This window comes from Amblyomma maculatum, chromosome 9 (assembly GCF_055883805.1).
Source record: "Amblyomma maculatum isolate TAMU_Amacu chromosome 9, ASM5588380v1, whole genome shotgun sequence".
NCBI lineage: Eukaryota > Metazoa > Arthropoda > Arachnida > Ixodida > Ixodidae > Amblyomma > Amblyomma maculatum.
In genome coordinates this window covers 39595048-39734262 of record NC_139352.1, presented here as the reverse complement: position 1 = coordinate 39734262, position 139215 = coordinate 39595048, and the positions used below count along the sequence as shown (strand labels likewise).

Sequence of the window (139215 nt, the reverse complement as noted above, 5' to 3'; positions counted from 1 at the left end):
ACATTCTTTTCCTCCACTTTCGTTTCATAACTGTACTCATTCGCACTTACGAGTCCCGAAGGGCGTGCAACCGTTTCATGTGGCTAAGCAGCCAATCAGCTCGACCGATGTTCAAACTTGCGAAGGTGACCTGTGGGTCGCTTTTCTGAATTAGTCTTGTTCGGAACGAGACTTCCCAAGTGGCACAATCCATCGGCCCAACAATGGCACTCTGTTCACAATGCAGTGGTCCTCTGCTGCGCAGAAATTACCAACACAGTACCAATATTGGGTCAATTTTCCGGGCGGTCAATCTTGACTGCTACCGGCAACGAGGAGCTGGATGTAAAACTAACTTCCATTTACTTAAGCTGAGCCACTGGTTGGTTATCGGTTTGCAACCAGCAGTCTCAAGGCTGGAAAATTGAAGTGCTCGAACGGCCTGCGACTGTCGCTTTTCAACCAAAATAGTCGAACAACCTCTCTGTGAGTTGCAATTGTGAACAGGCCTTAACGAAGCCATTCTTCGTTCAACATTACAGGTGTTATACTATTTCTCGCTGCACATAATATACAGCTGGTAAAGTTGGAACGCAACTCATTACAAGGATTCTAAGCGACACACGACATTTAAATTTACGATGACACATTCATGTCTTTGCATTCAAAACACGTAAACAGGCTTAAGTGCCCTTGGTAACAATTTCAATGGGCAATGTGGCAAGTTTTTATCTCCAAAGCAATAAAAACTATGGCTATTATGATACATTACTATAATAGAAACTGTTGTATTAAATTATGGCCAGGACAGTACACATAGAGGGTGGCAAAGGGATGACCATGCGAACGTGTATGCTGTGTTATGCCAGTGGTTCCTTGTCCACCGACAGAAGCAAAAATCAAGGCTTCTGTGCGATATCAGTGCACACCAAAACAATGCAGTAGTGTTTAAACGTGCTTAAACTGAATAGACGTGTGAAAGCGCGTGTTTAGCCTTGTTAGCTTACGATTTTAAGGCAAGAGCTTTGCTTGGCACAGCGAGGATGCTTGTGTCTCCAGATATACTGTGAACCAAGTGTAACACAGTTTCGTGGGTCAGTAGTGGTCGCTGCGGCTTGCAGTGTACAATTAAAAGTCACACTCAGCTAATCGAAAGCACACGTCTGGCCAGTACAGTGTGTTAGTGAAGTTTTATGCACCACCAAAAAGTCAAAGTACTAATGAATACAAGACAGACAGGATGCTTGCTGACTAGTAACTGAAATTTTATTCAAATCATTGAGGTATATACGACCACCTGCATCATTACGTTTAGTATAGACAAGACCCAAGTTAAGAACATCCAATTAAGACAATGAAAATTACATTTCATTCATCAACTGGCACACATTTCACTAAACGTTGACAGTGGAATACTAAGTAATGTATAAGTGGCTTCTTTTAATGAGAACCTTTCTAAAAAGCATGATCATACACTTCTTTTTCATGCCACCTTGTAAAGCAGTCCTTGTGAAAAAGGCCGAAGTTAATATCATGTGGGCCACACTAACCTTACCCAGGGTAGACATGAGTGAATAAGTGAGTACCTGGTAGTTGCACCTTGACCATAGGAAAAAACACAGTAGTGCCTTTTTTTTTTTTTTTTGCCAAGATGCAGGACGGTGTGTTTAGTTATCGAGAAAAAAAAGCATCGCAAATACAGATAACTTCCTTGATAGCCATTCTGACTCTTGCATGCTTCTGCCTACCTTAGATCATCTCAATTGTTTTTTTTATTGATTCTATGATCTTCAGCATAGTTCTACCAAAGTTATTCAATCCAGGCATGTGAACCTAAACAGCACTATGTCATAAAAATGGTGCATTGATTTGAAAATCCAGTAAGGCATAAATCGGCCAGTACCAATACAGGTACAAGTTTAGCAGCAGACACTTCATAAGTTTTTTTATAGTTTCTGCATATACTTGATTGATAAGTTTATTCACTCATAACCATACTAATGAGGTTTCTTCCTAAACATGACTGTAGTTTTCATTTCTAGTTAATAAATCATGCCCTCAGATCGAACTTCCTGAAACCCTGCATATTCCATGTTATGAACAATTTGCCAAGCAAGATGGCATTTGAAATAAGCTCTACCAAAGAACACTGCACTTGAAACAAATCGAAGGTACTATTAGTAGCCTATGGCTCATGGAGGAAGTGGTTCGAAAAACTGGGTCAGCACTTAAGCTCTGCCGTTAAAGGTACGCTGCGACAGCGTTAATGACTCCCACTCCGTTTGCATACATGCACTTCGCTACTCATATAATCAGACATTTTTTTCTTTTGCACCTCTATATTGCACACATACTCAGTAGCATACAGTCAAGATATTACATTATGTGAAAGACCACTCTTAATATGGATATAAACCTCTGCTTTAACCAAGCCATATGAACAAGCCTGTGTGGCCTTGGGGTAACGTGTCAAACTCTAGATCCAAGGGTCCTAGAGGATTGGATTCCCATCTCACTCTCCCACCTACGAGGCGAAGCATGAATTTGCAGCATCTGCCAAATAGGTCACGTCACGTGGTCTCGTGGCGTCAGCCAAACCGATGACTACTCAGTGCACGGCCATTTCACTTGCCAACTACACCACCTAAAAAAGACATGCCAGTGATTTCAACACCGAAAACACCAACCTCGGTTTACCTGAAGAACGAAGCCTTTAACGCTGTCGCGTCCAACCATGCATGTGGCCTCCTCTTAGGCGGGGCCTGGTTTTAACTATCTGGGATTACTTTGCTGCTAGACACAGAGGAATAAGGCACGTGGGTGTTCACAAGTGGCCAAAGGCATTCTTCAGTTTGCTGCGAAGTGCACCATCCTTTTAAATGCTCGACTTGAAAACTGCCCTGGCTTTTTGGTGTGGCCAAGAAAGATACATGCAGGGAGAAAGAATTGTTCAGAAGAGTCTGCAATGTACGCCATCAGCCTGGTTAAATTTAGATGCCTCAATGACATGTTTTCACCACACTGCCCCTCTCCACTTTGGTTAGTAACAATGCAAATGCCGTAACTCATCTTGATAAACGCGGCGACTGGCACATGGCACTTAGGTCTAGTGGGTGATCGGTCTAAAGCTGCTTTCAGTTACCAATACGTACCTGCATATACGGCCATTTCAGCATCCACAAGCTTAAGCTTTGCAAGAAAGCAGTCTTGCAGTTTTTGCTAAGAGCAGAGAATTGACAGCCCCTAGCTAAAAATAACAGCGATGCTGCATGCTGGGTGGCATGAACAGCCAATTTTTACGCACAGAAAGCATTCCACGTTGTCAACGCTTTACTCTGAAATATAGTGCATTTTTGCCGAAGATAATGACCGTACCGTGGATGAAGTGCACAAAAGGACCTCTTTAAATGCTTAATGATCATGAAATGAATTAATAATTAGTGTATTTGATGCAGGCAATAACTGGCACAACTGAAGAATGCACTCCAGCGCATACTGAGGTTCCGTCTCTTCTGGAGCAATAATGTCCCGCCCCACGAGACTTTGTTTTTAGCAAGTGTTGGCTCAACGGTGATGTACCGTCACGTGTTTCCGTTGTCGCTTCATTACAACTTAATGTAGTGATCTATCCAACGAAAATGTCAATACTTGGCACCTTCATATTTGTGATAATGTCCGTGTAGCCAATAAAGCCTTGCCTTATTTCATCAATGTAAATTCAAATTGGAGTAGTGAATAGAAATGAACAACACAATGAACCAGACAATGGAAATACTTTGCAGGTGTGGAAAAAAACAACAAGTTACCTTGTTTCAAACACAAACCTCCCCTGCCACTACACAAAATAAAGCCAGACCTTGTCAAAAGAAAGATTATGGAGAGCAGTGCCAAACTGGTCACCTCATCGTTGGGTACACATTCAGTGCTCATGCCATATTCACTCGCATAATTTGTGCAACATTAATTTATCAACCAAGTTTATAAAAGCAGAAAAAGACAGCCAATTTAGCATGTTTACGCCAAATGCAAGTTAGGTGCACTAGCACTTCGGTTTTCACTTCACTTTCGGCTGGGATACACACATTGGCATACAGCCAAAATTTGCTACATTATGTGGAAGGTCACTGAACATAGACATGAAGTGCGGCTATAACCGAGCACTAGTTTTATCTGCACATTTTAGACTCTTCGCTGTGCTCGACCACCAGCATGCATGCAGGTGTGCACTAGACAGGTCTGGGAAACATGGCTGTAAAAAATGTTAGCTGCGACAAGACGCTGTCATGCAGGCTAGTTAGTTAGGCCGCTGGTTAGTTTGCCATACTCTGGTACCAGTAAAGGAAATTTTAACTGAATGCCATTTACCTTGCTTGCTTATGTTGCCGGCCACTTTTCAGGTGAACAGTTGCCACAGCAAACTTCCAGTAACCTTGAGTGGGGCGTCAATATTTGAAACCATCAAACCGAGTGCGGTTTGTTAGCGAGGCTGCTAGAAAAGACGCTGTTTACCTGCTTTTACCTCCATTTTCCTCTGGCTGCTCACTTTGACAATGTACCACTGAATGTTATTGCTTTGGCCTGTGCGTTAACAGTCATGTCATCCCACAAGGAAAGACAGAGGAGGTGGGCTGGGGGTATGCACGGGCATCGACTCATATTTGGAGTCAGCCATTTTTCGCTGGCCAACAAGGGGCATAGCATAGGAGACGAGCGTCTATGCGAAAAGGCAATTATGTTGGAAAAATTTAATTTCATCAAATTGAAAGCAAAATGATAAGACTTATCGGTGCACTGTATCATCCACAGAATGGCGATAAATCTGCCCATATCAATTGTAAATTGTGAGAGGAACGGGTAACAAATTGAACTTTTCTTCATTAACGTTGCCTTCCTTTTACTTTTGGCATCCCCTGTATGATACATATTGTGTGCCATGCAGGGTTTTCTAGGACACGCTTGTGAGCCCCACAATTTGCACATCTCCTTTCAGAAGGCTTAATTTAAGGGAAAAGTGTGCAAATAATAAAAGTAAATACGGTGCTTGCTCTATTTCACTCTAGCTTACAACTATATTGGAAGGGCAAGTGCTCTAAATTATGGCATCACTCTGCTGCCTACTCGTCTACTTGATGAAGAGTAAGATGCAAAATAAAACAGAAGCGCGTCTTTTAGCGCAAACTGAATTTGTGCACAAGTATAGCAGTTTGCAATCAAGGCCGGTCAGCGTCCTAAATTATGCGGCCAGGCTGTTTTTTGGCCTTGTAAAAGAAGCCTTCCTATAGTCAACATGCCTGCTTTTACAGGCATGGCCAACCAGTTACAATGCGCCATGCAATAGGTAGGACTTTTACGTGATCCTTTGCTCTGCTGGTGACACCTTGACTTGGCTCTATGCTAAATTTTTACAACGCAAAATTTTTACAATTTTACAAAATTATCCAGTACTTACTTCGTGCACTGATGTCTTTTGTTGCTGCTTCTTTCCTGATGTTATACAGGTGTAGAATGAACTGCTCACTAAAGTTATAAACAGTACCAGTTCAACAAACTTTCAAACAACTCTTGAGAAATATCTTATTCAGAGCTAGTCTACTGCTCCATATGTGTCCTTTTGTAGCAGTGTCACTTATATTGCACTTTCTGTGTCATCAGCTCCAGTATAAAAGCATTTAAATGTATTTGCATTCTTTTATCGCAAAATTGCCGCTGTTATGATGTCTCGTGTTTAAAGTTTTCGTGCGTGCGCTAGATTTTTGTTGAAATGTTTGTATCCCCTCCCTCTCATGACTCTCGGTGAGGGTTAACAGTGTAATGAAATAAATAAATAAGTGCGCAGTTGAACAAAATGCTTTGATAGAGCTCACACTGGAAGAGTTGCGAAAACCAATACCATGGGTGCGAGGATTCAGTATGAAACACATACACATAGTGTAATGATAAAACAGAAAAATTTGTCCATGTTTGTTGCGATTGTTCAAATTGGATGACCATACATCTTGTTCCTATACTGCGTGATATGTAGAAAACCCCACTTGCAGAAATTGCATGCCAGGTCCTCACCTAGCAGCATCTGAAGTGACTGATATACACAACGAACGATTGAGAAGAAACAGATGAGGATGCCTTCATAAGTTTCGTAGGCACTTTAAACTCAACCTTCAGATTATTTGCCTGGATAACGCTGTCATGGCCAAAATTGCAAGTGATATTCAGCTACTGCTGAAATGGAATATGAACTAAAAAACAGACCTGTTTGATTCATACTTGCAGTTCCAAATACGTTCACATTTCCATTTTATACCTAATCCAGTTTTTGTTTACCCTTGATTGAGGCCTCCTTGACAGGCGGCAGAGTGATGCCACTGCTGCACCTGAGGACATCTGTGTTAATTGTCCAGCTTCAACAAAGTCTCGTGGTGAGCAAACAATAGAGCAACACAGACGGAAGACCTTCTTATGCCATCAAAGGCAGCAACGCACAACTGGAGGACAGTGCCTCAAGCACACTGCAATGAGTGCAAAAAACAAGAAAGTAACTAGGCCGTACCTAATTAGGACAACACAGGCCACAAGTCTAAGTACAATATGCACAGAAAGGTGTGGGAATGATTTGGTCTAACGTTCCAAAGCAACTCAGTATATGGAGAGATGCTGTAGTGAAGGACTCTGGATGATTTAGACCACCCGGTGTTCAAATGCGGACACCATGGCTGAGATCGAACCCTGGTCTCGCAGCTCAGTGGTCGAGTGCCCAATTGACGAGTGGCGTGGGAATGATATCGACTGAAACTTCTCGGTGGTGCAACAAGTACTCAAGAAACCTGTGAAAGCTGTGAATTATTAAACCCTCTAACTAAGGTCAGGTTTGTCCTAGTCAATGCACCTACCTTAGCCTGACCTTGAATTTCAGCCCCAAAAGTGGCCAATTTTTTTATAATGTTAAAAAGGTGGCCGCCCAGTGACTTTCGGACGGCCTCTAACTGTAACAGGTTCCTGATTGAAAACTTTCTCCAAACTGTACAGAATATTCGCCTTTTTTTTTTTACAATGCACAAAATTGTTTTTGTGCAGCAAAATGTGTGATGCTCTCGGCTCGCCCCGTTTTATCGGCATCAAAAAGATAAAGAAGCAAGGCCATCCATGTAGACACATATTCGCGCAATAAAGATGAAGGACCAACAAAAACACATATGACAAGTACAGTTCGCAACTTCGAAATGGTTTGCATCTGGGAAAGATGCCGCAATTTATACACAAACGGGTACACCCACCGCGCAAGCAATGCAAAAACAATAATTAAACAGGCAGGAAACGAAATCAAAACTGCCCGCTCCTCGACTTTAAGCGTTTGTCCATACCTCGCAAGTACGTATTTTCAAATATCAACCAAATGGCCAGATTGCTGCAGAAGACCCCATCTGCAACTGAAGAACGGCAGTTGGACCACACAATGACCCCGGGGCCTGCCAGAATCACGCCGCCACAAAGCCCGCCTTCTGGGTGGTGGTGCCCAAATCAAGGACGCCATGGTGCTCGCAGGTAGTGAGTGTATAGATGTAGGCATCAGCGGTCGTCATCATCATCATCGTCAGTGATGGCTGGCTGTCGCACCGTTGGCACCAGGCTCTGATCAGGCAGAAAGCCATGCCTGCACCAAACACACACCCACAGAACTTACAATGTCAGAGACCTTCCAGAGCCACCAGGATTTTTAACCAGCAGAGAAGGATAAGTGCACAGTCTCCATTGCAACACACTCAACATCACTGCCTATGTAATTTGCGCAGTCCTCTCGCAGCATGGCACCGCTGTCTTCTCTTGCACAAAACTGGTTAAAATATTCATTACAGATGACTGAAATCACACTGACGATAACAATCAAAAATCAATGTCGACACATTTCTTTAACTTCCCATCGTTTCTTCTCCTGCGGTACTGAAATAAACCAACCAGATGGTCAGCTGTTTCCAACACCACAGATGCCATAACCCAACCTTACAATACTAAATTCACTCACAGTAAAAAGCGGGTGCAATAGTAAGGCTAATCTATGGTCCCATTTTGCCTCCTACAAAAGACTGCATTCCTATTCATTTATAGAGGTTGGCGAAGCAAGGTATATAGAAAAAACCTCTTGTCGTGACAATGTACATTCTATGGAATGATGACACTGTGACATAACTACTGTCTAAGACATCTCAGAGCATCATACAAGCAATACAGTAGCAATTGGAAGGACTTCATGAATGCTAAAGAAGTGCTACAACACGGCTCAAAATCAGATCCCCTGGGCTGTAAACTTTGACAAAGACTGTACATACTCACCAAGATCACACTAGAGAGCGATAAATTAATTCATTGTCAGTCTTTAGATGTAGAACACCCCTTTATAGTAAAGTCACTGGGACCAGCAAAAATTTTTACTATATCAGGGTCTTTACTATATCAGTTGTTGGTAATGACATGGTGCTGAAGATATTGTGTGATAGTTAAATGGCCACTTACTAAACATTTCTTGTCGCTTAATGAGAAAAAACACTCCGATATAGTTTTCATCTCTCTCTTATTATCTCTTCGTGCAATTTTTTTTAGTTATAAAAATGTTTTACATCTAATGGAAGTACCTCTTAAGCATGAGGACAATGTGGCTACAAATACAACTGAGTTTGATTTCATGTGAAAACCAAAGCCTTGCATGAACACAGCATCACTTTTTGCTGTTTCTGTCTTTTAAAAGGCAATAAATGATAAATGCGCTTCGCAGTCAAGTGCTGCAAGACCGCACACGCTGCACCTCCACTTCTTGCCTCCGCTGCCTCATGCTTTGTGCTGCACAGTACTGTGAATACTCGCCAGTTTCTTCCCCTTCCCTATTTCTTGCTGCACTTTTACTCTCCCTTACTGTCTGAATGGACTTCGCCGCCTCCTTTCCATGTTTGTAGACAGCTTTACTTTTTTTTTTCCCCTACACGCTGCGTGCTTTCCCTCACGGCTCCAAGGCCTCCGTAAAGTAGGCTTTTCCTGAATGCTGCTAAGCCTGGTGGTAAAGCCACTCGTTATTTTTCTGTTTTCAAGTACAAAAAAAAATCTTTTCTTCGCGATTCTAGGCAGTGCACGGGCGGCGATGTCATATCGTGGGAGTCGTCGCCGCGGCCAAGTGCACTTTACTATAACCGATTTTTACCAAAAATGTCTTTACTATAAAGGGGGGAAAATGTACAGTTGTCTATGGAGGATGAACTGGGACTTCAGTTTTACTTTACTATATAGGAGTTTTTACTATATCCAAGTTTACTATAGCGGGGTTCTACTTTAGTGTAATGTCAAGGGCAACAGTTAAAGAAAATGGATATTGATGAGGCGGTTATTTTCTTTAAGATAGCTTAACCACCAGGCTTTTGAGCGATGAGAAGGAGCCAACTTGTTCAAAGCCTTGTAATGTGCGCGACATATGAAAAAAAAAAAAAGTAAAAGTAGAACCTGGTTATAGTAGCCGCATACAACTTCAGTTCTGTAGTGATGCCCCACGCACGTTCATGACAAGAAAACAACAACCCAATGTTGAATGACTTCCAGTCGCTTAAGATAGAAAGCACGAGAATTCAGACACCTCTACAGATCATTACAGTGTACGACCTGACCCTGCCACTGTGCGAAACGACCTCCTAAAAACACAAAAGTAGAGTGATATCTGGCTTTAAAATCTTCACAAAACTCTACTGCTGTGTTTCCACCAATGTCGTAACTATCCTGCTCCCACCTACCATGCTATTGATTTATTGATTTATTTATAGGTACTGCGATCTGGTACAGATCATAGCAGGGTGGGAAAAACAAAAAGAAATACAAGCATATAAACGCACTCAAATTCATAAAATTTGCAGGCACTTTTCAAACATTAGTAAAGAACTTTGAGCTACAGTCTCGCTATTAAGTTTATTCCATTGATCATCCTCTATGTGTAACTTACACTCCCCCAAGCTGCCCTGGTAAAATCATTAACCCAATATCAAACTCTTCTAATGAGAAAATAGGTTTGGGCATGTTGGTGATTCATTCTAAGTTGGAAATCATCATCATCATCATCATCATCAGCCTGACTATACCCACTGCAGGGCGAAGGCCTCTCCCATATTTCTCCAATTACTCCGGTTCAGTGCTAGCTGCATCCACTTGACCCCTGCGAACTTCTTAACCTCATCCGCCCACCTAACTTTCTGCCGCCCCCTGCTACGCTTTCCTTCCCTTGGAATCCAGCTTCTTACCCAAGCGACCATCGATTACCCTCATGGTACGGACAAGCACTACTTCCGTGTCCACTCGCTCGTCCTGTCTTCCTTTGCGCGCTGTTATTTCCAACTAAGAATCTTCTAATCAGTTACACGAAGACAAGTCTCCTTGTCGGAACGTTGGCTCGGCTTGCGGACTAAGGCTCCCTATCAACCCTTGTTCAGTTCTCTTTTGTATTCAAAGTTGAAGTAACTGTGATGGTGGTATTTCTGGACAACCAGCAGCACGGACGTGCAATTTAAGGCACTGCTTTGCTAACTTACATGCGTCAGCAGACCGGGAAGACCTACCTCCTGGCCACCAGCTAGCTTGGCGGCATGGTTTGCTCACTACCATAACCTGCTCGGGACAGTTAGTCGGTTAAGCAGGTTTGCCAACTGCGTGTATGACGCCGACACAAAACAGTGTGTGGGCATGAAAAAAGAAGTATGATGTCGCGGCTATGATGAGCACTCAGCAGCACCGCTGCTGTAAATAAATGCGCAGACACTGCATTCCCCCCCCCCCCCCCCCCTCTGGCTCGACGAAATGTGACAACCAAACAACATGTCAGCCTAGGTCTTAGAGTATTAATAATAATAGGAGTGTGCTAACTTGACAAAAGAGAACAAAGGGGAATACAAATAACACGACACGATGTACAAAGCGCTGACTTAGAAGAAAGCAACCGCTTGCGTTTTTGTTTGCGAGTTATTTCGTTTAACTAATTCGTTCTAGAAGCAGTGCTACTCTGCTTAATTTTAGACCACACAGGATTGCCACACTAAATCACCAAAAAAAGGACAACAGTTCATTTGTAAAAAATAGTATCCACCGAAAAAAAAAAGGAAAAAATGAAAACCTACCGTTCTGAAAGACACACTGAAAAAGTTCATAGAATTATCCAAAAGAGAACTCAAGTCCAACTCATACCCATATTCAACTTTTAATGTCACATGCATTGTTGGTCCCTTCACAGCAAAACATTGTAAGTAAATGAGCTCATTTATAAATTCCTTTGGGTCCCAGACAAACACTACAGTAATCGTGTGCATCTTACACAACATGCAACCAATAATTTCATGTCCTTTCAGCCCCAGAGGTTGGGACAAGCCACCCAGCAGACTGCTTCCTTTCTGCTCAACAAAACTAGCACGCTATCATTTCTTCAGAAACGTGGTCAAGGCAAGGCAAGAGGACTAGGCCAGCAAGTCTAGACAAAAAGTTCGAGAAAACACTTAAAACTGCTTAGGTGCAAATAAAGCAAAAGCTTTTATTTTATACTTTGTTTTCACTTTAATTTTTATTATTTTATATTTTACTGTATTTTTATTGCCACTTTTATTTTTATTTTATTTATTTTTGTGGGTTTCCTTTTTTATTTTTTTGTATGGCATTTGACTATTCATTACCCAATGTTTAGATACCTCAGCCAATTGAGCCAATATTGGCTTGTTACGCAGCTCCTTTTGGATATGTCTCGTTCGACACATAGCCAGGTAGCCATGACTGGATTGGGTATTTTGCTTTTTCTGACTTATGTTGATTATGCCAGATTTGCTTTAGATTTGTTTTTTGGTCACGCATTCCGTGGACAGTCACTTTCTGCGCATGCCACTGGTGAGCCAAGAAAGGCTTTTGGTTTTAAAACCACTCCATGGCAAAAATTAATACACTCACTATGATATTTGTGAGTAACAATGACAGGAGGTGCAAATTTCAGGCAGAACCTGTAACACAGCATCAGCAGCAGCATCAGCAATGTTGGAACCCAAGAGAGAAAGAGAGAGAGAGAGAGAGAGCTGAAACATGACAATGACATACTCAACCAGGAAGGACTCGACGTCGAGGGCGAAGAAGTCGTCACCAAACTCATCGGTGAGGCGGACAAAGTTGCCAATGAGGCTACCATTCTTGTAGACCAGCAGTGCTGGCACTCCCTTGCGCTCCTGCAACAATAGGTCAGACACTTTTCACCCCAAACTGCCCACGTCCTACAAAAGAGACACCGCCCGACACCATGACCAGTCGTTTTCGGAAGTACTATTGCGCGTGCAGAGATCACTGAGACTATTCCCAAATTCATTTTCCTCGACCATAAACACGTTCTTTCACTAAGAATAGGGTGCAGTAGTTCTGTTACAATACAAAACTATCACGCAATTACTTTTAAAGACTGCTGAGTTGAGCCCTTGAAGATTCTCATCCGTCATCAAACTCTGAAAGAGTTGTGCAGCTGCTACACAGCAAACTCAACTGCCATTGAGCAAGTCCACTGCAGAAAAGAAATTAAAATTCACAGTAAAGTTTTGCCTTTTTCAGCACACATAACATGGAAACCCGCAGCAAAACTTCAGGTTTTCGAAGCAGCAAGTTTTTGCGCTGCTCGTAACAAAAAATACAGCGACACAGGCAGATTTCGTCAATACAGCACTCTTATTGCAGAAAACCTTCAAGAAGCAAATGTTTAAGTATTAGTACTGTGATCGGCTTGGCGCAGGAATCAGCTATAGATGTTAAGGCATTTGTTAAGCCACACAGCTCTGCATGTTGCCATGAAAACCACGCTCAGCTTCTGCCTGCATGAAATGCAGGAATAACATCTTTGAACGCCCCGCCACGGTGGTGCAGTGGTTAAGATGCCTGACTACTGTGCCAGAGTACCCAGGTTCAATCCCGACCGCCAGCGGCTGCGTTCCGATGGAGACGAAATGGAGAGGCATCCGTGCGTTGTGCGATGTCAGCACACAATAAAAATCCCCAGTTGGCCGAAATTACTCCGGAGCCCTCCACTACGGCTTCTCTTTCTCTCTTCCCACTTTCAGACCCACCTTCCTTCCTTCCCTTACGGTGCAGTTCAGCTGTCCACAGGACAAGTGTGACAGATACTGCGTCTTTCCTTTCCTGTGAACCAATTATTATTATTATCAACATCTTTGAACTGAGGCCTCTAGGTAGTATTTCCCACCTTTCTCCAATGATTCTGATGGGGCATGAAGCAGTAGATTGTTGGTAAAATGAAATGAGACAACTGACACAATAAACAAGCAACAGCAGCAGCTCGAGTCAGCCATAAGATCTGCCCTATTCGTTATGTATTCCACAGCATTAGGAGAGCAGAGATGGCAGAGGAATTCCATCCGAATGCCATCTCAATGAGACATAGCGAGACTGCTGTTCACTTCTTGGTTCTGCCGTACTGAGCCCTATGTTAGTTCATGTAAACGATAAAACACGGGACAGATTTCAGCAACATTACTTTATTGCTAGCATGTCAGCAATGCTTGAGACTGGTCTGAGCCTTCAGCATTGATGGTTCGCACATGAAAATTTTTGTGATAATTTCATTCATTCACAAGGGTGGTAACCACATCAAAGAGTGTTTGAAGCACGCTTTCTCAAGAACGTTGGGCCATTTCAGTTTCAGGAAACTCCAGGAAATTTGTCAAATGATTCAACGCGTGCTTACGCACTGCTAGTCTTGATGCAGTCCCCCTATCCGATATGGCTTAAAAGAGCATCCTAAAAGATAAAAATTGTGCAAGCTGAAAGCAGCTCGGACTGAAGTGCTCACGTCTATGCTGAATCAGCTGCAAACAGTTTCCGTACATGCCTCACACCATGGGATTTTACACCTGTTCACATTTTTTGTAAACGCGTTCACTGTGCTGACGCCCAACGGTTGATTCGTCATAGCACAACAGTGCGACAACTCGCATGCTACCGCACTTCCATTTTCCAGTCGACGAGACAAAGCGACCACAGCGACTCTCGCAATGTCCGTCAACAAATCTGTCGCAATGGCTGTCAAGCTTGCTGGTCTCATCCGCCCACCTGACTCTCTGCCCCACTTTGCTAGCTCGTCTTTTCTTGGAATCCAGTCAACTACATTTAGCGATGGCCGGTTATCTTGCTCTAGCATTAAGCATCCTGCCCACACCCATTCATACTTAATTTCAAGAAGCATACTACAATTAGCTCGTATTCCTTCCCTGGCCTATCCTTCTCACTTCCTGCCACTGAACGGTACACACAATGTTGTCCTTCTTATTATGCTATTTGTCCCTCAAGTTACCTGGCAAGCTAATGTTATCAGCAAAACGCAGATTGCCGAGACATTCTCTATTAAATTTTGTCCCCAACTATTTGAGATCCCAATCCTGAGTACCTTCTGTGCGTGGAAGAGTCTTTCTCCTTGCCTAACACCCTACCCCGGTGGAAGTTTTGCATGGAGGGTTACTGTGCGTGTACAGTCAGGGGCAAAAGTTTGCGGGACGCGAGTTCGTGAAAAAATATTTATTTCAGTGCGGCCAGGCAACTATGAAGAATGAAATCTGCTGAATCACGAGGGGACACGCACTTCCCATTCAGAAAAAAAAATATCAACAGAGGACAAACTAACGAGGTAACGAAGAAATAAGTGTTTTTCCACAAATCCGCGTCCACAAACTTTTCTCGCTGACTGTACAGCTGCTACTCCAGTAAAGCTTATTAATCTGAACGTCACCAGACAGGAAAGAAATCTAATTATTCACAGCTCACATTACTGACAGAAAGTGAAAAAATGGCAAGAATTACCTACGTCACTCCAATTTTGCTTTCTGAAACATCGAACGATGGATCGCTTGTTTTGACATGAGAACGATGCAACAGTCACCGCTCCCACATTTCTACCAATGCTACTGTACAGTCAGGAACGTCGAAGCCAAACAGCTCTAGAACATACTTCTGCATACACTTCTTATACACCCCAGTTCTGCAATGCCTGCATTTCTGCCAGGGCTTCAACCGAATAAACTGCTTTCTAGTCATTTTTAAAGGCTATCATTCCCACAAATATCACTCTCTGGCTGAGCCTGCACAGAGCATCGCTTATCGGGTGCATGCTGCAACTCCTCACTCATCACCATCAGGAGCTATTCAAGGTCATCACAACGCTCTCTTATTTTTCATTTTTTGTTTGTTTGTTTGGTTTAAGGCACTAAAAGTGCTCCCGTGTGGAAGCCTTGGCCACTTTTCTTTAGAGCTTACTTCAGTCTCTCCACATTACACTCCTACAAGTTCCTTTCCTTGCACTTACTGATTAGCTCTGACAGTTGTGCCAGTAGCTTTGTTCGCCCATGTAATGGTTGTGAGTAGAAGTGTCTGGTAATGGTTTTCGAGATTATGCCCACCTCTTTTCCGAAAGCCCGAAATCTCGAACACTGTTGTGGTAACAAGTTTAAACTCTATGTACGCTCGCGAACCAGAGGGCCCTCTCAAAATAACACAAAGCACTTACGAAATGTCGACTCATGCCTGCCGCGGAGGCCTCGACAATGCAGAACTTGACCTGAGGGTACTCCCCTGCCAAGCACTGGAGGCAGCCATTCATGGCCTCACAGCCAGGGATACCCTGGAGACAAATTAAAACACAAACATACACACACATGCCATGAGCAAGGTACTCATATAAAATTAAATCCTTTTCTGGCAAAGTTTATCACTGTCCATCAGCAAATGATGCTTGGTTCAAGCCAACTGGCAGTTTTCTCACTAGTGCAATGAGCATCCCTATGGGGCTGAAATGTAGAGGCTAAAGAAAAGGGTTTGACTTAAGTTGAAGACAATGCAGAGGGCCATGGAACGGAAAATGGTAGGCGTAACGTTAAAAGATCGGAAGCATGCAGAGTGGGTCAGAGAAATAACTCGAGTCAATGACATTCTAGTGGAAAACAAGAAAAGGAAATGGGCATGGGCAGGACGTGCAGTGCGAAGAGAGGATAACCGATGGTCGCTTAGGGTAAAAAACTGGATTCCAAAGGAAGGAAAGCACAGCAGAGGGCGGCAGAAAGTTAAGTGGATGGATGAGGTTAAGAAGTTTGCAGGGGTCAAGTGGATGCAGCTAGCACAGGACCGGGTTAATTGGAAGAATATGGGAGAGGCCTTCGCCATGCAATAGGCATAGTCCAGATGCTGCTGCTGGTGGTGATGATGATGATGAGTCACCATCCCAGCTTGGCTTACAATGCTACAACACGAGTGGAAACAATCCCTTCTACTCACAGCCCCCTCTCCAAGGTGAAATTCCTGAAACCTGTTCTTTCCATGTTAGGTAAGGTCCAGTATTACCTTCCCAGCCGATTCCGAGCCCTGTGGAACGGTGCAATGCTCAAACCAGATAGCAACGTCACCTCCATACAATCAATGCATCTGTGCAGCAAGTTACGCTGGAACAACACTCACCCCTGAACCGCCTCCAGCTGACTCTTGTCTAAACAACCATGGCAAACTCAGTGACAATTCATATGGAACCATATAACTCCGTCATAAAATCAGCCACAACTTGACCTGTTTTCCTGTCGGCCTGTGCTACCTGCAACCCAGCCTTACTCCAGGTTCAGCGCACCATTACAGAAATGCCCACTGCTTGGCTGGAACACTACCATCTCAGACACCAACAGCTTAAAATGTTGCTCAAGGTTTTCTTCAGCCCTCTGCGTGACTCAATTGCCTTGCCTTGCCTTTCGTTAAGCTCGAGTTGGTCCCATCCCAGTCCATGAGGATGGCCACAATACGTTGTTTAGGACTGATAGTGTGGCCAGAAAAATCATGGCAGCAGCAGTCTTCTCCAAGGGGGACATCTTTGCTGCTTTGCCAGCCTACGGCGGTGGCAACAACCAAGAGCACTCAGGAGCTACTTCCTATCATTTTTCAGTAGGACCCAAAGCAAAGATAAGTGAAACCTTGATGTAACAGAGCAATTCAGTTTTCAGAACTTCATGTCAATGAATGCCAAGTTTTTTTTCGCTTCTAGACAAGTGCGGATGACATTCAATACGCACAAGTTCAATAGTGTGTCCAGTCGTTTCAAGTATGACGGTATAACCGAGACATATAGTCTCTGCAAAAAGTTTACAGCTTAAGAGGCTCGCTTCTAAACTACGCTGTGTGGACTTTAATGCATTCCCAGAGTTCTAAGTCTCCCGAAGGTAAGACGATTTTCTGTCTTACTCTCTGCAATCGGAAGGATTTCATGAATGCTAAAGAAGTGTTACAACACGGCTTAGAATCAGATCCCCGGGGCTGTAAACAAAGACTGTACATACTCACCAAGATCCCACTAGAGAGCAATAAATTAATTCATTCTCAGTCTTTAGATACTACACTTTCCTCACCACTGTTAAAGATCGTAATGCAACAGCAACTGCTTTGAAGTCATTTTACAGTCCTTTGTGTCTTTTTCTCAACTCGTTTCTTAGCACCTGCTTTCGATTTTTCATGTGTACCTTTATTTTGTATTTCATTCATTTCACATACTCGCTGACTGACTCTAGTAGTTTTTTTCCTACATAATCCCTATGGTGGCCTGTTGCAAATAAAAACAAAAGTTGACATCTATCCTGTCTAATTTTTATGTCATCTTTGCTTCTTTTCTGTGCCCTATTTACAAGAAAGTCACTTGCAATCCTGAAGTTTTCTTACTTATAACCTATGCACATGCTTTAACTAGTTGTGAGATTCCGCTATAGTCTAGCATTTTGGTACCTTCCTTCCTTACCCTGTACCTAAATTACATTTGTACGATTAAGGAAATGGAAATATCATGGGTGCAACAGCTCCGAGAGAAAGCATAGAGCCCTTCGCTCCCCTTCTTGAACAAGCCCCCCCCCCCAATTAAATAGAGATGGGAGTCGGCGTAAGTAAGCTTTAGAAAACTAAGCACTTGTAACAGTGATACCAATGCACATATAAGCACACAAGTGAGCAAAGGAAGTCGCATTGCAATTTCTCCAATGTTGGCCACAGCCAAAAGGTACTTCAAACGTGTTCCAGGAATTGCATCCTGAATGCATGAAAGAACAAAAGTATGACACAGTTTTCATGTGCACCTCTCTGGAGGCATTGTGCTCCGCCTCCTTCCAGTCAACACTCACAACTCACACAGATACCAGCACAGTTCAAGTAGGGTGTTCACCTGGGCATAGATGTGTACAATGACGGTGACGCCAGACTTTTCCTTGTCCACTGCATCCAGGAATGCCTGTCCGTCCTCGAGTCGGACCAGCTGGCCAAAGTGGGGCCTGCGTCATGTGCACTGGTGTTACCCCCGCATACACTGGTGTTACCCTAGTGTACACTGGTGGCATTAAGGTGCCGCTATGACCTCACAGTGGCTGCTCCCAGTAGTGCACCGTCAAAGTGGCAGCTGTACCCTATTTTTGTTTTAGTAAAAATCAATTGTATGACTCTTTCGGCAGCAAAAGAAGCATCAATTGTGAACAATACTCAAATTAAGAAATCAATCTTTATTTATTTCAGACTCCATGGCTCCCTTGCAGAGGTGAATGGCGAAGAATGCAGAGTAGCCTACCCTTACGAAATAGTGGTGGTCCCCTTTAAAAGAGCATGCTAGGCAGCAGAAGTGCATAGATAGTGGGCAATGCTGGCTGCAAAAAAAAAAAAAAAAAAAAAAACAATGAATGAATAAATAACAGCTGCACATGCATCAGTTCACCTCACATGACTCGCACTTGACAGCATTGTAATCATTTTCCCTGCCATTATGTATGGTATTTTAACCCTACAGATGTTCAAAACACACTTTATTACCCTTCAAGTCCACTCCACATTTTACCTAAAGCAAGCCTCCAAGGTCAATTTCCACCAAAAAATCATAACCTCACCACTTTGTTCACGGGATAAAAGCAATGCTTCAGCCACAGTCTTTTTTTCCACGGATGCACTGCGAACACTGTATTCTGCTTTCATTCGTATCGCTTATGATATTCAACATGAATAAACCCAAGCAATGCTAATTATTAGTATTTACAGCCTCCTCCTTTACAGGAAGAGGGTGTAAATAACAAATCCAGTCTTTAAATTGCCAGTATAGTACTGTGTTTATCACAAACTTGATCCAACGTCTTCTTCCCTACAAATCCACTCAGATTAACTCGTTAGAAAACAAAATAGAAATAATGGCCATCCTTCCTCATGTTTAAATGTTTCATTTGCAAAGACCTCCACTTCCGCGGCCCGGCCACATCTATTCCAACTGCAGCCATATCCTCTGCCTCAATTTAGTAAAGAAAAAGAAAGGCTTATTAATAAATCACATTTTCTCCTTTGTGACCAAAAGGCTCAAGACATATTTTGATGGGTTGTACAAGCTAATTTTCAACAACAATGTACTATGTGACACAAGACAGGGAGAGGAGTTCGTTTTTAAAAGCTGACCGGACTTAGCAATAGCCGTCTTAAAGTGAATGACCTCTAGCCCTCTGAGGGTGCTGGTAATAACATTTCTTTTTTTTTTAATCATTGTGAAAACTCTGCCCTCTGTGGCTGTAATGTCAGAAAATACAACCTGGCATATCACTATGTACAACCAGCCACACAAGGTAACCAGTTAGGAGGCTGCTGTAGCCAGGATGAAGCCAGTCGAACTGTTTCAATGTCACGCTGCTAAAACAATTTGCTGTTTGGTACACTCACTGCTTGAATCTAGAAAGGGATGCATCACCTGGCATTAATCTGGGCCATCATCTCCTCCATCCGGCGGCGCATGTACTCGCGGAGGAAGTCGTCGTCCTCTTCCTGTGCTGTCGCCACTTCCTGCTCCGCTGCTCCGGCCTGGGGCTGCTCAAGCTGCGCGCAAGACACAAGAGTGAAACGACTTGCAAGCATGCAGATATTCGCACACAAATATCATCGCACTGAAGAAAAACTGCCTTACTTCCTATCTGTATTTGCTTCTAATCCTGTTTAATGTTCATAATTCCTGCCCTGAAATTCTGGTGACTGTCATATCAGCAATGTACTCTCACTAGGCACTCTCTCAAACTTAAAATGCAGTAAAACGTCCTCAGTGTTCTTGTCCAAGTTGTTTCAGCACAAAGGCTGAAGGGTTATCTGAGTTCAGCTGGATGAAGCAATTCTCCATCATGTACAAATTTTGCCAAACCGAATGCCATAATGAAAAAGATTATTCAAACATTATATATAGTAAACAAAGAAGCATTGGCTTTTTGCATCCAAATAAATAAAGAGAGGATAACCGATGGTCGCTGAGGGTAACAAACTGGATTCCAAGGGAAGGAAAGCGTAGCAGGGGGCGGCAGAAAGTTAGGTGGGCGGATGAGATTAAGAAGTTCGCAGGGGTCAAGTGGATGCAGCTAGCACAGAACCGGGTTAAGTGGTGAAATATGGGAGAGGCCTTCGCCCTGCAGTGGGTATAATCAGGCTGATGATGATGATGATGATGAAATATTCCCATAGTCAAAAATCAATTCTCAAAATGAATAAAAACTGCCATCAGCCAGCCTGCCATCCCAAGGTCAGTGGAAAAGCAAAAGCGCTTTCCATTACATCTCAAAAGTGCATTATTTGCTTTTGGTTTGGCTTATGGAGATTAATGTCCCAAAGCAACTCCGGCTCTGGGGGATGCCTGTAGTGGAAAACTCTGGTGATTTCGATCACCAGGGGTTTTTAGTCAAGCGTGGCTCAAAGGTGGGCAACAGTGCAAACACCCCCCCACCTCTGACTTGCAGGTGAGTGACAGCTTCTGGATGAGCTGCAGCCGTTCCCGCTCCTGTTCTTCCCGCTTCTCGTTCTGCAGCTGCTGGTAGCGCTGCCAGTCCTTCAGCACCCCCTTGGGGCCCGTCTGGTGGTGGGTAAAAAACAAAAATAAAACTCAATCCATCAAGGGGAAAAAAAAACGAAAGTTATAAAGCATGACTGCACTTCGCACTAGTTCCTACTTGAAAGGGCAGCAAAGAATGGGAATAAAAAATGCTTTCTGTCAAGCCAGGAATTCTTGTACAAGTTACTAAAGCATGCATGGAAAATACAGCCATGTACCATAAATGTTTAGCAATCATGGCCCAATTATCATTAGGAACACATAGAATTTTTGCATGATGATTCAAGACATGTCACACAAAGGAATCATGACATGGTCAACCAACATACTAGAATTTTGTATTCTATGCCAAACCTTACAGTTTCACTTCTGAACTCTCAGCTCCCCAGATAAATTCTTTATTACAAAATAAGTGACCGACATTGAAACTTTTACTCCCACCAAAAATGACCACCATGTTCCCATGATGTCATAAACCGACGCCAGCTGATACGTCATCTACAATGCCAGATTCAGTAAGCTGCCAACACACTGCACGAAGAGTGCCTGCCCTTTTTCACCCACTAATATGGCCTTGTTTACAATCTGCCCCAACTTTTAATGACTACACTAATTAAAATTGCCAACAACAGCACACAGATACTACACACTGATTTCGTTCTTGCTTCACACCCACTTACGACAGCAGCACGGGTGACACAGCGAAGACCATGACAAGAAGAGAAAATATTTTGAGAAGCCTTCTCTCGAACAAGATGGTTACATATGACAACCCGCTGACTACTTGAGGAACTCGTAACACATTTCGCAAGACGCTATCAGTATGTGTAAACATAGCTAGATTTGAACGCAAAGGGAAGTTTGCTGCATTCTACAGCTCAATAAGCTGTTGTGTGTAGTGTTTTGGAGAAATTCCACTTCGTATGCTGCTCAGAAAGATTTCTGTGCTTTAGGTGGGATATCGACAGGTCTTTTATTTTTTTATGAGAGAAGGTTTGCGAAGTATTTTCTGTGTTTTTCTTCATTTGCTGCATTCGATAAGTCACAAATCTGTGAACATGGCAAGCATGAGCAGAGCCACAAGGTCAGCTACTGACAGTAAACAAAGTGCACAACACCAGCAGCCGCTGGTATTTTTAAAACTGGCTCGCCAGAAGCATCAAAGCACTGACAACTATACAAATAGTCCTCTCCTGTCCCGAGCCCATTATTTTTCCTACCAAGCAATAGCTGCTTCCATGGCGAAGTTTGTGAACGCATGCTACACATATCTAGAAGACACGAGTTTGTCTTCAAGGTTAGGCCAGATTTAGATGCTTTTTTTTTTCTTGCAAAAGCCTCAGCAATAACCTATGTTGGGATACAAGTTAGCCATGATGCTGAGGACTGCAGCGCAGTAGCAACACGGACAGAATGAGAGAGCACCCGTGTTTGCGTCTGTCTCTCTTGTTCTGTCCGTGTTGCTACTGCGCTGTAGTCCTCAGAATAAGGAACCAACAAGTCAGTCACTACGTAGCCGTGATGCCTTTTGGAAAAGTGTAATTGTATCGTGGAGGCTAACAAAAAGGGTTCTACTCAAGTTGAGGACAACACAGAGGGCTATGGAACAAAAACTGGTAGGTGTAATGTTAAGAGATAGGAAGCACACAATGGGTCAGAGAAATAACTCAAGTTAATGACATTCTAGTGGAAATCAAAGAGAAGAAATGGGCACAGGCGGGGCATGTAATGCAAAAAGAGGACGACTGATGGTCGCTTAGGGTAACAAATTGGATTCCAAGGGGAGGAAAGAGTAGCAGGGGGCAGCAGAAAGTTAGGTGGGCGGATGAGGTTAAGAAGTTCGCAGGGGTCAAGTGGATGCAGCTAGCACAGGACCAGGTTAAGTGGAGGAGTATGGAAGAGGCCTTCGCCCTGTGTGAGTATAGTCCGGCTGATGATGATGATGGTACCCCTAAAGCCTCAGCTTAAGCATAGTCCAAATTTTTATCTACTCTGACATCTATATAAGTGACTTGACCTTGGACAAATGACCAGAAAAAATAAAGTCGTGTATAGACTGCACACATCAACAGTCTGCATCTAACAAACTCTCAGCGTTCATACGCAACAGCAGCAAAACACTATCAGGAAAAACGTGCCACAGCCTTTTTTAAAAAGTAAATGAAATGAAATAGTTTGGAAAATACTGTAAGCTAGAAATGTTCACAACTTTTCTTCCCAGCTAAAATACTGTCTGGAATTTCAGCATCAAAAATTACAAAAGAAAGGATGCACTCATTCACAATACACCTTGCGGAATGGGTAAAAAAGAAATAAATAAAAAGTGAATAAAGCTATGAGCAAAAGAAAAATTAAGGGGGTACAACAGGAGCTAGGAAAAACAGTACCTTCGCAGCCTATCTGAAACAACGCTACATACCCTCACAATTCGTCAAATTGTCTAATAAAAGTCTTAGCATACACACATCACTTATTCCCTCAGCCATACCATTTCCCGTATTTTGAAACTGCTGTCATCTCCTCTGTATGCTCGGAAGCCATTTACCATCCCACATTATCTCCGGTACACAGCATGAACAAGCGAGGGAAACAGCACTGATGACAAAGACTTGACAAGACTTGTAACTGACATTACTTCTGTCAACTAAAATCATGCACCAACAGCCCACAAAAATGCCCTCTTAGCACAATTAAAGCAGAGAAAAAGGTGAATAGGATTAAGTTTCATGCCTGGATGTCAAGGCCAATGACATGGTTGCATGTTGTCGCTCGGTGTGAATCTTGTGTACAGTCAATAATCACGAACCATCTTTTCTGGTCTCACCAAAGCAGTAAATGTCCCTGCTTAAAGTTCCTTCACGGAATTGCCTCGAGACAATACCTATGGGTCTTTGTTCTTTCAGTGTTGTATTTGTTGCTTAGACTGCACATTCCCAATGTTACTAATGTACACTCAGCATCGTCAATATAAAGATGATCCCTTTCAAGTAATCAGACCGAAGCCAATCATTCTTTCCTATTAACACAATCCTTCATTTTTCAAAGTGATGTAGTGATGCAGGACAAAGGAACAAATTAGCCAGCTATTCTTTTGCGAACAATGAACTGCACCAATCCCTCCATACCAGCTGTAGCTGGACCGTTCATATTTTTCGCTTTCCTGGTTTTGTATCCAAGTGCGTAAGTCTGAAGGCATAACATAAGCAGTATAACGAATAAGTGTGCTGTACATCAGAGAACAAACATGGCATGTATACTGAACTACTGTGAACAAGAAAGGAACAAGAAAGAAGAAAGGCGCCTTGCATTTAGCTGCCATTGGAAAGCAGCTGCCATTTTTCGTACATGTATTATCAGGAGCAAAAGTTTTACCCAAAATGCAGCTGGTGACAGAGCACACAAAAACTGCAGTACAATCTCCCAAACAGACTGGGGATCGAGACATATATTATGGTGAGGCTACCCAAAAGTAATGGAAAATAATATGCCTCTGCCCGTGCCACTAGGTATAACGGGCTTGGGGATAGGATGGAGACAGCTGATACAGGACTCTCTTTATATACAGATGGGGTTCTCAAATTGTTTTAACTCAACAAACTCCAAAGGTTATCAGTATGTGCCGGGGAACAGTGTATAGTAAAACGAACTCCCAGATTAAAACTGCAGCTTCTTGCAAAAAAAACTGCCATCAATCTGTTCAGCCCGTCAATATAGGATCAATCAGAGGTCTCTTTGGGCTGCATTTTCGGCCCAAAACCTCAAGAAAAAGCAAATGTATCAGCAGGTTGTTGCATGGTGATGACACATGGTATGCCAGGTAAAGGAAAGCACTCTCATTTGCAAACGTGTTTCCCCGATCACAGGCACCTAATTAAAAACCCCATATTATAAAAGTTTGTTTCTCATCTTGTACCGTGCTAGCTCTAGGTAGGATGTGCTGAATAAAAACGGTAGTTCTTTCTCTAAAGAGTAAACAGAACTGCATTAATGTCAGTTAAAACTTAATCAATCAGCCTAAAAATCATAGTTTCTTTGCTTCCAGCCTCGATATTTCTGAGCATCTGTCACCCAGCAACCCTTCTGCTGATTATTCACACCACAACTGCCTTCGCACAGCATCCCTTGCTTGGGCCCTTTTCCTCTAAAGGAACACTGGTAGCCTGCTATCCATCCCCTGAGCATGCCTGCCAAATACACTTCCCTGTACTCGTATCCCCCTAGATATTTCACCTTCATGGTCCATCTGCCATCACTGTGAGCCGTTGATAGATGTGTGCCCTAATCGTTTAAACTTCTTAATGCCTGTAGCAAAAATTTAGTTCTCAAGCTGTTGAACATTATTTTAGTTCCCACATTAACTTACAGCCCGTAATTTTGGTTTGGATTTTGTCTTCAGACACTTCAGAGGTTACTAAGATGTTCTCTCGATCCAACCCAATGAATACCTCTTGCGAACATATAAACTGTGTCATAGTTAGCATGACACTTTTACTGCACGGTATTGTATCACCCTTTCTATGGAGGACTGCAGTCGTTATTCACTCAGCAAATATTTTATAGCATTTTTACTAATCCATTTTCTGTAACAAGGTCACGTAATGTCCGCAGGACTGCAGGTCTTGTTTTGCAATTTTTTAAGGTTAAGAAGAAACATGAGCTAGTCATATTCTGTGCAATTCTCAATGACCTGAATGATAGTGTGAACATATACAGTATTGTGCATCTATATCATGAGGACTAAAAACTTCCCCCACCTCACCCTCCGGATATGATTTGGAGTGAAAGTGCACATGGAGCTTGTGTATTGCAATAGCAAGTTTCACAATGGTAGCAAGCTGGTATGGCTGCGCATGATGATGATGATGATGATCACGCGTTGCCAAAATAGGTAAGTACCACTGTCAAACTTGCTACCAGTCGATAGCTATCATGGTATGCAAGCCCCATGCACAGTTCCACAGCAAATGAACCAGTGGTTGAGGCAGAAATTTTTTTTAAGTGTTCACAATAAAGATGTACATGTAAAATATGGTTGATGCCTTTGCATCCTGCACTTCATACTTTGACATTGAATAAGTTTGCAGCCTTAATTAACAGATTCAACAATTAATTGTAAATAAATAAGATGTAGCTCCAGTGCAAGAATTTTTATACACTTATGTGGATACCTGCAGCGACAAGGAGCATTGTAGCAGGGAAGACATTTCTTAAAGCATTATCACACTGTGAGCTAAGTATAAAAATATATGTGTACAGAAAAGCACAGATGTAAAAAAAGCCAATGATGTAGCAACACAAATATCAGCAGGACAAGGGAGGTGCAACGGCACCTCAGTAATTCACAATACACTAAAGTGAAAGGCATTTTATCGCACAAAACAGACTATCGACCTAGACAAGGGGGATATTATAACGGAGTGAGAAAGATTCAAACCCGGAACTGGTTTTACACTGAATAATGCTCGCGGGGGGCTTATTCAAGATTGCGGAAGTGTACCGAGAAAAAAAAAAAAAAAAAATGAGCTGCGGAAGGCATCAGTGCGACAGCTCGCTTCAAGAACTTTAAAATGATGATCAGAGGCAAAACATGCACATCCTCTGAAACTTGCAACCAGCTGGAAAAACAATTCCAGTTTTGCAGCTCGTTAGTGGACGTAACTTCAAGTAAACATGGAGTACAGTTCTAAGCACTGACACAATTTTCAGACCACCTTTAAGGCGCTGAATTCCTGCAAGCCTTACAGTGCAAAAGAAGTTACGGGAGGAGATGGGAAGAGCACATGTTCAAATATGATGCTCGTCGTCTAATCGAGCTGCACTGCGCTATTATGTAAGAACTCGATCTGGAACTGCAGGCTCAGTAGACAACACACCCTTGTCTTTTTTTTTTTTTTTTCTTTAACACATCATATATGAGTGTACTGCGGCTGACAACCACCTTCAACGGACACAACAGGCGGCAAAAAAACGGCTTACGTTGACGGAGCAACTTTCCCGCTGCTTGGTGGTATCAGGCGGCGCTTTCTCCGGGACAATCTGAGCTGTATTTTCGCCAGATTCATCTTCGTCTTCGCTACTGCTGCAGTAGTAGTGAAGTTTCTCGCCTAAGATGCGGTCTTCGAGTGTGGCCATTGCTAAACTACTGAACACCTCGCCTAATCACCTTACGCAGCTCCGTCCGCTCCGACGACGAAAACGCGATTAGCAGGCAGCAGCATGGATGGAGCCCACAAGATAAATAGATCGACAGTACCGTTGCCGCTATGTAACGACTGAGAGAAGCACAAGTTTTGTGGCGCCACCTAACAACAATTACGTAACACCCTAACTACAAAAAAAAAAAAAAACAATTTATGACGTCATAATGACGACAATTTGGCGCGTAGTTTGAATGTTTTTTTTTTTTTTTTTCTAAGCAAGATTGAAGGCTAACGGTGACGAAGACGGAACGGCTGGTACTCAGCCAAGTCGACAAAGGCTGTCACGCCGTAACTTGAGCCAATTTAACTAGACAGGAATTTTAACTGCCAACTCGTGACGGTGTTGAACGTCCTGCTCACGTCGCCCTGTTGTCCAACTCGCTAATTGGTCCAATGTCGACAGACATGTTGGCCGACCTTGGTCCAAACTAGATCATCAAGACTGGGCTGAGGTTGGGATTGGTTATTCGCCTTGCATCGGCCGACCTTCGGCAGCCGACATATGGCCAAACCCAGTGGCCAGCCTTGCAGGCACTGAACACCCAACGAAATTAAAATGTTGCCCGACTAGTCAACATTTGAAACTATTCTGGCAACGTTTGCTTTGCTTGGGTAGACTGCCTGCAATGTAAGCCTCCGGCTATATGCTGTATAAGCAGTTGCACAAAGCTAGATATGTAAGCTCCGCGTCGTAGCTTACTACAAAAATGCAGGCAATGGGAAAGCATGGAAATTGTTTCAGGGAAAGCTTTGAGTAATTATAGAAATAGTGGGTTCAAAATAAAATATTTTCAGGCGCAAACTCTTTACCGCGGTGGGCACACTATGCTGCAGAACTCCTCTTATTATCCGAATAATTGACTAAATCCACTAATTAACTTTTTAAAACAACGCACTTGGGTGGTTATCCTCAATGAGGAGTTTGAAACCATAAAAAAGCGATGCCATATCAGTTTTTACTGCAAATAAGAACTTATTTTCTAAGGTCCTGCAGCGCAAGAAAATCCGACACTTTTCCCGTGTACTTTCCGTGTAAGTACACCCGGGGGAGGGGGGGGGGGGGGGTGTACTTGATTGTTCTAATGTTTTACACTAAATTGGTTACGTCCGTGGCCGCTAAGCGTTTGTTCTTAATTATTTTTGGGGTTTGAACTCTCTATATTTAGGAATTTACTTAACAGCAAACAAATGGAATGCTTAGAAAGACCTCATGCCAAAAAGAAAAAAATTCGTTTTGTAGATATAAGTCTACCCGCACAAAATTCATTGAGCACGTGAGATACGCCAAACTAAGAAAGATAGAACCAATAACACCTCTACACGAACTTTCTCCTGTTGACTAACGAACTCCATAAACTGCTAATCCATTACAGACATATGCACTGTCTTTTTTAGTCACTGCATGCCATTGCCTACCCTCAAAACCTTCTTGTGGAGCAACCCAGAAGTCCCTCCCCTTATCCAACAAAAGTGTTAATACCTAAATTTCCACCGCATAAATATAGTGCAGAAACAAACTAAAGCATTAATATATTCATTGCACATTACAAATAAAAGTTTTCTGAGGTACTCTTGGCAATGGTAACTCTCGCTTACTTGAGCTGCTGGAACCAAATAATCTTCCAGTGGAAGCCACCACTGTCTGGATCATATGTTGTATTTTATGTATGCCTTTATCCCAGGCTGCATTGACGTACGACGGACGTCTTTTTCCGGAGGTTCGGACGTCCGACGGAAATCCGTTTATGTTCGACATACGTACGGCGAACATCCGTCGGTCTATCGTTTGTGACCCCGGATCATGTCCCACGGACGTCCGCCGGAGGCCCGAAAGCGGATATTCTGACGTTTCCCGGAACTTGCTCGAGGTCCCCCTTGATGTAAAAATTTGCCAATAACATTAGTGTAAAGCTCAGCAAGCACGTGGCGGAAATTAGTTGTAAAAGATAAACAGACAATAGAATATGCAACAGGTGCTTAAGCTTCCTGTTGTCTACTTTACTTTCATTAACACAACAGAGCACTGAACAGGAGTGCGCTCGAAAACTTATATAAGCGCAACAGAGACAACACAACAGGCAAGAAAGACAGGACAGGGTACAAGTAAAATTTCCATCCAAGAGGCACATATTCTATCTGAGCTTTACACAAACGCACCGTATCTGAAAATATGCAAAGTGCGTAAGCACACGAGCATTCATGGTTGTAAAAACAGCATTTTCGATTCTTTTTAGGCTTTATTGTAAAAACTGCATAAACAGTCTATACTAAAAAAATATACTTCATGCAAAAATAGACAGAATGGCATAGTAAAAAGCGGGCCAACTGGAGTACTAAGAATCTACTTGAATTATTTTTTAAAATATCCTTGGCCGTGACAGCTGTTCGGTTGGGGAGGTGGAGGAAGAAAATGTATTTACTGAAGCCTAATATTTGGGAACTGGTGAGAGTCCTCTTCGGACTACCTGTCCAGGCCAGGATGCTGGGAGTCGCTATACTATCCTGAGCACTCGCTCAATGAGCCGTTGCTGATCTTGCAGGTCTAAGCTGGAGAAAGCAGGCTGGACTCCTCCTGCAAAAGAAGGGAGAGTAAAATTCAAGTTATCTGTGCTGAACTTTGATTAGATCTCAGGGCAACTGTCAGTTTCCCTCAATTGCTTTTTCCAGATGGCGCTGTACGTGTGCATCTCCATTCAGAAAGGTCATATAAATAACTGCAGCAAACCCCATGCAGAATACCAAAGATACATGCACAGTTTGACCAGGACCTAGCATTCAGTAGTTTAATGTTGTTTTATGTCGTCTTTTTCAACATATGCCACTCTGACCAAACATAGCATGTTATGTTTGCTAGCTGCTATGAGACCTCAGCAATGGCCAAGACATGGAATGCATATGCAGAGGAACTAAGCATAAATGATGCTATATATTAACATAAAGCACAGACACAGCATTGCAGTATTAAAAGGGCATGCATTGGTGGCAAAAACCTTCATTTGAAATGACTTAACAGGCAAATTTTTAAAGTCATTGGTATGGCGATAAAAGGAAGTGGTCAATAATAACATTTTAAATTTGTCACCTTTTTATTCCCTAAACTGCACAACGTTTTGCTATTCACATATTTTTCATTTCAGTACAATACATGTATACTTTTCTTGCATACATCTGAGTCATGAGTTGCGACCTTACATTCGCGACTATTTGTTGTTTTATTCACCTTTGAAATCTACCGCTCCACGTCTGACGTCACCGCCTTTTCAACGGATCCTGCTTTTCTCGACACGCGGCCAGAACCTCCGTTGAACAGGAGCTATCACATTAATAATTAATTAATGTCACGATTAGGAAATTTATAATTACTCAAGGTAAAATTGCACACAATCAAATTAGCTCGTTTTGTGCCCGCAATTCTTTTTTTTTTTTTTTTTTTTAACCTTTAGCCGCCTTGGAGGAGCATGAAGAGTTCAAAAACCTGCACACACACGCGTACGTTTGCAGACGCACCAGCGCGGCTGAATGGGAGGTGCTAAGAGGACTGCAGCCCAGGACCTCATCTTCGAGAACAAGAGATGAGGACCCATTTTTTTTTAAACGCCGGCAAATTTAGCCTGAAAGCTCAAGCGCGTGACTTGAGCTAGCAGCACATATTTAACAGCTAGACACGATGCACCGCAAACGGCCGTGAGCCGGCAAGTAGCAGACGACGCGGCCAGTTCCGAAACAGAAACAATCTGTTTCTCGCATTTACCTACTGAAACGCGTTACTTTTTTTTTTAATGAAAAGCTAGCGCATATTTTGTACATATTATTGGATATTTTAAAGGATTCAAAATATTTAGCGAAATGTTTGGCACAATTTTGAATCTGTTTTGTCGAAGCTCTTGGTAAGGCAGGTGGCAACACTGCGTTTAAATCACATGGTTACACGGGGTTTACACGTGCGTTCAACGCGTACATACGTACTGTACACTTGGTTTAAGTTAGTCAGAGAACCTCATGCGGTGAGCCTGTTAATTGTGCACTGATCGTCGCCAACAGTGCTCAAGCATGGTAAGACTCACCGATTTTTCTAATACGTCCCTTTGCAACGGCGTGGTGCTTTCGCTTTCGCCTGTTGTCGTTTTGTCGTGGTTTTGTTGTCGTCGTCGCATTAACATAGCGAGCGCTATGGTCGTCGACCTTGGCTCGTTAACGCCACGCAGCGCGATCGTGCTTGGAAGACAAGTTTGTTTGCTTTCTTCCACTTAGTGTGCGGATAAACCGCCTTCGGCACGATCCTGCTATTTGCTGCAGCCGTTTCGCTTTCATCCGAGGCATTCACGAACGAGTTGTTAGCGCAGGCTAGCCACTTTAAACTTTGTTTAAACTTTGTTTTGTTTTTCCTAATGCAGGCATCACTTACGAACACAGTCGACACAGCTCATCATGACATGGTGGTGAGTCCTTTGGTTTGCTGCTATGTTGTTCTCTGTTTTCGAACCAGAAGAAGGAAGAAAACATTTAATACAAAAACAGCATCAGTCTTATAACAAACGCCTCTATAATTGCAATAACTGCTTGGTGGCTCAGTTAATTGCACACATAACATCATGTAAGACAGATATCGGTTAGCAGGATACGTCTATCCTGTAGCATGTCAGCCCATCTCAATTGAATTCAGTCCTGAGTGTTCATCACAAGTAGCTGTAACTGATTTCTTTTAGGTGCATTTTGGAGCCTGTGTTTTATTCTGGGTTTCTTGCACCATGTCCGGCTATGAATGGAAATGTGATCCCACAGTTCCTTGCATACTTATGTGACAAATCATGAGAGAACTTCACAAATGCTCGTAGAAAATAGCAGTTGCTGTTTGGCCATTCTAATAGCTTTCTTGGGGGCTGCACTGATGATAAAGGCAGGAAAAGTTTGCCTTGAACTGACAAGCAGCGTTTTAAAGAATAGAAGCCCGGTAGAACAGTTGCTTTGTGGTCACAGATTCTTAAAGAGCTGAAATTGGCAGCACTCCTGATAGTCTGTACTTTGCCATGTGGGCCTGGATGATGTCACATCTGATAACACACACATTTTCTGCCCCCAGCATGATGCTCAAACTGACTACTATGGCACACGCCTGGCAACCTGCTCGTCGGATAAGTCTGTGAGGGTGTTTGACATCAAGAACGGCACGCAGAAGCTTCTCGCCGTGCTTACAGGGTGAGTGTGGTGTGGTGGGGCTCCCACACACTGCTCGTGTCAGCTTGGGTTGTAGTCGGAAGACAGTTAATTCTACTCACAGTTGTTGTTCCAGACTTCCTTAGCTGCCGGTTTGTTTTATTTAGTTGCCTGATTACCTGCAGGGCCGGAAGCAAGATGGGTAACAAAATAGCAAAAAATATGAATGAAGCTCACTAAGATAAGAGTTGCATGTTACATTTTGGCAATGGAGTTACAGAGGGCAAAAAGTAATTACCGCTTTTCAGTGGAGGCGGAAAGCGAGGCACCCATATGTGCTGTGCGATGTCAACCTACATTAAAAAAAAAAAATCCCAGGTGGTCGGAATTTCCAGTGCCCTCCACTATGGCCTCTCATATCCTGATTCACTTTGGGATAGTAAATCCCCATAAAATAAACCAGACTAAAAAGTAATTAGCCAGCTAATGAAGCACAGCAACATAATGATGAACAGCTAAAGTAAACGTCTGTGACTGAAAAGAATTGACACTCTCTCTATAGAAGTATACAGCTTTTAAAAATAGTAGTTGCTACCTATGAGCAGTGGGCCGTGACGTGTGCATGACTCTGCTGAACAGTAAACAGAACAGAATCAGTTTTTGATATTTAACTAAACAATATGCCAGACGCATAAAAAATTCTTGACATTTTTAATTTGGTCTGATGGTTAGCTTTTATTTATGTAACCAGAAATGCCTTGACAGTTGACTACTTTCTGTTACGGAGGAACTGTGTGTGGTGGTTACTACAGACTTAGGTTGTATCTGGCTATAGCAGCTGAGTGCGAAATAAAAATCCAAAGGCTGGGTTTAACCTGCTTCTTGCAAGGTTTTTGTAGTGGGATGTGCAGCGCCATTGAGGTCAAGTTACCAGCATACAAGATGCTCACTTGAGTCATACTGGGGTACAGCTATGCAGTTTTAAATCCACTCACCTCATAAGTTCCTTACAGCACTATGGAAGCTACAGACCTTGGACCTGTTCTGCTAGTCATGAGAGTATGTTAATTGTTTTCTCCTCCACACCTCATAGTCTGCTTATTGTTCGTTTGTAGCATAGGCAGCTGTGGTTAGAAAAGGGCATAACTAGACACTTCCTACATGCCGTACTCTGAGAGAATGTTCGCAGTTTCAGAATAGCATTTTGCATGATGGTGCATTGTTTGGCACATCCTCGTTTTTGTTCAGCATATGCAACTAAGATGCTTGCAATAACCAGAGCTCTTTAATGTTATCAGTTTAAAAACTTCCCGTAGGGCCTAAATATTAAAATGTGGCAGTTTGAGTTGGTCAGAATCTGCCTTTTTCACAAGGCCATTCTGCACACGTGCGCCCCTTTTCTGGTTGAAAAGACCAGCTGGGCGTGCCTAGTTCTTGGCATCAGCACAGCCAGAGCCAATCGCGAAGGTCATGCGCAGTTTATATTCGTGACAAGTGTTTGCGACAGATGGTGGTAGCAGTCAAGTAAACATGTCGCCACTTCTCAGGTGGCGGCATCTCCCAAGGACGCTTTCAACCAGTAGCAGATGACTTTTCAACCACTTTCCAGAGGGCACCACATCTTGTGAACAAGGCATATTCTAGTGTTTATAGATTGTGGCAGAGCATGCAATCATTAAACTATGCCCAAGTTGCAAACATTGAGATTGGAGATTGTTGTTAAGTGTGTAACTACTTTGCAACAAAATGAGTTGAAATTGTGAAGTACAGCCCAATAAGCAATCAAGGAGTAAAAGAAGAAAGAAAATGTTTTTTCAAAGGCTGATGGTGACAATGAGTGATAGCTTTTATTAGCCGCTTATAAATGGCACTACAAACTTCTGAATAGCACATGCTAAAAAGCTAGTCACATCTTGAAGTGGTTTCCAAATGGATAGATCAAAGAGCTCGGGTAATAACTTAAGCCTGGCAATGCCATCTTGTTTTTGGCACAGAAAATTCGCCAAATGAAAAGTGCAGCATGGATGCCTGGATTGTATGCCCAGCGGGGTCAGCTTCGTATATGCGTGAATTGTGTGGTGATGTCATCGGTCATGACCAGACATGACATCATCTGATGTCATTTCTGGTTATCAGACATGACCAGATGTAACGGTATGATGACGTCACATCCGATCATGACGTCATGTCTGGTCATGGTCGATGATTCACCAGGTGATGATGTCACAATCTCGCGGAATCTATCAAAGAAGTGTAACACTTCTTGTGTATGCACGCACGAACAGACAGTAATGTGCAAAGGCATTCATCTTAAAAAATGTTTTTCATTAACAGGTATTCTCTTTTTATGCCTATAGGTGAATATAAGAATGAAGCGACAGGTGTCCCTCAAAGAAGGCCTTTCAGCCAATGACTCCTACTGATTTTCATCATCCCATGGTTAATCTGATTAATCTGGGGTCAGTCCTCTTTCGTCTGTCACACACTGCGATGTCACACTAGCAGGTTCGAGGGAATCATTCATGGCGTCATGAGAATTGGTTGACGCTATTGGCCAGAAAGCATCTTTCAAAGATATTTGTCGCTTTGTTTTTGAGTCGCATCTGAATATATGAGTGGCAGAATTCTCACTCAGAATTGAGAAATGTAGTGAATTTATTGCTCGTAGATATTTATGAAGCCAAGATGAGGAAAAATGAAGTCTCGGTGTCCCGTTTATGCAAGCTAACATACTGAAAAACCTAGCAACAATGACGAGAGTTCACTCTGAAGCGAGGGGGCTCACATCAAAGTGCACTTCTGCATTGAAAACATATTAGTTTTATTTATACAGGAGTGATGCACATGAAACTTTGGAAGTGGCATATGTAGCTCAAGCATATCAAGCATGCATTAAGGTTTGATTTGAAATACGGTTTTTGCTTTAGAACATTAAAGCACACTATCCCATGTGCCTGTGTGCCATTTTATTCTAGCACTGCACTGTCAAACGTCCTCAGGATGGCACTTATTGTAACTTTTGTAATGCTGCAAGGTAGCTACTCATATGGTTATAGATATGCTCCATTTACTTCCAGTCTGTATTTTCACATGGTGCTTTCTCTCAGTAGGCTATTATTGCTAACACTCTTATGTAATGCCTTCAGGGGCCCTTAAGGGTAGATAAATGATGACGATAACGATGATGTTTTCACTATACCAATGCTTGCTGGATTTGTACGCCTCTTTGGTGATTGGAGAACTGAATTAGGAAAAACCTGGAAAAGCTTGTCTACAATAGCTTTCTGTTCTTAGTATACTTCAGTGATGTGCATGTAATCATTGTGGTCTGGATTTATGACAGCGGCGGTGAAAAAGTAATTTCACTCCTGTACATCGTGCCAGAAAAGGGGCTGGGATGGACTGATGGATTTGCCAACATGGTTGATTCGCCATGAGTGGCAGCTTGCTGGCACAGAACGGGAGGAGAGTTTGCTGCAGAATTGATGACAAATGCTTCAGACTGGAAGTGAATGTAGTTAGTTGTTAGAATCCCCATGCATACTTACTTTGCAGGCACGAAGGCCCCGTATGGCAGGTGGCTTGGGCACACCCCGTCTTCGGCACCCTTCTGGCCTCGTGCTCGTACGACCGCACGGTGCGTGTCTGGGCCGACCGGGGCTCCGACAACTGGCGCTGCGTGCATGAGTACCAGGACCATGACTCCTCTGGTGGGCCTTTGTGTGCAGTTGCCCGTACACTTATTGCATTATATAATTGAAGTGGTAGGCAGCATTCTAGTACTGACGAACGTCTTCTGCACTTGTTATTGCTAAAGCAGTCGCGAAAACACTTTTAAATGAGCCACTCAACTCCCTCCTTTCTCTCTGCCATGTTTCATGGATATTCACCAGATGGCGCCACCAGTATCGTGTATGTGAAAGGAGCTTCTTTTGTGTCGCCGATGCTGCAGTCGATGCGGATCTTGAATTAACTTTAATTAGATCTGGCAAGTACATCATCCAAACTGGTTTTGAAAGCTATAGACGGTTGTATGCTATCTATGTGCCAAATTTCAATGTGAATAAGCAAGCGGTTCAATCTATACAAGCATTTTGCAGTCCACATAAAGCGTTGCAGCACCCATTAGTGAGTCTCTTTAATTTTAGATGTCGAGGTTTGCAGTTAAGTGTGAAAAAACTGTATGGAAAAACTTTTAATGCAGTTTTCTCGGCTATAAATTTATAGTGACATTTAAGTCTAGTGGAATGTGACGGCATGAAAAGCAGTGTTGCTGCTGTATATTTCTTTTATTGCAGCCCTTATGTTTGGTGTCTTTTTTTTAATGATTTAAGTTATACCTTAGCACTTATAGTATGTCATGGATTGAACTTGCGACCACCAGTGCTCTTTAATATTACCAGTTGCGAAACTTCCCATAGGGCCCATGTATAAAAAAAAAAAACAGCGATTTTGATTGGTCAAAATTCGGGTGTCTACGAATAGTGACTGTGCCCACAGCCATCAAAGGTAGCTATGGCTAAATTTCAAACTTTCATATTTTTCATAATTTCACAACCACTATGAAAATAAATGTGTTCAAGAGTTGCAGGAGCGAAAATTCTTAGAAATAAAAGCCGTAGAGGTAATTAAGGTGAAAGACGTGATTTCCAGAAGGCAATGATGTCAATAGCAGAAAGCTTCTATTGACCGCTTCCAGATGGCGCGACTAATTCATAGGCACCCGAGAAGTGAGTGCTAAAACCAATCACTTTTTGATGTGTGGTTTCCCAACTGGTATGATCCAAAAGCTCTGGTTAGCATTAGTGCTCTTTTAATTTTCAGTAAGCTTTTGACGTTATTAACGGCCATTAACACTAATGACAGCCTTTTCACTATTGTAAATTGCAGAACATGATTAATGAATAGGTTTTTGATGTGACTTATTTGCCTGTGCTCATAATCATGAGCAGCTACACCTTTGAGCCTCTTTATCGTCGGATAATTTGAACTGAAATTATCAAGGAAAACCTGGGAAAATCTGGGATTTTGAAAATAGTGGTTTACTAGACACCCTGTCTATGATGTCACACATCCTCGGCGAGCAGTCTGCTTGGCCATGTCACCCACCTGCTGGCAACCTGCCAGAGCTCCTGCCACTCAGCCATGTCTCGCATCTCGTGATGTCATGCAACCTGCTAACTATTTGCCGCTCGGTTGCGTCTCGTGGTCTCGTATATTGTCACGTAGCGGTGACGAGGTCGACAACACAATTGAAGGGTCGATGATTGCACTAAAGAAACTGTTTATTTGGGCTGACTTGCGCCCGCAAAATAACTAAGCAACTCGGCGGCGGCGATAGAAACAAACGTGCTCGTCGATCGTCGAACAAAGAATGTCCGTCACACTCGGCAACGCTCAATTTAAAGGCTGCACAGAACAATCTAGATAACGTCGCAAGCAGCTACCAGCACGGGCTGGAACATTGTGGAAAGACACCCGAGTGGCCGGAACCTTCGAGACAGATCTCGGTGCATCTGTGCTACAACAAAACTGATAAAGGTGTGACTCGCGGCGTCGAGCATTAACAAACAAAGATTACGGAACTGATACGCGGTCCAGAATCAGAGTGATAAGCCTGTATGCCGGCGGCTGTTAAAAAACAACAAATACTGTTTTGAAGGTTTCGCGGCATTACTCCCCCCTTAAAAAAAAACATTGCCTCGATGTTCCAAAACAAAGCAACTTAAACATAAGCACTGCAAATTTTAAACACCACACATTCTTTAACGCGCGTAATATGGCTTCAGTCGTACAACATGTACAATTTCTGGGCGTGCGCGTCGCCGTTGTGATGCTGACATTCCGTCGGGAATGACTTCATAGTCCAGTGGGCCGACGCGGCGAATGATTTTGTACGGCCCAAAGTATCGACGCAACAACTTTTCACTTAATCCGCGACGGCGAACAGGTGTCCAAACCCACACTTGGTCTCCTGGATTGTACTCTGCGTGGTGTCGTCGTAAGTTGTATCGTCGGCTGTCGGTGCGCTGTTGGTCTTTAATACGCAGCCGTGCGAGTCGTCGGGCTTCCTCTGCACGCTGCAGGTAGGCGGCGACGTCGAGGTTCTCCTCGTTGGTTACATGCGGTAGCATTGCGTCGAGCGTCGTCGTGGGCTCCCTACCGTATACAAGCTTGAACGGAGTCGCTCTGGTCGTCTCCTGGACTGCCGTGTTATACGCGAAGATCACGTACGGCAAGATGGCGTCCCAGGTCTTGTGTTCAGCGTCGACGTACATAGCGATCATGTCAGCGATCGTTTTGTTCAGGCGCTCCGTAAGGCCATTGGTCTGGGGATGGTACGCAGTTGTTCGTCGATGGCTTGTGTGACTGTATTCCAGGATGGCTTGCGTCAACTCTGCCGTAAACGCCGTTCCCCTGTCCGTGATGAGCACTTCTGGGGCGCCGTGTCGCAAGAGAATTTGTTCGACAAAAAATTTGGCGACTTCTGCCGCGGTACCATTTGGTAGTGCTCTTGCTTCGGCGTAACGGGTAAGGTAGTCAGTGGCCACGATGATCCACTTGTTACCCATAGACGAAGATGGAAAGGGGCCGAGGAGATCCATCCCAATTTGTTGAAAGGGCAGGATTGGGGGCGGAATCGGGTTTAGTAGTCCTGCTGGTTTGATCGGCGGCGTCTTGCATCGTTGGCACTCACGACACGTCTTCACGTAGTGGGCAACTTCGGCAGGCAGTCGCGGCCAGTAATACTTCTCCTGGATTCGACGCAACGTGCGCGCAAATCCGAGGTGGCCTGCTGTGGGCTCATCGTGCAACGCCTGCAGAATTTCTTGCCGAAGGGTTTTAGGCACTACGAGAAGCTGCGCGGTCTTGTTGGGTGCGAAGTTCTTCTTTACGAGGAGGCCATTGTTTAACGTGAAGGATGATAAATGTCGCCTGAACACACCAGGAGGGGAAGTGGTCTTTCCTTCCAAGTAATCGGCTAGCGCTTTCAGCTCAGGGTCTGATCGCTGTTGTTCTGCGAAACTGCTGGCGCTTACCGGTCCCAAAAAGGCGTCATCGTCATCATCCTTCGGGGTAGAATCGATGGGAGCGCGGGATAAGCAGTCTGCGTCGGAATGCTTCCGGCCCGACTTATAGACTACAGTCATGTCAAATTCTTGAAGTCGTAGGCTCCATCTGGCAAGGCGGCCGGAAGGATCTTTCAAATTAGCCAGCCAGCAGAGCGCGTGATGGTCGCTTACCACCTTGAATGGTCGGCCGTATAGGTATGGACGAAACTTAGAAGTAGCCCAGATGATCGCAAGGCACTCCTTCTCGGTCGTCGAGTAATTGACTTCGGCTTTTGTGAGAGACCTGCTAGCGTAGGCGATTACTTTTTTCTGTCTGGCAGTCTTCTGGACGAGAATGGCTCCTAGGCCTACACTGCTCGCGTCGGTGTGAATTTCGGTCTCGGCGTTTTCATCAAAGTGGCCAAGTACAGGAGGGCATTGCAGGCAGCGCTTAAGTTCGTCGAAGGCTTCTCCTTGCGGCGCTTCCCATTTAAAAGGTACGTCAGCCTTTGTAAGCTGCGTCAACGGTTCGGCGATCCGCAAAAAGTTTCTGACAAATCGTCGATAATAAGCGCACAGGCCAAGGAATCGGCGCACAGCTTTCTTGTCGGCAGGCGGTGGGAATTGTGCGATTGCAGCTGTTTTCTCCGTGTCTGGGCGAATACCGTCCTTGCTAACGATGTGACCTAGGAATCGGAGTTCTTCGTAGGCGAAGTGACACTTCTCTGCTTTTAGCGTTAGCCCCGATGACTTGATGGCTTCCAGCACTGACTGTAGTCGTTTTAGGTGGTCTTCAAAGTTTGACGAGAAGACAACAACGTCGTCCAAATATACCAAACAAATTTGCCACTTCAAGCCTGCCAGGACTGTGTCCATTACTCGTTGAAACGTGGCTGGTGCGGAGCAGAGGCCAAATGGCATCACCTTAAATTCATAAAGGCCGTCCGGTGTAATGAATGCGGTCTTCTCGCGATCTCTTTCGTCGACCTCAATTTGCCAATATCCGCTCTTCAGGTCCATTGATGAGAAGTACCTTGCATTGCAGAGCCGGTCGAGAGTGTCGTCGATGCGGGGAAGCGGGTAGACATCCTTCTTCGTTATGCTATTCAAGCGGCGGTAATCAACGCAGAAGCGAAGTGTGCTGTCTTTCTTCTTGACCAAAACGACTGGTGCTGCCCAGGGGCTGTTCGATGGCTGGATTACGTCGTCACGGAGCATTTCCTCAACTTGATCGCGAATGGCCTGGCGTTCTCGCGGCGATACACGATAAGGGCTTTGGCGCAGAGGTCGGGCGTGTTCGTCCGTTATTATGCGATGCTTGGCCAGTGGTGTTTGTCGTACCTTCGATGATGATGAGAAGCACTCCCCGTAGCTTCGAAGCAGACTGAGAATCTGGTCTTTCCTGTTGTGGGTCAATGCCGGGTTGATGTCAAATGTGGGCTGACGGAATAGGTCCGGTGCGTCTTCCAGCGTTTGGTCGTGGAGGGTGAGAACATCTTTGAGGTCCGCTAATTCGTCGAGAAAGGCGATCGTCGTGCTCTTGTTGAGATGCCGGTATTCTTCGGTGAAGTTTGTTACCAGAACCTGAGCTTGACCTCTCCGGAATTTCGTGATGCCTCTTGCGATGCCGACACCTCGTTCTAAGAGCAATTGGATATTTCCTTCGACGATGCCTTCAGCGGTTTCGATGTTGGCGCTACCTGCGCAGACTGCGATACTTGATCGGGGCGGGATGTCCAATTCTTCGTCGAGGACGTTTAGAGGGATGTGTTGCATCGACGTCGTCGTAGCAGGAATGGCTTTGTCTGCAGAGAGCTTGATGAGCTTGGATCGCAGGTCGATGATAGCCCTATGTTCATTTAGGAAGTCCATGCCTAAAATCACGTCGCGGGAGCACTGCTGCAAGACCACAAAGCTGGTGGGGTAAGTACGCCCATTTACGGTTATTCTTGCAGTGCATCGTCCCGATGGAGTAATCAGGTTGCCACCTGCTGTGCGAATCAGCGGGCCATCCCAAGCGGTGGTAACTTTTCTTAGCTGAGAGGCTAACGGTCCACTAATGACTGAATAGTCAGCTCCGGTGTCTACTAGGGCAGTGACTCTGCGACCGTCGACATCAACTTCAAGGTTACTTGTTCGCGTCCTCGCATTGCACGTGGGCCTTAGTGTCCGATCTCGGCTCCGTCGTTTCTTCAGGTCATGGCCGGGGCATACCGTTGTTACTTCGCTGGGCGGCGGTGTCTGCTTGCACTTTGGTCGTGTTGTCGTCGATGACGTCGTGTGGAGAGGCAATGAAATAGCGGTGTCGTCGTTAGTGGTCGTCGGCGGCGGAGGATCTTCGTCTTTTCGCCGTTGAGCAACCTCACCTCCAAAGGTTGCTGCCTTTAGTTTCCCCTACGGGGGCTTGGGGACCTTCCGCGCACACTACCATCATAGTTACGTCCTGGCGACGCAAAGCGGGCCCTGTACGGCGATGGAGACCTGAATCGACGGCTTGGTGGCGCAATCTCACCGCTACGCAGATAGTTGTCGATTTCTTGCGGTCGTTCACCTGGGCGTGGTCGTGGAGCGTCGACTGCAAATTCGCGGAGACCGATTCGTCGGTACGGGCAGTGCCGCAGAATGTGGCCGGCCTCACCGCAGTGGAAGCATAATGGCCGGTTGTTCGCTGTCCTCCATGCGTCGCACTTCCTGGGGCTTGTTGGTCGTTGGTAGGCTTGGCGGGCGGGAGCCAAGGGGCGGTTTTCAGGAACAGGCCGGTAGCGGCGAGGGCTCAGAAAGTCATCACGTCGGGGCGGAGGGCGACGTAATGCACCAGCGTAGTTCATCGCTGTTGCTTCTTGTGCTGGAACAGTCACAGCCGTCGCTTCAGGAACGCCCAGCGCCTGCTGGACTTCTTCACGGACGACGTCCGCGAGCGTCGCCACCTGGGGTTGTTGCGATGATGGCTGCATTCGGCGGAGCTCTTCTCGCACGATCTCCCGGATGAGGTCACGAAGGTTCTCTCCACTTGCAGATGCGCTGGGGTAGTGGCTTGAGTAGTCTGGCTGAAGTGGCCGCTCGTAGTGGCGCATCCGGGTGTACAACGTCTTCTCGATGGCAGACGCTTCCATTTCAAATTCCGCCACTGTTTTTGGCGGATTTCTTACAAGATTTCCAAAAAGCGATTCTTTGACGCCTCGCATTAAAAGTTTGACTCTCTCACCTTCAGTCATGTTAGGGTCGGCGCGGCGAAAGAGGCGCTTCATCTCCTCAACGTACGCCAGGACAGACTCGTTAGGAAGTTGCAGTCTTGACTGAAGGAGGGCCTGAGCTCTTTCCTTTCGAACGATGCTTGAAAAGGCAGTCAGAAACGCTTCCTTGAAAGTCTCCCAATCCTTCATAGTTGCCTCATGATTTTCGAACCAAACTCGGGCATGTCCTTGAAGAACAAAGTAGACTTGCCTAAGTTTCGCGGCGTCATTCCAGCTGTTGAAATCTGCCACACGGTCGAAAAGGTCCATCCAATCTCCCGCATCTTCATCCGGTAGTCCATGGAAGCAGGGAGGCTCCCTTGGTTGGAAGAAAATAACCGGTGCTGTAGGCTGGGCCATTGTCAGCGTCGATGCCTTCCGCGATCGAATGGGGTCAGGCAGCAGACCGTGTTCGGGTTGTAGGCCTTGAAGTCGGCGGCTGGCTCGGTGACCTGTAGGCTGGTCTTCCAGGGCGACAGGAACACGGCTTGGGTCTTCCTTTGAAGGATCAAAGGCAGCACCTCCACCAGATGTCACGTAGCGGTGACGAGGTCGACGACACAATTGAAGGGTCAATGATTGCACTAAAGAAACTGTTTATTTGGGCTGACTTGCGCCCGCAAAATAACTAAGCAACTCGGCGGCGGCGATAGAAACAAACGTGCTCGTCGATCGTCGAACAAAGAATGCCCGTCACACTCGGCAACGCTCAATTTAAAGGCTGCACAGAACAATCTAGATAACGTCGCAAGCAGCTACCAGCACGGGCTGGAACATTGTGGAAAGACACCCGAGTGGCCGGAACCTTCGAGACAGATCTCGGTGCATCTGTGCTACAACAAAACTGATAAAGGTGTGACTCGCGGCGTCGAGCATTAACAAACAAAGATTACGGAACTGATACGCGGTCCAGAATCAGAGTGATAAGCCTGTATGCCGGCGGCTGTTAAAAAACAACAAATACTGTTTTGAAGGTTTCGCAGCAATATAGCGCACAACCTGCCGACCAGTCGCTGCTTGGTCATGTCACCTGCCAAATTCCACCTGCCACACCACTGGCCAAATCTGACAGGAGAGGCTGTCACTTTTGCTTGCTCAGATGCGTTAAACAAACAGAACATGTAATCAATTTTTTTTTTACAAGAATCAAAAGCTTGATAGAGGCTGCACTAAGCCATTGGGTGCACATTGTCACCATGTTCCTATGTTGCTGCAGTGAACTCCATCTGCTGGGCGCCACACGAGTTTGGCCTGGTTCTGGCCTGTGCCAGTTCGGACGGCGCCGTCTCGGTGCTGTCCAGCAATGGCGACGGTGTCTGGACCGCCAAGAAGATCCCCAATGCCCACACTGTGAGTGGCAGGTCCCCAGTGGATTGCTTTCACTTTTTTCTTTCTTTTCTCTCTCATGACAGCTCCAACTTTCTTGACGGCACATAAAGCTATGCATGTATGCATGTCTGTTGCCAGTTACGTTAATTGGTCAAGAAAAGAAAAGCGTCCGTGTGTCTGTGAACCTGCTCTGCTACCTGCCCAGAGCTCCTGAACGGACCTGGGCCCATATATAACATCACAATTTGGCGAGCCCTTTCTAGGTGGTGGTGGTGTTTTGATGCCAAAAGGCATATATCGAAAGTGGTACAGTCCAGAAATACTGGAAAAATCCGTTTTTTTTTCCTGCTTCCAGCAACCATAGTGACCTTCCAATGACGTACCCTTCGTAAAATTGAACTTGGAGAAAAACGTTTTCTGTCCTGCAAGGATGAAGACGGCATCAATGCGCGGAATGAACCCACAGTCAGACTTCAGGACGTTATTGAACTCCCGGAAGTTACTGTACAATCGTATGCGTTGTCTGACATCTTAACAAACACAATTGGCGCATGGTAGAGAGATTTCGACTTCTCGATAATTCTAAGACGCAACATCCTCCGTTATTTCACAAGCTGCTTTTTTCCGGCAGTGAGTACGATGCCACTGTTTTATGGCATGTGGTTTCATTTCCGTCCTTGGCTTAAACCGAATGTGCTTGCGGAAATGAGCTTTGCACGTCGAGGTTCTTCGCGCACTTCTGCACTTTCTCGCACAGCTTGCTTCTCGTAGGGGGTGTTCTTTCCGGCCACCAACATTCTTCTTGAGATGAACCATCACTGATTTTACGGCTTTGGGAACATGGAAGATCTGCGGCCAGTCTTTCGCCTCCGCCTGTTCTCCAGATAGTCTAGAAACATCAGAATATGTACTTTTCTTGGTATGCCTCGGTCGCCCACCTTTCCGGCGGCGATCCTCACCAGGCGTGTGAGTCGCTGCAGCTGTATCTAAAGTAAGATAGCCATCTCGACGTTCCGGAGCATTTCCAGTGCTGCTCAACAGTCCATTTGCGAGCTTCTCACGCTGAACATTTCGTAGCAGCCTTATATAACCTAGGCCAGCCACAGTCTTGACTCTTAAACTCTGGTTATGCATTTTCTCATCTTCACGCATGCTCACATTTCTGCTCACAACGACTTTATTCTCAACCTTCTCATGGATGCATAGTCCTTCCCTGTGATCCTTTATCAAGGTGCTTACGTTTTCAGTATTACTGTGACAGTCAGTAAGGCACCTTTCCATGCAGACATATGTCCTTATGGAGCTCTTAACCTCGTTAAGAACAGAGGTGAACATATTAGGACGGTGTCCAACTGTATCTATGTCAAAACAGAGCACATGTAGCGCTGAAGGCTTCGTAAGGTCTTTCACAGCTTTGTACTCATGCTCTAGATGTGATCTTACACTACTAGCAGGTGCTGCGGCCTGTAATGCCCCATGTGCTTCATTAAACAGTAGGGTCACTTTGTCAGGGCTGCTCTGATCCAACCCAGTAGCTCTATCTATGTAACGTCCAACACCATGAAACGAGGCGTTTTTCTCCTCCGCTGTCACGCGTTTTCGAAGCTCTAATAGTGTTTTTTCGGTCGCCTTCAACCACTGTTCTCTTTCACGGAGTTCTGTAACCTCATGCAAATGCTTGGGTTCGGCATTAGGCGTAAGCCGCCCATCCATTCGCGTTTCTGCCCAGTCCGCTTCTAATTCCTCTTTGTCAATGCTAAGCTGTTCTTCGTACCAGCCGAGGAATTCTTTAAGCGTCATACCTAGCTGCTCGCTCATCAGCACCAACGCCTCGAGCTCCATCTTTGCTCAAACGTCGCGATGCGTGTGAACCCGTCCTCGACTCTCTGCCCTCTCTCTGAATGATTAGTTCCTTGAATCTACTAATTTCTAGGATCCTGGCAGGCTCGCCAAATTGTGATGTTATATATGGGCCCAGGTCCGTTCAGGAGCTCTGGGCAGGTAGCAGAGCAGGTTCACAGACACACGGACGCTTTTCTTTTCTTGACCAATTAACGTAACTGGCAACAGACATGCATACAGCCTAGCTTATCCCAATAGGATATGTCCCAACACAAAACCGTCCTACTTCTGGTTTGGGACTTCCAGTCGCCCGAGGACTCGGTAGCGCGGCAGGCCACGCTCCGGCGTCTGTATCCGGCGTCTGCTTCACAGTCCGGGGTACTGCGGTGTACCGCGGGGTACCGCGTCACGCCCGGGTACTGCAAAGTGCGGCACCAGTGCGGCAGCACAAGTGCGGCGGCCAGGCACGCTGGAGCGGTTGAGCTGTCTCCGCAAGCTGTTCGCCGGATGGCGAAGTGCTGGGCAGTACCAGACCTCGGACCAAGTGCCCGACAGGTGCTGGCGAGCCGGCCTTGAACGCCAGGCCCAGGACGATGAACTCCGCCGCCAGCGACGCCCAGGAGCGTCCGACCCGTTCGCTTGCCGGAACAAACTCACGCGCACTGGCACGCCCCGCACGCGGCCACACTTCACTTCCTTTCGAGCCACCCGCACACTCGCCACAATCACCATCATCACAGCTAGTCTTCGGTCCAAGACAGTTCGTCAATACAAGACAAAGTTGAAGGAAAGCAAACTGGTCTCTTAGTCTGTCATAGTGTTTTACCCTCATTTTCTTGCGTGATTTTGCCTTTCTTCAGCTTTGCCTTGACACGCAGAGATGCAGATACATGTTGTCCTCGCCTTTTCGACTTGTGTCAGCCTTTGTCGTGTTACATCACACTGCTGAAGAAGTGTTGTACCAACTAGTCCGGCAGCTGGTTCTAACCACGAGGGTTGCTTGTGCATATCAAATAGATGCATGTATCAACTGATAGCATTTGCGCTCTCCATTACATCCTAGCTTACAGTGAGTGGATGCATGAACCATGGTTTTGAACATGTGAGTAGCTGGATGTTACTTTTCATGCAGTGTTAGGTAGACGATGTTGTTCGCGCGGTATGTTGGTCATCACAGCATTTGATTGATGGCCACTTTTGGCTATACATTTGACGTGTTCTCCTCCATCCTCTATGATATTGGACCAAGGCATACTGCATTTACCTGTGTAACGGGAATATTTGTGAAATGATTGCGGCTGTTCTTGCTTAAAAGAAAAAAAAAAAGCCTGCATGTCGGCATTCCTTCCATACTTTTTAGGCACTGTGCAGCCCACTGTCACCTTAGACACTTCGTTCTTTACGACTAATCTGTTGTTTAGTATTGTTTTGTGTACTGTGTAATTTTAAATTTGAGTGAAGAGTGGGAGCTTTTCCTGCATTTTTTCTTTTTATTGCCCACATCCCTTTTCAAAGTTCACCGTAGTGCACACTGTAACAGTTTCCAAACAGTGAACTTCCTGCAACTCTGCTATGAAATGCGACTGTATTCTGCATCACAGCTTTTCCAGTGTCGCAGTATGACCATTTCTCAATGCTACATGATTGGGAGAGTGGCTGCTGGCAGTGAGCCTATAACTTTGCTTCTGTAAAAGTAAAAAGAAAATACCCAGGAAGTTTATACCTGTAGGATTGTTCAAAAAATTATCTCCTTACTAACCTGGAATGTAATTGCCTTGATGCTTTTATAACATCCATTCTGTCTTGGCATTTCCAAATAGACTACATATCTCTACGGTGTGTTGGGTTTGTTGTTTAGTGACGTCGGGTTGCTTGCTTCTACAGTAAAAAGTTATTTTTAGTTGAGAGTGCATACACTGCTTGCAAATCTTGGGTTCCCTGCCATGGTGGCTTACTAGTTAGGGTTATTGAATAGTGGAAAGGGGACCGGGGTTAGATTTCGGCCACGACAGCTGCTTTTTTGGTGAAGGTGAAAAGCGAGGTGCCCGTGTACTGTGCGATGCCAGTGCACATTAAATAAAGTACCCTAAGGTGGCTGAAATTTCTTGAGCCCTTCTCTGCAGCATTTCTTATAGCCCGAGTCGCTTTGGAACCTTAAACTCCGTAAAACCAAACCAAACCAACCTCTACTTTGAAGGGACACTAAACACACCAGCTTGCAATATTTGCATTTATTTCAGGTAAAAACACATCGCATAGCCCTTTCTGATTATGTTAATAGCAGTAGCAGCAAGGGAGACAGAAACGCAGGATGTCGAGAAGACTGAATAGGACTCTAGGGTCCAACCACCTGCCGGAGGTGCCCAATAGTTAGGCCTAGCTTTAGAGGATTTTGTGCTAAGAATAACCATGAGGCCAGATGTTAGCCTGCAAAAATCGCCGATGCTGGTGATGCCCTTATTTAATTTCTTGGGGACCACTTACACCTCTGTTCCCAATTAAAGGTAGCCTGCTTAGGAATAGGAAAACAATAGTCACTGTATATATATCTCTACAAGCCATCTTCAGCTAGTCAGTGTCGCTTTAACGCTGGCATCAAAAGTGCGCAGACGTGGCCAGTCAATTTTATTCATAGATGGCACGAAAGTCATTTTTTCCTGAGTTTGTAGGCTGGAGAGCGTTCTTCAGAATCATAGGCTTGGGGCCAAAAATTTTTAAATTGGCATCATACTTTGCTGCAAAATGTATGTTCACATCTAGCATAGCATGCAGCAGCAGACTTGATTTTACTGCAATGGGGCCACTCATATAAGGCTTAGCTCTGAGCCTTTTACTTCGTTTTTTCTTCCCTGAAACTGTTGTGAACTTGCACAGGTTCTCGTAGCATATTGTTACTGTAGTGTCCAAACAGCATACTTAGTTTGTTAATTTTTGATAGCTCTGTTGCATAGGCTAGTGCTGAGTGCTGTTGTTATCTCTGCAGCTCTGTTACCTGCTCTTCAGTGTGCACCTTTGATGCTGCTTTCTCTGTACAATGTGACTGTAAGTGCAAACTGTGGAGCTTGAGCCTGCGTGTACAGTGTGAGGCTCTTGAGGCCCTCATGGAGCACGAGGCTGCTGCAGAGACCTGCATTGCTTTGGTGTTCAGCAGGGTGTGGTTAATTTGCTGAGGGTCGAGGTAGTTGGCGGGAGTTTGGAGAGCTGCTGAAGGAGATTGGGGGTGGATTATAAGAGTATAAGAAATATAATTCCACAAGATGTCTATAATAGTTGCATCATAAGAGGTATATATGATCCATCTCTATTTGATGGGGGGCGAGTATCTGATGCGCAAGTCCATCCACATTTGTGCACCGAAGCAATTATGAGAGCCTCTGTAGTGAAGAAGGCGGCAGGGGCCATACAAACAGTTCTTGCGATTGGTTCGCTACTATGTGGGCCTACCAGCCGTGCATGCATACAAGTGCTTGTCGTGCGTTTGTTGTGCAGATTGGCTGCAATGCGGTGAGCTGGGCCCCAGCGCAGAGTGCTGGCCAATCGGGTGAGCCTGGCATGTGGACGGGAGTGCGCCAGTTTGCCACGGGTGGCTGCGACAACCTGGTCAAGATCTGGCGTCTGCAGTGAGTCTCAGCATCTGCACGATGTTTAGGGGACAGCCCCACCTCCCTACATTGCTAGCTTTCCGCCCAGGCAGCTAGTCACTCCTCTGTGTTTCACTCGGTTTCGGGAAGTTCTTGTTGTATGGGCAGGGAAGCAGTCCACCACGAGGTTTACAGCCACATGTGACCGCAGTGGTACTCCTAACACTTAAAGGGTGTGCTCCTTTTGTGGTCAGGTTAATTGCGGCATCAGTCCGGGTACTACTGCTATCTTGTGTTACTTCAAGGCTTCAAGACAGCCAGAAAAACTAAGATTTTCTTGTCGCCTCAGCCTTGTTTGAAAAATGCTGGGTGCCTCAGAATCACGTGGATGAAGGGTGCACAGCCCAGCCATGCCAAGCTGGAGTTCAGGATGCGTATAGTATTTCAGAGTAACTCTTGGGCACACACCTAAAATGTGCAATACACCAACACCGTTAGCAAAAGATATAAGCATGCCATATTCTCGAGAACTTACTAGGTGGGAGCACACGAAGTGCCACTATATATGCAGGGATTGCACAGCATTATCATTTTTGTGTACGGTAAAATCTGACTCGGGAAGGATGTCATGCAAGAAGATACAACTTCTTCAGTGCTATTCACCACTTGCTTACAAAAGGTTTACAGTCTTGGTTAAGAGTCCTGAAGCCAAACGATTTTCATCTCAGCCACAACATAAAGCCGTCATGGTGCCATTAAAGACTATGAGGCAGTTTCTTTTCTGTGCTGGGAAATCATTTCTCATCATTTTAAATGCCCTTTTGGCTTTAATGATGGCATGATGGCTCAGTTTTGCAGCTGACATGAAAATCCTTTGGCTTCAGGACTTTTGACCAAGACTGTACCTAGAGGGCTGCAGAGAGAAAAAATGGAATCAAGAGTTAATGGTGAGTGACTTAGTAATCACCTGTGTGCTGACGACATTGCCTTGAAGTAACTCGGTGCAAGAATCGGGAGTGCTTGTTTATAGACTAGGATGCGGGTTCGATCCTAGATGCCGGGGCCACTTTTCAATTGTGGTGGAACTCAAGGCTTCATCCAGAGAGGTACATGCATGTGTACCCACAGGGAGGGTGGCGAGTGGCAGGAAGCCCATCAGCTGGAGGCCCACTCGGACTGGGTGCGGGACGTAGCCTGGAGCCCCGCGGCAGGGCAGCCCAGTCGCATTGCCAGCTGCTCCCAGGACTGCCGGGTCATCATCTGGACCTGCCAGGAAGGGGAGGACCACTGGCAACCTCGGCCACTGGCCACTTTCGACGACGTCGTCTGGCTCATCAGCTGGTCCCTCACGGGCGCAGTGCTGGCTGTCTCGGGGGGTGACAACAACGTGCGTGCTTTTCTGCTTCCTCCTCCATATTGTTGGACTGGCAATGCGTGAGGGAACGTGTTCCTGTTGTGTGGTAGAGTGACTACTATGGCGCCTAAACTTCCAAACTAACTAAACTAAACTAAACTAAAGCTTCCAAAGGCATGGCTGGGTAGGAGAAAACCTGTTTACCACTCGTGCTGAATCCTGTTCCATACACAGAAGGGGATGTTGCTGGTTTTAAATGCTGTGACAAATAAAATGCTTTCTGATAGAGGGTAATTTCGTGGGAAAATATAATGCTTGAGGATGTGCAGGCAAGATTGCACAACAGCTACGACGGTGTCCACAGTTGAAGCAAGGTACAGGAGTGGGATTGGGATTTGGACTGTTCACAGAAGGTATTCAGAAACCTGGATTGGCAACAAGTGATGGAGGATATATTAGTAATTTATAATTTGGCGATGGTAACTGCTGCTAAGTAACTTAAATCGTGGAACAAATTGCAAATCATCAAATACCTAGGCAAGATAACAAGAAAAATTAGTTATGCGAAAGCAATCTGCATGGCTACACTTAGGTTCGGCTTCAAAGTAAAGACATGGCTTTTGTGCATAGTAGTTTACTCTATGGTTTGAACTTTATTTGTGGCATAGGGGAATCACTTCATGTATGAGCACCCCTTGCCTCTCATCGTTGGCCATTCTCATTCGGGTGTAGAAGACTTCTAGTGGTATGACATTGAACTCTGGAGCACACTGCTGTCAGGTTCGAACAAACCTTCTGTCCTAGCAACTCACTGTTGCCGTTCGCCTCTACCAACTTCTGAGCTAAATTTCTTCTTCTTTCTGTCTTTTTCTTCTTTTTCGTCTTCCACGGTGCCACGCCAACGGCTTGAAAACCTACTGCATTGTAGCTTTCGCTACAAAAACAGAACGATGGGTGTAAAAATTATACAGAAATTTGGTAAAGTAATGTTCAACAGCCTCGGAAGGGAACAGCATCTTGCCTGGGGTAGCTAGGTACTAGAAGTGGTTAGGAAATGTGTCTACCTAGGGCAGGTAATGACCGCAGCTACTTGCCATGGGAGTGAATTAACTGCAATAGACTCCTGTTGCGCCTGACTCAGTAAAGATGAATTCTCAGATAAAATGAAGAATGTGAGACTATTGGCTGGTTTCTCTTGGGACTTAAGTAAAAAAAAAAAACATTCGCTTGAGATGAACAGTTCCATGTGTGCTTTGGTTAAGACAAACCTTTGCAGCAACTGCAAACCACAGCGACCCCTGCTTAATGGCACACCCAAGTCATCTCGCTGCAGAGAAAAAAATGACGTCACTTCAAGTAATGTCACATGACGTCACTTCAAAATTATAAGAGGTATTCAAATGATGTCATGGGCGCCATTTTGTGCTGCAGAGCACAGCAGTGCAAGCCATAACAGATGTGTGTGCAATAATTCACTGTGCTTCATGCACCGCAAAATGGCCGCCACTGTAATGGAACTGTGGTGAAGCTGCCTTGTGGAAGCATCCGTTCTCGGGGGTGCAGGTTCCCTGCCGATGTAGAAAAGGCATCGCGCGAGCGTCACGTGCCTCCTTTTGCTTCCCATGGACTGAATGCATGCTCAAGGCGCGAGCATCACGTGCCTCCAACTGAAAGGTGTGCATGTCCAAGGCGCACCAATTTGCTGCTGCACACACTGAATGTGTCGTGCTGTAAGGCACGTGGTGTGGCATTAGCAACGGTTATACTTCGCGAGGCACAGGATGAGAGAGAGATGTGTGCGCAAATAGCATGCGCTTCTCTTTTCTTTTTTTTTTTCTTGAACCCATGCTAGGGGTTAAATATAGCCTGCCAGATTGTATTCTAATAAGTAACTTGCCCAAGTGCAAGTTTCTGAGCGTAATTTTAAGCACTTGATTTGGGCGGTGAAATAAACTTTTGTACTATTTATTGACCCCAGTGCTACTTACGAACGATGCATGCATCCTCAGATAGAAGCATCAGTAAAAATACTTTTAGTAGTACTTTTGAATTTTGTGCATAGCTATCAGTGCTTTAGGAAGCCGGGTTAAGTGGTTAGTTATGTTAGAAAAAAGGGAATGTTTAAAGACGTTACACAGGACTGGTAGGATGTCATTTCCTTTGTGTTGCCTCTTCTAGGTGAAACGTGTGGCGCTTCATAGTGAACAGTAGCCTATATTGTTGCTGTGCAGGCAACCCTGCATAGCCTGGCTCGTTAATGAATATGCAAGTTTCTCATTAATGCAGATTATCAGAACTTTGGATCATCAGAAGCACACATTAATAGAATCAAAGACAAAATGTGTGCTTTGTTAGAATATCTGAGCGTACAAAAAGTATTTTTAAACTTCTTTCCTGTGCAAACATTGCTCCAGACAAGCACAGCATGCAGTATTGACAGAAGGCACTGATGTGTTTGCTCAGCTGGCAGTCTTAGACTGATTGTGTTATTGAAAAAATAAAGATATTCAATACTGCTCTGGTTTCTCAACAGAATGAAAATCATAGTACCTGGGACCTTGATGGAGGAAGTGTAAAGGCATCCGAATTTTTAGAAGGTGTAATCATCGAATCGACGCTTAGAAACCACTACACACCACAAAAATTGCAAAAACAGGCACTGGTCGTATGCTCTTTGAGTGAAAACTGCGTGCCAGTGATAATTTTTCACAATTTCGCCATGGTCTATTGCGTGCCTACTGTGGAGCCTAGTGGCGGCAAGGGGCCCACGATGAGCATGCATTTTATTCATTCAGGACTATGTGGACAGAAGCAAGGGAATGCATTGTTGAGTCATTGAAGTGTCTTTTAAAAAAGGAGGACAGTATCATGTCATACCACATGTGAGTTACCTGTGGGAGGGGGATGAATTTTAAGCTCACACACAGCCACGAATTTGATGTATCCAGCCTCATCTGCCACTGTCTTACACACCAACTATGGTGGAGTAAGCTTTAATTAAGCCAATTTGAGAAAAACTTGCAGTATGAACTAAGCTGCTTTAAAATGCGTTGATACCCACCAATCAAAACCTTAAAATTTGTTTTGGATCGGCCGAAAGGATGAATTATCCGGTTTGAATTAGCATGAGTTTGTGTAGCGCAGCTTCTTGAATGGAAAATGCTGTTTCTCTCCAGGTGACCCTGTGGAAGGAGTCACGTGATGGGTCTTGGGCCTGCATTAGTGACACGGGCCGTAATGACGACGGCGAGTACTCGGAGAAGGACACCGGCTGAAGTGGATGCCAGCAGCTGTTGTTACGGTGACTGGGCACGCTAGGCCGTTGGATGAGGACGTGGCTAGAAAGTATTGAGGCAAAACTATCGGTAAATTGGCTGTCTATAGCATCGATAGTTTTTTAAACTATTAATAGTGTAAAACACTAGCAATAGTCTTATCGATAGTACTGTTGAAAGTATTGGTATCGATCGTAAAACTAGATAATTGCTGAAACATTTGCGGTATGGTTTTATGAGACTTAACATCCAAAAGCGACTCAAGTTATGAGGGATACTATATGGGAGTGCAGTGAGTGCGTGCAATTGGTTTTATAGCATCGATAAAACTATCGATAGTGCATAGTGCTATCAGTTGTGCGCTATCGATGTTGCTGCCACTAGTTTTTTTTTACAATTGATAGTTCGCTAGTGACTCGACTATTGATAGTAGTGATAGTACTGTCGATAGTTTTGTATCACTACTGGAAATCCTTCTGGGCCACCTTCCTCAAGCCTGTTCGGACAAGTGGCGAAAGGAGCATGTTCTCAGCACTGCCATAATCCAGGGTTTTGTACGTCCGTGAAACACTTTTAGACCTTTCTATTAATGCTGCTAAAACAAAATCACAGATTAAGCCACAGATGCTCTTTCTGTAGATGTATCATGTGAAAAGAAGGAAGATGGACCTCTTCTTTCTTGTCTGCTTTCTACAGAAATTAACGTCTTTCCTATCCTATCCTATCTGTAGATGTATTAGTGCTGGTGGAATGAGCTTGTGCTGCTTTTTTCATGGAGCACAATGTACAATGCTTTACAATGTATAAGCACAATGTTGATGCTTTGGTACAAACGCTGTATGCACTTGCAGGCTTTGTAATTACAGAAAACATTTTTACCCTTTGTGAGGCAGTGGGACAGCATTGTCCCACTTCGTTCAAGTGCCGATAAACAAACAACAGTGCATTTGTGTGCCATATTTTCACATGCTCAGTACTGCCAGACAAGCCATTTAGCGTGTTTTCATCTTTCGCTAATAAGCCTGCCTTGTGTGCTGTATTTTCAACTTATTAACATGTAAGTCTGCTGTTTGACGTTGCCTATCTTAGCGGCGGAAAAAAAATTTGAAAAATTGTTCAGGTTTTGAGCATATTATATCACTTAACTACCTCTCAGCACTTCTTGCGTTAGTTTGCAGTTTGAATGCAAGTTTTATCATAGTCATAGTATGTGGAAAAGATTTAATACAGATACATACTCTGTTTAAGATCATTTTACAAAGCGATTGGTACAAATGTGTATCTCCTTTTATACAAAACCAGTCATTGAATTTGCTTGAAATTCAATTTCTGTAGTCATTCTGAGTGCAATTTTACTATTTTTATGGTTGTGGCACACGCACACAACTTGCACTGTATAAAGGGTCAAGGGGCATGTTGACAGGCGGCATCAAATGCCCGCACGGATTTGTACATTGCAGCTGTGCAGTAGAACAGAGGTTCCCGAACTGGGCTCCTCGGAGCACTTTTTGTGTTCCCCTCTCACCTGAATTCATGCATGCCTCGCCTTTATTTTAGCCACTTCTTATTTTGGAACATACGTTACTTTGTTTCTTGCAGAGTGTTTTACTTCACATCCAGTTGTTACTATTGAATTTAACATTTCATTTTGTTTGCGAGGGCTCCAAATATCTACACACTCCTTGTTTCGCATGCTTGTTAAGTTGCCTGGTAGGAATGGAAGGTAAGACACACAGGGCTGTTCGGCACTTGTTGAAAGCACTTTTCTACTTTTTCTTTTGAGGCTGATTAGCCCGAGAATCCGTCCTTTCGAGGAGTTCAAAAATGGCATGTGATGGGAAGCTACTGTGCAGCTTACTGTGCCCATATATGCTCACCGGCATATGAGAGCTCATTAGTAAGACTTCAGTAATTCAAGGTATTGGGTCTTTCGAACTGTACTATTTTATCTGGCAAAACTCGAAAGCAGCCTACGTTTTAAAAGAGCCCATTAATTCGAACGTGACTCAGTTCTGAGATAGGGCAGCCCGGTGACGAGGGTGCATTTCTTCCAGAACACAGAGAGAAGGTCAACCAAGGTAAAACCAAACTTGCGCCGCGACCAGCTTGGTGGCCGAAGAGCAGTGTGTGGTGGCTGTGGCAGCACTGATGGGACCACATGGCATACCGAGTTTGCAGCAGTCAGAAGATGGGAATCAAACCCAGTACCCCTGTATCTTGAATCAGATGCGCTACCCCGTAGACCACACAGGCGTGTTTGTATGGTTTGGTTAAAGCGGGGGATTTACATTTGGTGTCGGTTGGCCTTTCGCGTAATTTAGTAGCCTACGACTGTGTGCGGAACGGTATGTGTTAAATAATGGAGGCCAAATTAAAGGATTAATGAAAGTGTACGTGCGCAAACGAGAATCCACAAGAAAAGCTGCGTACGGAAGACTATTAATGCTGCTATGTCGTACCCTTAAAGGCACAGCTTGTCCCCTGTGTTTTTTGTTTAGTTTGTTTTTATTTTATATTTTGAAGCACCGTGCCCCCAGTAACAGTATGCTTGGGCAGTAGCGCATATTTGCCTCCTTGTAGAGTTTTCTATGACTAAAGTGACATACTTTTGTGTGGGCTGTGCTGTTGGGCTGGCTTTTAGGCCAGGTGATCTTCTACAAGTGGACAGAGCACTAGCAATGCAATTGCTTTACATTCCTGTTGTGCCCTGTAAGGCCACTTCTCCAACTTGTATTTTGCTCACTGGTGGTCCCATCTGCATTGGCTGCAATCAAATTTTGCAGTGTTTGTGAACACCAGTGAATATGTCTAGCTAGTCCTACCCGGTTTTTATGACAGTAGTGGCAGTAAGTTTGAAGGTATTTCATGTGTATCGTGAGGTGTTGTACTGTTTTCCATGCCTCTGCATATATATGGGCAGGACGGGTGAAGGGAAGGCACAATCGAGTCGCATAACAGTTAAGGGAGCACTGAAAGCTGGTATATATATGGACGACACTTCATTTCTACTGGCAAGTATCGCTGCTGCAATGACTTGAAGCGAGGTTTTCTGGAGTATTAAATATTACTATATCAGTGGTTGTGTTGAGGAATCACAGTATCCTATTCTATGCACTCAAAGAAAAAAAACACATGTACTTCATTGTTATTCATGGGTTACGTTATTATTTTGCAGATACGCAGGTTCCATGACCAACAAATAACGTTCCGCCAGCTTTTCCGACAGTTTTTCGTCTTATGTATGGAGAGTTGACCACTTTGGTCTAACTACATATTTACCTGGCTGGAATATGGCAAGTTCACTTACTATGAACTTGGGATACAACAAACGGAATCTGTGACCGTCAAGTTTATTACGAATGGGAGCCACTGTGTTCTCCATATTCACAACCCATCTGCCAATCGACTGCCATTCATTAATGGCGAGTGAATGCTGTTGCAAACTATGTTCATGCTGCTACAATTTGTGTGGGAATTCACCTTTCGCGGTATACTTTATGGCGAGGTGAAAACGCTGTTAATTTCATTCCATACAGCAGCAGTAGTAACTGCAGGTTCACTGCGTGCCGACTAACCGTGGTAAAAGCTGCACTCATGTCAGCCTCTTCCAAGAGCTTTTTAGACCGTTCATCTCCTTGTCTGTTGTGGCGAGCAGTGTTCTGAAGCTTTCTTCATGCGTTAAAAGCGGATGGCAGTTTTGAAAGCAGTGGGCTGTTCTCTCTCCCTGCGTACAAACGGTGCATTCCAGTCCTCTGTGGTAGTGACACTGGGCAGGTCTTTCTCAGTGGCGCCCTCTTGTGGAAAGGAGTGCAGTTCAATTTCGATTGAATTTTCATTCTCGACACAAGTAAAAGAGAGGTGTTGTTCACTGTGAACGGAATGAGCGTGTGGTATGTAGCAGTTAGTTGTGCAGTCGTAGTAAATGTGTAATGCATACACGCACACAAGAAAGAACACCTGCACTGGATGAAACTGTGCAGGTTTAAGTGAAATGTGGAATTCCACGGTGGATGCCGTGTGATGAAAAGCCCATGTGTCTCTCAGCACAACCCAAGTGGCTGCTGTGATCAATGGGAAGGCCCCACATCACAGTCCAAATTCTCAATGATGTTTTACCGCAGCTCTTTGCTGGACTTGTATTTCAGTTTTGGCACTACGATCTCCAAAATGTGTATGCCAGTGGCAACGTGAGCGAATGTCAATGAGCAGAGTTTGATGTGAGAATACATGTCTGGTTTACTAGACCTCTTGACAGCCACGCACATTCGGAGAGGCCAACTTATGCGAGGACCTTGCACAGTACTCGCATACATTATTATTATTTTTTTTTTTTGTCCTGCTGTCCTATTCAGTCCCTCAGAAATGACATTTGGTCAGCATGCAGAGAGCAGCAAAATGGAGCGTACAGTATTTAGTGCCTGAAGTTTTCTATTTAATACTATTTACACCTACTTCTGTCCCATCTCTTAGGCACGGTACATATTCCTGTACAAAATATGAACACAAGTAGCTATGGAAATGTTTAAAACAAATCAATGGATCGTATGGTTAGCCAACTACACAACGAACTTTTCATTTGGCAGTGAGAGAAGTGAATCATCTAACTGAAAGACCCTTTCCATGTTGGGCCCCAGTATGGTGTCGTGGTGGTATAGTGAAGGAGCTATGGGAAACGAAAGATGCCTCGTATTTGCACTTAATTCGTTAGCTCTACGTGGCACAAAGGACTGCTGTAACCTGGCTGACGCGCTGCTCACTGCAGCATTGAATGTGATGTTTAGTCAATCGCGCAAGCGATGGCTCGTCTAATGTCTTCTTACTTCCGCGGAAGGTGCTAGCTTTCTCTGATTATGAGAAAACGGTGATGGTGTTTTGTGTATGCAGTACAGTGGGTGTTGTCTTTACCTTGCAGTGCTTACGATATAGTTTTATGTGCTAGTCATTCTTCGGTACTCCGTTTTTGTTCACGAAATATCTGTGCTCCTCTGTATTGTGTGCCAAAACCGCCTCACTCCCCGAGGTGGACAGTCATTTTTCTGAGGAGCCTGTACTCGGCACTAGCCAGCGTTTCATAGGAGAGCTGTTTCACTTGGTGTTACTACGGTGGAAGCATTCTTTAAGTGACCGAGTGCAGAAACTGTTACAGACGTCTTCGATATTAAGGGGAACACTTGGATTGCACATCAGCTCCTGGGCTTAGAATGTCTCTCAGTCACTATTTCTCCAGAAGAAAACTATTCAAAACAAAGAAGAAAGTGTGCGTGCCACTCGCACTCATACAGTACTGTTACTGCTTTGGTGCATAGTGTTCTTTGTATTGGAGATACTCACGCTCATACAGTACTATTACTGCTTTGGTGCATAGTATTCTCCTTTGTGTTGGAGATACTCGCACTCGTACAGTACTATTACTGCTGTGGTGCATAGTGTTCTCCTTTGTATTGGAGGTACTCGCACTCATACAGTACTATTACTGCTTTGGTGCATAGTGTTCTCCTTTGTATTGGAGATACTCGCACTCATACAGTACTATTACTGCTTTGGTGCATAGTGTTCTCCTTTCTATTGGAGATACTCTCACTCATACAGTACTATTACTGCTTCGGTGCATAGTGTTCTTCTTGGTATCGGAGATACCTGTACGGTGCAAATGCTCACAGGTCCATGTGCTCATGTGGGCACTGAGTGGTGTGAGAGTTGCTCACAGAGCCAAGTGCATTGTTTTTGTTCAAAGTACTTTGTCTCGCTTTGTGTGCACGGCTGTGACTGAGTTTATGTAGTGTGTATACACTTGGCTTTGTTGTAACAGGGTGCTTTGGGTTTGCAAGCTTAAGGTTTTTGCTAAGGGCGTTGTTGCTTCGTTTTTCTATCGGCGAGTGTAGGTTGCATCAAGCAGTGTTTTAATGACGGTCTTTGTGCCTTTTTTTCTTAATTTACGCGCAGTTTCAATAGGCACTGCAGATACAAAATGCGTTCTGTTGTACCACCGTACCTGATGCGTCTTCCGCATAGCTTAGTTTGCAACGTGCAGCAAAATGGCGCAAAAAGCAATGCGCCCTCATGTCATTTTCACAAATACTCCATTCCATGTGTGGTTTATTGAGATTTATTTATCAGACCAGTGTCTTTTGTCTTGTACGTCAGAAGCATAAATAAATCTCTCTTGCCTGAATATGTGGTGCAGTCTAGTAGTTCATTCATAGTACAGAGTTCGGACATGACTAGACAATGATGTCCAGAAACTATTTGGAAAAAGAAAAAGCTAAGTGTCCTTATAAGGGAGGCAGTCTCCTTCAATGCAGTCAACCAAAATCATGGCGTTCTACGGAACAAGGTGTTCTACTAAAAATTCTACTGACTATATTAAGCAGTGTGCCAAGGCTGTGCACAAAATTTCCTTCCTACCAGATCCGTCCCAATTTTGCACTTACTCTCGAGATCTTTCATCTCTGCATTGTGACTCAACAGGGTCTCAGTTCTGCAACTTTTGACACTCTTGTCGTAAAAGCTGGTTGTTTTAACAAAACAGCACATTTCAAAGCACTTATCCTTGTGAAACAAAACAAATGTCTTCTGAACTCAGCCATATACTGGAGGTACCTTAAAACAGTGATGTTCATCTTGAGACAGTTATCTGTATTCATTTCTAATGCTTGGATTGAACAGGTTTATTATGGTGTTTATTAAACGAGTGTAGTGATATAAGAGGTGCAGATAAGGGATTGCTGATCAAGCTAATAGCAGTGTTCAAGTAGCTGAATGTTTATCGACAAGGGGAGACACACACAGGAGCCATTAACAAAGTCTCATCATACAGTAGCACTCTGGGTGCCATGCCCGGGTGTACTTGCGTAGAACCCTGTGCACACTCCTTGCTGTGCCCAAGTATTCTCGTGTTGCATCTTGTGCTCACTCCTTGGAACGCTCGAATCTACTCGGATCAAAAAAAAAAAAAAGAGGACCCATCTCACTTCTTTTGAGCACTTGTTAAAAACTAAGTTCAGACATTGTTAGATAAAAGGAAAGGGAAAGTGCTACCATTTTTGCTGTTGTGGTTCACAGAAGTCGGCTTTCGACTCTTGTACTTTACGATACGATGGATGCTATACGACGACAAAATTCGGGAATTACTGAATTCAAACTCTCATAACAGTGAAACTAGAATGTGGTTACCGCAGCCGTTTTGCCAGCAAAGGAAATGACTGCGATTCCCAGCCAGCTGGAAAGCGTGTTAAACAAAAAAAAAAGAAATGAGAGGCATTATTTTGAATTTGACACCACATATATTCAAGCCAGTGTTATGGTCAGAAATGTGTCCTATATTGTCCACTACTTTCTGCAAAGGCTTTTATTGCACTAATAGCATGAAATCCATTTTAAACTGTGGCAACGAATGAGTCTTCCTGAGATATACAGCTCTCCAAAGGACTAAAGCTTCGTGGCCCAATTTTTCAGAATATTCGTGCATGTGAAAATACTCGGCAGCGCCAGGTGATGTGCTGCCATCCTAAGGGAACCCCTCGGCTTCCTAGCACAAACAAGCACATAAAGTTACCTGTTGCAACATACCACAACTTGGCTATGAACACCTTGTTACAAAACGTACCCAAAGCCTGCTGTCAATGAAACCTGTAAGAGTGCTGCAAGTAGTACGTAGATGTGCGTGCTGGTAGTCGGGCTGACCCACCTCAAAAGTAGAGGCAGTAAACTCATCGGTAGGCACTGCAAAACTGCTCTGCAGGCTGGACGTTCAAATCAGTAAGGTTATAGTGCCACACAAACTAGTTACGTTGGTTTAAGCAAGCTTAGGAGAAGAGAGGTGAGTATCTAACTCTAACGCGGCATTTGCCCCCACAGCCCAAAGTGCTAGGAAGAGGGTTGCTGAGAACTACTGATCTTCAAAACCGCACAAGCAGTGTGGTTCTGGGGGGCTACAAGCGGCTACTTCGTTAGCTGCTTGGCTATAGAGGGACTTAATTGCCTTGGCAAGTTGTGCAGTGAGGACGTTTTCTAGCTCTGCTCTTGGAACAGAGCCCGATTGATGAGTTTCTTTTCGGCACGGACACAAACTAATGGCATCACAGTGCTGAGCTGAGTTCCTTTTTTCCCTCGCAATTTGCCAAGCTTACCAAGTGGGACATATAGTGGCTTATAGCATTGAACGGTTGAGGCGAAGGACACTGGACAAATTTTGACCACGAAAGCCACATTTTGCTGAAGCTGGTTTTCCAAGAATATGGATTTCAAAGAATTTCTCTGAACCTCTGCCTTAAAAATTTCTCACTAGCCGTATCAAGAGCTGTGTGGTCTACTAAGATGAAGAGAACTTGCACAATCTTTCATTGCTTAGACATGACCATCATCTGTGTTACAAAAGCTGTTTTATTTCGGTAAGAGCAGCAGACATACGACGCAGTAAACATGGATGATGGACACCTTGTTGCATTTGAATTCCCTGAAACGACGTCAAGGAAGCCCTAACATGCACACTCCGATATTTACTGTCATGCAATACATCGGCAGAGGTAGTAAATTGATAGTTGGCCATTTGGTGAAAATGGCATTTGCAATACCCAACTGTCACTAGCTGTGTGCTTCGGTGCAGAGTGGAACGGTATCCGAGCAGCCCAGGCACGATGCAGTTATCAGAATGCCATACAACTACTTACACCGTCGCTGAAAGAAAAAAGAACAAGCAGCTAGAATCAAGTGATTCAGGTTCTTCCAAGATAAATGCATGCACTAATAAAACTCACTGTACACAACAAAGGCATCATACCCAAGCATGTCGACATGCACAAGTCACATTCTTCTTGCGGCAAAACAAGTCTTTGCACAAATAAATGTGCAGACCAACACCGATCAGTGACGTAAGCAAGATGCAGTGGTGCTACTGTCGGTCAGCTGGGCCAAAAAGAATACATGGAGTTTTCGAAGCAGTTTTCTGACCTCGCAACATACCTATGATGTTGCCCCTTTTAACTGCAAACTGCCTCTAATGATGCTCCAAGAAACGAGAAAAATATTTTGGTAAATTTTTCTTGTGTGTTTTTGTAGGTTGTGCTCCCGACTCGTATCCCCATATGTTTAACGTTTTAAGAACACAGCATCTTATATTCAAAATGACTTTTCATACTTTCACACTTTCTTCTGGCTTTGAAAACTTAATTTCCATGTATTATTGCGGTGCCAAGCCTACTTTTAACCATAGTCTTCTGAGCATCCGTGAGCGCCCCCTTTCTGGGAGGAACAGTGTCGGTCTCTACTCATTTGCGGGGGTAATAAATGTGGCAGGAGAATTTTAAACGATATGGAGTATGGCTTCTTGCATGATATTCACTACTTTGAACCCCCAACATTGCGAGATGTGACAACTGCCTGCCACGTAGGCAATAATAAGAGTGTCATTAACGCACACGCATAGGCATTTTAAACCTACAGTTTAAAGCGTGAAGGACATTTTATAAAATTTTCAAGAAGCCTGCCGATGTCACGCATGTGAAACTGTGTTTAGCTGGTAGAACTGATGGCAGCCTTTCTGTTCTATCTGTTTTAAAGGGTAATAAAAAAATTCGTTAAAGCTTTTCAAGTGGTGGCTGGTTGAAAGAAGAACATTTAACAGTGCCCGAAGTTTCTCACACCTGCCACTGTATAGCAAGACCTATAAAATATGCCATTGTTTTTTGACACGTCACATTCAGACAGCAGACTGCCTTAAAGTGTCTCATGACAGTGAGGGGAGCAATTGTCTCGATCAACATACAAAGGCCATCCTCTAATTCTTCACATACGTTCAGACACTATGAAGCTCTACAAATGGAAAAGGCCTCACACCTACGCCCACCGAAGATTACGATAGTTCAAACTCAAAAGGATGTAACAAGAATGTTAAAATTAAACCGGAGTTCAAACTTGAAAGGGTGCCAGGCCTTCCCACGCATATGCTGCTACTCAGCACCAATGAGGAGTAGGTCTCATCCTCGTAAAAGCGTGCAAGAAATGGCTGGTCGTAAATGCGTGCAGTGCTAATTATGCATGCAAAGTGGCACGTGTGCGCTTGCAACTAACTCCCAAGGCTTGCATCCGTCTCCAACACAAAAAGCACACGCACAGTACAAGCTGGTGGTTCATTTTTCAACCCTCGGAGGGCAGCCGAGGAGAGTCGTGATTGCAAAGAGTGGCCATGTAAAAAAATGCAAATTACTAGCCATTCTGTTGATGAAACACCGGGTTTAGGCGACCATATTGTCAGTAATAAAGAGATTAAAATAATATGTCAGAATAACTCTGCACAGCATCAATATAAGAGCATGATAATAACATAAGGCAATAAATACATTAAATAAAGCAAAAGCAAAAATAGGTCTTCTGAGTATATACTGGTGAGAATATCATACATGAAAAATTGTGCAAACACTATCTTCGATTGTATAAACAGCAAAACAAATTTAGAGATGTGTAAAACACAAATCACCGGTGTTGACATATTCACATCAGCTCATCAATAGCATAAATTATAGGAAATACGCCAATTCTGACACCGGGCGGAAGTCTTGTGACTACATTACCTGGTGAAAGAAAAAAGTGCGGGCATAAATGTGTACTGCTATCACAGGTGGATCGTAAAAGTTGCACACGCTCGTTCTGTCTGGAATCTGCTTCTGATGCATTTTCACACAGCTAGATCTTAAATTAAATTAGCATCCACAGGGCTTGTAGCACAACGTGATGACTTCAGCACGAATTTAAGCCAACATGATGCACTGTCAAAGCTAGCACTTAGAGTAGCCACTATGGAAGTCACGAGCTTACAACATCACTATTGAAATGCTACGGGCAACCTGCCTCAGAATTAAATGCATATAACTGAAGAAAACCATGCCCACTTTGTGGCTACAAGGAACATAAATAGGCAGATGTGAACACGTGCCACTGTAACAAATGGTGCACATATTAGCATGGTCAAACGAAGTTCAAGGTTTGAAAAATGCGTAAAATGGCCTATCACTCCGGTCATGCAAATTCATTGCTTCAATTTGCCTGTGAACATGCGAACAGAAGTAAAACAACCATTGTGCACATAAACATACAAGAAATAATATGTCATGATAAAACAGAGCAGGAATGAAGCCTTCGTTGGTGAAAATGCATTACAGACTTCAGCGGCCAATGGTAAAACCTTTACATTGGCTTAAATTAGATTCGAGTTATGCTAGCTAGCAAACACTTTGACCTCTAAAGTTCTACTGAAAGTGACATTTCATTTAGAGATGCTGCTTTACCACGTTCAGCCATGTGTAGAAACCGCTACTGTCAAATTTCTGAGTATTACTGCGCATTGTACTAGCATGTAGTCAGACAGTAGACCACAAATATTTTTAAACACGATAAAAGAAACTGGGATTCAAGGAAAATGGAGAAGGCCAAAACCAAGATGCGTTCTCAAGCGCCTGCATGCCGCACCACGAGAACGTTGCGAATAAGACTCGTCATGAAGACCAGTCTCAACAGTTCAGAGCGGCCGCCCCTGTAGCTGCAGTCGGCACCTCCACCTCCGAACGGCTTTTGAACAGCACCAGAGAGACGCAGCTGTCGCACCACCCTCATTCCGGCGGCGGGGGCCGCGCGTGCGCCATGAGGTGTCTGTTGAGCGCGAAGCGGCCAGCGAACGCGCGCCCACACTCGGGGCAGGCGAAGGGCCGCTCACCCACATGGCGCTTGAGGTGCGTCACCAGCGAGTTCTTGTGCGCAAAGGCCACGGGACAGAGGGAGCAGCGGAAGGGCCTTGCACCCGTGTGCGTGTGCACGTGCTCCTCGAGAACGTTCTTGCGCGAGAAGGACTTTGGGCAGAGGGAGCAGCGGAAGGGGCGCTCGCCTGTGTGCGTACGCACGTGCACCACCATGTTCCACTTATGGCGTGTCGTATACTCGCAGCACTCGCAGTGGAACGTCTCGCCACGTGCGTAGAAGGGACGCCGCTCGGCTACCATAGCGCCACCTGCAACAGCACGCATTTGGTCATTTATCACGATGCAGTCAACAGTCCAGAAAGACCACACAAGAGGGACGGTCAAAGTGACAGACATTGGACAAACCATTTAGAGGAAAGAAGGCTGCAATAATTTGATTACATAAAAAGGGGGGATAACAGACGCCTTCGAAAGCAGGTGAAGGAACCTGAATTTGGGGAGAAAAGGACAACCTGGGAAGAGGCAGCAAGGCGATGGGGAGGAAGATTGATTAAGATGAGCTCGAGAGGGCACAGAGTAGTGACAAGGCGAGTACAAAAGGTCCATCAGGAACATCAGCCCCATAATAAAGATGTTGTAAAGCTGTACAAAAAAAGAGGGAAGGAAACGCATAGTTCTTGCACTACATCTAGAGACATATCACAACAGATGAATGCCTTATGTATTTTGCTTCCATTGAGATACTTCCGCATGGGCTACCAGGGTGCCGTAGCAGCTCTGAGAAGAAAGAAACCAAAAAAATTGCTACAAATTGCATAGCGTGCAGGGGCAAGGCATTCCCCTTAGCAAAGGATATTTTTGACTGTACATAAAAGTCAAATTCCACATGGAGACCTGGTGAAAAATTTCCAATTCTTTAACTGGAACGATTGATTTAGTACTTGCGGCTTTGAAGTAGGCCCATTTTACACAGGACAACCCCTGGACCAGCTATGCTTGAAACATGAAAAAGAGAAGCCGAGATTTTAGTATCGGCAATTTTGATTCGAGCTTCCTTGGACAGACTTACAACAGGTCCCTTTAAATGCAGTACTAGAGAAATCTAAATGGAGAATATAAAGTGTGCCCACCTCTCAAGAGACTCCAGCAACTCTGCTCATTATAATAGTAATGTCTTGTGGGGTGTAACATCCTGAAATAGTGACTGAGCTATGACATAGTGCAGTGAATTAATTTCAAATGAAAATTTTAATCTCTGGATGTCAAAAATGTATATCTCGCTATGTTATATACTGATTACCCACTAATAAAATATCAAAACAATTGGCTGTGACAGCCATTGTTTCAGGTGTCTGTTGCCCGCTATGACCACTTATAGAGCACACAAGCGTGGAATTTGTAAAAGACAATTGCAGAAGATGCAAAACAATGATATAAATGGTAAAAACAAAACACACCATGAAACCAGTTAACCATAACTACAGCAAATAATGCCATGTTCCTCACCTGCAGTTCCACAAACAGTAAAACATTAACAATATAATCCAATGCAAATCTGACATATTTGAGTAATAAACCCCACTTGTTACAAGCATAAAAAGCCACTGAAGTCGCAGATTACAGTCGGGCATATTTTAATAACAAAAGGTTGAATTCGCAGCGAAACTTGAGGTAGATTAACACTTAAGCTTTAACACTGTCGAAACACTGAAAGACGTGATAGATGGAGAAAAGGCAAAACGCAAAACGACACACAATACAGAGTGGTCTTGCCTTTCCTCGGTCCATCATGGTTTGCTCTGTTGCGTGTTCCCAAGAGACTAAACTTCGCATGAAGTAACGCAGATCTTAGAGGGCCCCACGACACAAACTATAAATGTAGTTCTCATTCTTTATTTTGCGTAGTGGCACTCAGTACAGCATCACTATATACCTCTACGAGACTCAAGTGGGTGATCTAGAGGTTGCTTCACAAGGAGCCCAGATAGAAACAAGAGAGACTATATGGCAAAGCACACAAGTCACATGCCAGTGAATTCCAACTTTGGCAGTACACATATTTCCAAGCGTATTACACCAGGAAACCAGAAAATGCCAAACAAGACATTAATGATGTACATTTTACTAATGCTTCATTCACTACATATATCCAGGAAATCAACAGTGGACAGACAGCCTTTGTGTTGGGAGTCATAATGGCTTGTAACCCCCGCCGCCCACACAAATGTCACATTTCTGGGCAAAATGGGCAGCATTCACGGTGTAACATGGCCGGCACCAAAAACACAGGAGATAGCGGTGATTCTTAATGCCCTGTGAAATGTTTTAGCGCAAACACCAGCCACTGTTAGTGGGAGGAGCTTTGAATTCGCAATTGCAGTTCGCCCCTTCAAAACACGCACAACAGTTCGAGCCTCATAAGTACAAACATGCACCAGCAATGTTTACTGCAACTGCCATACACTCCACAACTGCGCCATGACCCCTTTAACAAACTAGTTTGCAGTGCCGCACATCAGAATCTACACAAATTACATTTTTTTATGAAAATATAATTTATGTCCCATTCAAACAGCATCGGTAGCAGTAGAACTAACATCATTGTAAATAAGTAACACCTGCCGTCTCTCCAGAGTAGAGAGGATGTAACATAAACACTGAAATGTGTGAGACCGAGGCTGAAGCAAGAACGGTAATTGTTTGCAGAACTTTCCAGTCCAGCGCAACCTTTGCTCCACGAATTCCTGGCACGATTGTCCTGGGATGCAAAGGCGGCGCCAACAAAGTGCCACGAAAGTGTGAGGGAAACACCTGAAAGGCATGTCTCACTTCAAGAATAAGCACCCACCCCATACAAGGGGACATACACTCTCATGATGCATACCACGGAAAACACTCGACACGAAACAGGTCAAAACACTCCGTCTGTGCAGAACAACATGTTGAAATTGGTGCGGTAACACAAACTGTGCACAAGCTTTTTATGTAAGATGCAGCGACACGGCTAAAACATTAGCCTGGCACTGTCTGTAAGTGAACCAGGGAAAAAAATTCCTGCAGCAATAAAGCTAAAAGCAGCCCCTCTCACATGTCACAGCAATAACGTGTCCTCACACTAATAAGAATACACTTGCAATTATTGTAAAATGCCCACAGCTATTTTGCACACTGCCCTAAACATGTAGATACAAAGGCAAACTTTAAAGCTCAGAACAGATGTAGTGAATATGAACAATCATTACACAAAGCAGGCAGGAGGTGCAAATTAGCAGACTTCTTTCACATCACAAAGTTTGTAAAGCAAGCACCGGGCGGCCTAAAGACTCCAAAGAATTCTACACGTTCACACCAAGCATCTCCTGTTCAATGGCCGCTCAGAGCACCACACCGCTACAACATATGAACCAATCTACGGCACTGTTATGTGCACTGTCACGCATATGGACAAAGTGAAGAAACTGCGGTAAGCTGAAACAACCAAAGTGGTACTTCTTTGACGGCAGTGGCAACAGCAGGCAACTGAACCACAGAGTAACAATGAATTTGTAACCTGCTCTCTCCTGCTCATCGCTGGTCTACACTTTTTCCAATAATAAAGCGGAACACTCCATGGCAGGAATCAATTTGATTCAATGCAGCATTTCAAAATTTCATCCGAGTCGCCCGGACAAGTTTCTGCAGAGGACAGCAAGATAAAGTTGTGTGATCCGAGGAGAAGGGTACCGAGCAGTGGCAGAGAGTCTGGTATAACATTGTGGGGCCTGCAGTAAGGATGCAGGACGTCATGCGATACCCGCTTTGTACTAACTGGAGTCTCTTTGTGCAGTTTTGAAAGGTTCAATTGCAGGCACTAGTGTTTTCTCGCAGATATTCCATTTATTTTGGGAATAACCACACTGCAAGTGGTTACTCGGCTAGCAGCAGCTTAAAAATTACACCAGCTAGTTTGCAAGAGACCCAGCTCTCGTCACATTAGAAATTGTTTCCCTGGCAAAATAATGCAAACTGGCATTCCTAGATCCAGTTTGAGCAAGAGAGCACAAAATCAAATTCACCGGGGCTAGAAAAACGCATGAACAATTGACATTCTATCACTCATTCCTGTACCGCATACCTCTGCTTCGTTCAACGAAGTGAAAAGTTAAAATGTTGCGTTCATTTATTGCAGCGGTAAGTCGGAAGAGTGATGTGCTACCCAGTGAATCTTTGGCCGCTGTTACCATCTGCCAGCTAGTATCCAAAGAGGACCCACTTTGGGCTTCAAAAACCACCGAACTGCAGTCTGTGCCCTACAAGTTGCGCGACTATCGCCACGTCCGATGTCCCAACATGTGGCTGGTCAGTCGCGTGGCAGAGCACGTCCGCTGGCACTGTCCACATCAGTGAGGGCGTTCGTTCGAGTGTCTTGTTCGTTCGTGGGTCTTGAGGTGTGCCTTCTGCACAAAGCGCTTGGAGCAGCTGCGGCATTGGTAGGGGCGGTCACCGGTGTGGATGCGCTCGTGACGCATCACTGACGAGTAGTAATGTGCCGTGAAGTCGCAGAAACGGCACTGTAGCAATGGCCGGCTGCTCCCTGTAGCCAACGCATCTGCAAAAGAGGGACAGAGCAGAGGAGCAAGCTGGGTTACATACGCTACGTGCTGGACAAACCTTGACATTGATTACATTGCTGTGCACTCCAAACCGTACCATAGTGTGCCCCGAGAGCTGTCGGGACAATTAATGAATGAACAAAAAGCTATTGCATCTATCTACAAGCTTAATCTTATCTCGTCTCATCTTCGACATCAAAGACACCAAGAAGAGGGCTGGGTCGAGCTGGTTGGCTAATGATGGATGCAACGATAAAAGGATGCTGACAAAGGGGTCACAGCACTTGTCTGTCACGTCTCTCTCGTCCCATCTGTCAGCGCCGTTTTGTTCTGTTCATCACAGGCATAGTATGGCTGCTGAAACTGGAATTACATGAAAGAAATTGCTAAAATAATTACCAGACTTGGGGCTAATTCGATGTGGTGATCCACGTTTATGAATGTACTGTGCATCATTAAAAATATAGTAACGAACCTGCAAAAACTTTGCGTCCCTACTTCTTTCAACATAAGCAGATGTCTACATCCAAGAGGACGAAGCAAAGGGGAGCATGCCAACCAGTTCTATTTAAAAGTGAAGGTGCATTCTTAGGTTTAGAAAAACCATGAAAGAAGATCGACATACAGTGGACATGGTTAAGATGAGTATTCAAAGTTAAACATACAGAGCATATTAAGACGGTTCTCAAATAAGATGAACAATCGGAGGTCATTGACTGGTTTCCCATAACACTCAGTGTAAAAAAAAAAGAACTCCACTTAAAACGAAGATTCGTGCGTCCTTCAGTTGAGATGAACTTTCAGAGCAACCGCAAACCACGGCAACTGCAAGCAATGGCATCCACGAGGCGTCCGCACAGCAAGGAGAAAAAAATGCAACATGCTTCTGCGTATGCACATTTGAAGGATTTTGAGTAGGGTGGATGGCAATAATAAAGAACACTGAACTATCGTAGTCACTGAGGCATACAGTGGGAAAGATCCAGACAGTGAACAAAACAAAGCTAGATAAGTGCCATTTCAGGTACGATTGACATGAGCTGGTTTGGTGCTCCCAGTCTTAAGCTTACTTCGTGCACACTGCATTAAATGTAGTTTGAAAATATCTTTATGGAAGGCGACTTTATTCATCATTTTCATGTAACACATATCTGGATGCATCAAAAATGCTTGCATATCCTTTTAAGGGGCACCTCTGTTACAACGTACTTCTGATATGATGTACAAATCTCTAAAGTTCATGTTAGAAAGAATGTACCATATATGAATAAGCAAGATTCCAGTTTCTTTCTTGCCTCGAGCAACATTTGATCCATAGCCTGCTTCATACTTTGTTGAAATTAAAATTGCATGAAACAAAAATGGGATGCAATGTATTTCACAACTGCATGCAATAAATGAATGCCAGCGTTTCTTATGCGCTAGCTAACATCAAACATACTGCAAGATGATCCATCCAGTGTGTAGACAAGTAAGCTGCGACATAAAAACACTCCAGCAATACATATTCAGACAATGATTGCATGAAGTGGGCTTTAGTTCACTGAATGAAGACACGGCAGCAAAACAAAAAAAAATGCACTGATCTTTGGAATGGCAGAGATGACAGACATAATAAACAGTGGCTGGATCAAATGGCTAGGAAGAGAAAAAAAGGGGAGTGAATGGGTTAAAGAAACTCTCCCAGCAAAATGCTCAGAAACACTTATAGAAACACAAACACCGTATTTTCCAGTGTATAAGAAGCGGTTTTCTCACAAAATGCGTCCTAAACAACAGTGCATCTTATGTGTTTCTTTTGTTTTTTCGTTTTACGCAGCGTTCATAGGTTAACTTTATCGTGAAATGGTGAGGGCAGCAACTTCTTCAATTAAAATAGCTATGATGGTCTCACACGCACCTAGCATTAGTAACATAAAATGCCAAAAGATGGCAGCATCCGCGCTCCTCGGCCTTTCCACACTGCAAATTGACTTACTTTTCCAGTTCCGATTTACAACATTGTTTGGCGGCTACTGTTTAAGTGCTTTCCACTTCCTGTGTATGCTTTGGCGCATCGTCAGAGTGCCCGAGCGCAGAGACATACAGCGCAGTGATTATGAGAGCGAAGAGGATGCCTTAGCGCTGCCGCGAGAAATTGGTGAACTTATTTTCTTATTTTGATAGCATGTCCGAAGATGAAGCCTTTCAAGACTGAGTAATAATAAAATGCTGATGCTCTCACAGTGCGAGAGTAATTTCAAGTGTGGGTGTTGCCTCTTTTTTACACAGGGAGCCGGCAGATAGGAGCCATTAACGCTGTTCCACAATGCACTTGAATGCGAAGCGTAACTCCCGAATGCAGAAATATAACTTGAAACACACTTTAAATTGAATTGGGGAAGTCGGCTTAAAGCACTAAGCCAAGCTGCAAAACGACCAAGTTGGCTTTTGCAATTCGTAGACGCTTGAGCTGACTTGCTTCATCACGTCAAGCACGTGCTTAACTTCAGATAATATCGCTTTTCTGTGAACGGGTCCTATGTCAACCATTTTCAGTGCTATTTATTCCGACTGCATTATGACAGCATTTGGAGTAATAACCATCATTTGTTTTACTTTACATCAGCATATATAATATAATATGGCAGTTTCTGTACAAACAACAATGCCTCAGGCGAGCTTCAATTCGTCTTAAGAGAACTTCTTGCTGGGCTAGTTGGTAGTTCATTAGTTTATACTTAAAGGCGCCAAACCACACGCACACACACGCACACTTTATCCAGTTTTTCTTCTCTTGTACATGTGCATGTAGTTTTGGCGCTTCTAAATTCAAAATCAATTTGTTTTGCTTGATGAATTCACTATTAGATTATTGGTAGTGTAATTACGGTAAGAATTTTTATTATAAACAAGACGCATTCTTTATTTCCTCTGTGCTCACATGCAGCCAATTGTCTTACGCTATCGAATTAGCCAAGAAAATAACCACTTGAGAAACTTATTTTTAACAAATGCACGTTCTGATTTTTGAGAGAGGATGTTGTGTGTCCTGTTATTTCCTAAAATAGCTCAGTCTAGATGCCAGTCTTTCCGTGTGCTCTGCGGAAGGGTATATTCTCAGGTGATGTTAATAAAGAGCTTGCAGATTATTCGAGCAAATATGGCGTGTGTTCTCCGTAGGAAATTCTAGAACATGTCGTCTCAAGCATCAAAACAGGGGGCGGGATAGTGTGGTTGGGAGTTTCAGGGTCACTGTTACTTAAGTTTTGAACCGGGTCCTCAACACCGTTAATCCAGCCCTGCACCTGCCGTTTCTCCAGTGTGGAAGGGATTTAACATAAACACTGAAATGTGTGTCACACTGAGTCTGAAGAAAAACAATCACTATATGCAGAACTTTCCAGTTTAGTGCAACCTTTGTTCCACGAGTTACTGGCCCTATTGCCTTGAGACGCAAAGGAACCAACAGAGTGCCACGGAAGTGTGAGAGAAACACCTGAAAGGCATGTCTCGCTTCAAGAATGAGCACCCTCTCTATACAAGGGGACATACACTCTCAAGATGCATAGCATGGAAAACACCGGGTACGAGACAGGTCAAATCGATCACTTTGTGCAGAGCAACATGTTGAAGTGCTGCAATAACACACACGGTGCAAAAGTTTGTTATGCAAGACGCAGTGACATGACTAAAGCATTACCACTCACTGCAAAAAGACCAAGAAATCAGTCTCGGACATGGTTTAAAGGTAATGGCTAGCAAACATGCAATAATTGTGGTATTGAGTGGCATATTTATAACAAATAACCACTGCACAGCTGGCACTGTCTGTATGTGAACCAAGGAAGAAAATTCAGGGAAGAAAAAAGAAAGAACCAGGGAAGAAGAAAAGCAGCCCCTCTTACATGCCACAGCAATAACACATCCTTACAATAATAAATGAGCTAGGAATGTACCTACAATTACAACTACTTTGCCAAGTGCCTTAAAAAATACCGATACAGAGAGGCAAACTTTAATGCACAGATGTGGCAAGGAGCAATCGCGACACAAGGGAAGCAGATTGTGCAAGTTGCCAGACTTGTCTCACATCACAAAGTTTGCAAAGCAGGAGCCGGATGGCCCAAACCTCCAGCCTGTTGAGCAGCAAGTCTCTGGAGCACTCTGCATGTTCACACCATGCGCCTCCTGTCCATTGGTGGCTCAGTGCACCACATTCCTACAATATATGAACCCGTCTATGGCACTATTATGTGCACTGTCATACATGCAGACAATGTGCAGTAATTTGACACCACAGAAGTGGTACTTCTTTGGCGGCAGTGGCAACAGCAGGAAACTGAACCACAAAGTAAAAATGAATTTGTGCCCGCTCTCTCCCGCTCAACACTGTTCTGACTACTGCACGTCCAAATCTAAATCTGACTACTGCACATCAGGAGTCAATTTGATTCAATTTGGTTCTCAGATATTCAGCCGAGCAACTTGGACAAGTTGCTGCAGACAACTACGTGATAAGCCTGTGCAATTCACGAAGAGTACCAACAAGTGGCAGAGAGATGACATTAGAGGGTTAGCAGTAGGGAAGCAGAGCAACGCAAGATACCTGATTTGTACAAACTGGAGTCCCTTTGTGCAGTTTTGAAAGATTCAATCACAGGCAGCAGTGTTTTCAAGCAGATATTTCATTTCCTTTGGGAACCATTTGAATGCTAAAGAAAAAAACTGTAAGTGGGTACTCAAGTATCAGTAGCTGCTGAATTCCCTCACACCAGCTAGTTTGCATGAGCAAACACTGGACCCAGCTCCCGTCGTGCAAGAAATTGTTTCCCTGGCGAAATGGTGGAGAATGGCATCTTGAGATCCAGTTCGAACAAGAGTACAAAACCCAATACATTAAAGGGACCACGAAAATATGTTCACTACGGCTAGAAAAATGAGCAAACTATCGGCATTATACCGCTTATCCCTGCCCCGCAAAAGTAATTTCACCAGCCCTGAAGATATTTGTTACAAAGAGGATGCTCCTCCTCTCCCTCTTCAATTCAAGACAAGCTCATATACACACACACAGAAAAAAAAAATTAAGACAGGTTGCTCCTCTGTCTCCCCATGCCCCATCTTGTCCACATCACTTAGGCATGCCCAGTGAGAAGGGTCGCCCAGATTGCCCACTTTACATCTACCCCAGCTAAGAATGCGTAGCAAGTTATCACCCTAATCGGTTGCGAAGAGCAATTATTTGTAAATTACAGAGTACACGCCGAGTTTCTAAGTTTGTGTCTATAATATTAAAAACTAACATCTCTACGGATTTATTGCATAAGAATATGACCATCAAAATCTTTTCAAGGCCCTTTTTACTGCAGCCCAACACCCAGTACAAGTTTACAAAGCCTCCAGTAGTAAGAACTGCTTTAGGAAAAAGCATAAGCTTAAAGTTCTTCCACAAAACATACTGTTTGGAAACTAACACTCAATGTAAAAATTACACCGAACCCCTCTCATAAAGTACCGCAAAGATAGGACTTCTCACCTAGAATTTAAGTGCAATGTGTTAAAGGTTACATTACAGGTTACAGACTGCATTAAAGGTTGCCGACTGCAACCATCTGCCAACATATACTGTTCAAGTTGAATCTACCGATACGGTGAGTGTCTGAAATCTGTTCAACAAACTTCTTAAATCCCTGTGTAACCCTTTTGCTTTAACACCTGCAAAAGGCTATGCAAGCATCGATTAATTTGTTAAAGGTATACTGAACAAAAAAAATTGCCGCCGAGATTTCCAGCGCAGATGGTAGCTATCGCATTGGAAGTGACCAAAACAATCCACTTTAAACAGAAATGAGCGGAAAGTAAGTATTTTAATGAATATTTCTCAAATCGCTGCACCTACCAGGCTTCTATGAAAGCTCTGACAAAACCGGATATCATGTCACAACACCCCCATTGCGGCCGGTTACACCTGTTCATTTTTCCTTTCCCCCGTGGCAGTCACAAAGCGCAAGGACGGACGTGCTTTTTTTCTTTTTTCTGCTGCTCGTGTTCCTGCGCACAATTCATCGTTCCCTCCCTGCGCGCAAACTATTGTCCGCAGTACGCGCCCTTCGTATGCGCCCCCCTCGCGGGGGAACCAACACTGCGTGTAGACGGTCAACCAACTTCAGGTGCGGGGACGGCGGCGGCGGCGGGATTGCGGGGCCATGACGTTGCTGAGGGAAGTTGTGACGTCACACCCGTCGGCTAACAGTCAGGAGTGCGCTGCCTCTGACCCGGTGGCCGCTCAGGAAACGTAAAAAAATACAGCCATCCGATGAAGACTAACACGAATTATGTGTCTGTACTAGTGTAATCGTGTCTTAAGAATGCAACTGTGGTGCTTTCTCAATATTCTTGGATATTTGTTCAGTCTGCCTTTAAGCAAACAAATACATAAATAATGCTGATTGCAGGCACCATGAAATTACTTACTAAGATGAAACTATAAACGCAAGAAGAATGAGAATTGCGCCTGGCTAGTCATACACGCGCTTTCGAAGCGTTAAATTCTTTACGATACCAATCAAACTGAACGGAGACGAGATGAAATGCAGTATAGTTAGTGCTTCTGATTTGTTCAATAGAGTGAAAAGTTAAAATGTTGTGTTCTGCTGTGGTAAGTTGGAAGAGTAATGTGCTATCCCATGAACCATGATCTGTTGTTGCCGACTGCCTGCTAGTATCCAAAGAAGGCCCACTTCAAGCTTCAAAAACCACCGAATCAAATGTTGTGGACTACAAGTTTTGTGGTTATCGCCACGTCCGGTGTCCCAACATGTGGCCGGCCAGTCGTGCGGCAGAGGAGAACGACCGCTGGCACTGTCCACATCTGTGGAGGCGCTCGTCTGAGTGTAAGCGTTGGTGGTTCTTAAGGTGCGCCTTTCGCTCGAAGCGCTTGGGACAGCTGGGACACTGGTAGGGGCGGGCTTCCGCGTGGATCCTCTCGTGACACATCACCGATGAATAGTAAACCGACGTGTAGTCGCAGAAACGGCACTCCACCAGTGGCTGGCTGCTCCCTGTAGCCACTGTATCTGCAAAAGAGAGAGAGCAGAGCACCAAGCTGGGTTACATATTCTACAAGCTGGTCAACCATTACATAGACTGCATTTCTGTGCACTCCAAATCGCATCATAGAGTGGCCTGAGAACTGTCGGGACAATTAATGAATGAATAAATAGCTATTGCATACCTCTGTACAATCTCAACTCGTCTGCGACATCAAAGACACTGAGAACAGGACTGGGTTGGACTGGTTGGCTCATGATGGACGCAACGACAAAACAGTGTTGACAGATGGGACACAGCACTTGTGTCTGCCTCTTTTCTCCCATCCCATTTGTCAGTGCTGTCTCATCATTCTCTGTCTGTCATAGCCACAGTATGGTGGTTGAAACTCAAGTACATGAAAGAAAGAAATTATTTCTAAAATAAATCCCAGTATCTGAGCTAACTCGACATGGTGATCCACATTTATTAAAACCTTGTGCATAATTAAAAAGAAAGCAAGAACCTACAAAAATTTGGTGTCCCTACTCCGTCTACCTTTAAGAGCACAAAGCAAAGGGGGACAAGCCAACCAGTTCTATATAACAGTAAGTGCACATTCTTGGGTTCAGAAAAACAATCAAAGGAGGTCAACACACAGTGGACATTGTTAAAACAAGGCCTCAGGTAAGATGAACAACAAGAGATTATTGGGTGGTTTCCGATAGTACTCAGTTTAAAAAGAAATCCACTTAAGACAAACTGTTGTGTGTCCTCCAGCTAAGATGAACATTGTAGCAACCATGAATCATGGCAACCTTGCATAATCGCACTCAGAGTGCGTCTGTGCAGCAAGAAAAAAAAACAAGGCAACATAATTTGGTGCATAAAAACACACCCCTATAAGAATGCTTCCGCACGCTTATGCAGAGAACCTGCAAGGCGTGTACGCACAACATGCACCCGCTCGTTGAATTCAGGCTTAAAAACTCGAGGCCATATTTTCAACTGGCATGGCGTCGCAACTGTGTTACTGCGGCACAGAGATGGCCAGATATCAGCGCCTTGGCACCAGTGTGCCTTGCTCGTGCAGTGGGCAACGGTGTGCTGAACAGGGTCATCCACTTCTAGCTGTAACACGGTGACTGCTGTCAAAACGCTGTGTCCAACCTGGCCAAGCAATAAAGCTAAGTGGCAGGCCACGCGACGCGTGACTCCGGGTCTCTCTCTGCTTGTACCACTTCTAAAATGACGGGAATTGGGCCTAGTTGGTTATTCATAGTGGTTTCACCGCACTAACACATAGAACGACAATACAGACAACACCACAGAGCGCTCCGTGGTGTTGTCTGTATTGTCATTCTATGTGTTAGCGTGGTGAAACCACTTTGTATCACTTAGCTTTGATATGCACCTGCGTGGACCCAATGTTACTTTGAAAGCAGTGAACGTTTTACAGCTAGCAGTGGACAACCCTGCGCATGCAGCGAGATACGAGAGACATGCCTAGCTATGCCGCTAGGCACATTCAAAGTGCTTGGACTGGAGTAGGGCGAACAGCAAAAAAACAAACACTGAAATACCGTAGCCACTGTGAGGGACAGTGGGAAAGATGAGACAGTGAACAAAGTTAAACAAATGCCATTTCAGGTAGGATTGACATGAGCTGTTTTTGTGCTTTCAGTCTGCATTAAATGCTGTTAGAAAATATCATCTTTCTGCAAGGCTACTTTATCCATCGTTTTCATGTAACACATATCTAGATGCATTAAGGCGCAGCTCTGTTACGATGTACTGCTGCGGACAAAAGTCATGAGACCAGACTTAATAGTCTGAAAGTCGGACTCTCATGTTGTGACATCAGCGAGTAAAATCAAGAGATCGCCAAAGAATGCGGTGCTTATACGCCAAATTTGCTTTTCTTGTGTCCTGGAAACTTTTGTCCCCAGTAGTACTTCTGACCTTTCTGGTCCCTTCAAGTTTGTCTTAAAGAGAGAGTACAGTATATGAATTATATGAATAAGCAAGATTCTAGTTCCTTTCTTGCCTAGAGCAACAAATGGGTGAAAACCTGCTTCATGCTTTGCAGGAAATCTAAACCGCATGAAACAAAAATGGGATGCAATGCATTTGACTATTACGTGCAATAAATAAATGCCAGCCTTTCTTCTGCACCAGCTAACATTGGACACACTGCAAGATGATCCATCATATAAGTGTGCAAACAAGAAAGCTGGAACATAAAAATGCTATCGCAATACACCCTGTCAAATAATGATTGTGCGAAGAGAGCAATGGTTCACAATGTGGTAATGTGGCAGCAAAACAATTGAAAACAATTAATAAAATGAAATGTCAGAGATGACAGATAATAAGCGGTGGATGAATTAAATGGCTAGGAAGGAAAAAAAGGGAGTGAAGGGGTTAGAAGGGAAAAGGCAAGAGGGGTAGTTATGCATGTCACCGCAGCACCGTGCACCGCAGTTCCATTGCAATGGATGGACAACCATCCTTGGCAAATAAAGAATAAAGCACCTCGGTATAAACAAAGAATGTGACACACGCTGTACATCCAGCACCCCTGAAACAAAACAGAGTAAAAGGCGTTATCTCGAGCAAGCCCCACAAACACAAGAAATGTCAAAAACATGGGGCAAAGGAGACGGCTACATTGAATATGCTAGCGGCAGCTGCTTATGATGAATGAACACTGTCACAACCACCTACAAGTTCTAACAGATCTTTTGAAGAACATAGTCATTTGGAAAGAACTTTCTACATCCTGGAGAAAGAGCTGCCAAAACTCAGCTGTCAGACGGCGCCATTACAAAAGCAGCACTTGCCCATTTCAAGTAAAGTACCATCTTCATGGCACGATTACTGATCACAAATGCATTTATTTGTAGGTAAAAATAATCTACCTCTCACTGAAAGCAGCATGAGGAACAGAATTTGCCCTCATTACCAGTTCCCAGAAACTTTGTGCTCGTTTTCATATCTGAGCTTATTTGTTAATTCAAAAATATCAAAGTGAATATCCTTGCTGCATTTCACATATTAAATAGAAGCATTAGCACACATACACACATAGACTCACAAAAAACCTGTGCCCAAGTTCAAAATAATGGTAATCTTATAACTTCATTAATCAACGAACTTTCTATAAAATTTTTAGACTACTGATGCTTGCGCAACACTCATGCCATCAGAACACTGGTCAAAATATTAGGTGACAGAACAATAAGCAAAAAAAGATAAGAGATCCTATTTAATGAAATAAACACAACAGTCAATGTTACTGCTAAAATAAATGCTTGTAGGAACAAATCGACAACATAAATAACCCAGATTGAGTAAAGAGAATCATTGGAGCTGCCCCCATTTATAAAGTCAATGAATGACAAAGACACTTAGCACAGAATCGAGAGAAGCTGCACTTCACACCATAAAATTGTCTAAAGTGTAAACTATTAAGACAGCTTGCAGCTCACATTTATGCTCATGTTCAGCTCACATTTATGGACAGGAGAAAGAATATGAACGATGGAGCTAATAACAGCTGTTCCTCTTCACTGTCTTATTTGTGCTAAAAAGAGAATGTAAGCATAAATGCACTTTTCTGTACACAACTCTTCCCTCTTTCCAAACATATATCACTCCCACTCTTAACCCATTGGTTTTGAAATTTCGGTCTCTGGTGGGCCCTACTAATATAGTCCAACTTCATTTCGTCCTCAGTGCCAGGGAGGACACAAAATCACCGTTACAGGTCAACTGGCATGCTGTAATGAAAAAGAATGGACATAGCAATGAAATGAGATGAAATATGCACTGGCAAGATTTCCCCACCTCTTCATTCCCCCAAGTTCAGACTGTTCCTGTCCACTATGTAAATTTCAGATCACCATAATTTGGGGGTACTACGTAACAGGTATGTACGAATTATTACAAAAATATTGCCAGTTAAATACGAATGCTGTACTATTTGAAAATGTGAGCGAACAGGTGGTTGCAGTGGCATTGTGAGGACGTCCATGTGGACACCAATTGCTCAGCCATAAGCCTGCGGTAAGACAACAATGCTTATATATACAATTGTACTGCCACCACACTAATGACACACATGCAGAGTGATGCATACACAAATAACCTTCAACGTGTCACATATGTGAAGACTGTGCTTGAAAAAAGATAAAATCGGCATTTCGGATCCATTTTAAATGAGTTTTGTGTCAGTCCTGAACTTACTTGCAACTTCAAATAACGCGAAAGTGACCACTGTTTTCACCATCAAAGACGCTTATAAAATGGTTTATTTACTTTTACCTACAGGCACTTCGAAAAGGCCACAAAGCATGAACTCTGTACTTGAGTTTGCTGAAAATGAGAGTACCGCTGCAAACATATACTTTTTTTTTTCTTTATGCAAATACTGAACCAGGGCAAGCATTACTTCACAGTAAACTTGAAAGCAAACAGTTGACATGCAAAATACTTTACCTACATAAAAAATTGCTGATGGTTTAGCTTGATTAAACATGGTGCGTAAGCAAAAGTTTCATTACTAATGGTTACACGTGGTAAAGCTTCATTTACAAGCAGTGAAGATTCAGAAGACGCCAAGAGGAAGAAGACAAAAGAAGGGAATAATAAGATTCAGAAGACGACAAGAAGACAGGGCACATGCACAATTGTGGTCAGCGCCTGGCACGGTGACCTTGGCTTTACAAGGCGTAGTGAAGCTTTCGCTTCAAAATCATTACTTAAAGCAATGACACAGCAGAAAGCAAGTATACGCAGCTACCATATCTGGTCATACCCACGACCCCAGCAAGCAGCCCTGTATGTCTGCTTTGCATTCTTTTACAGTTTTTTTTTTTTTTCATGCACTGTTTACGTGCTAGAATATACATAAACGACATGTTTCCAAATTCAAAAACTTTCTCACTGTCCTAGGACACTGCTGGCCAGGCACTGTTTTTCTAGATTACGGTGATATAGCATAATTAAACCATATAATTTGCTACTGTTGGGCCCATCTACCTCCCAAGGAACTCATGCCTGATCCCTCCCTTGACACGTGGAATAAACTAAAGGCCAGTGAGGACCCGAGCATCCTATCCCAGGCCGTGGCACTGGCCTTTGTTGCCCGAGATCTTCATGGTCTCGGAGGCACGTGCTGACAAGCATAATGTGCACCTTCAAAATACAAATTATTCCTACGGTTTTAGGGTATTTACTTGAAAAGTCATAGAATTTAAATTTTGATATCTCAATCAACATAATAGTTTTTGTATGAAATTTTCCACAACCCTGCAAAGAAATTTGACCTTTTGTAGTTTGTGCTGAGAAACAAATTATCTTTCAAGGGCAGAATTCTTTTTTCCCTAAAACAAGAAATAATCTGCAAGAGGGTTAAGCAGGTGCAAGAGCGCTCAAACTGACATGTTTACGCTGGCTGCACTGATAAATACTATTTCTCAAGATAAAAAGAGAACCACAAGAAATACTACACTCTTTTCCCTGCTTACAACTACTACCAAGACACTAGAAACGGCAAGAATAAACTAGATGAAACCAAGAGGCACAAGATGCAGCACTTAAATCACAACTTAAAATTTACTCAAAATGTATCCTCAATGTCATAAGCAGCACAAGAGCTTTAAAAACTTGAGAACCCGGAAATCCATAGAACACAGACAATGTCCATAAGTACCAAAAACATCAAAAACACATCCCGCTACCTTTGGATGAACAGGTTAATTTCTTTGTCGTGGCACGTATAAACAAAATCAGATGCATAAGTGAGTCAAAATGACTTGTCGCTGTCTCCTGTTACACTTGCCTCTCTTGGAATGCACTCCATTACCCTAACGGTCCATCAGTTCTTTTGCCTTTCTGTTACATGCCCTGCTCCCATTTATCTCCTCTTTCTTGATTCCATATTTTGTGAAAGAGGATTGTTTTTACCTGTGGCATATCATGCGGGTGATATTGACAGGAGCCCATATTGAAAAACAGCCTAGCGAGCCCAAGGAACCAGCTGCAGTCTTTACTTACAAAAAGCTAATTGCACAAGCGGAATTAGAGCCTGACCACAGTAGCGGAACCGCCAAGCAGACTACACCCGCTACAGCAGGGTGACCAATATGCATGCTCATTCATTTTTCCCGCTCTACTTCTCGAAGCCGCCGTTTGGTCGAAGCTTGCACGATGATCTTGCACAGGACTGATGAAAACAGCTTTGATCAATGGAATCCTGAAACACGGACTGAAACCACGACGCTCATACTTAATTTGGTGAATTAACATTTTCAACACCAACAATCAAAATATTTCACCTATTCAATCCCTTCCCCAGGGACGAACAGCTAACAGGAAATTGAACCATTGGAACCATCGAGTCAATGCAGCAGCGCTCAGCACTGGACTAAGGGCCCCACACACCTTCGGCAACTTTTCTTCCTCACTAAATGTTTTCACCATCACCGCGACCTTCGGCAAGACACGCAGCACGGAAGAATCCACTGACGACGAGCACGGAAGAAGACAACCTTCGCTATGGGATGCGCGACACACACACGTATACGACACTTGTGACTCAAGTTACAGTGCAAATCTCCGCAATCAGTAAAAGTAGCTCAGGGTGCCTTGTACTTCTTATTTGTTGTTTTTCATTTAGCTCCGGAAAACGACGCCGTATGTTCCCATCAGCCGACGTAAACATCGCAACGTGGGGCGGCAGTGTGATCGGTCGATGCACTGAGCCACCTGTCACGGCTCGGTGCACCTCACCGTTCCCAGCGGCAACCACAGCACACCCGAGAGAGGTGGTTTTCTGTGCCACGAAAGACCACTCAAGGCAGCCGTTCAACTGTTGTTGTTGTCGTTGTGGCTGTAGGAAGAAGGAAAAGAAAATGCACGGGCCTGATACTGGCTCTGTAGCTGAGCCACCTCCGCTGCCTCGTGCAGACAGAAGACAAAATAAAGAAAAGGAAGCGGGAGAGAAAGAGGCGCGCCGCAACAACAGCTGTCGTCCACCACCGAAACGGTGGCGAGTGCAATGACGGCCTACAACAGATAAAAATTCTGTGGCAGGCTAGCCCCCGCAGCAAGCGGCGGTGACCTACCTGTCCCAGCCCCGTCAGGGGAGTACCAGCACTGCGTTCGAGTTGCTTTGCCACAGGCCACACAAGCATGCCCACAGCGACTCTACGCGAACGAGCAGCAATCTAGAACTATTGTCGAACTTTTTCAAAAAGCGTGCGCGTAGGTGGACGCTTCGCTGCACGTTTTCTTCGAGAATGGAGAAACGTCTCTCCACTCCATGCATCGTTCAGAGCCATTCCATGCGTCGCTCCGCAAGTGGCACGATCCGAAAGCCGCAATTTCCCACGAACTGATACTTATATCGGACACACAAGTCGGAAAACGAACTTACCTCGAAAAGAGACGCGAAGCAACTTACCGACGCATTGCAAGCGATCCGTGAGACACCTACGCGCACGACCACCCAGACCACAAACGGGTATGCAACAGCAGCATTATTCCTCAGTTTTGCCTGACAAATCGTGAAGCGATGAACACTGTCGGCTTCAAACGCGGGCATAAAAGTCGTACGTAAGCACTACGCTCGACCATCGCCTTGCTCGACCAGGCTACAACCCGACGCCATTCGGCGGGCCTTGATTGCCTCGATTCGGCTGGTTGCCGAGCTGGTGGAGCTGGCTCGGCTGTGGATCTGTTCACGACGCGATTGTCGCGTCATCTCGTGCGCAGTATATCTACCGCTAAAGTGCACTAAAATAGAATATACTCTAGTTCACTTTACTACCGCTTTGCACGGAACGCTCGCACAATAAACACGTTTGTTCAGTAGCCCGATTCCGAAAACGCTGTTTCTTTTTGCGTAAGCGTACTGATACGCCGTTACAAAGTTTCAAAGCAGAATGGGTATCTTTATTGCGAAGACTAAAAAAAAAATTCCCACCTGCCTCAGCCTCAACCAACGTTGGCCTCAACCACGGGCTCAACTGTACCTCTATCGTTTACTGCGTTTCTTGTGAAACTGCACAAGGAACTTTCCATAGAGTTCATTAATGCCATGATTAATGCGCACATTGTCATAAGCCCAAACGTTTTCGTCAGGAAAACTTCGTGTGTCACTTAGAGGTGAACTAGCAGTTGCACGGACACCGACCTTGGCGACACTATGGGCCTAGTGCGCTGGTATGGAGGCGCCACTGCTCCGGAACAAGTAGCGCCACCTCCCGCCGGCGCACCCATATGTGGTATGTCTGCTCATCGGAGAGAGGCGGCGGAGTGAACGCGAAGTCTCTTCTCGGCAGAAACCTTGTTAGAAGAAAACGTTTGTCGGTCATTTCCTGCCTCCTGCCACGCGCGTACATAACAGACACATGTACCATGTGTGTGTGTTGAAAAATAAACCAAAAGCAAAGCGAAGAAAGCCGCTACCCATTCATGCCAGACCCATCTGGTAGAAGGCCGCCGGCGCTTTAGGCGCAGCGCATCGTCGGCGCGCGAGCGCTTCTGCTGGCGGCTCTACGGTTTTTTTTTCTTCTTTGAAGTAGGAATTCGGAACCCGAACAATATGGTACTTTGAAAGTAAAGACATAAATAAAACAAAAACTAAGCCAGTGTGCAATGCTTTTCGCTTCGGTGGCAGCAGTGTATGTGGAAACGGCATGCTAGACCCCCCAGAAGCGACAGCCGAGAGCTGGGCTCCGTTGGGCAATAGAAAGGCTTCTAAAAAGAAAAAAAAAAAAAAAACACGTCTTCCCCAAGACGGGACGAGCAGGCTGTATATGGTGATGTACCCTAAGGCGTCGGGCCTTGCGTGTACGTGCTTTTTCGGCGCTCGGCATTTCTGCCGTAGTTTTTATTTTCTACTCGATGCGTCGAAACGAGTGGTGACGGTTCAGTGCGCGGAAAAACAGCCATGGCTGAGCAAGCTCCACAGCGCGTGCTGTTCGGGGGATTTCGGGCGATCGGGAATGTTGAGACTTAATTTAAGAATAACTGCTTAGTGCTCGGTAAGAAACTGTACGAAGCCAGCACGTGCATGGAGTGCGCGGGGAACCTCACAGTGCAGAAGGGCCCTCGGATTTCTTCAGAAAATGCGCTGCCGAAATGAAGACCGCCTTCTACGACGTCAGCTTGGAGGTAAGATTTATTCGGCCCTTTCGGCATCTCTTCACCACATATGTAATTCATTTTTTTTTTTGTATGTAGTTGTTGGCGAACCCACACAATATCACGGATGCCAGTTGCGTCTGCAAGGCCGGGTGCCACTGTTAACGATGCGACACATTGCTCTCGTATGATTTCCAAGGAAATCGCAAAAAAAAAAACGATTTTCGATTGCTTCCCGATGTTGTTGTTTTTTTGTATAACTATTATGACACCCATAAACACAAGAGCAGATAGAGCTGTTAGTTTAAAAGGACATTTTCTCTTTGCGGGGAACCATGAACGTGTGACAAGTCAGAAAGCGCGCACTCCTGCAATGTGCTTCGCTCTCCATGTCGTGCTTCTACGTCTTCTACGTCAGGCTAGGCTTCCCAAAAGCGAGCGCCGAGAACAGCTGGAAACTGGAACAGCTGGAAACTGGAAAAATTCCCGTTGGGCAGCAAGGCTCCGCGCTCTCTACAATACAGGCCGTATTATCAAGGGACTTTAGCCGTGTCCGAAGGCCTGTCAGCTCTGGTTACAACAACTTTTAGTAGTTGTCACAACTTTTAGAGCTCAAGTTGGCTCCAGAAGTAAAAAAAAAAAAAACCGTTTATTTTGTGATTTTCGCGTGCTAGCGATCGCTCGTGCATGCTTGAAAAAACCTAGCGTGAAGTACTGTACAAAAAAAACAAACGTGGGAAATGCGCAGCCTTAACGTAAAGCAATGGGTGCGATATGAGATTCGAAATGACTAAGTAAGTACAGGCCCTTGTTTCAGTCGGTGTTTATTTTTTTATTCTTACGGGGACCCAAAAAGAAATCGGAACACAGCGTCGGTGCTACCCACGGTTGCGGATCCAGACAGCCGCGTTTTACAGCGGCGCCTCCCAGACGGCGCCACATGTTCGGCCAAAGCTGCAGCGCACCAGGCCCATAGTGCCTAGAATATACTGGCACTATAGCGACACCACTGCTCTTTGGCGGGTAGTGCTTGTTTTCGATTTCGGCGAAGATGCGTATATTAGGTTTTACCACGCGCGGCTGAATCAAGCAGGAAAGTTCTACTGCCAAAATTGCTCCGAAGCAAAAGTTACTGCAAATGTGCAAGCTCCGCGCGCAGTTCCACCGATGCCTTCGAACGTTTAACCGAAAACGATCCTGCGGCTACCATGTCCTGCGGTTGAGGCGGAAATATTGTTAAGGAGTATAGACGTACCAAAATTTTAAATGCGTGTCGTTTCCTTTGAAAGAGTAACGACAGTTACGATACGAAATCCATATATACACCAGCTTAACAATAAGAATTATTTTCTCGAGCAGTTTCGGTTTCAATCACGCAGACCTTCGCAGAAATGACGTCACAGACGAGTTAAGAAATAATCGAAAATTAAGACGTCTGATGCCGCCACCGGATCCTAGCTTAAATAATAAAGAGGCCTTAGCCTGGCGGCGATTACAAGCCGGAAATTTCCCAAACCCTGTCTGGTTGTTTCACACCCAGATAGATGAGAGCTAAAAATGATAAATGTAAGGCCTGCGAAGCGAGGGGCATTCCCGGCGCTAGGGACATTAAAAGTAGAGAAGCCTGGGTAACCCTGCTGCGAAGCGACGTTAGCGACGTCCCCGCTGACCAGCAAAAAGCCGTCGGCCTGGCGGCTGAGGCCGCGAATAACCAATGTATATTCGCTAGTCCTTAGTCGCAGAGGTTCCAGCCCCCGTTCCTCAGGCCTGCGTGCCAGGAAATTAAAGTTTTAATCAATCAAGGTAACGCGTCATAAAATCTCTGAGGCTATATATAATCTCTGCTTATTCATTTGTTGTGATCCCAGTTCATAGACAGGCTTGCGTAAAAGTTTATGCGATATAAAATGCAATAACAACAACTCATTTCTGTTACGTCCCAGCTGTCATTCTGCGGTTAAAACCGAAACCTAGAGTGAACGAGAAAGAGAGAGAAAAAACATTGCGCAAACCACACGGCTGTACATATTTTGTAATGTAGAACAGCACATCATCCCAAATATACAGAGAACTGTAATTTGTCATCTATGCTCTTTTTATGAGCTGCTGCCTAAGATATCCGTGTCAAGATACATTGCAGGAAAATTCTCTGGTTCTAATCTGTGATTAAGAGGGAAAGGTGGATGGAGGGCAAGTCCACGAGTGATTTGTTCCGAGTCAGAGGTCGAAATTACTCCCTAGCCCTCCACTACTGCACTCATTTCTCTTTTTCCGCTTTCACTCCCACCTTCCTCCCTTCACAATGCTCCATTACCACTCCACTACCAGCACCTCTTTTTCTCTTCCCACCTTCACTCTCGCCTTCCTCCCTTTCATTACAGTGCCGTTCAGGTGTCCATAGAAAAAGTGTGGTGGATACTGTGCCTTTCCTTTTCTGTAAACCATTTATTATTATTTTGGGCCAAAATTTATAGTTCTGCAGCTGGTAGCAACATCAGCAGCATGGCCGGGCCATGATGCTTGGAATTAATGCCTATGGCTGAAGTGCTCTTTAAAAAACTCGCATAGATGATGGTGAGAGTTTTTGTCTATAGTAATAAGAAACTCCCAGTAAAAATGAAACAATTAACTCTAATTGGCTCTGCCAATAGGTATTAAATAGAACCAATTGGAAAGTCCTTGCTTCCAGCTGCTTATGACTGAGTCAGAGAGGAAACTATATTAGTCCAATTAGGACTTGTCAGCATGAAATGGACCCTGCGGTGACAGATTGGAAAATCCCTGTTTTCTGAGTCAGGGTTGAAAGCAGTTGAGTCTAAATCGGGACCAGCTGGGTTTCCAAACAATTCCAAAGAGACACAGCAGTGGTCTAGCTGATAGGTCATATTCCTAATAGACACTCAAGTCTTGGCCAACTGGTCTTGCCAATTGTCCCGATTGGTCTAACTGCAGCAACATATCCACGTTAACCCCTGCCGGGGTGGCGCAGTGGTTACGGCGCTCGAATACTGTTCCCAAGGGCGTGGGATCGAATCCAGGCCTCGGCGGCAGCTTTTCGATGAAGGCGAAAAGCAAGGCGCCCATGTGCTTGCTATGCGATGTCAGTGTACGTTAAAGAACCCCAGGTGGTCGAAATTTCCGGAGTCCTCCACTACGCCGTCTCTCATAGCCTGAGTTGCTTTGGGACGTTAAACCCCACAAACCAAACCATATCCATGTTAACATATGCATATTTGACACACATAGGAAAACTAATATAGCCTTTACAATAAGGTTTATTGGCAGCTTAACCTTTTAAATTGTATACATTGCTTTTGCTGCAGTCGAAAGCAAATTAAACAACTAGTACATTGAACTGACAAGCTCTATGACTCCTGTGTGTCAGGTATACGAGGGAAAGCAAAAAGCCAAAAGTATGGCAAAAGTGTGTTCTATGGATACGTGTACTCACTTACGTTAGAAGTGTCTGATTATATAAACTAATGTTTTTTGAATGTGATGCATGATCATTCGATTGGCGTGATTTCTACAAAAATGTATAGCTGACATAATCTGAATTCTTTCGTAAGAAGGTTGGCACATTAAAGTAAAGCGATGGCTTCACGAACCATTTCTTTTTTTTTTTGCACCACATTAATGTTCAGATTGGACACTTTACAAACCTTATTAGAGGGGTACACATTGTGAATGTCTCTTGAACCGATGCAGCTGGGTTCATTACGGTTAGTCCAATTGTGCCTTAATTTACAAATGCCAAGTTTCTAATTGCAATCAATCTGAAATTTCCCAACTGCAGTCAACTATTTCATTTCAATCGGCTATGTCGCTGAGAGCCGGCAATAAAAGCGACCGCAATGTCTCAGCATGTCAGCACTGAGTCATAACAGCATGGCTACTTTTGCCTAAGATGGTACTCATGTCTAAAGTACTTATGGCACAGATGTCTTATATAATTGGGATCCCTAAATATTTGTTCCCACAACCGAAACCTTTCCAGTGACCATCTTATAGTGAAAGTAGACAATTAATAAGTGTCCCATGCCCACAAAGAGCAGTTAGTATGCGATTGATTCACAAATTGTTTAACGTTTTGATTAAGGAAGGAGAAACGATAGAGCACGACCTGCATTTCTGAATACCCACCGTGAGAAACTCGCACACAATAACGGCAACCATCACAGCTTTCATAGTTATCGCCTTTAATGCAACACCATCCCCGGACATCAGGCAAAATTGTGTGAGCTTCCCATTATCACGAGAAAAATGTGAAAAAAAAAAAAGAGACGCAACAGTTTAGTTTCAAGCATGACCGTAAGTCAACAAGACAAACACTTAACTGTAAACTGTGCAACAGTGACGACAACCGATTCCTGCAATAGAACCTTGTAATCAGTTTTAGTGACAAAGGACCAAAATATGCACATATGGTAACAGAAAACTAGCAGCAATAAGATCAGGGAAGACGGGAAGAAGAGAGTTGTAAAAGCTAAAGAACAAGTCACTTGCAAATTCATAAAGATTAGAAAGCTCACTTTTTTTTCATGCCTCAAGCAATGCCGCGCAATGCAAAAAGCAAAACGAGTTGCTTCTGCAATGACTAGAGTTGAGCGAGAGAACAATTAAAATAACATCACAGTGGCACGCAGACTAAAACCAGTTAAAGTCCACATTAAACTCTCGCTTACACTTTGTGGCAGTGTCTCTTGCCAAATGAACAGCTAATAAAAATAACTGCCACTGGAAACGCTTCACGACCACCCATGACACCGAGAAACCTCTGAAGAAGTTCATTTATCTTGCACCTGCGCAACTGATTAAAGACAAAAGGTTTACAACTATTCTTTACACAGCATGATCTGCTCCTTTGAGCGGTAGTGCAGAAAGAAGTTTGGGTCACCTTTCTTTCAATTATTTGTTTTTCATTTCAATAACATGCCTTGAAGCATAAAATACTATCTACAAATACAGGTACTGGCCATATTATTTGCGAAAATCCAGTACGGGCTAATAAGTTCCGCTGACTCTGTTCTACCTTGCCTATTTGTACATCAACTAGAATTGGCAACAAGTTATAACCTCCGGTATAACTTGACGGAAAGCAGGAGTAACACAGAATATTCCTTTGAGTTGGAGAGACAAAGGTCGAGCTGTAGAAAAACCGCGCATGAAAGGATGCCCATATATGCAAGCCAAAGTGTTCTACATTTGACTACCTCCACATTCTGCAGTTTGCATTTCTTCATGCCAGCACAACAGAATGTCATGTTTTGTGAGCGTGAACTTTTTCCCAACAAACACAAATAACAATAAAGCGCAATGCTTTTCATAAATACAAGCTGGTACACAAGGTCGCAATGCATAATAACTTCATCCTCCCCTCCAGCATGCACACTGACAAAGTCTTAAAAGAAGTTGCTGCTTAAGTTGTCACAAGAAGACATTGAAAAAAATTTTGACGAAAACTTGCAACTGCTGGTGAAAATCATCAGCATATGAAATGCTACGGGCAACAAATCGAGGAAGCCACAGCAGCTCACTTGTGCTTTAGGCAGAAAGTGACATAATGTAACCAATATTATTACTGTGTAATGACTCTAATGATATTATTTGTTTGGAACTATTCAGTTACTTCGTTAGGTGGTTGCAACTAATCGATCAAATTAGTTACATTGCAGATGAAGTAACTGCAATTTTAATTGGTTCCCTTTTATCTGCCACGTGTACAAGACTGAACCTAACCTTGATTGTGTTCACCAAGCCACCCTCATCCAGTTCTTCCACTTAGTTCTGCTTATTTTTTAATTTTACTTTGGTTGTTTTTACCTTCTTTAACTCGTTTTTAGTTCTAATTATGTTTTTGCTTCAGTTCCTGCTCATCACCTTACTGCATACACTTTTGCCTTTGAAACAAAAGAAAGTCAGCAATGCGTTCATCTCCTTATCTTTGCACGCAAAAAACAATATAATAATAAAATACAAGTTTTACCCAGAGCGCCTCAGATCAACTTAAATGCCTAAAGTGTCACATCAATGTGCCGGACTATATAACTTTTGGCGTCACCATGCAAACATCAATAACTGAGATGGTCACACTATAGTTTTGTGGTGAAGGTGTAGCAAGCACCCAGGCTTGGGCTTTGCAAGTCAATTTATGCAATACCTTTCTTACATTAGAGCCATGAAGCCCAACTAACTCAAAAGCCAATAAAGGGACAGAACACTGGCAAAAATATGTCATGGGGTTATGGTGGAGGCGAAAAGACCTTGCCTCATATAGTACAGATCGGGCACTACAATATCAAAGAAAAGAGGCTTTACAATTTTAATTTGCCATTTAAAATCACATAAAATCAACTTGGGCGCTATCTAGTGGAGAAACCAGATTACTTTCACTGGTACCCCACGTGACCACATGTCAGCAAAATATAGCTGATTTTTTTAAGTACAAATTGTTCTTTTTTTTCTTGTAGGAGTGCTTCTCATAATTTATTATATTTTGCACTCTCTCCACTGCGTCCTTAAATAAAAACCACTCCTTTCGCACAGCGAGAGGCATGCTTTCAGGTTTTGCCACTAGATGGTGCCACAGTGTCTAGAATTCCATGAATGAAGCGATGATAGTGACCACTAAAACTTTCGTCGACAAGGCGTGCGTGATTGTGCTGTAACAGCCTTGGGTGTGAAACTGAAAAGAATGTTACTCTAATCAAAAATGTCTAATTACTGTCGGGAGAGTGAAAATTATATTTGTTTTCGGTACGTCTTTTTTGTCGACCACCAGTTGTCATCGCGGTCGCTGCTCATGGTTTCTAGCATCCGACTACATAAAAACGGGCGCATGCACTGATCGAAAAATTCTCAGTAAAAATTTTCTACAGCATTTCTACCAAAACCGTTATGAAATCGAACATTTTAGACATCAATCTTTCCATTGCGCCAAAAAAAATTTAAGACCTTAACTCCAGTGTTCTGTCCTTCTAAACAAAACACAGCATCTCTCATTTAAGTCAATCTACTCAGCTAAGCCCTTGAAATGCTCACACATTGAAGGTGCACCGCTAGACAATGAGACTTGATTCAATGAATGGCATTTTCAATATTAATTCAATACTTCCAAACACTGCACACTGTAAAGGCACTCAGAGGCAAAAGGCATGCCTTACATGGTCTGCAAAAATGCATCTTCATAAGTTCATTGCAACCATTGTTGGCAATGTGACACTTCCACTACGCTAGAGCTCTCCATCATACACTATATTTTCCGCAGATGTGCTTGGTGTCGCAGCAACCACAGAGCGACCGGCTGTTGTGGTTCTCCACAGGGGCTGCAGTGCCGTCACCAGGCCTTGGTCTGATACTTGCGAGTGTGAATGAGCACATGCTTACGCAGGTTGGATCGGTCGGCGAACGCCCGTGGGCAGTACACACACAGAAATGGGCGCTCGCCCGTGTGTGTGTGCAGGTGCATGTTAAGGTTCCACTTGCGCTTGAACCGCATCGGGCAGTAGGGGCAGGGCAGCCGGTGCAGGGGGCGCCCCTCCAGCACCTGGTCATAGCTGAACACACCGTAGCCGTCTCCACTGGCTGGCGCTGCGTGCGAGGTGATCAATTGTTCACAGGGCACAGTAATGTTGCTGGGTGAGTTGGTTTACAATCATCCTAGGAAGAGCAGCGCAGGCAGATACAAAGAGCTCCTTTTTATTTCGAACCAATTCATGCCATCTTGTTCCCCCCGCTTTTATCTCTTTCCTTCGTTTGTCTGGCACCTGTCAGCATTGCTCTTACTAGATCCACATGGCAATTTCTCTTGGCGGACTTTTCTCTCACCACCTCCAATTTAGCAGACATCCTAATGGTCGACAGTGCAGAAAAGACAAGGATGATTACAAGTAGCACTTGTGTTGTCTTACACGATTCCGTTGTTCTGTGCTACTACTTCTTTGACACCTTTTCTGCATTGTTTTGACACAAAAATTGTTTTAGGCCTTGCTGTGGGGGCGCAACTGTTAGGGCGCTCGACTACTGTGCCCAAGAATGCGGGATCGAATTTCGGCCGCTGCAGCCGCTTTTTGATGGAGATGAAAAGCAAGGCGCCCGTATCCTGTCCAGGTGGTCCGAATTTCCGGAGCCCTCCACTACGGCGTCTCTCATAGCCTGAGTCACTTTGGGACGTTAAACCTCATAAACCACAAAATTGTTTTAGAAACAACAAATGTGCCCACCGGAACACCCAATCTAATGGCTAACTGAAGTTGCTAACTAGCATCTCTGAATAAACAAGAAACTGCATTTTCTCCACACAGGTCAAATGCCGAGCACAAAGTGCCCACAGATATAACAAGAGATATCCAAATAAATGAAAGCAGCCAGCAGAAAAGTTCTTTCAGAGAAATTAAAGAAGCTGGACACACTCTAGGCAGTGCTGGCACAAAAGTTTCTTTGTGCACTGTTCTCAGTCCTTAAAAAATAGCGTCGAAAAATGTTTGAGAACAAAGTGCTTATATTCAGAGGTGCAAAGGGCACAGCTACACGACACAGACATTGCACCTTTGCATCTAAGGGCCAACCCCAAAAAAGCAGCCTTCAAAAGCCTGCAATCCATCTAGCATGGAAAAGTAAAAGAAATGAAAGAATATCTAAAACTGCTTAAAAATACTGCATTAATAAAAAAAAATGAAGAAGGTTCATCTTTTACTTTCTAGATGGGTGTTTATATCTCGTGCTCAGATCTCAAGACAGTAAAAATGTTGCAGCAAGATCGAATGCCTGTGGTGGCCAAGTTAATCGGCAAAACTTGTTGCTGAGGAGAGAAGCTGTCCATAGTGCGTTTACGTATTAAATGTGCTAGCATTGCACTAGCAATGAGTTGTAACGCTCAAAAGCTGTTTTACTTTTGGTGTGCACTGTGTAAATTTGGTTTTGTTCATGAGATTTAATGTTTCAAGGTGACTCGCGTTATCAATGACGCCACAGTGGAGGTGAAAATTTAATCTCTTCAGAGCTTGCGATATGCATTGACACTGCACAGTAGACGGGTAGCTTGCATTTCGCCTGCATCAAAACGCGGGAAGAATCAAATCTGGGTCCACTTGCTGCGCACTCTGACCACCGAGCCACCGTGGTGATGGCAAGGCTGTGAGACCGTTTGGCTGTGCTGCAGCTCACTCCTTTTGGGGTGTTACACTCTTTTAACGAAAAGAAGTGCCTCTGCTGGAAATGCCTTGGTGGAGTGCCGTGTGACTGGGTTATTATTACGGCTGCTTTTTCACCCCCAAACACGCAAACCAAGTGGCCTTCGAGACAGTCTGGTGGCCTAGCCATCGAGCCAAATTATGTAAGCTATACTTCTCCCTCTGTCAGCTGTGCTGTACTCGTTGCTTTGAAGGAATGCACCCAATGTAACAATGACATTGAACACATGAAATAATCTGCCCAAGCATGAGGCTTGTACATCAAATTGCTCTAAGCTACAAGTTCCTAGAAAAAGGGTTCCTTGTCCATACCAGCATGAAACTACTCTTCAAAACTCTGCTCCACGATTTCCATGGAATGATGAATAAAAACCACCGCCATTCATCACCACAAAGAGCTGAAATGCTGTTTAACGACTGGCCTTTGCTCTTAATTTCTGGTTCCAACTGTTATCACAATGCATTTTCATTATCACAAATTTCACACTGAAGGCAGAAGTGCATTATCAATGATTTCGAAGGTTGCAGCCTGAATACAGTTTGCATTATTACTTGCATACACTTGAACGATATGCCAAGCACCAAATTTCACCCCAATCACGTTCTTTGCTGAATTTAAACACATGTGCCTTGTGGGATCTTTTGTGACCAGTATGATCAAAGAACTCTCTGCTCGAGGCACTCCAATCTCCATGTTACGTGCTGTCACAACACAGGGGAGTGTTGTCAAGCCTAAAATAGTCTTAGAGAATATCGTACCTAGTGCAGGGCTTTTTCTCTCAGAGTTGTACACTGACATAAGCTCTCTCTTTTTTTACTTAGCACCAACACCTCGGCCAACTCGAATTGCACGGCAGAAACATGATGACACTGTTCCACAATGCGCAAAACGCACAGCCATGACTCCAAATGGGAGCTCTACGGGAACATGGCGCCCTACTGCAAATGAGAAAATGAAGCCCACTGCAACCAACCACCTACACATCTTCTTCCTTTCTTTCAAGTGCACACCAAAATGAACCAGTATCTTGGTGGAATGCAATGACCCTCGGTTTTTATCCAACACTGCAGGTCCGCTCAGTACGCAAAAATGGCACAAGGCAAAGTCCTACCTGCTCTTGCTACCTTGCCTAACAATGAGATCGAGTCACTTTTCTTGTCACAGAGCAAGGAACAATGTTTGCATGCACCACACCGCAATTTCAAATAAGCTTTGCCCCTCTTCACCCCCTCTAAATAAGTGGACAACTAACGAAGAAATGCCACGGACGTGTCCTAGCCAGACTTGCAATTCGGACCCCAAGATCTTCTCCGTGGTGTACACACAAAGAAAGCTGTGCATGCCACAGACTTCTCAAAAGTAGGCCCTTATGACTGCACAAAAACTCGCAAGAAAAAGTCACCAATTCTACAGGATCACAAAGCCGTCACAAGAACCTGCCTTTAAGCATCAACTACACCCACTGCTAAGTGTATGCTGCCATATGTAGGGCCATAGCTTTCTGGTCTCTCCAAAACCTTTCATCTGAGAAGACAATATTTGGAGGCTCTTTAAGCTCCGCCTTTAAAGGTATGACCTGACAGCCTTAATGGATCCCATGTGCAGACTTCCACTGCAGATCCTCGTTAAGCTTAATTACTTACACTTTAATTTGTGGTACTACCAGCCCACAAACACTACAATACAGTTGTAAGCTACCACATTCCATGACAAACAACCGCACACAGATATAAAACCTTGCTTTAATGAGCCACATGAACGTGCTTGCATGGCCTTGAGGCCCAACATGTCTGGAACCGAGGGGTCCTAGAAGAGGGGTCCTAGAGGTACCACCCGCTAACCAGTCGGTACACGACCATTCACCTGCCAGAGCTATGTCCCCGATTTCTTGTTCACAATGTCAACGCTGCATTTTCTGGAGAATAAGGTCTCTAGTGATTTCACATTAAAAATGAGGACAACTGCTACTCCAATGCTTTTATGCCTACCCTTCAGAGTGCAGCATGTTTCAATTAAAGAAGGAACTGCTCATTATCGTCCACTTGTACGCAGGCCCAGACCAAAGCGAATTTTCCCTTCTATTACAAAGTTCCCAACTGCTTACGACTCTACACTCCACCAATAAACAAAATGCGTGCGAAATCATTCAAGCACTACCCTTGTCAAAAAGTAAAGAGCACGAAAGGTTTGCTTCAATGCAGGAATGCCTTAAATAGCATCCCAGCATCAGGCAAAAGAAAAATATTTAGTGCGGATATTCTATTCTTCTAGAGGTTTGAAATGCTGCCGTTGCATAACAAGCAATATAGCGTGACTCGCGGGCAAATCCTGTAGCCTCTAAACTTTCGGCCAAGGCCGTACGTCAAAGCCGAGTCACGTTCACTGCACGAAAACAATTCAGTGCACGCCACCGCACACATATCTGACAGCAGTGAGTCTTAGACTGACTGAGAAGAAAAATGAGAAAAAAAAAAAGGAGTTCTCTTCCCTGTTTTAGAGAGCAACTGGCATATGTAAACGGTAAGATTTCAACTGATGTCTGATTTGAGAAACGTTGCGCAGCATAAGAACAAGCATTAAACAATGTGATTTAAGTTAAAAATAACAGCAGCAGAGATTCCACTCAAAGCTGAAATAAGTTAAAAAAGAACAAAAAAAAAAAAAGCACCCTGACGGAGACAAAAGGTGCGGGTGTGTAGACACGTGTGAAACATGAGCACTTCCCGAACACATGACCAGAATATAACAAAGAATATAACAAGTTTGAGTGCCGTCAACTTGCTCTGTTATGCACAGTACATGCGAGCAGTGTTCGTCGACGTCTCATACCGTAAGGGGGTGCAAAGTAGGGGAAGTGATTATACAATGGTGGCAGACATGATACTCTCTGCCCACGGCGGAAACACACGAGGACAGAAGGTTCATAATTAGCACTGTTGTGCACAGCACATCTTATCGCCTTGCTGCAGTCTCACTGTCATCCCGAGCTTCCCATCATATGTAATAAGGTGAACAAAAATACTGGAATGCTTTGTCCAGACCAAAGACTCTTCCACTGAGCATTCCTTTGGTGTTCCATCAAACACTCGGTCTGCTGAACGTCACGACTACACAAAGCAGAGAACGCAATTAGGCTGGCAGATTGAAGGTACGGCGAACGTTCAGGATTTGTGGACGCGGCTGTGGCGCGTCAGCACCGACTTCTGTGCAAAGCCGGCACAGCAGACGGGGCAGACGAATGGGCGCTCGCCCGTGTGGGTGCGCACGTGGTCCCTCAGGTGGGGCTTCTGCTGGAACACCCTTGGGCAGAACACGCACGACAGGGAGGCCCGGCCCACGTGAAGGCGCCGGTGCGCCAACATGGCCGACCGACTGTCTGACGGGAAGCCACACACATCGCAGCGGATGGCATCAGTCCCTGCGCCACCAAAAAACGGTAACTTACGCACAAAATCCTGGCACTTGTCAGCAATTTCTACGAGAAAGAAATCTCGCCGATACGAGCCTCACGAGACTGTGACGAATGTCTGTATGACGAAAGCTGAACGAACATTTGCTCGCTTAAATGCGGGAAATGCGTTCATAAAACATTCGTTCTGTGCACCGTCACTTGCAGTGTTTGTGGTGCTACCTAGTGACAAGTGATTGTCATACTGGCGATGAGCGGGCATTAATGGGCAGTGTTCGCAGGCCAAGTTACTCCCCCTTTGATATCATCCGTGGGGGCGTGGATGAACGTTGAGAACATTCAAAATAATGTCCATCGTAGAAAATAAATTACAGCCAAAAAATTTTACACAATCATACCGTGCTGAAATTTGTACTAGCCAAGTCCGTATCACAGAGATTCTACAGTTGTTGTTTTTTGCTGATACAGCAGCAGCATTCAGATGTATGTGGTTCGTTTGTCTAACAGCACCAAGCAAGTGTCAAAACAAAACTGTACAGAACTTTATGGCAAATCAAAGCAGCAAAGCAGCTAGTCAGCATATGAGCATATGAGATGCTATATTTTGTTATTGTGTTTTGGCACTGCCCAAGTGATGCAGTAAGCAATGGCAACTGCTTTTTTTTTTAGGTCAAGCAAGAAATTTAAGCAATGAAACAATCCGTTATGGCATGACTTCGATGTCATGCAAGTATGTTGACCGATCTTGTCAAAAAACAGATAGCCAGTATGACCACCTACTCTGTGCTTCAACGTTAAAGGTTAAAAAAAAATTGGCCACACGCACATTCCACGCTGAACACATTTCCCTTATAACATGAAAAATGGAATCCAATGAGCCCAAAATCAGCAACACAGCTGCAAAGAATTGCGTCTCTCGGGCATTTAAAAAGAAATAGACAAAACAACAAAAGAAAGCAGCAGAACTTCAGAGAATGCATACCATACTTCATCATCATCAGCTTGACTATACCCACTGCAGGGCAAAGGCCTCTCCCATATTTCTCCAATTAACCCGGTTCTATGCTAGCTGCATCCACTTGACCCCTGCGAACTTTTTAACCTCATCCGCCCACCTAACTTTCTGCCGCCCCCTGCTACGCTTTCCTTCCCTTGGAATCCAGTTTGTTACCCTAAGCGACCATCAGTTATCCTCTCTTCACACTACATGTCCTGCCCATATCCATTTCTTCTTCTTAATTTCCGCTAGAATGTCGGTAACTTGAGTTATTTCTCTATCCACTCTGCACGCTTCCTATCTCTTAATGTTACCCCTACCATTTTTCTTTCCATAGCCCTCTGCAATGTCCTTTACTTAAGTAGAACCCTCTTTGTTAGCTTCCACGTTTCAGCCCCATGATAAGTACAGGTAAGATGCAACTGTTGTATACTTTCCTCTTGAGCGATACCGGTAAGCTGCTAGTCATAATCTGCGAGTGCTTGCCAAATGCGCTCCATCCCAATCTTACTCTTCTTATTTCCTTTTCATGGTCCGGATCTGCGGTTACTACCTGTCCTAAGTCGACATATTCGCCTACTACTTCCAGTACTTCGCTACCTAATGTAAACTGCTGTTCCTTCCCGAGGCTGTTGAACATTATCTTAGTCTTCTGCATACCATACTTACTCAATTCTAAAGTGTTCATTTCTTGCAGAAAAATTTGCTCAATGTTTCATGGGTGTTACAAATGTGGGCACATTAGAATCAAGTGAATATGCTAACTACTGCACTACTCAAGCTTTTCACAGAACTAGTAAAGATGGTGGAACCATCTTGACACGATGAGGTGTTGCCCAACTTCTGCAGCACTGAATATGCACAAGCTGTTTGAATTGGAAAGCCATGTCACCTTATGAGGAGTAGAAACTTCCTCATTCTGCACCATGCACGTGACAGTGAGCTGCTCAAACATTTTCACTGCATCACTTGTATGTAAACTTCCCCCAGTGTGGGTGCGAGTCTTGGAAGACCCGCAGTTAAGAGCTCACTCTGTTCAATTTTCCCACTGCGTAAAATAATACTACTGCTATTTCTGGCTTGCTTATGCTTTTTCAGCCGCAATTTGTCACCAAGAAAATTAATTTTTCCCACCCACTTATTTTAAACTTTTCACCAAACTGACAGGAATGCTGTGATCACTGACAGGAAGAGAATGGTAACACAGGCTGAAGGCGAAAAATGAGCATGGGGGTGAAACGAAGATCAATAGAGTAGAATGTTGGGCCAATGGGTAGTACATAGTAAAACATATGGTGAGCGGATTTTGTCTTAGTTGTTCAGTATTCTTTGCGTTACGTGTGTAACAATGTATGCATTGCCAACTGTCCCAACATTCTACATTGCCGCACTCTGGAAGTAGACTAACTCTGTAGATCGACACACACAAAAACTGCCTTTATGTCAGTGCAGTTTGCTCGTGGAAACACCCATAGGTGGCCACACTTGTAGTCAACTGTCTTTTTTTTTTTTGTCTCTTCTATCTTATAGAAACTACATTCTGCAACGAAGCTGCATTTTTTTCCCCTTAGAGTGCAGTATTCTATCCACTGACACTGGATAATCCTATACTTGGTTGAAACAGCGAGAAGGACAAGGACATAGAAGGGGACGCACATCGTTTTTCATGCTGTTTCATCCTACATGAGTAACCTGTTGTGCTAAATTATACCGCATTCAGCGTCACTTTGAAGCGAGGTTTGCCAGCCTCTGTTTTGATCTTGTAACTACAAATAAAACCTTGCTTTCGGAGCCATTTTGCCATGGTGGAGAAGAGGGATCACAACCATGAGCCACAGATAAACCACAACGCATAAAACACATAACCATAATGCAGTGTGAAAAAGTTGGACTGGTCCCTGCCATACCCAGTCGCACCCACACCAAGTACCAGCCTCCTCAAGACGCGGTGGCAACACGGACAGCTGGCAACTATACTCAATGCAAGCCTGCACTAGGATTGGAGGAAACTCAACAACACTGGACAGCTTCGGCACATCTCCGCCATTACAATCATCCTGGGGATCCACCTGTGGAAAAGCGATCCAGCCGTTGCTGCCACAAGAGCACTGCGCCAAAACTCTTGCAGGAAAAAGGAGACAGCAACTAACAAATGCACATTTGACGACAGCAAAAGAAGAGACCGACACACCGCCACCACTGTCGGTAAAAAAGCAGCTGCAAAGTTACCTGCATCGAATCTTGCCTTGTGCCCACATCATGCAAACCTGCCTTACAAGCAGCAGCCTATCAGAGGGTGATCATGTGCTTCTTTCTGAAGCTCTAAACCAAGTAGACCAAGGCTTTGTAGGACTTGCTACGGAGGCTAGTTCAGAATGGAATGACTCAAGAGCTGCACTTGGTGGAGACAGACAAGAACAGTGAATGCACTTTACCAATTTTGTCTGTCTCTGTTAACTGCATCCACATATTTCCTAGAAGCACAGCTTCTTAATGTGGCTTGGAGTCTGCGTTGTTGCAGAGATGTGCAGTGTTTCCCCTCAACAGCCAGCATTCATTGCTGACAAACGTTTTCATTGCAAGGGCCCCAAAGAACCCCCTCAGAAACAAGGTCATTTTGTAAGCTCTCAAATCGTACCTACTAATTGTGAGTCTCACGTTGCACTCAACTCGTGACGTCGAAAATGTAAGCTTCATGCTGAACACCTTTGCTGGGCTTGCTGGTTCGTGCTATTCAATGATAACAGCTGCAGCAAAGGCAAGGCACAGAGCATCTGGGAAATTAAACCTGCACCGTTTTCACAAGTTAGTTGCTTCATAGCAATATATTTTGAAGACACCACTGATGAAAACACAGAAGATACATGAAAACAACACGACCAGAGCCACACTCACAAATGCACTTTATTTGCACATGCCTACATCCATATTTATTTGTCCATTTTCACCTTCAGGGCCGTACAGGTGTAAGGCAAGTGTAGCTGCATCAGAAATGCAAGCCAACTAACACAGCTGTGGCTATCTTACATGAATGAAAGCATGTGCAAATATCAAACTTCAGTAGCGAGCGGCACTGGTCCAGTTGTTTGCACGTGCTTTCTGCGTCCGCGCTCTCTCTTTGGCACTGTCTTTAAGATGCATAGCTTTCTCAATGATGGCCGAGCCATATCTTCAGTGAGGAACGGTGGGGAGTGGTGTCACAAAGGGTATCACAAAACGTCACATCAGTGAGAACATGACAATGCTGTTGTAGGTGGTGCTGAGCACTGCACAGTTCAGTGCGGTGCTGCGATCTTTTGCAGGGCTGTGCATTCCTGGCGTGGCAAGGAGGAAGGACCGCAGCATCTTGAGCTCCTGGGGTGAAGTACGCAAAAGTTAGTTATGCGTGAATAACAAGCACACGCAAATGAAAAGAGAGCACTCTCCAAACGAGTGTCGTTAAGGTGTAGGGCGTAATGATGCATAAGAAGCTAATGCTATCACGTGTCAAACACAGGGTTAGAAAGATATGACTGTTGCGCTGAATGAACACTATCGTTTAAAAAGATTAGTTAGCTAGAAATATTTCTATCTTTTAGGAATCGAGTAAACATGTAACATGTCTAAAACTGCATTTTCTCCTAGGAGCTACTTGAGGTAGAAAGCAGAGTATTTCAGCGTATATATACTATGATGCGACTCCAGGAGTGAGAAGCAATATACTATCTCCCTGTGGATAAGCATAAAAGACCACGCACAACCCACTCAACAAAAGTGAAACTAAAGGTAACCCAATTCCACAAATATACATGGTTCAGCAAAAAGACTGTAATGGAACTTTCCAAAACTCTTAAAAGTTAGTTTCCTTAACTTACATACTGATTAAGAAGAAAAGACACAGCTGAAAGTCAAGTGAAGGCGAAGTGCTCGCCAAAGCTCGGCAGCTGCCAGTGCTGCCATCACTGGAACCATGTCCACCTCGTTTATATTTTAAAATACATGAACTGCAGCCTTACCTAGGTTGACCTTGCTCTCTCAGAGCGAAGTCCTCTGTCCGAAACATTAGCTAGTGCAATGATTTGCACTGCTAGTACGGATGGAGGCCTATTCAATCTCCACGTTTCATGAGTGAATGAGAATCCTAGATGATGTTAAAATTGCTAGTTTTAAGCTTCGTCTAATCCTCTACTTTTTTTTTTTTTTTTCACTTTTCATGCTTTTGTGTCCACTAATAAGAATGCAATCAAAAATAAAAGTTAGAGATGCCCACGCCTTTGTGTTTCCATATTATGTAGCATAATTTATTGCAAACTTCTATGCCAATCACAATCTCCGTAAAAGTACTGCTGATGTTCGAATACAAGGTCTACTCGATTTGGCTGCACTCGCTGCACTTGGCAACAGGCCAGTTAAGAGATTTGATGAACTCGCACTGAACTAGGCCTGCACCTTTGCAAAAAAAAAATATATAGCGCAGCTATTTTAGCCAAATAGAGTAAACCAACAGCAAGCTATGAGAAAGAAAACAACCACTGTAACATTCAGAGACATGATGAGAGCAGAGTAGTTTGGGGCGCAAACGCATGCTAATGACACCCTAGTATAAATCAAGACAAAATGGGCATGGTTATGACATGTAATGTGAATGCAAGATAAATTATAGTCAAAGGTAATGGAGTGAATTCCAAGAGAAAAAGAATCACAGCTGGTGGTGACAAGTCAGGTAAGTAGATAAGGTAAGGAAGTTTGTGGGGATAAAGTGGCCATAGCATAGCTGTGGGACTGGGCTAAGTAAAGGGTACTAATGTGGAAGCTTGAGCGAATTAGTGATCGATAATTGTGAACAGAGTGTGGACAACGAAAACACTTAAAAGGCGACGACAGCCACGTTTTCCTTTCTCCGCAGAGTGTGTTCATGCTGGCATGACTTTCAATTCAGAGTGAAAGAAATGCATCTTATGGTTTTAGTATGCTGAAAGAGCTTGCTATGCCTGATAAAAGGTGAGTCATCCCCACCAGCCCCCTTTTTTTTCATCTCAGGACTTTTGCTTTCTCTTTGTTCTCATAGTGTAGGCAGCAAGCGGCTTTCTATAATAAGGAGTTCTGCTTCAACAGCTCAGCCACGCCAACAATGACCATTTACGCAAAGCAGGATATACAAAACCTGAGTGATCTTAGTGGTGTGATGTAGCCCACTGCTTAGCGCAGCCAACTCTCAATATCATACCAAGATCAGAAGCATAAACCATGTCTCCGATTTCATCCATCAAAGAGAAAGGCGGGCTAGATGGTGATTAGTATTGGAACGCATGTTACAACCTGTTGGTTTCTTCCTTGTCCGCTGTCCTTTTGCGTGGCTGTAACGTGCATTCAGATTTCATTCAACAGCTCTGTATATCACAATTCAGGTTTTAGAGAATGAATGAAGTGCCTTTTTCTTCATTTAAAACTTTTCACTATGTGCTGGCAAACATCCACATGGAATAAACTAACTTTCTCAAAAGAAGAAAAATACAGTCATCTCTTCGTGTCAATGTGTGCTAATAAATGGTGATTGCATGGCCACAGGTGTTGTTAGGCTTATGATTCACTAAATGCACTTGAATACACTTGCTTTTTCCAAACACCACAATGAAATGCGCTGCTAGCATTGGCCCCACATTTACAAGTGATTGGTCCTATAAGACGGTACCAAGCCTCCTTCCATACATAGCTGCCTTGCCTGCAATAGTTGACAAATTTTCCTAGATGGGCTCGCCAGGATATCAACACAGCAATTTCTTCAACATTCCAAAGTCCAGAAGCAATTTGGTGACATTGGCACAGAAGTCACGAGGGCTGCTACGCCAATGGTCCTAGTTCAACCCACTGGCCTCACTACATACCAGGAGGATATCACCATGAGCACTGCTTGTGAGTAAACTGCAAGCAATAGAAGAAGAGTAGACCACCATTCACACCGAGCCGTTCACCACAAGAGCGTCAGAATTTTGAATGTTGCTACAGTGATTCTTGTCAATCCCATCAGTTTACTTTCCCGACTTTTGCAGGCACGTGGTGAGCAACTTCAGCAAGAAACAGCCTCCCTACTCTTCACACCTCGTGATTTTTACTTTTCTCATTGTTCTTACAAAGCAAATACCAAGGCCACGGTGCAATCCTTGTAGACATTTTCGTGGAAACTGCCGTTTTCATTGAATCACATACTTTCTCAGAATGTAAAGGTGGTCATATAAAGGAGTGTTTTCAAAGAAAGACCCATGAGACTGCTTGAACAGTGCCACAAGGCCAGCTTATAGAGTTCTGGTTAGTTGGTTGGTTTAGAGGGTTTAATGTCCCAAAAGTGACTTAGGCTATGAGGGACGCCGTGGTGGAATGCTCCGGGAATTTGTAGCCCCTTGGGTTCTTTAATGTAAACCAACATGCACAGCACATGAGTGCCTTGCTTTTCGCCTACATCAAAAAATGTCCACCGCAGCCAGGATTTAATCTTGCGTTCAGCAGTTGAGCTGAGGCACCTCGGCTCGGTTTTGAGAGTTTTAGAATTTACCCATATAAATCTAGTGTCCTTCATATAAGGCATCGCATTTTCTTTTTTTTTTTTTTTTTGCAGTATCACGAAAAGACTATTGTGTAAAAGCTTGCACTCACGATAGGTTCACCATTCAAGAGACAAATTTTTTCCTGTACTAGAGTTGAAATATGTGCATTCGGAAAGGTGTGCCACTCTTTCTGGAATGTCATTTTCAGATTCGACTAAATCAACTACATATTGATTACTCAAGAAAAAAAAAATTATTTGTATGTGCTGTAAATAACTACATTGCACTTCATGAAAGAAGAAAATTTTTGTACATTGCAATAAGGAAACAATCGTGTGTAATGAGAAATGCGATTTTAAAGTGGATGTCAAATATTATGGGCTTTACTACACGTAACAGATAAATCATTTGCCTAGTATCCTGCATTTTAAGACGGCTCACAAGTTACCGTTTGGAAATATCACCAATAAATGGGTGATTATGAACTTTAAAAAGGAGCGAACTTTCAAATCAGGCTTACTTTTAGTATGCTGCCAGAACTACTTACCCAGACAACATTCAATAACGAGCTCACCGTCGCAGGGTTGGTGCAACCACTGATGCACCACCTGTTTCTGGATGAACCATTAAGTAACGCTGGTTGTACTAGTTGGATAATTACTGCATAGAATATTAGCAGAAATAAACAGTACGAGACATGTGGACAACACGCGCGCTACTGACGACAGACAGCAGAAATTCGCAGTTTTCATTGTTCCCCTGTCTCATAACCTAGCTTTAAAAGCGTCATCCACTCTGTGTCTTTCTTAGATTTCAATAAGCAGAGGATAACTACCGATGAACTCGAACACTGTGATCATCTGATGATTTCGAAGCTTTCCACCAGGCAATATTTTTTTCGCCGGCGCAAACCGCACACTTTCGCGACTCCGAGTCGAGTCCTCTGTTCGAGACTCCTGAGCACAGCTGGCAGAGCACAGAAGCGACTACCGCCCTCAAGGAAACGCCTTGCTGGGCCTGGCGGTGACAAACGGAACAACCAAATTTTACCGAAGCGCTGTGGGCGTCCGTTTGCGCACCGTATGCAGTATGCTGCCAATGCGGTAGGAACCATGTGGTCGGAACTGCGCGCAAGAGCAACAGCTGCAAAACTGTGGACGCCGAGGCGCAACAGTCCTCACAGCAACGTTCTGTATCGGGCAGCCAAGCGTGGATCCTGCGCCACTTGCCTCAAGTTCCTCGAAAGGAACAGGCGTGCTGCGAAGCGCTTCAAAGCGACAAGCCGGCGCAGCCCGGTGTTCCAAACATCGCACTTCCATAAGCTCGCCGAGGACCAGCAGGAACCGACCACGGCGTCGATTACAAAGCACTCACAGCGAAACGCCGCTGGCTAAGACAGCACCGGACAAGGGTGATTGTTTTGCGATTTTAAAACCACGATCGCAATCGAATATACACTGGTTTTGCTGCTAGCATTCACAGAACACTTCCACAAAACAGCTTGCAACAAGCCGCCGCCGCCAGCGCGCCAAGCCAAACTTGACTTGGAACGGCTCCACGTTCGGCTTGCTGCCAGAACTGCCAGAACCGTACCGGAACTATACCGGAACTTCGAACGCTTGCATGCAAGTGGACATGGAGGAAGGAAAGAACGTTTCCTTCCTCCATGCATGTGGAGAAGAACACTGTACACGTAGTAAACTACGCCTTCGTTGTTGACTTTCATTCTCGAGTTCACGTCAGTGTCTTCTAAATAGCCGACGTTCGTGTCCACTGCCTCTGGCCTGACAAAAACAGCTTCTCCAGAAACCACATAAAATTGTTTACTATAATTTCTCACTTCCCCAGAAGGGCCGACCACAGCCTCTGGATGACACGTAAACTACGTCCACTGCCTCCTGCCTGATAGGTGTCTAGATAAAACAAAATAAAAAGAGCTCACGTCGGTGTCCTCTAAATAGCCGAAGTTCGTGTCCACTGCCTTCGGCCTGACGAAAACAGCTTCTCCGAAAACCACCTAAAATTGTTTACTATAATTTCTCGCTGCACCAGAAGGGTCGGCCACAGCCTGGATGACACGTAAACTACGTCCACTGCCTCCTGCCTGATAGGTGTCTAGATAAAACAAAATAAAAAGAGCTCACGTCGGTGTCCTCTAAATAGCCGACGTTCGTGTCCACTGCCTCTGGCCTGACAAAAATAGCTTCTCCAGAAACCACCTAAAATTGTTTACTATAATTTCTCACTTCCCCAGAAGGGCCGACCACAGCCTCTGGATGACACGTAAACTACGTCCACTGCCTCCTGCCTGATAGGTGTCTAGATAAAACAAAATAAAAAGAGCTCACGTCGGTGTCCTCTAAATAGCCGAAGTTCGTGTCCACTGCCTTCGGCCTGACGAAAACAGCTTCTCCGAAAGCCACCTAAAATTGTTTACTATAATTTCTCGCTGCACCAGAAGGGTCGGCCGCAGCCTGGATGACACGTTTTTGTTTGTTCACCAGATTTTCTTACGTACTTTTTTTATTTTGTTTTATCTAAACACCTATCAGGCAGGGGACAGTACAGTTATGTACAGTAAATAAGACTTGAAATTTCTCCAACCAACACTTTTATTTTATAAAACCCGACGTTTCGGAGCCGGCTCGGCTCCTTCTTCAGGGGTGCATGACGCGGGGCTGCGTGCAGCTATAAGTAAAGGAAAACCCCCCTCCTTCCTTCGCAAATAACATCAACCGGACAACAGGCAACCTCCCTGCTGTATACTTGCAAGGTCTTCGCTCTCTCCTGGCCACTTCACAGAAGAAAAGAAAAAAGTCGCCAGCGAGCACACCTGCACCTGCGGCACCCTCACTCTTCTAAACCCCCCTCCTTCCTTCTCATTCCTTTCACACACATTCCACCCCCTCCCCATTCTCCCCCCCCCCCCCACCTTCTTCTCCCCCTCGACCATTCCTTTACTTATAGCTGCACGCAGCCCCGCGTCATGCACCCCTGAAGAAGGAGCCGAGCCGGCTCCGAAACGTCGGGTTTTATAAAATAAAAGTGTTGGTTGGAGAAATTTCAAGTCTTATTTAGTTATCAACCCAACCAGACAGGCAAATCTGTCGAAATGTTTAGCTTTCAGTTATGTACAGTGTACTGGGAAGCATGACGCAAGGAAACGGGGGCATAACCAGAATATTCCGTAAGTTCGCTATACCTATTCTAGCTCACTTTACTAGCGTAGTCGATATTCTTGAGAGCGACTGACCGACGTCCGGCTCAAAAGAAAGTGCACCACACGCACTAGGACGGCAAGCAGCTGAAATTTGGCGCCATTTTTACTGCACTCCGTCATCAGCGGATGTGCAGTCTGCCGCTTCTCGGAAGATTGGGAGGCCGCACTGGGACCAAGGTCAATGCTGGGACCCCTGCCCGGAGCGCCAGCAATGGCTGGCTCGCCGCGCTGTTACTGCAGCCGGCAGCCACGGCCAGCGGGGCCCTAAACTGACCCCCCTCTCTCTCGCCGACTAGATAAAGATGTTTTGCCCTCCTCCTCCTCCGAGATTCTTTCGCGTCCTATCAGGCCCAGTTTCGGTTTCGTGCGAGAAAAAGCGCCGGATCTCCTCGCACTGCACGTTTTTCTTTTCAAAGCGACTCATGCTATGACGGATTCATACTCATCCATGCAGCAGTCTCCATCCATCGGCACCCGGTCTTCACCATTCATTAAATTTCAGATTTTCGGCCCTTTATCATCTCATCCACCCTTCTTCCATGCAAAAATACTGCAGTAACTTTACACAACTTATGTTTATCATCTTCGGTTACTCTGAGCTTTCGAACTGTAAACCAGCTGTAGACAATTAGTCTTATCCATGAAAAATTCTTTCCAGAATATAACTGCTTTTACATTCTTGTTTAGTTCAGACAGCCATTCGGGTACGCCTTCGAGTTTTCCTCTATTCGATTTGGTACACATTAAGGTTTAAAAAATAACCCAGACACGAAGGGATATTGCATTTGAGGGGCTCCACAAATTTGGACCATCCTGGTTTCTTCAACTTGCACTAACTTTTCATGTGCAGTCATAACTGCTATGCCCTTGTGTTAAACAGTCGAGTGCCCTATAACCACCAAGCCACCGCAGCATGGATCAGAGACATAGTAGGATGCTTCCCAATTCTACACCCAGTATATTTTATTATGCGCTAGCATTGAACAGTACACAACCATCTTGCGTTTAGTCTCCATGAAAATGCAGCCAAACTAAATCCACATTCTCAGGCTCAGCAGCAGCGAATTAAAGAAACTGATCACCCACTGCAACAGATTGACTGATGTGTAAAGCAGCCCCATTACAATCAGTGCTTCACTGTTTGCTGTAAAAGAGGTGATTGAACTGGAGCAAAGAATTGGCGATGAATTGCTGTGGCCAAAAAGCATCAATGACATGATCAAAGGTGCTTCTTAATCACAAATGAATGTTTCTCTCACAAGTTTCCATTCTTTACACTGATATGTGGCAAAATTGAAGTCCCACTTTGCCCACCTTATTGATTTTAAGCCTTGAAAAGGCTTTACAGATACTACATATTAATCAAAAGAATGAAGAAAAACAGCATCAGAAATTTATATTTAAAAAAAATCACAAACTATTTCCTTTCACAGTCTTTCTTGAGAACATTTATTATGAAGAACACCTGATACACAATCTGCACACAGATAAAAAACAGTATCACTACCCTAGAGTGATGAAAATATAACAAAGCATATGATTTTTTAAAGTACAATGTATGGAAATACAAGGCGACAGGATTGCCTATCCTAGAACATGTATGGAAATGCAAGGTGAGAATATGGCCCTAACAGTGCCTATCACAGAATGTGCACAAGGTTCCTCATCCTGAGCAAGAAGTTTTAGCTCCTAACCAGATATGTAACCATTCAAGTTGAAAAGACCCAATGCAGGAGTATTCGTTAAACTGATTTCAAAAGGTGCACGCAGATACAAAATTAGCATCACTATCCTGCAGTGATGAAAAGATAACAAAGCATATGGTACATTTCTTGAGTACATTGTATGAAAATAAATGATAAAAGGATTGCCAAACCTATAGAATACGTACAGAAATGCTCGGTAACAATTCCCCTCTCGGAATATGCATAAGGTTCCCCATCGTACGTGAGCAAGAATTTCCATCGTACGTGAGCAAGAATTTCTAGCCCCTAACTGGATATGTATCCAATCAAGTTGAAAATAACACGCAATACATAAACACACACAAACAATACAAAATAGCACAATTCATTGAACATTCTCGCAAAGGTGCATGCAGATACAAAACATTGCAGCATTACTAGCTTGCAGAGGTGAAAAGGTAACAAAACATATGGAGCATTCCTTGGAACACATTAAATGGTGGCGACAGGATACAAAACGTTGTAGCATCACTAACCTGTAGTGGCGAAAAGATAAAGCATATGGAACATTTATTGGAGTACATTGTATGGAAATACATAGTGACAGGATTGCCTATCCTAGAACATGTACAGAAATGCCTGGCAAGCATACCTTCATCAAATATCTTAGAATGTGCCTGGAATTACCCAAGCTGAGCAAGAATTTTTTAACTAATAGTATCATATCAAGTTCAAAATAACAAAATACAGGAGTATTTGTATAGCACGCTCCAAAAGGTTACTCATTTTGTATAAGCTTATGCTTATGAACTCCTTATGTGCAAATTGCAAACGTATTTAGGAAAATGTAAAAACAGAACACTTCAGGAAATTTGGCCAATGATCTATCATATCAAAACTAAAAGAAGTGAAGAGTAAGCAGGTGGGAGGTAAGCTCCGCGGAACTGAACTCCTCATGACAAATGTGGCAGGTGTAGGTACGGCTGCCTCCTGGCATTTCCAGAGCTGGATCGGGGCCACCGCTGGTCCTGGACAAACACAGGAAAGTCAGGTTAGTCTAACTACTGCAGCAGCAAAAAGAATCTCTCGCAAAAAAGAAAAAAAAGAAAAAAAAGGGGGGGGGGGGGGGGGGGGGGGAACGCAATGTGAAAGGAAAAGCAGAAAGGTTGGCCTAAAATTTAATATGCAGAAGACTAATGTGATGTTCAACAACCTAAGGAAGGAACAGCAGTTTACGATAAGTGGCGAAGCACTGGAAGTGATAGGCAAATATGTCTACTTAGGACATGAAGTGACCACAGATCTGGACCATGAAAGGGAAATAACCAGGAAGATTAAGGTGGGATGCATTTGGTAAGTACCCACAAATTATGACTGGCAGCTTACCGGTATCGCTCAAAAAGAAACAGTTGCATCGTACCTGTACTCACCTATGGGGCTGAAATGTGGAGGCGAACAAAAAGGGTACTGCTTAAGTAGAGGACAACGCAGAAGGCTATGGAACAGGAAATGGTAGTTGGTAACGTTAAGAGATAGGAAGCATGCAGAGTGGGTCAGAGAAGTAACTCAAGTTGACATTCTAGTGAAAATGGGCAGAGGCAGGACATGTAATGTGAAGAGAGGATAACTGAAAGGTGATGAAGGGGTCACGAAGGGTAACAAATTGGATTCCAAAGGAAGAAAACGGTAGCAGGGGGAGGAAGGAAATTAAGTGGGCGGATGAGGTTAAGTTTGCAGGGGTCAGGTGGATGCAGCCAGCACAGGACCAATATAGTAGAAGTAATATGAGAGAGAGCCGCAAGCCGTGTGTGTCTGGGGCAGACTGTGGGAAGTACTTTATGTGGCACCTTAATGGGGGACACCACTGTGCGCGTGCCCGAAAGTCAGATCTTCACTTCTACGATCATAACATGTTTCCCACTATCTGTGGTTTTTGATGAAAAAAAATATTGCCTAATTTGTATGTTACAGCATTTCAAAGGTGAGAATCTGCTTGTTTCACCCTCTAAATTGAGGTCAAATCATGCGGAACTTTGATCATCTGCAGTTCAAGAAATTTGTGCCACATCCCGCATCACTCTGGTCCCATTCGAATGACTGAGGTTCAGGCTATTCTCACATTTCAGTTTGCAACCATGAGCCCGCTTCTGAAGCAGAAAACAGAGAGAGAAAAAAAAAGTTACATGAAATGCGCTTCTACTGGGCTCAAACAAAATAGTGACTTTCGGTTGGCTGCAGCCCTACGGCCAGGCATCATTCCCAGGCTGTCGCACTATTAGGCCCGATCGGCTTACGCTGTATCCTGATCATAACCAAGGTGTTCACTGAAATGCGGAACATGTGTCACTACAGGCCTAAACAGAGAAGAAAGTAGATAAATGAGGTGCACCGGGAAAAGCATAGCCCCATATCATGTTATCTGCCGTCAGCAAAGAAGCGTGGTCGCTCCATGATGGTCCAATAATGACACTGCCGATAGTGCTTGATGTGACAGTGAGAAGCACGCGCGATTTCCTGACACTTACATACAATTGTGATGGTGTGATAAATTGGGGCTTCAGGCAAAAGTTGGTGGTAGTGCAAAACACTGCCTTGCGACATCTGAAACCGGAAAAGTTGAACTACAACGAAAGCTACGAGACCGCGTGGCCTGCATGTACACACAGCTCGTACTTTGAAACGTAGGTGAACCTGGCGAGACGGTGTGGCATATGAAATATATGATCTGCGGACAAGGGACACTGGAGGTATATAATATCATACCTGCCAACCTGAAGATTTCAAAATTCGTAAAACCTTCGCAACGGGCGGGGGGTTCTCAGTTTAACAATCCAACACCCAAGTCATCCAAACACGTGAACAAAGGTTTGCGGAAGCCGCACTAGCATGGAGGCCTGACCAGCCTGATAACCAGCCACTAGCCTGGCGGAGGTGGTATCGAATTTTGGATATGGATTTGTGTGCCCCCGAGTAGATGACAGAAGTCACTACAACATTTGGAGCTGCTAATGACGATATCACAAATATGTCATGCCCTCTCGTGGCCGCGAAAAGTACCATAATAGTGTTCTGTACTTTTTTTTTTCTTCGAAGATAAAGCTTTTTCCGTAAAATTTCACGCAAGATTCGTAAAATTGTAAGACTGGTCAAATTCGTACATTTTACGGAAAATTCGGAAGAGTTGGCAGGTATGATAATATACAAAGGCGTGGGAAAAAGGTAAAGGTGGCGACTGGGATCAACCAAGGCTATTTTGTGTGCTGTTTTTGCTGCCACAGCTCTGGAAGTAGGTCACAACACTGGGAACCAGTCCATGGACCCCCATTTAGGAACCACTGGCATAGGAAGAGGAGCGGGAACCAGTCCATGGACCCCCATTTAGGAACCACTGGCATAGGAAGAGGAGCGGATAAACAGAGCAGGGTAGACAGCTGCTCACGCTTTACAGCCGATGTTAACACACCCACCTGGGTTGTTTCTCAGCAGCCTTCTTTTTCTTCTTCCCTTTCTTCCCCTTGATCTCGATGCGGGGCATGGGCAGACTGTTGGCGGCCTCACCCTTACGCTGACGCGACAGGATCAGGCCGTAGAACTCTGCCCGGCGGTGCGCCATCTCGTGGCTCTGCAACCCCTGTCGGCTCAAAAAGAGGCGTCCGCACCGCTGGCAACGGAGCGGCATGCAGACTGAGCTGTTTCCGATGCTGCTGCACAGACCATGACATATCATTCATACTGAATACCATCACCGGGTAAAATTTAGTTGCAGGGTGGAAGGCAGAACAACTCTTCAATTTGTGATTAAAAGAACAAAAATCGCAATTACTGCCGCCATCTACCTACATGCACGGGACAGGACAGCCGCTTAAAAAAATGGAAGACTGGTGCCATCCGTCTTCCAGGCGTACAGAATAGGTTGGTTGGTTTATGGGGTTTAACGTCCCAAAGCGACACAGGCTATGAAAGACACCGTAGTGGAGGACTCCGGAAATTTTGACCACCTGGAGTTCTTCAACGTGCACTGACATCGCACAGCACACGGGCGCCTTGCTTTTCACATCTATCGAAAAGCGGCCGCAGAGGCCAGGATTCGATCCTGCGTCCTTGGGAACAGTAGTCGAGCGCCGTAACCACTGCGCCACCCCGGCGAGGCGTACTAAATAGGTGTTACCTGCTTGCGATCAACTGTCGTTGCTTCTTGGTCAGCCCAATCTGTTCCTTTGAAGTGGCCCCTTTCTGGCCCTTTGGAGTGGTCCCTTTCTGGCTTTTTGGAGTGGACACTTTCTGCTGCTTTGGAGTGGCCTTGTTTTGTGGGCGGTTCTTTGAAACCTGGGTAGAAGCACAAGAGAGGTGACGCTCAGACAGGCAGCCTTCTATCCAGTGATCACCGCCTGCCCCCAAAAGCACTGCTGCCCAGTGCCAACAGCATGCACACAGTGTTTGCTTTCAAATAGGCAACAATGAAGAAGTTAAAGTAGGGCCCCAATCACGTGATTGCCAGAGAACAATACGAGACTGCCGCATAGAGGTCAAACTTGAACTGCTCCATGCCAGGTGTGTTATATGTTGCACAGCAAGAATCACTAAAACAGCCTCTAAAGACAAATTACAGATAGAGCATTTATTGATGAGAAAACAAACATGTGAATCAATTAATGCAGAAACATTAGCAGTCCCAATGGAAGACAAACCCAACTGTCCCTCAATAAGTGGCACCATAAAACCATCTGCCAACAGCTACAAACTGTGAAGAGGACAAACGGTCATGCACTTAAATGTTGGTGACATTTTCAAATGCCACCTGAATGCTGAGTGGAGTGCGGACAAAAAGATGAAGTTTGATGGCATTGAAAAGCGCCGCCAGAGTCTCTCCTCAGTCACCGTGTGCCGAATCTGACTTTACGTCAACATCGTCGTCAGTAGTACTTTTGCATCCATGAAATTATGTAATTATGATGAAGTCTATGCTAACACCTTGCCACAAGGCTGAAGGTGTGCAGGCCCACAGAGAAGAGGGGAAAGATTGGCAATGTGTATCACACATATCCAAAATCCACTGTACTGATTTCAAGGATGTGGATCCAATCCTTACCATGGTGGGTGTACTTCAACAGAGGGGAAAAAAAAAAAAAGTTAACAAGCATAAACCAGGAAACTGTAATGGGCCCCTCCCATGCAGCAGAGCATAGCGGCGATGTGACACAAGCGAGGTTGCTCGCACAAATCTCCATGACTGAAGCCACGAATCGGAAGTGAGGACCTTAATGGTAGCAAGCTACAAAACTTCTGGACCAGTCCACATTACAATGGCAATGTGACGGCAGTGCGTTTGAATCCATATTACACAGGGATGGAAGTTCATGCAGACGACACGCAATGCAGAGCCTGAAAGTACCTGTAAAAGGCAAAGTTATTGGGTGCAGTGTAAGCATAAGGTTTTGTACTTGCTCCTCAATAGAAATTCCTGGGTTCAAATATGCGTAGACAAAGTTGCACTTACGTTCTTTTTTTCTCCGGTATTTCTTTCTCCTTTAATGCATGAATGAAGACCACAAGCACAGCACTGCATTCGCTCACCACGGCTAGCAATTCTAGCGCATCAAAACGCTGCAGTTTGCCCATTCACTGGATTGTAACATGAAACCGAGAAAATGTTGCCAGTAAGAGCGGTGTATACGCACCGACTGCTGTCCCTTGGTGACAGCCGAGGAGTAGGATGAGGAGCCCCGGCCGCCAACCGCTCGCACTAGCCTTCTGGCAGCTGTCCCAGCAGCTGCACTCTTCTTCTTTGGCCTGTCAGATCGGCTGAAACGCAAGTGCAGCAGTGACACGGAGGAGGGATCGTGGTGATGCCGCATGTGCACCACCAAATGACACCGCATCTTGAACTCCAGGCCACACAGCGGGCACAGGACGGGTTCCTTCTTCATGGTGACCTTGCCAGCTGGCTCTGTAACGCACAGTGAAACCGATCAAACTCATTGTTCTATGCCAACATCACATGTACCTTATAGACGCTGGGCGGCCACAGGGAAAGCCTCTTAAAGATGATGCAGCGAATAATAGGACCATTTTGGTCAAACTCTTCTACTCCTCAATATTTCTTTTCCATATCCCCGGGACCAAATGCCATAATGATATATGTCACTTAAGTTTTAATGCACTCTACTGACCTTGGTAAACATGAAGGACATTCAAAACTTGTGCACTTCCTGCAAATGCAATTCTGAAACAGACATAAGAAATTACTTAACTATGTGGCCACGGGGAAAGCCTCTTAAAGATGATGCAGCGAATAATAGGACCATTTTGGTCAAACTCTTCTACTCCTCAATATTTCTTTTCCATATCCCCGGGACCAAATGCCATAATGAAATATGTCACTTAAATTTTAATGCACTCGACTGATCTTGGTGAACATGAAGGACATTCAAAACTTGTGCACTTCCTGCAAATGCAATTCTGAAACCGACCTAAGAAATTACTTAACTATGCCAAATGCGGTTACAGTTCACAATTGTAACGAAAATAGTTTTTATCTGCCCAGTCCCCTCTTTCCCCCTTTAAGACTGGCCCAACGAGGTCTACTGCCATCGGTAGAGGTAGCTCTGGTAAGAGTGAGTCCACGTGAACATTCAAACTGATTATTTCACAATTTTTTAGCTTTTGTAAAGAAAATAATGACATTCGTTCCAGCCCTTCTAGCATATGGTCTGCATGGCACACACAAGAGAGAACAGCAGCTTGCTTTGAGCATAGCTTCTAAAAATCAGGGCGAAAAATGCAAAATCAGAGGAATACAAGAACCACACACTTTGGAGAAATGAACTGGGTACAAATTGGCAAAATCTACACAAGCATGCAAATAAAGCAGTTAAAAATCAAGCAAGCCACCTTGATCACAGCGGCCCACTGGAATGAGGTTACAAAAATGACAACACTAGACGGATACATACACCTACAAGCACAAAAAGGACACAGTGGACTGCACATGTGTCGTTTTGGGCGAAAATTTGTCAGCTTTTCTACCCCCCGCACCCCCCCCCCTTTCATTGAAGGTTATCTTTCTTGAGAAAACTGGATCACAAATATTTCCTTCCAAAGGAGTCAAGCTCGTGACATCCTCACTGAAAAGACCACGCTGCAACCACTCTGAAGAGGATGAGAGGTGCGGGAAGTGCAGCCTCTTTGCAATTAAAATGTACCCTATCAATACAAGTCTCATTGTCCTCGGTGTACCCTTGAGCAACCAATGAGAAATTGCAAAAAAGAGCAAGGGAAGCTAAGAGGAATGATGACAATCCTGCAAAACACCACTACCTTCACTTCAAAATAAGCCCTTTGAATAGATTAACCAGAACTAACCATTGGGTGAACATTTCATTTCACCTTAAATATGCAGTTTTTGTCAGGCCTTCATATCTCCATGTCAAAACCCAACATTGACTTCAAGATATTGGGGCTTTTGTTAACTCATTCATCAGAAGCTGTTAAGCAAACAAACCAGCACATTTTAGGCACCTCAAAGGCCGTGCTCACAGAAGAAAACGAGACATCGACCTCGGCCACACCAGATCAACCATAAAGCAAGGGTGTCCACTTTAAAAATGACAATACTATCCCACAAGACACGTCACAGAAGAGCCACAGCATTGATAACACCACACAAGCATCAAGCACAAAGCTTCATCATCACACTTCATACAGCATATTTTCAGTCAGCCAAGAAAATGCATGGCTAGTTTGCTGTTACCAGTTAACCTCAACAGAGCATGTTATGCAAATGCACAGCAGTACAATCCAAGCAATGATCCTAATTCATAGAGGGCAAGGCATCGAAAGTGCAACAACCCCACAGGCCACTGAGGAAAACACAAACGCTAACTGTGACAATGCTACAAGGAGCGTGGTCACCCACAAACTCAGAAGATGAGCAGCACATCTAAGACGCCACTCTACAGTCACTGAAGGTCCACGTGCATAATGTTGATGAGCGTGCTTCTCAATGAAAAAAAAAAAAAAAACAACAACCAAACTTTGCCAGAAGTTGCAACGGGATGCGCGTGAGATATTGCGGACGAAAGACCTGTCACCCCAAGCGATACTGAACAAATATTAAAACACATATGTGCACAAGGCTTGTCAAACAAATTCAGCAGAAAGGTCGCACATTTCGAACATGCCACAAAAATTCCCGAAAGCAAATTTTCTGAGAAGCTTAGGGTCAAACGAGATCTAGTGCATGTAAACTTCAGAGAACACTATTGCTCTCATGTGAATAACAATCGAAGCACGCAAGCACAAAGTCCTATACAGTCCATGTGCAAGACGTCCGGGACAAGGGCATATTTGTCGTCTCCGCAAATGGTGTGTCCAGCTTCCAAAGCCAGCCTCTTAATCCGCCTCGATTGTGTCGTCCACTGGGTTAAACCACCTACGAAGCCTCGGGGAAGAAAAAAAAAAAGAGTAGTCAGTAAAGGCATAGAAAATTTTATAACAGGCGGAGCACAAACTATGCGTGGCCACTTACAAGAAGAGTTGAGCAAAGTGACCCTAATATTTGTGCATCTAATTTCTTTTTAACAACACATGAAGTAGCTAAGGGTATTGTGCATCAAACACAGGGGCATGCTACCCCTCTATGCACGCTACCCTTTTATGCTGTGTGCACACAAGCAAGACTGTTCACGTCACGCCTTGAAGCCGTGCAGCATGGCAGCTTCAGTGTTTTGCCGCCAGCCATCGTCTCTGGGCAAGGGGACATCTTGGCTAGCCAGCATTAATGCTCCCCCCCCCCCCCCCCCCTACCTAAAAAACATGTGGCAGGGTTTAGCTGGATACCATCTGCCCCCATCCCGCCCGTTTTTTTCTGTTCAGCTTCTCTTCTGGACGAGTTCATTTTATATATTTTATGCAGGAGCGAATTTGCCTGGCCGTGACGTCGTATACTTCCTTGCCACATTCATCCTTGCTGGAATCCCCCTAGTGATTACCACTACAGCACGATATAACGCTAAAACATTAATGAACCCCATCTGCCACTCCACTTGTGGATTATCGTTTGCATACATTCATTATGCTATTTACTTGATCACTACTTCCTCAATTTGCACCTCCATCTCATAATCATCAGTGTACAGTTTTAACCAGGGGTGTGCAGATACTGAAAATTTTGCAAATATGAATCGAATATGAACATGGGAGAAAGAAAAAAATGGCTTTGAATATCGAATCGAATATCTGATCATTGGCCTTCAAAGGACTAGACAAAATGTCCAAACTAACTGAAAGGTCAAATTGTCAAATAGGCCTGAAAAAGAAAAAAAACCTGCAAAAACCATTTGCAAAAGCGTTTTGAGGTTGCTTTACAGCACAGCCCATGCGGTCAATCATTGCGGCGAATTCAAAATGAATAAACTTATTCTATATATGCACTACCACTGGACAGATATAAAGCCTCTTTGAATCAAGCCACATGAACAGTTGCATGGCATACGAGTAGCATGGTTGGCTCATGGTCCAAGGGCGCTAGGACGTTCGGTTACCGTCCTGAAGGAGCTGCCCCTGAGATGGCAACTGTCAACTCCGCCATGTTACGTGGCCTCACAACGGTACACAACCCTCCAAACAATCAGTACCTATAGCCACATCACATGCCGACTACCACCTGACCGAGGCATACTAGTGGAGCTCACAATGCCTATAAAGCCGACAGTGCGCTCTGTATTAAGGCGAAAGCCTTTAATGGCTCATGCTCTCGTGGTCAAAGTGCGTCCCGCTTTTGCAGCGTTCTGATTGGCCAAGGCGCGGAATGCGTCCTTGCCATCTGTAATGCCACACATGAATGCGCGCCAAGGAACGCTACGCGACAGGAGCGATGGTGTACCGTCCAAATTCACACTTGCCGGAGAAAGTGTGATAGATACTGCACCTTTGCTTTACTGTAAACCAATTATAATTATATGCAGCACTGCAACGAATGCCGACAAGAGGCTAACGATGGGAGGCGAATTACAGGATAGGAAGGGTAGGCTTTCACCATTCTCTTCTTAAGAGACATTTAAAAGGCCACCCAAGTTTTTTATTTAATCAAGCTGTGAAAAATTGTCCTGCAGTAACTATAACTATTCGGGCTCAAACGCAGATTGTGATAGTCTACGTTTTTCGGTAATGTAATTTAACGTCTGTACTCGCCTGCTTTTGCGGAGGAGAATTTTCACAACTCAGCTGACAAATAAATACAGAACACCCTGCATTTTCTGCAAAACGGGGCAACTAACACTGTCGATTTGGAAACTTTCGTTACACGGAATTAATAACTTTTTCAAAACTACAGCTTGAGTGATTTGTTTCCTTAGGAAGCAAGAAGCAAATACTGGAAGCCACAGCACCACACAAGCAATGCCTGGCAGCGTGGCCGGCTACAACTCGAAACACAGAAAGCATGCCAGTGTTGAGAGAGACCAAAATGAGGGCCCAGGCAGCTTAGACAAAACTGGGTGGTACTACAACAGCTGAACCTCAATACAGTGAACACTTTGTGTGTGTGTGTGTGTGTGTGTGTGTGTGTGTGTGTGTGTGTGTGCGTGTGCAGAAATAAATTGCAGAATACTCTGCTGTGAAGTTTGAATATACAATTATGTTGCAAATGCACACAAGAGCAGTATAATTTAGTTGGCAAAGAGACTGCAACCCGAACAGTGCTCGCTAGTAAGCTTATGTTCCTCTTACGCAGCTAGGTTCACATCATTCCAAAAATGTTCCCAAAAATGATGGGGTCTTCAGGACACCAAAAACCAGTTAGATTGGATTCCCCACACATCATAGCAGTGGTATACCAGAACGAAAGCTATCACTGTTCTCGCCACCTTTGTGACAGGTTACATGAGCCCGAGCCCAAGATGGGTACTTGGGGCTCGTGCACTAACATCCAACAAGTCATGCTAGGATTTGTTTCCCAGACAAGGATACTACTACTTGGTAAGGATACATGCACCCAGCCTCTGTTCAGGTACAGCAGGTGGTGCTCATTCCGTGCTTTCCCCTCTTCCTTGTTGCATTTATTTACCACGCCAGCAAAGCTTTTTCAACATACTGCCACATGACAGCAACACCCCTTCCCTTTAATACACAATATATTACAGAAGCACCACCCCCAAAGTGTCACCACTTTCTTTCAGCTCTACAATTTTTTTGCTTGACAATAATATCAGTTTTAGTGAAGCTGATGCAGGTGGCGTAAAAACGCCCTAAAAAGCCGCCTTAAAAGTAATTGCTCTTTTCACTGGGATATGTGTTACGACGCGGCGATCAACACAGCAAACTTCATTGCAGGTTGCCTGGGCCAGTAAGGCATCACTCAAATCTCACTGCAAAACAAAATGTGGGTTAAGTACACCATGCTCAAACACAAAGTCAAAAGGCATGCCAGATTTGTTTCCCAATCCAGGATACATCTTTTTTGCAAGGATACATGTGCCAGACTTTTTTCTAGGTTCAGCAGGTAGTGCTTGTGTCGTGCTTCCACCCTCCTTGCTTGTGGCAGCCATTAGTCCCACTTGAACTTGAAGGGGCAGCATACTGGGAAGAGAAAACACTATCCATTATTTCTGCGTAATAGCCCTAGCTCTCCCGGTTGCACTGAAGCCTGTAGCAGAACTCAGAAGCAAGAGATGATGTACTTATCACTCACACAAGCATGGAAAAAATCCCTCACTGCAGTATTCAAAGTCGTCAATTCCACACCAACAAAGATTCCGTGATCACTGTCTGCGAGTATATGGACTGTAACCCGGTCTTAGACATCCACATGAAAAAAAAAAAAAAGTAAAAAGCTGTTTTAACACATGACAGCAGCTTGCTGCCCAATCAGTCAGTGGTTGCACGTCAGTATATATATATATATTTTTTTGCTTTTCCAGTCTCTGTAAAAGCAGATTTTAATGAAAGCCTTTTCTTTGCAACAGGCATTTTGAAATGTCACCTTTACTGACATCTCGACCAAAACAGTGGTCCGTCGAAATAAAGCCTTGCTCTGTGTGGACACAGAGCTGCTTTAAGTGCCATTCCGGGGGAAAAAAAACATACCAACACTATCAGCAAGTTTACAGGAGCCAAATGAGACCTGCTTTCCAAAAATATTGGGAGGAGCACTTAATTATGGTACCTTATGTGCAGCAAGGCAAAAACTTTCGCTGCACTGCAAGGATCCTTGAGAGAAAGAAAGATGAAGGAGAGAGTAGAGAAAGAGCAGGACAGTCTCTTTCCCTTGAAACTCTCTTCTCTCCCTTTCCCTCTCTGTCAGACTTTCTCACTACTAACTAAACTACGATCAGTCACACTGCTGTAGCGATGGAGGAAGAAAACTTGTGGGTCATCAGACACAGCTCTGTCCATTATAAAGCACTAGCTTACTTTTTTTTTTTTGCTTTCAATTTCTCAAACTTTGGCTTTCCATTCTGAACAGTTCGACAGCACTGAACGCATTTTGTTCCCAGTTTCAATCAGCTGCACACAATTTTCTTAAATAGATATCACCAGGCCGGCAAGGGCTTTTCATTTGGAGCGTAAACTGACACAAGCTTCTATCTCTCCCTCTTCCAATTTTTTTTTAAATATTCAATTCGTAATTATATGCAACTATAATCAGAAATCACACAGCAGTCTACAGAATCACAAACTATAAATGTGGCAGCCCGGATTGCTTCCGCCACATGGTGCCGACTAAGACGCCAAATTTCCGGCTGAACGAACTATATCGCCTAAAATGTATGCTAGACATGAAGTCACGGAGTACCACGAACTACTTGTTGAACGTTGGACAGCACAAAGTGATGATGTGGCAAAGAGGCCTACGATGGCGCGTGCCATGCCAAGACCCCCATAATTTCTCTCTATATTTAGTGTAAATCTTGAATTTCGGCGTTTTTCGCGGCGTTGTGCTAACAGCCACATTTTGTTTCATGCTTATGTTGTTTTACGAACACCAGTAGGGACGACAACATGACAGGTGAAATATCACATTTTCGTAAACAAAAGCCGATCGCAGGGATCGATCACAAGTTTCGAAAATAATTAAGGCATATTTATTTCGCTTTCCCGTTGCCGCCCCTACGCATCGTCAGATAGTTTTTTTTTTCACGGCCACATCTTTCTCTAGGTAGTTATCAAATGTGCATAAATGCACGTGCGTGATCGTATATATGCGTAGCCTATAATTGAAACAAAGAAAATTTTCTGCATGTGCATGTAGAGTTCTTATTCGTGACAAATAACTGTACTAGGTTCGCCTGTTTCTTCTGGAAACTGCCGGAGCGAACAACCCACGATTCTGGCCACGCTGTTCTGAAAATGAGCACCCAGGTTTTGGCGCCAGAACCGCGGCCGGCAAACTTCCGCGGGCTCATTGTGACTCTATGTCGCTTTCGGTAACATATATGTTTGACCATTGTTTGCTCTTAAAAGAATATTGTTCATATCGCAAGGCAAAGTTGGCAAACCTCTAGATGATGCAATAAGCATGCAACGCCCGAAGGTAAACGGCACGCGACACGGATCGCGCTGTATCGAGATGCTCATCACAGAATTGGCGCCAAAACTGCCAGAAACATGACCGGCAAACGTTCGCGGGCTCAAGGCGACGGCATATTGCTTTTGGTATTAAAATGGCTGTTTCAACATCGCTTGCTCTAAAAAGTACACTAGAACACTGCACGTACACTGTTCACATCGCAAGGTATAGGCACAAGGTGATGAACCTCTCTGGATGACGAAGAGCAACACCCGATGGTAAAGGCACGTGATTCGGGTCGCGCTGTAGAGATAGGCATTCCGTTGAAAACCACGCGTCCAATAAATGTTGGCGGGCTTACGGTGACGTCATATCGTTTCCAGAATTTCAAGGGTTGTTTCAACATTGTTTGCTCTAGAAGGCACACTGTTCACGTCGCGAAATAGGGGAAGCACATCAAGATGACAAAGCAGTTAAATACCACTGGCGAAATCCGCGGCAGGCCCTTCTAGCGCAAAACGCCACTTACGCGATGCGGAGAGCACAAGTCCCTATGCCTAACTAACATCAATGTGCTTCTTTAAAAACGGAAGTGAATGCTACTCACAGTTGGTCTCGCGGAACGGGCCTGGCGGTGCAGCAGATGAGTCGCAGTGGACGAGTGACACAGCACGCTATCACACAGCAGTGTCAAACAATAGCCTACCTGTACCGCACCCGCCTACCTGCACGACGACCGCACGTTCGCCACGGCCTAACGGCACCGACTGGCGAATGCGCTCTAAAAGTTTCGAATTTCGGTGTGTGCGCCCACGTGACCGAAACTATAGCAACCGCCGGTGCGAACACCGGTGGGAGGAGGAAAACTGGATGAGAAGGAACGGGCTTCGTCTGTAGACTGTGTAGACGAAAAGACGAAAGGGTGAACGCATCGGCGAAAACTTTCCTTCCTCCAGATGGGCGGCACCCTTTCCATGGCCATGGCCGCAGCCACAACGGTCGCTCGGCGCTGGCTATCTATCGGTGAGGAGGTGGATCGGGTGCATCGCCGCTGTCAGCAAAACAAGAGAGATTTTATCGAAGCACTCTGGTGAATAAATTCGTTTACAGGAAAGGAAAGGCGCAGTATCTATAGCTGTCGCACAATTACTCTGGACATCTGAACAGCGCCGTAAGGGAAGGGAGGAAGGTGAGAATGAAAGGAGAAAAGACCTGCAGCGGGGGGTTTCGGAGTAATTTCGACCACCTGGGGATCTTCAACATCACGCAGTACACGGACGCCCCTCCATTTCGCCTCCATCGAAATGCAGCCGCCGGCGGTCGCGTTCGAACTGGGGTCATGCTGGGGTACTACTCCGGCATAGTAGTCTGGCATCGGAAAAGCGTGGTGTCCGCATATGTAACCGGATTATGGCTTGCAATTTCGCCGGATGCACTGAGGTTTCCAACATGGTTTGTTTCAGTGCACGAACTCACTTTTGAAGCAAATCGTCTCATGTTAAACTACGTACTTACATAAACGTACGGGCAACCCGCTTGTTCTTGTGCCTTGCCTTATTTCCCGCAATTTTGAACATAAAACAACTTATACGGTTAAATGGCGTCTTGCGATTTCTTTTTGACGCCGGTAAAGATTAGAAACGGTGCAGCTGGTGTAGGCTAAACAAATGGCCCTACTGTTTGCCTTTTATCGGCGTTCGTTGCAGTGCTGCATATAATTATAATTGGATTACGGAAAAGGAAAGGCGCAGTATCTGTCATACTTTCTCCGGCAAGTGTGTTTGGACGTACACCATCGCTCCTGTCGCGTGAAGTTCCTCAGCGCGCGTTGTGGGATTTCTAACAGCAGGCACGCTAGACAAGAGCACATCTCGCGGAATATGACAGATTTAGCGCACAACTTTCGTGCACGGGATTTCGTTCCCTGAGACTAGAAATGATTTCGCCTTAAGAATAACCTGAATGGGCACACAACTGATAGCCTCATGGGCAGTTTTTTTTTTTGTTTTTGTTTACGAACAATGGTTTTCTACAGGTGATACCTTGTAATATTTAATGACGCTACGCGTCTTTTATTTATGCACGCACAGAACGTACAGTCTGTGTCAAAAGTGTAAAGCCCAAGGGATCTGCTTCTGGGCCATGGTGTGCGGCCTGTAATGATTAAAAAACTGATTTATTTATAGGAAGGGAAAGGCGCGGTAACTCTCACTTGTTTTTCTGTGGACACCGCAACCGCGCCGTAAGGAAAGGGAGGAAGATGGGAGTGAAAGTGGAAAGAGAGAAAGAGGAGCCGTAGTGGAGGGCTACGGAGTAATTTAGACCACCTGGGGATCTTTAACTTGCGCTGACATCGCACAGCACACGACGCCTCTTCGTTTCGCCTCCATCGAAACGCAGCCGCCGAGGTCAGGTTCGAGCCCGGGTACTCCGGCACAGTAGTCGGGCGTCTTACCACTGCACCACCCCGGCGGGGCCGGCCTGTAATGCATTTCCAATGCTCCCAATTTCTTGGTGGCAAGAAGGTTTCCAATGCTCCCAATTTCTTGGTGGTAAGAAGGTTTTTTCGTCCTACCCTCTCCAATAGAAAGGAACTCCACTAGTTCTAAATTAGCGCCACTACATGGCTCAGAAGCAGATCCCCTGGGCTTTACACTTTTGAAACAGACTGTACGTGTTTGCTTTTTATGGACAAAAGCGCTGGTTGGTTGTTTTACGGTGTCGAACGTCCCAACGTGACTCAGGTTACGAGAGACGCTCCGGAAATTTTGACCGTCTGAGCTTGTTTAACATACACTGACATCGCACAGCATACGGGCGCTTAGCTTTTCGCATTCACCAAGGCCGGGATTCGATCTCGCGTCCTTGAGTACAGTAGCCGAACCCCCGAAACACTTGACTGCGCCACCTCGGCGAGGCGGGAAAAAGCGAGTCATTAAATTAACCGAGGTACGTACATCTCTCACAGGAAGTCTAAGAGATCGTGAGTATAGTAAATTGGCCCTCCGAACATAATTTCAGTCAAGTAAATGCTTATCTCCTTAGCCGCAGGACTCCTATAGCCGAAAAATTCTCCACAGCGAAACGTTAGTCCGAGGGATGATTTATAAGTTCTTTCCATTACACACAGCAGAATTCTGCAATGTTCGCTCTGCCCGTTTTTCACAGCCACATTTGGACGTCTAGATTTCAGTCATAGCTTCCATATATTATCACTCAGTCTTCAGTGTTCTCGATATACCTGGTTTATCGATGCAGCTGGCTTGAAATGTGGGAGCTGTTGTTGTGGCTGTAGGAAGAAGGAAAAGAAAATGCACGGGCCTGCTACTGGCTCTGTAGCTGAGCCACCTCCGCTGCCTCGTGCGGACAGAAGACAGAAAGTAGAGAAGAAAGAAAAGGAAGAGGGAGAGAGAAACGCGCGCCGCAAGAACAGCCGTCGTCCACCACCGAAGCGGTGGCGAGTGCAATGACGGCCTACAACAGATAAAAATTAGGTGACAGATATAGGCTAGCCCCCGTCGCAAGCGGCGGCGACCTACCTGTCCTAACTCCATCAGGGGAGTCACCAAAATGTGGGAGCGTAAGATCAGAGCTTTCGAATACTTCGAAGGGACCAACTGCTTGTAGTTGTATACAATAAAAAAACAGCAATGTTTCAACTAAGGTTAAACCGAGTTAGACGTGCGAAACTAGGGTTTAATTTGGTTTAGCTGATGGTCAGCATTTGTTATTTTATTACTCTAAGTTTCGACTTGGTTACGCACCCGGTTACGGAACCGGGTACAATGCGCTAGCTGTCGCATTCATGTAAAAAGGCAACCATGGATCGCAGCAAGATGCCAGTCGCGTCGGGGATGGGGCTGGGACAGGTACGTCACCGCCGCTTGCGGTGGGGCTAAGCTGCCACAGAATTGTTGTCTGTTGTAGGCTGTCATTGCACTCGCCACCGTTTCGGTGGTGGACGGCGGCTGTTGTTGCGGCGCGCGTCTTTCTCTCCCTCTTCCTTTTATTTCTTCTGTATTTTCTCTTCTGTCTGCACGAGGCAGCGGAGGTGGCTCAGCTACAGAGCCAGCAGCAGGCCCGTGCATTTTCTTTTCCTTTTTCCTACAGCCACAACAGTCGGTGCCGCACGAGTGGAACAATCTTGTTGTCCGGCTAATCCGGTAATGACTCCGGTCCCGAGGCATGACGGAGGGGACTTTTGAGTCAGTTGACACACCTATTAAGACGCTGGGTGCTTGGCCCCCTCCCCATCTCCCTTCGTGCCATCTCGTTCGGGCCCGCGATGCACTTCTCTGTTGGCGCTTGACTACAGTTAAGCAGTTGCTTCTTGGCTTGGCAAGGTCACACGCAAGGTCAAGCCACGCGCACCCTGACGCCCGGTTAGACCTCGTGAAATAGTGCATTCGCACTAACATTTATAGTTTTCCGCAGAAACTCCATTGGGAGAGTTCTGCATTACTTTTATTTCACTTTTTATTTCTGTTTTTAAATTTATTGTTTTTATTTTATGTATTTTGTTATTTTATAGTTTTTATTTCAATAATTATCGTGGATTATTACTATATTAGTATTTTTATTTTCTACTACTACTGCTAACGAAGAATTCTATAGGGGGCACTTTCGACTAGTAACGTGCGACGAGGCGAAAGCCTCGCTGGTTCGAAAGCCCTCCGGCACCTCGTTTTTTTCACTCCCACCTTTATCCTTTTCCTTATAGCTCGGTTAGGTCAGGTTTTCCTTATAGCTCCGCGGATAATTTTGATAGATACTGCGCCTTTTATTTCTGGCAACCAATTTGAAACTCCACTGATGCCTGCTGTACTGGCGTCTGCTTCTGTATGCTGTGTTGTGCGGCGTTCGTAGAAACGCCAAATGAAAGGCGCCGCACGGACGCCTGGATCAGACGACCTTTTTTTTTCCTTACTGCCTGGTCTTGACACGTTGCATTTCACGAAAACAAAATCAACAAATCACACAAAACGCCTATTGAAAACTCTATTTTACATATGACACACTAAAATGATTACAATGGGTAAACAAGAAGTGAATTAATGTGAGGTAGATGATATGACGTCACGCAACCGGAAGTAGAGCCGAAAAAAGGCATGGGAAGGGATTGGCTCGCAATTTAAAAGTATCAAAGACTAAAATGGGCAAACAAGAAATGGATTAAGCAACTAGAAGCAACCAACAGCAGCATCCGTGCTTTCGCATTACTCCAATTGCAGATTTCGCAGTGCTCTAATTTTTTTCACAAATATTCGCTACCTGACTGAGGACCGAAGAGTTCGCATTGCGTTGCTTGCCAACTTGGTTATTGCGCTGAGCTTTACTGTCAGCTATATTGTTGTTGTTGTGGCTGTAGGAAGAAAGAAAAGAAAATGCACGGGCCTGCTACTGGCTCTGTAGCTGAGCCACCTCCGCTGCCTCATGCGGACAGAAGAGAAAATAGAGGAGAAAAAAAAAAGAGGAGGGAGAGAAAGACGCGCGCCGCAACAATGGCCGTTGTCCACCATCACCGAAGCGGTGGCGGGTGCAATGACGGCCTACAACAGATAAAAATTCGGTGGCTGGCTAGCTCCCGCAGCGAGCGGCGGTGACCTACCGTCCCGGCCCCGTAAGGCCAGGAACTATCACCCTTCACTACCTCCGACCGTCAGCTATGTGCGCTTACTTTGGCGATATGGCGTTTCAAAGGTGTGCAAATGGGATATGAAATTTATTAATGCGAAAGCATTACTTCGCTATGTTCACAGATTTCTGTCGGCAGGCAGTGTCCGCAGGCCGTGCCTACAGATCGTGTCCGCAGACCGCTTCCGCAAAATCGTGTCCGCAGCGGTTGTTAGTAATTGAGAAGTGGTAGAGGTTAATGAGTGGTGTGGATTGATAGAGGGGGACCTAATGTTGTTGCCGAAAAATAGTTAGGCCATTAAGCTAATTAGGTAAATAATTAAAATAACTGATCTGCCACACTCGTTCTGTGGACACCTGAACCGCGCGTAAGAGAAGGGAGGAAGGTGGGTGTGAAAGCGGAAAGAGAGAAAGGGATGCCGTAGTGGATATGACGTCAAAGATGTAACGTCATGTAACCGGAAGTAGAGCCGAAAAAATGGCATAGGAAGGGATTGGCGCGCAATTTGAAAGTACCAGACTAAAATGGGTAAACAAGAAGTGAATTAATGCGATTGGTTGGTTGGTTGTACAACTTTTAATTCCATCGGAAACGGGGAGTCGTGCGCCCGCGGATTAGAGGCTGGCAGGTAGCCCTTGGCTTCTTGCGGCCTCTTCCGCCAGATGGACGGTGCGGTGCTGGATCGCAGGGTCCGCGCTTCGCAGCAGGGTATCCCAGGCTTCTCTACTTGTAATATTTTGCCCTATCCCTGGAGATTGTGGGCACTCCCAAATTATGTGGTCGAGGGTCCCTCTCGCCCCACAGTGTTTGCAGAGATCATTGTCCCTAAAGTCTGGTAGCGCGTGAAACGCCCAGACCGGGTTCATGAACGTATTAGTTTGTAGCCGCCTCCACGCGACAGCTTCTCTATTATTAAGTCTAACATCTGGCGGGGGTACCAGTCTACGTCCCAATTTATAATGCTCGATGATTTCCCCGTAATTTTGCAGACGCTCGTCGTATGCCCAGTGTTCGGGGGGCTCGACGGCTACCCGGAAGTAGAGAGCTCGGGCTAGCTCGTGAGCCGCCTCGTTACCAGGGACGGCAGCGTGAGCGGGTGTCCAAATTAACTGATTGGATTGGAAAACATTTATTTCGTCGCTCAAGCAGATCGATGGATAGACGTACTAGATGGCCGCTAGTCCATGGCTGGCGGCGACTTTATTAGCCCGCTCGATAGCCCGTAGTTGAATCTGCGGGTCCGAGCTGACCAGCACGGCTTCCCACTGCTCGGGAGAAGGGAGCTGTATTAATTCCACCGCAGGTGGATCATTTGCGCAGTTCCAGAGAATGTGATCGTATGTCGCTCTTTCGCCGCATTTACTGCAGGTTGGATTGTACTGGCCTGGGTACATTAGGGCAAGCACTGCCGGATTTAGGAGAGAGCGTGTTTGTAGTCGGCGCCAGGTGCCTTTGTTAAAGATTTGTGGGGGGGGGGGGGGGGGGGCGGATATGTGCGCCTTTCCAGCCTGAAGTGATGGGTAATGTCATGAAAAGAAATTAACCCGTCCTTCGTGAAATTCGGGTCGGAGGGCGCGCTCACTGCCCGGTCGACGAAACCTCGGGCTTGCGCGTGAGCCGCCTCGTTCCCCGGATTAGACGAGTGGGCCGGGACCCAGATTAGTTCAATTTCCCTAACCGGAGTAGGGGTGCTTTGGAGGACGCGGAGGGAGGTAGACGTGATGCGACCCCTCGCGAAATTGCGAATGGCTGTTTTAGAATCACTGAATATAATATCGGCGGACGTGTTTGCAATAGCTAAGGCTATGGCCGCTTCCTCCGCCGTCTCAGAGGAGGTGGATGCGATTGATGCGGCCGCCAACGGAGAACCGTTCCCATTCACAGCGGCCAGTGCAAACGCTTGTATCTGGGTGTGCCGATATTCCGCCGCGTCCACGTATGCTGCATTGACGTTTCGGCCGTACTTGGCATGTAGGGCGCGAGCCCTCGCCATGCGTCGGCCTTCGTGGTGCCCGGGGTGCATATTCTTGGGCAAGGGTTTAATGAATAGAGCTGTCCTAATGTGTGTAGGTAAGTGTGTTTTCGCGTCCCTCTCTGGAAGTTGTTCGCACATGTGCAGTCTGTACAGGATGGACCTTCCCGCGTTCGTGCGAGCGAATCGTCCGAGCTAGGAGACAAGGTGTGCCTCGCACAGCTCCGAAAGTGTGTTGTGAACCCCAAGGGCCACTAACCTTTCCGTAGACGTGCTGTGCGGGAGCCCAAGGGCAGCCTTGTAGGACTGTCGGATTAGGCTCTCGACCTTTATTCTTTCCGCGAATTGCAGTTTCAGGTACGGGAGAGAGTAGACAATTTTGCTCAGTACGAAAGCCTGGACTAATCGACAGAGATCTTTTTCTTTCATTCATTTTCTTTTGTTGGCGATTCGTCTGATATGTCGTACAGTCTGATTCACCGTGGCAGTGAGTCTGTTGATTGTTTCGGTGTTTTTGCGATTGTTTTGTATGTACATGCCCAGTATGCGCATGGTTTGAACCTCCCTGACCGGTTGGCCTCTCAAACATACGTTCAGGGCGATCGGGGGGCCTGGTTTGCATTTCTTCCTCGCGGCTTGGCCCTGAAAACCAGCAGTTCTGATTTTGCGTGCGAGCAGTCAAGGCCCGCTCCCGACGCGTAGGTTTCGATTATGTCGACTGCCTGCTGCAGCGTATCCTCTATTTGGCCGTCATTCCCCGTGGTTTCCCACAGGGTGATGTCGTCCGCGTAGAAGGTGTGCTGCAGCCCCGGCAGGGCAGCGAGCTTGGGGGGAAGTGTAATGAGTGCAAGATTAAATAGGAAAGGCGAGAGCACCGAGCCTTGTGGTGTGCCCCGGCTTCCCAGAGGAATGGGAACTGATTTAAGGCTACCTAGAGTGAGCTCTGCTGTCCGCTCTGATAGGAATGATCGGACATAATTAAATATCCGTTCACCAGGGTCCAATTGAGAGAGATTCGTGAGGATTGTCTCATGCGAGACGTTGTCGAAGGCTCTGCTCAGGTCTAGCCCGAGTACCGCCTTCGTCCCAGTTCCACATGGAGGGTCCAGCACATCCTTCTTAAGCTGTAGCATCACGTCCTGCGTGGACAAGTTTGCCCTAAAGCCAATCATTGCTGGAGGAAGTAAGTCGCGGTCTTCCGCGTAATTTTGCAGTCGGTTAAGGATGACATGTTCCATTAGCTTTCCGATGCAAGACGTGAGGGAGATGGGGCGCAAATTTTCGATCGAGAGTTTCTTTCCTGGTTTTGGGATGAAGGTGACCCGCGCGTGCCTCCATTCCTAAGGGATCTCGCCTTCCCTCCAGTAGGTGTTCATTAGTTCCGTCAGGGCCGCGACAGACGTGTGGTCTAGGTTTCGGAGCGTTTTGTTTGACACCCCGTCAGGTCCCGCCGCGGTGGTGGTACGGAGCTGGCTGAGAGCAAACCAGACCTCAGCATCTGCTATGTCGGCGTCCAGGGTGTCGTTGGGGAGACCCTCATACGCGGGTAGAGGGTCTGTGTGGGATGTGCTCAGGTAGCGTGTTCGCAGTTCGGCAAGTAGCTCAGCGTCCGTACCCTGGTATTGGTGAATTAATTTCGTGAGTCGGTCTCGCTGTGTGCATTTTGTCTGTGTGGGGTCGAGCAAGTGTCGGAGGAAGAACCATGTCTTTTTGTTTCCAAGCTGCCCGTTCATATTATCACAGATTTGGCCCCATTGTTTTTCCTGCAGCTCTACAGTGTACGTTTAGATATGGCGCTCGAGTTGCGCTATACGCTTGCGTAGATTTCTATTGTGTCTCTGTCTCTTCCAACGTTTTAGTAGGCTGGCATGCGCTTCCCACATGTGGAGGAGTTTGGAGTCAGTCGTCTGGTGCGGCTCCTCAGTCGGCGTCTCGACCGTGGTGGTCTTGACGTCCTCTTTAAGTGCAGCAACCCACTCCGTTAGGTTGTTTATCTGACTGGGGGCAGTTTGCTCTCGTAAGCGTCTGAACCTATCCCAATCGGTGATGCGTGTGCGCATGTGGTGCAGTTTGTGAAATGTTGTGTCAAATGTTGTAGCTATTATGTAATGATCGCTCCCTAGTGTGTTTCTGGTGTTGGACCAGCAGGCGTCGCTAATGTTTTTGGTTAGTGTGAAATCGGGCGAGGTATCTGCGCTAATGCTGTTGCCGAGCCGCGTGATTTCTTGGGGATCGTTAAGAATTGTGAGGCCCAGGTTCTGGATAGACTGCCACAGCTTTGTACCCTTGGGGTTGTTCTTCCGATAACCCCAAGCCCAATGGTGGATTTTCCTATTTATTGTTCTTTGGGTGAGGATTTTGGCCGCCTCCGGCGATATCCTCCCCTTCCCAAAATTTTGAATGGCAGTTTTGCTGTCGCTAATTATGAACTTGGCTTCTGTTCCTACGCAAGCTAGCGCTATCGCAACTTCCTCCGCAGTCTCTATGTTGCGGCCTCTGATGGCTGCCGCGGATACCGGTGCCCCTCGGCCATCGACTACCGAAGCTACCGCCGCACCTGTTCTGCCACTTGCCGCATCAACATAGACTACTTCCTTTGCTCCCATGTTCTTGAACCGTCGCTCTAGAGCTTCGGCTCGTTTGGCCCTTCTTTCGACATTAAATTCTGGATGCATATTCCTAGGGAAGGGGGGGACTACCAAGGCATTCCTGATTCCACTATTAATTGTGTCTTTTTTTTTTAACTCCCCTGTCTGGGTTGAGACCTACTTTTGCAAGGATTACCCTGCCCGTCTCGGTCGTGCTTAGTCTCTCTAATTGGGAGACTCGCACTGCCTCCGCCAATTCTGCCCACGTGTTATGCACCCCGAGTTCGAGCAGTCGTTCGCTCGAGGTACCCATGGGCAGTCCTAGCGCCTTCTTAACGTATCTTCGAATCAGGCAGTCTAACTTCTCTTTTTCGCCGGCCTTGATGTCCAGGTAGGGCGTGGCGTAACTGATTCTGCTTATTACGTATGCCTGGATTAGTTTTAGTAAATTTCTCTCCTTGAGGCCTCTTCCTTTAGTGGCGACCCTCCTCAGGAGCCCGAGGGTTTGCATCGCGTAACTTTCTAATTTTTTCAGGACCTCTCCGTTGTGACCGTGGGATTGAATGACCATCCCCAAAATCCTGATCTGATCTACTTTTGGCACCGGTTTGCTCTCCACCTGAATATGAAACTCCCCGCTATTCTTGCAGCGGAGGTACTTTGGGTTATAAACGAACAACTCAGATTTATGCGGGGAGCATGAAAGTCCCCTTTCAGCCGCGTAATCGACAATGATGTCGGTCGCTGCTTGCAGGCGTTCCTCCGTACTCGCATCGCTCCCATGGTTAATCCAGAGGTTAATATCGTCCGCATACATGCTAAAATTTAGCCCCTTGATTTGGTTATGTTTACCCGGGAGGCCTCTCATTGCCACGTTGAATAGAAAAGGCGACAGCACTGAGCCCTGCGGTGTGACTTTGCTTCCTAACTCTATCGTAGGAGATTCTAAATTTTGAAATATCATGCAGGCTTTTCTGCCCGATAGGAAGTCTTCTATGTAGTTGTACGTTCTCTCCCCTACTCCGAGCACTTCGAGCCCTTCGAGAATAGCCTCGTGTCTGACATTGTCGAAGGCCTTGGTGAGGTCTAGGCCCAGGATCACTTTGGCGTCTCTCGATCGCGAGTCTATGATATCATTCTTTAGTCGGAGCATTACGTCCTGCGTGCACAAGTGTGGTCGGAAACCGACCATTTCGTGCGGCCACAGGTTGTTTTGCTCCATGAAGCACGTTAATCTTGTCTGTATTACGTGCTCCAGCAACTTCCCTACGCATGAGGTTAGGGAAATCGGTCTCAAATTTTCCAATTGCGGGGGTTTTCCCGGTTTGGGTATTAGTATTATGTTTGCCGTTTTCCACTGATTTGGCAACTGGCTCGTTTCCCAAACTTTTCCGATGAATTCCGTTAGTAGACTAATAGAGTCATCGTCTAGATTCCTTAGCATTTTATTGGTGATCCCATCGGGGCCCGGGGCTGATTTAGTTTTTAGTCTTACAATTTTCGCCCTTACCTCTGCCTCCGTGATGGGGGCGTCAAGCGCCTCATTGGGCGTGCCACCGTAGCTCGGGAGTGGGGAACGCTGGTTGTCTGCAACATACGTTTTTACTAACTTATTCATAAACGCCGCATCGTCACCTTCAAAGGTGTGCCTGACTTTTGCCAATCTTATTCCCGATTGAGTTTTTGAATTTGTTGGGTCCAGCAGATGCCGGAGCATGCCCCACATTTTGAAGAGATTCATGCCTCCCTCCATTTCGTCGCATCTGCTGAGCCAGTTTTGTTCGCACAATTTGATCGCGTAGCTTTCAATTTCCTTGCTATGCCTCGCGATTCGTCTTCTAAGATTCTTGTTCCACTTTTGTTTCTTCAGCCTGCGTTCCAAGCTTTGTTTAGCGTCCCACATGTGGAGCAGTCGGCTATCTGCTATACCAGGAGCGTCGTCTCCTACCAGCGTCTTTGTCGCCTCACCAACGTGGCGTTTGAGTGCCTCCGTCCATTCCTCAATGTTCTCAATTCGTTCTAATTGCGCGGTTGCCCTGATTTCTCTAAATTGATCCCATTCTGTAACGGCCGGTTGGCACGCCCTGTGCGTCTTGACGCCCTCTTTGAGGACCGAAACGATAATGAAATGGTCAATGCCAAAATTTTGCTCAGAATTTTGCCAGTCTAAGCCCTGTAAGTTTTTTGAAAATGTCAGGTCTGGGGATGTGTCCGCGCATACGCTGTTACCCGTCCTCGTTGGATGATCGGGATCAGTATGGAGGGTGAGACCTAGCTCGTGCGTGTCCTCCCATAGCTGCCTACCTTTGGTGTCTTGTAAAGCATAGCCCCATTCTTGATGTATGGCGTTAAAGTCACCAACGATCACCAACGATCAGCAAGGGATTATTCCCGACCGCCTTGATGGCTTTGCGCATAAGGGCCCTAAATCTAATTTTATTTTGCTTAGGTGAGCTATAAATGTTAAGAAGGAATAGACTGGGATCCTTCTTTCGTCCCGTTAATATCTCGAGGAATACGTTCTCGATATCTCTCGAATTCAAATCGTGTTCTATCACCGCTACATTGCGCTTGACAAAGGTCGCCACTGTCGATTTCACGCCTCTATCGCTGTTGAACACCTGGTATCCCATTAGTTTGGCTCCCTTCCCTGTTTCCTGAAGGGCGATTGCGAGGGGGGTCTTAGTTATGAGTGGAAGGTATTGCTGCAGTAGCGCTCCCTTGCGCTGGAAGCCGCGACAGTTCCACTGCCAAATTTGGTTTTCATTTACGCGCCTGGCCATTTTGCAGCTGGGTTAGCGTTTGCTCGACATTCTGCTGCCACGTGTTGACGGTTACGAGTTCAGTTCGAACTCTCTGCACTTCCCCTGCAAGTGCCTGTACCTGGCTCTGAATTTGGTTCATGAATTGGGCAATTTGACTCATGAATGAATTCAAATTTTCGTCAAGCCTATTTTCGAGTGCTTGGAACGGGTCGGTTTCATTAATTTTGCGCTTCACCGGGGGCGGGCGAGACGCCTCAGTCGCCATTTGCTCATCCCCTTTCGCCGGTGGCGCCGCTTGTGGCGGGGCGACTGGCTGAGCAGGTGGCAGCTGCTTCGCGGGAGTGGGAGGCCCCTGCTTTTCCGTATGCTGTTTCGAATTTTGATTTTGCGTTAGCTTTTTAATCACCCCCTTAAGCTCCTCAATTTCTTTTTTAAGAATTTCGACTTCCTCGTCTTTCTTATATTTCCTAGGTTTAGCCTGGGAGGCCCCGCTGTTCAAGCTTACATTTTCCGGTCTCCGCTGGCGTTTCGCTTGGTCCACGGGTTGGCCGCGTCCCTCGAGCTCGAGCGTCTCCTGGACCCAGACCTGGAGCGTCCCATGGAGCGAGAACTGGAACGCCCTCGCTGCTGCGGTGGCGTCTCGTTGGTGGTAGATTCCAAACTTGGGAAGGAGTCTTCTCTAACGCGGAAGTCTCCTCCTCCTTCTTGCTTGGCTTTCGGTCGCCCTCTGTTGTCGTTGTGCGCTGGCTTATCCTTGACTTTTCGCTCCCATTGCTTCTTCTTCACCTCGTACGGAGTCCTGAATATTTCCTTACATTTTTGGTCACCAAGCAGGTGGCTCTTGCCGCATAGCTGGCACTTTGCCTCGCACTGGTGACCTTGCGGTGGCCTCTCCATTCCGCAGCTTCTGCACTTGAGGTTGCTCGGGTCCGGACAGACGTCCTCCCTGTGACCGAGTCTTCCGCAGGCATTGCATACCTCATTTTTTGCGGTAAAGTTGACACCGCTGCGCCATCGGAGTTAGGCGAACCCATCGTGGTACTTCTCTCTCTTCAAAGAGAATTAGTACAGTTCTGGAATTTTTGCCGAGTCTCCGCACACCCAAAACTGGCGGGTTGCCGTGGATTCTCAGCCTCTTCATGATGATCTCGTCGGTATAAGTAAGTGGCACGTCATGTACCACGCCCTTGCCGCAATCTTCCGGCGTCGCCACGTAGGCAGTCAATTCGATCTTCTCCCCCTCGAACACGAGGTGGGTTAGGCTCGCGTAGCGTCTCTTCCTTTCGGCGCTTGTAGTTGCCACGAGGATCGAGTGCTGCTTAATATTCGTCGAGATGACGTCCTCCCCGGCCTCGCCTGGGTGGATACCAGCTGCCACGATTATTG

At 44.9% G+C, this 139215-nt stretch overlaps 4 protein-coding genes and 2 long non-coding RNA genes across 14 annotated transcripts; 1 reads left to right on the top strand and 5 right to left on the bottom strand.

The window, feature by feature from the left end:
• Positions 1-1227: 1227 nt before the first annotated feature.
• On the bottom strand, positions 1228-27106 carry LOC146178892 (phosducin-like protein). The gene is made up of 7 exons (XM_084578631.1): positions 26849-27106; positions 20768-20893; positions 19754-19878; positions 18206-18311; positions 15530-15643; positions 12073-12197; positions 1228-7627 (listed from the first exon to the last, which is right to left on the bottom strand). The coding sequence occupies exons 1-7, from the start codon at positions 27002-27004 to the stop codon at positions 7543-7545; spliced, it is 837 nt and encodes a 278-aa protein (XP_084434757.1). The 5' UTR covers positions 27005-27106; the 3' UTR covers positions 1228-7542.
• Positions 27107-30987: 3881 nt separating this feature from the next.
• LOC146178891 (uncharacterized) lies at positions 30988-57112 on the top strand. 2 transcript variants are annotated; one of them, XR_014700671.1, is made up of 9 exons: positions 30988-31125; positions 31467-31511; positions 32153-32268; positions 35782-35936; positions 43728-43861; positions 49172-49302; positions 50392-50650; positions 53794-53982; positions 55947-57112. XR_014700671.1 is itself a non-coding variant. In XM_084578630.1 (8 exons), exons 1-8 carry the CDS (start codon positions 31123-31125, stop codon positions 53890-53892), a joined length of 942 nt encoding a protein of 313 aa, XP_084434756.1. In that variant the 5' UTR covers positions 30988-31122; the 3' UTR covers positions 53893-57112. The 2 variants fall into 2 exon arrangements, 1 of the variants encoding a protein (XP_084434756.1); XM_084578630.1 differs by having other exon boundaries at positions 53794-57112.
• A 5148-nt stretch (positions 57113-62260) lies between these two features.
• LOC146178890 (uncharacterized) lies at positions 62261-84894 on the bottom strand. Of its 4 annotated transcripts, none has more exons than XM_084578627.1 (3): positions 84654-84894; positions 79721-79766; positions 62261-77232 (listed from the first exon to the last, which is right to left on the bottom strand). In XM_084578627.1, exon 3 carries the CDS (start codon positions 65988-65990, stop codon positions 65496-65498), a length of 495 nt encoding a protein of 164 aa, XP_084434753.1. In that variant the 5' UTR covers positions 65991-77232; positions 79721-79766; positions 84654-84894; the 3' UTR covers positions 62261-65495. The 4 variants fall into 4 exon arrangements, with proteins under 4 accessions (XP_084434753.1, XP_084434752.1, XP_084434754.1 ...); XM_084578629.1 differs by having other exon boundaries at positions 65762-77232; XM_084578626.1 differs by lacking the exon at positions 79721-79766.
• Positions 84895-97252: 12358 nt separating this feature from the next.
• Positions 97253-108655, bottom strand: LOC146178888 (uncharacterized). The gene is made up of 2 exons (XR_014700670.1): positions 108602-108655; positions 97253-98948 (listed from the first exon to the last, which is right to left on the bottom strand). It is a non-coding gene; the product is annotated as an uncharacterized LOC146178888 (long non-coding RNA).
• LOC146178889 (uncharacterized) lies at positions 98957-108039 on the bottom strand. Of its 4 annotated transcripts, none has more exons than XR_014700667.1 (2): positions 107005-108039; positions 98957-103290 (listed from the first exon to the last, which is right to left on the bottom strand). It is a non-coding gene; the product is annotated as an uncharacterized LOC146178889 (long non-coding RNA). The 4 variants fall into 4 exon arrangements; XR_014700668.1 differs by having other exon boundaries at positions 107293-108039; XR_014700669.1 differs by having other exon boundaries at positions 107508-108039.
• A 2442-nt stretch (positions 108656-111097) lies between the features above and the next one.
• On the bottom strand, positions 111098-118342 carry LOC146178887 (uncharacterized). 2 transcript variants are annotated; one of them, XM_084578625.1, is made up of 5 exons: positions 117533-118342; positions 117041-117309; positions 115531-115688; positions 114830-115063; positions 111098-112390 (listed from the first exon to the last, which is right to left on the bottom strand). In XM_084578625.1, the coding sequence occupies exons 2-5, from the start codon at positions 117287-117289 to the stop codon at positions 112261-112263; spliced, it is 771 nt and encodes a 256-aa protein (XP_084434751.1). In that variant the 5' UTR covers positions 117290-117309; positions 117533-118342; the 3' UTR covers positions 111098-112260. The 2 variants fall into 2 exon arrangements, with proteins under 2 accessions (XP_084434751.1, XP_084434750.1); XM_084578624.1 differs by having other exon boundaries at positions 114830-115066; positions 117533-118338.
• Positions 118343-139215: the final 20873 nt, after the last annotated feature.

What these genes read in the sequence shown, in the direction of transcription:
- LOC146178892 (XM_084578631.1), bottom strand. Translation starts at nt 27,004, where the DNA reads ATGGCCACACTCGAAGACCGCATCTTAGGCGAGAAACTTCACTACTAC. An exon ending in GGGAAAGTTGCTCCGTCAAC is followed by an intron (nt 20,894 to 26,848) that starts GTAAGCCGTTTT and finishes ACCCACCACCAG; the next exon opens with ACGGGCCCCAAGGGGGTGCT. An exon ending in TTGTACACATCTATGCCCAG is followed by an intron (nt 15,644 to 18,205) that starts GTGAACACCCTA and finishes ATTTGTCTCCAG; the next exon opens with GGTATCCCTGGCTGTGAGGC.
- LOC146178890 (XM_084578627.1), bottom strand. Translation starts at nt 65,990, where the DNA reads ATGGTTTGTCCAATGTCTGTCACTTTGACCGTCCCTCTTGTGTGGTCT.
- LOC146178887 (XM_084578624.1), bottom strand. Translation starts at nt 117,289, where the DNA reads ATGAAGAAGGAACCCGTCCTGTGCCCGCTGTGTGGCCTGGAGTTCAAG. An exon ending in CGACAGTTGATCGCAAGCAG is followed by an intron (nt 115,067 to 115,530) that starts GTAACACCTATT and finishes TGGTCTGTGCAG; the next exon opens with CAGCATCGGAAACAGCTCAG. An exon ending in GCTGCTGAGAAACAACCCAG is followed by an intron (nt 112,391 to 114,829) that starts GTGGGTGTGTTA and finishes GTGTTTGTCCAG; the next exon opens with GACCAGCGGTGGCCCCGATC.
- LOC146178891 (XM_084578630.1), top strand. An exon ending in CTTCTCGCCGTGCTTACAGG is followed by an intron (nt 32,269 to 35,781) that starts GTGAGTGTGGTG and finishes CTTACTTTGCAG; the next exon opens with GCACGAAGGCCCCGTATGGC. An exon ending in AGATCCCCAATGCCCACACT is followed by an intron (nt 43,862 to 49,171) that starts GTGAGTGGCAGG and finishes TTTGTTGTGCAG; the next exon opens with ATTGGCTGCAATGCGGTGAG.